General features: G+C 32.9%; 15 protein-coding genes and 2 pseudogenes across 21 annotated transcripts; 9 read left to right on the forward strand and 8 right to left on the reverse strand.

The window, feature by feature from the left end:
- Window positions 1-13495: 13495 nt before the first annotated feature.
- On the reverse strand, window positions 13496-15288 carry LOC106434072 (probable pectinesterase 29). Its single transcript, XM_013874906.3, has 4 exons — window positions 15031-15288; window positions 14778-14937; window positions 14467-14685; window positions 13496-14288 (listed from the first exon to the last, which is right to left on the reverse strand). The coding sequence occupies exons 1-4, from the start codon at window positions 15246-15248 to the stop codon at window positions 13875-13877; spliced, it is 1011 nt and encodes a 336-aa protein (XP_013730360.2). The 5' UTR covers window positions 15249-15288; the 3' UTR covers window positions 13496-13874.
- Window positions 15289-19536: 4248 nt separating this feature from the next.
- Window positions 19537-21126, forward strand: LOC111199039 (annotated as a pseudogene).
- Window positions 21127-21345: 219 nt separating this feature from the next.
- LOC106434078 (transcription factor FAMA) lies at window positions 21346-23997 on the reverse strand. Of its 4 annotated transcripts, XM_048736663.1 has the most exons (6): window positions 23784-23997; window positions 23493-23585; window positions 22711-23364; window positions 22049-22483; window positions 21546-21670; window positions 21346-21448 (listed from the first exon to the last, which is right to left on the reverse strand). In XM_048736663.1, exons 2-5 carry the CDS (start codon window positions 23514-23516, stop codon window positions 21581-21583), a joined length of 1203 nt encoding a protein of 400 aa, XP_048592620.1. In that variant the 5' UTR covers window positions 23517-23585; window positions 23784-23997; the 3' UTR covers window positions 21346-21448; window positions 21546-21580. The 4 variants fall into 4 exon arrangements, with proteins under 4 accessions (XP_048592620.1, XP_048592616.1, XP_048592624.1 ...); XM_048736659.1 differs by lacking the exon at window positions 21346-21448 and having other exon boundaries at window positions 21478-21670; XM_048736667.1 differs by lacking the exon at window positions 21346-21448 and having other exon boundaries at window positions 21478-21670; window positions 23678-23785.
- A 6021-nt stretch (window positions 23998-30018) lies between these two features.
- LOC125576485 lies at window positions 30019-32773 on the reverse strand. 2 transcript variants are annotated; one of them, XM_048736674.1, is made up of 10 exons: window positions 32563-32773; window positions 32265-32468; window positions 31863-32136; window positions 31699-31789; window positions 31473-31597; window positions 31311-31392; window positions 31123-31240; window positions 30878-31041; window positions 30482-30649; window positions 30019-30408 (listed from the first exon to the last, which is right to left on the reverse strand). In XM_048736674.1, the coding sequence occupies exons 2-8, from the start codon at window positions 32295-32297 to the stop codon at window positions 30943-30945; spliced, it is 822 nt and encodes a 273-aa protein (XP_048592631.1). In that variant the 5' UTR covers window positions 32298-32468; window positions 32563-32773; the 3' UTR covers window positions 30019-30408; window positions 30482-30649; window positions 30878-30942. The 2 variants fall into 2 exon arrangements, with proteins under 2 accessions (XP_048592631.1, XP_048592633.1); XM_048736676.1 differs by having other exon boundaries at window positions 30482-30798; window positions 32563-32751.
- Window positions 32774-37828: 5055 nt separating this feature from the next.
- On the reverse strand, window positions 37829-39960 carry LOC125576534. Its single transcript, XM_048736812.1, has 2 exons — window positions 39223-39960; window positions 37829-37996 (listed from the first exon to the last, which is right to left on the reverse strand). Exons 1-2 carry the CDS (start codon window positions 39958-39960, stop codon window positions 37829-37831), a joined length of 906 nt encoding a protein of 301 aa, XP_048592769.1.
- Window positions 39961-41939: 1979 nt separating this feature from the next.
- On the reverse strand, window positions 41940-43891 carry LOC106434070. Its single transcript, XM_013874904.2, has 4 exons — window positions 43434-43891; window positions 43251-43365; window positions 43070-43184; window positions 41940-42974 (listed from the first exon to the last, which is right to left on the reverse strand). The coding sequence occupies exons 1-4, from the start codon at window positions 43532-43534 to the stop codon at window positions 42313-42315; spliced, it is 993 nt and encodes a 330-aa protein (XP_013730358.2). The 5' UTR covers window positions 43535-43891; the 3' UTR covers window positions 41940-42312.
- Window positions 43892-44367: 476 nt separating this feature from the next.
- Window positions 44368-47196, forward strand: LOC106434079. The gene is made up of 11 exons (XM_013874914.3): window positions 44368-44601; window positions 44701-44772; window positions 45080-45175; window positions 45276-45351; window positions 45440-45538; window positions 45659-45729; window positions 45810-45917; window positions 46017-46145; window positions 46331-46433; window positions 46517-46728; window positions 46901-47196. Exons 1-11 carry the CDS (start codon window positions 44545-44547, stop codon window positions 46967-46969), a joined length of 1092 nt encoding a protein of 363 aa, XP_013730368.2. The 5' UTR covers window positions 44368-44544; the 3' UTR covers window positions 46970-47196.
- Window positions 47197-47785: 589 nt separating this feature from the next.
- LOC106434059 (paired amphipathic helix protein Sin3-like 2) lies at window positions 47786-48667 on the forward strand. Its single transcript, XM_013874895.2, has one exon. It carries the CDS (start codon window positions 47786-47788, stop codon window positions 48665-48667), a length of 882 nt encoding a protein of 293 aa, XP_013730349.2.
- A 1909-nt stretch (window positions 48668-50576) lies between these two features.
- LOC106434080 (uncharacterized protein sll0005) lies at window positions 50577-54790 on the forward strand. Its single transcript, XM_013874915.3, has 13 exons — window positions 50577-50942; window positions 51021-51170; window positions 51248-51418; window positions 51527-51670; window positions 51745-51850; window positions 51922-52070; window positions 52169-52294; window positions 52445-52588; window positions 53028-53115; window positions 53200-53573; window positions 53680-54003; window positions 54168-54398; window positions 54479-54790. Exons 1-13 carry the CDS (start codon window positions 50733-50735, stop codon window positions 54611-54613), a joined length of 2352 nt encoding a protein of 783 aa, XP_013730369.1. The 5' UTR covers window positions 50577-50732; the 3' UTR covers window positions 54614-54790.
- A 223-nt stretch (window positions 54791-55013) lies between these two features.
- LOC125576488 (uncharacterized protein At2g29880-like) lies at window positions 55014-58958 on the forward strand. The gene is made up of 2 exons (XM_048736685.1): window positions 55014-57045; window positions 57142-58958. The coding sequence occupies exons 1-2, from the start codon at window positions 56653-56655 to the stop codon at window positions 57712-57714; spliced, it is 966 nt and encodes a 321-aa protein (XP_048592642.1). The 5' UTR covers window positions 55014-56652; the 3' UTR covers window positions 57715-58958.
- A 4544-nt stretch (window positions 58959-63502) lies between these two features.
- LOC106434069 (CLAVATA3/ESR (CLE)-related protein 19) lies at window positions 63503-64812 on the forward strand. The gene has a single exon (XM_013874903.3). It carries the CDS (start codon window positions 64461-64463, stop codon window positions 64683-64685), a length of 225 nt encoding a protein of 74 aa, XP_013730357.1. The 5' UTR covers window positions 63503-64460; the 3' UTR covers window positions 64686-64812.
- A 32397-nt stretch (window positions 64813-97209) lies between these two features.
- LOC111200511 (glutathione S-transferase T3-like) lies at window positions 97210-102911 on the reverse strand. 3 transcript variants are annotated; one of them, XM_048736690.1, is made up of 4 exons: window positions 102695-102911; window positions 102193-102387; window positions 101970-102107; window positions 97210-101869 (listed from the first exon to the last, which is right to left on the reverse strand). In XM_048736690.1, exon 4 carries the CDS (start codon window positions 99665-99667, stop codon window positions 98399-98401), a length of 1269 nt encoding a protein of 422 aa, XP_048592647.1. In that variant the 5' UTR covers window positions 99668-101869; window positions 101970-102107; window positions 102193-102387; window positions 102695-102911; the 3' UTR covers window positions 97210-98398. The 3 variants fall into 2 exon arrangements, with proteins under 3 accessions (XP_048592647.1, XP_048592650.1, XP_048592654.1); XM_048736697.1 differs by having other exon boundaries at window positions 101382-101869.
- A 606-nt stretch (window positions 102912-103517) lies between these two features.
- On the forward strand, window positions 103518-108649 carry LOC106434052 (transcription factor FAMA-like). Its single transcript, XM_048736698.1, has one exon. It carries the CDS (start codon window positions 104656-104658, stop codon window positions 105616-105618), a length of 963 nt encoding a protein of 320 aa, XP_048592655.1. The 5' UTR covers window positions 103518-104655; the 3' UTR covers window positions 105619-108649.
- Window positions 108650-109420: 771 nt separating this feature from the next.
- On the forward strand, window positions 109421-112921 carry LOC106434068 (glycine-rich protein 5-like). Its single transcript, XM_048736710.1, has one exon. It carries the CDS (start codon window positions 112343-112345, stop codon window positions 112727-112729), a length of 387 nt encoding a protein of 128 aa, XP_048592667.1. The 5' UTR covers window positions 109421-112342; the 3' UTR covers window positions 112730-112921.
- Window positions 112922-113123: 202 nt separating this feature from the next.
- LOC106434051 (paired amphipathic helix protein Sin3-like 2) lies at window positions 113124-116235 on the reverse strand. Its single transcript, XM_013874887.3, has one exon. It carries the CDS (start codon window positions 114876-114878, stop codon window positions 113610-113612), a length of 1269 nt encoding a protein of 422 aa, XP_013730341.2. The 5' UTR covers window positions 114879-116235; the 3' UTR covers window positions 113124-113609.
- LOC106434050 lies at window positions 115354-120450 on the forward strand (annotated as a pseudogene).
- A 201-nt stretch (window positions 120451-120651) lies between these two features.
- On the reverse strand, window positions 120652-122663 carry LOC106434077 (UDP-glucuronate 4-epimerase 6-like). The gene has a single exon (XM_013874911.3). It carries the CDS (start codon window positions 122430-122432, stop codon window positions 121050-121052), a length of 1383 nt encoding a protein of 460 aa, XP_013730365.1. The 5' UTR covers window positions 122433-122663; the 3' UTR covers window positions 120652-121049.
- Window positions 122664-144179: the final 21516 nt, after the last annotated feature.

Here is a 144179-nt window from a genome sequence, read left to right on the forward strand (position 1 = left end):
AAAATTTTGAATTTTTTTGATTTTTTTTGAATTTTTTTGAATTTTTAACGGTAAAACCCCTCAACTATATTTACTTAATGAAGAAACCCCTAAACTAAAGATTTACCAGTAGTAATGGTAATTATGACCTGCTAGGGTTTGAGGGGTTTTAACGTTAACAAGCTTTAACAAAATATGTCTAGGACACTTGGTTCTAAGCTTCTACATGATTTTTAACTTAGTTAATTTGTAACCATACAACTGACTGACCAAACCAGAGTATCGGCAGGAATTATCTTCAACTACACACATGGGCAAATCTAGAAAATAATATAACACTAGATTAAGATCCGCACCTTACGCGGGATGAACATTATATATATAAATTATTTTATATATTATATGTTTATAACATATTATGAAATAATAAATATCTATTGAATAATTAAAAAGTCATTATCTACTACTTATATAATTAAATTGGTGCAACATATAAATAAATTTTATAAATCGAAAAAATATTTTTTCTATTTGATATGATATATAATTAAATTTAAATGATAGTAACATATATATGGTATATTTTAATATTAATATTTATTAGATGATGTTTTTTGCTCATATTTTTTTCTATCATTTGTATCTGTTATAGTAAAAAGTTTAAATTAGTGATAACAAAATTTTCACTGTGGGATTAATTAATGGTTTAAGTAATTTATAATATTTTAAAAACTTAAGTTCTCAATATTTTTTCAAATTTTTTATCAAAAAGATGTTCAAAGTAAATTTCAAAATTAAGATTTTTATGTATTTTTATATGGGATATAGTTTAATTTAAAATAATACATATATTTATATATCTTTTATTTTTGATACTTATTAAATGATACTTTCAACTTATATTATTTTTTAATTATTTGTATCATGTCATAAAAAAGTTTTAAATGATAGATCACAAAATTTGAATGTGAAACTTTTAACAGTTTTAGTAATTTATACTCGTTTTAAAAAATTAAAATATAATATATCAATAAATTTTTTTTTATTATATGGTTACTATGATTGTTTAATTATTTTAATAGCTTAAAATTAAACAAATATAATTATAATACACACTTATTTTTATCAAATCTTTATTATTCAAAATCATTAAGTGTCATATATACTTTAGCCACATTAGGCAATTCCGTAATCTTATTTAAGAAAATAATGAAGCACATTAATAATGTATTTATTGTGGTTTAATAAAAAACTTATTATATATTTAGATGGACCAACTTATTTCTCTAAGGATTCTAAGAATCATTCTAGTGATGACATGTGGCTACAAAAAAATGTTGTAATACTTCTCAAATAATATATAGGGGATGTGGCACAGTAAATATATATATATATATATATATATATATATATATATATATATATATATATATATATAACGAAAATATTTTAAATAATTTAGTGAATTGGATTTTATTATCTTTATTTAAAAATTTTACATTAGTCACTAAAATTTTAAATGAACATACAATGAAATATTGATTTTCATAATTTTAAATCTTCCTTTTAAGTAAAGTTGTAAGTTATATACTGTGTATAATAGTCAAAACATTTATTCCTTTTAGTTTTATTAATCTAATTATTGAAAATTAAAAATAATAGAAATAATTGTTAGATTGAAATTAGAATATATTATAGTTCTTATTATGAAAACTTTAGTATTAAAAAACGTTTTTGAAGAAAGAAAGAATAGTTTTATGTAGCAAAAAAAAAGGAAAGATATTGTATGAAATGGTAACAAAAGTGTGTAGAAATTTCGAGAAAACAAAAAATAGTTTTAAGTAACAAAAAGAAGGGTAAAAAGTAATATGTTTTAATTTAAAAAGTAACTAAGAGTGTGAAGAAACAAAGAGCAGAACCAGTTTTATGAGAATCAAACTTGGAATTGGGTTGGGGCATATGAAGCCACTTCAACCAAAAGAGCTAGACATATTTTGTGTATGTATAGATCACAAGAAACAAAGAGCAGAACCACACCTCTTCCTAAGGTGGGTTCGCCTCTGACCACACATCTCTCATTCCATTCGACGGCCAAAATTAAATCTGACACACCTTGACAAGATTTATAGTTGTCTAAATTTCTAACTATTAAATTTACTTGTGCGTTTTTAACATGAATGACCCATATACTAGAAGTCAATTCATCATCTTTATCTCTGTTTGCTTTTTTGTCTAGAAAAATCCTAAAACCTTAAACTTTAACCAACAACAACACTTTAACTGAGATAATGTTTGTTACGAACCAGCAAAGAAATGATCCTTGTCATGGTTTTCATCCGATCTTTGGTGCATGCCTATATAATCGGCTTGGATGCAATCTCTTTTGTTGAGATCTAGTTTTGGATTGAATGATTCTGTATGCATACATATGTTATATTTGAGTTTTGTTTTTTTAATTTCATCTCTGGATCGATCTTCAGCCTCTCTCGGTTCATTGGGAACAGTTGAACTCATAGCCAATTTGGATTTCTCCTTGTCTTCTACCTCTATATCTGATCGATATCTGTTTCATCGTTATGCTTCCTAGTGGCATTTCAAGTTGTGTTATCCGAGTTCGCCTATCCCGGTCAAGCTTAAGAACTTTATGAAGTTCTGTCTCATCGGTGATTGAAGTTGTAGTCTTTAAATCTGTTGGGCTATTCACTATTAAGAGGTTCGTTTTGTTGGTGGTTGTGTTGGCTCCGTCGCTTATGTTATACAAATGTTCTCTGTTCAATTTCATGCAAAGTTTGGCCTAAGATTTTCTGGATTTTTTATGATTCATCATGCTGTATTAGTTTTGTATTTTTCTTATTAGTCTTATGTTTTGTTGTTCGACTTGTTTTTCATCTGTGGGCATATGACTCTGGGACTGATGTGTTTGTCTGCCGACTTAGGACTCCGGGATTACTTCAATTGTCGGCTAATGTAATTTTACTCAGTGAATATAATCAATTTTTAGTGAAAAAAGGTTTGTAATCATAATCTCTCTCTCAAGATTTGTTTGTAAAATTTTGATCCATTTAGGCTTATAATAATAAGACAAAAAATTAATTAAAATATTTTATCTAAATAAATTTACAAGTGCAGATTGTGGAAAATAAAAATAATTTTAATCCAGTATTAATCATTTAATATAGTAGGAGTTGAAACTTAATAATTCATATTTTAAAGATGAAAATACATTGTTAAGATAACCATTCTAAATTTGCATGTACACTGAGTTTTGGAAAATTACAATTTTATAGAATTACTTTTAAAATCTACTTTAAATCATACTTGCCTTTTGTTGTTTCAATAGGATCCAAACTCATATATTTACGAGTTTAAAGATTTTAAAAAAAAATTAAAGATGTCATATCCTTTCATAAAAACACTTATTTTCGGGGACAAATTAATTATCCTTAAAAAGATTAATTTAGCTAATTCTTTACACTAAATACTAAGCAACAGCCACAACTTTGATTTTCAATTTTCAAATTTCAACAACTATTCCAGATTTGTAGAATTGAACTTTTGGGATGTCACTATTTCCAGTTATAGAATACATCCTTATATATTTTTAACATCGGTGATCTGATCAATATATTTCTGTATGCGTTGTATTGTGCTTTGTCATTTTGAGAACAAGTCAACGCTGGTTTCCTAGAATAGAAAATAGTCCTCCATTATTAACACATATTTTTTTTTAACGCTAATTTATTATGATACTACAATTATGATATGAGAAAGATTACATAGACGATTCGACAACCGACAATACTACATGCCTTATAAAGACATACGCCTAACTGCATCACCTGAGCCGTCCTATGAAGATCCACGCCTAGCCAGATTTACTTGCACCATGTTGAAGATCCCTTGCAAGTATTTCTTCTATAGTCTGCATAATTGTTTAATAAACCGCTTTCTCCGAGACTTGAAACCTGGATTTTCTATAATCTGCAATAAATTACATAGTCTGGGATTCGAACCCCAGACCTGGGTTTAGAAGCCTTTAAACCTTAAACAGTAAGCTACGGTGCTTCCACTATTAACACAGATTTAATAACAAATATTGAAGCGTCGATCAAATAGGAGTAGTTTTTTCTTTAATTAATTTTTTTTATAAATTTTAAAATCCCGATTAAAAGGATATAAAATATTGAGTTCAAACTGACTCGTTCCGTTAGACAATTCCATAGATACAAATATGAATAAGTTTTAGTAACTTATAAAATTATCTACAATTATTCTATTCCAGAAAATCAATTGCGAAACCAGAACTGTATAAAGATCCATATCCTTGGATAATCTAGTATATCTGAAAATTTCTGAATGAGAAACTTGTCAGATATGCAAAGAGTGAATGCTAGACTTGGTTCCATGCAAATGGGACAATCTTGAAGTCGCGAAACTCCACAAGCACAACCTATTGAAGAATCACAAGTTTTAAGTTTTGAGTAATATTTGTATGGTGGATAGCTTTGGAAGAATAGTGTGGGAAGATTAAACTAATGGGAACGTAAAATCTAAGAAGGCGAGAAGATTTGTTGCACACAGAAACGAAAGCATTGAAATTGGCTATGGAAAGCATGTTACAACACTCGACGTATCAGAATTTTGGAACAGATTACAAGGATCTAATTACAATAATAAAGGAACCACAAGTTTGGCTAAGTTTCTCAACCGAGCTAAATGTGATTCAGACACTTTAGATATGTTTTTTGGGCTTCAACATTTCTTACATTCCAAAAGCGCAAAACCGAATTGTTAATTCTTTTATTAAGAATACTTGTTTTTTTCATAGAGATATTTGTTACATTAGTTGTTCTATTCCGGTCTGGTTATACAGGCCACTTTAAATTTAAATAATTGAACCATAAAAAGTCAATTGCCTAGGTGACTAAGACACAATATATATATACTATATAGTAATAATATGATGCTAAATGTATAGCGAAATAAACAGCTAAATTATAGGTGGTTGAAAAGAACAATAAATGAATAATATATTATTATGGAATATTGAAATCGAAAACTATCTCAATCCACCAACCCTTTTTGAAAAATAATTATTGTGAAACATGTGTCCATAGTAACATGACTAAAAGACTCTTACGTTGGTTTTGTATTAAATATTGGGTAGATTTTAAAGTTATATATTGCAAATAATTATATATATATATATATATATATATATTAATATATGTGTGTGTGTGTGTTCATTTCGTTGCTGTAATTGTGAATAAGAATTAAGCTCCACTAGATCTTTTCATTTTTATTTTCTTGAAAAGTTTGAGCTTCTCCAGTTAGTGGAGTTTGGATTTTAAATCAACTGCTAAATATTAAAAAATATTTTATTTATTACTAACTATGTATCATCATAAGTATTTGTGATAAATATTATTTTTATCACAGGTAGGTAATCTATGTGTGATCATATATCTTCTGCAACTCTTTTATAGATACAGTTTTCGGATTAAAATTAAATTTTGAATCTTACGGACCCAAAGGACTAAAACCAAAAATAACTTTGGGTTTTACGTTTTATATGCCCAAAAGTTAGAAGTTCAGGCCAGTTGACGATTCATATTTTATATAAAGTGAGTTGACAATTCATATTTTATATAAAGTGACAATGGTACTTAGGCTTCGGATGGAAAATACAAATATAACAGTTTGAATTTAGTGAATCTAGTGGATCAAATAGAAAAAAATGAATCTAACGGTTTAAGTGCGGTTTAAGTGCAGTTCGAACAGATTTAGTGTTCTAACTGTATGTTTAAATGGCAAAAATGGATAAAAAATGGTCTAAAGGATTGTACAAAATGATAATAATATATAAATATATATTTAAAACTAAATCAATAGATAAAATAATACATAATTTATATATATATGTATAAATAAAAGTGACAGAGTTGAATTAAATAAAAGACCAATTTTTTAATAATATATTAATTATATATTATAAACTAGTTTTCTAAGACTATCCATGAATATATAAACTATACTAGTAAATAAATGGAAAATATATTATTAAATATATAAACTACAATACACTGTATAAACAGATTTAATATCAACAGAAAATATAATAACTACATGATAAACTGATATATATATATATATATATATATATATATATATTTATATATATTTTTTTTAAGTAAGATAAGTAAAGTAAAATAACACGAGCTGCGTAAAACATTTCAAATTGCTAGCACTTAGCAGTCGTTGGCTTATCTTTACAAAAAAACACAATAAGCAGTCTATTTTATTTTTATTATTAAAATTTTCTGAACGGATAATTTTTTATATATTATTCAAAAACCATTACAACATCTGAAATATTACACGTGTTATAACTATGATAATCCTTATATATTTTAGAAAAATAAGTTGGTTCATGATATAGTTATGAAAACTACCGCTGAAATTGACCAAAATCAACTGCTGAAATAGCTAAGACTTAGAATATAAACAAAAATAAATTATCAAAAAAAAGGAGCTAAAAAGTGTTTGAAAATGTAATATTTACAATCAGGACTATTACTTTCAAGATTTTTCCAAATCCGAGCCATTGATCAATTCCTACCAAAAAAAATTAAGTAATTATCTATGAAGAATTTAAATAGTGTATGAAAATAAGAACGAATATTATCGACTAGTAAATTTGAAACCAATAACAAGAAGAAATTTAATTTACCAACCTTCCTTTTTCTTTCGACATATTATGCATGTTTAATAACGAAAATAGAATAAAAACATAGATTTTAGTATATAATTTTTATAACAAGCTGGAGTCAACCACATGGCCCTGGAGATTATATTGATGTCTCTACCAACTTCGCCGATATTTGAGTAATTACAAGACTTTTTTGTTATAGTATATTGGTTAAGTTGTACGATTATAAGAAAACCAACACATGTCTGACGTCTACGACAAAGAAATACAGGGGGCTGCTTACACAGACAAAAGGATTGTTTCATGCTTTTCTGTTTTATCAGTTCATAAATATATACGATTAAACAAATATATGGCCATGTTCAGAGAAGATAAATAAAGAGTAATTGACTAGATGCACCCAAAAACTCATGTAATTTGCCATATAATTTTGTTTTTTTTAATATTTTTAATGACTATAATACTCTTATTTCTATATCTCTTTTTTCTCCATTTTATGTGTTCTAATCTCTTTATGTCTTGTACAAATTCTTGAAATCATCTTCTAATTCAACACAAATCTTTATTTTTTTATTCTGATTCTTTTGACACCCATAATGCTAATCTTATTATCTCACCCCAATTCCAATGTTTCCAATTTCGAATCACAATCAACTTTTAGATAATATATACGTTATTATATATTTTATTACTTACTTGCTATTATTTAGATTTTAATGGATTCTTAATCGATACATGAAGTGTTAGCTGTTACAAATAGATTTGGAGCTATTTAATAGATAACTAAGTAATTGTTAATAGTTTCATTAACTGAAATATGATTTGTTAGTCGATACATTTGTTTGATACATAGATTGTTAGATGGTACTGAAATTATTAGCGGATATGTTAGTTGGTATATATAGATTGTTATCTGCTACGTAAATATTTAGCTGATAGATCTAGAGTTATTTATTTTCAACAAAGCATAAAGGCATTTTCGTCCGCACAGTGTTAAAAGGTTACTCCTTTTTGGATTATCCATAACTATGGGCATTCAGCAAATTTAAACCTTAATTGGGGATATTTCACACATTATCTCATAAATAAATGGTTTACTGATCGCGCAAAAATTGTTATCGAAAATTGAATACGTATGGGCAAAATTAGGCAAACTGACTCGTTGTAAGAGAAATGGGTTTCTGATACTTTGGGTCGGGTCGATTCTAATACGAAGTCCAACAAATACAACACAAATCAGTGAGGACAAATACATCTGCTTCGAGGAAAAGACAATGAATAAAATCACCTGCTTCAAGAAAAAAATGATTCTCTATTTTAACTTGAGTGCTTTTTGTGGTTTTACAACTACGATTGTATTCTACACAAAATCTTTGATATATTAACAACTCTCCATCTATTTTATTTAAGAGTGATTTGCAAGAAAAAGAGTAACTATAAAGGTCAGTAAGTGATTTGATCAAAAAAAAAGGTCAGTATGTGATTAATGTTAAGAATATTTTCTTTATGACTAACAACTAACTAAAAAAATAGAATATCCATTAACATTTACTATAATCAAATTTAGAATATTCATCAAGAAATTAGATTTTGGGGCAACAAATAATTTGTATTTTCAGTCAACATATAATCCAAAAACTTGACGAACCTATTAATTAAGAATCTCTATCAAACTATCAGTAGCTATTCTATTAAAATATGAGTTTTTCTTCAGTTCTTTCTAGGAGTAAATCCGTGAGTTCACCACTAAAATGATGACTAATAAAAATTTGTCAAATCATATTTTTTTTTATTAAAAAGGTAAAAATTAATTAGAAATTATAATCGAAAAAGAAAACAATTTTTTAATGTTGCTAACGCGGTCAGCAAAATCATAAACTTTAAATTTTAAACGTCGTCAGCAAAATTCTAAACTCTAGGATTTTGAATTTAGGGTTTAGATTTTAGGATTTAGGGATTTACTGACAACATTAATAGCTTCAATTTTTTTTTCTTTTTCTGGATAATTAATACAAATTACTAATTATTTTACTCTTTTTTCATAAATAAATATGAATTGGCAAATTTTTACTAACTACCATTTTGGTGGTTAATGCACAGATTTAAAGGTTAGACCATTAATTAGTAATATAACAAATTGAATTGATAATACCATCTTTCCTATAAAGAAGTGAGTGGATGATCATTTTGCATTTTAAAAAATCGTTCAAACTTTATCTAAAGCAATTAAATTATAACAACTTCCGCTATCAACCATATTTAATGGAAATGGTTTATTAATTGTTTATTTAGCTTGGTTCTCACATTGTATATTGGTTAGATTTGATAATTGATTTGTTATAAATATATACACGATTCATATGCTTATTCTATTACTACAATTTTTAAATTTTATTAAACTAGAATGTATAAAAGTGAAGTATCTTTAAGACTTTGTTTAGTCTCGTTAACTTGATAGTTGATATACTTTGTTCCGCTATGTTTATTTCATTGAAATTATATCTCAATATTCAATACTACAATGGTTAGTTTATTTTTTTTTTGTTAACGGTTAATTTATACTCTCTCCCTCTGTATCAATATAAGTGGTTTTTAAGGTTTTTGCACATGGATTAAAAAATACAAATGTTTATACATTTTACATTGATTACATAAAAAAATCATTAAATAAAACTAGTTTAACCAATAAAAAAACAGTATTTTGTAATTGGTCACAAAATTCAAATGCTACTAAATTCTATTTAGAATACTGAGAATATCAATTATTTTAAAATAAATTTTTTCTTATTTAAACATCACTTAAAGTGATATGGAAAGAGTATATAATATCAACTAATAGCTACATATCACCAAACCATCGAAATATTTATATACATTAATGAAAATACAAATATAAAAACAAAAAAATGCTCCAAAATAAATTTAAATATTAATTTTATTTGAGAAACACACAACTACTTAATTTTCATAGAAATTTAATTTTATTACTAAATTGATACAACACCCGCACAAACGTGCAGGTCTAAATATATTATTAAAATAAAAGAAACAATTTTAATGATATAGATATGAGTGTATAACACATTAGGCCTGGAACTTTTCCGAGATCCATATTCGATCCGGATCCGATCCGAAAATCTGGATATCCGGAGGGGCCGAATCCGGATCCGAATAGTAAAATGTTGGATTCGTCAAAGCCGGATCCGGATCCGGGTATCTTGATTTTTTAGTCCGGATATCAGGATCCGTAAGTTTTATTAATAACTATTTCAAAAATAGTAATATATATATATATATATATATATATATAAACTAACTTTATTTAATATAATTTCATTTTTATAATAATATATGTAAATTTTGTAATATTATATATAGAAATAATTAAAAACATTATATTTTTTTATTTTTAAATTATTTTTAATATTATATATATATATTAATATTATTTTTTATTTATTTTAAGAATTCAAATCCGGATCCGGATATCCGTCGGATATTACAATTTTTAGAAGGATATCCGAAAACCCCGGATCTGGATAAGGATAGTAAAATTACGGATCCGCCGGATAAGGAGCCGGATTCGGATACCTTAAAATTACCCGGATACCTGATCCGTCCCAGGCCTATAGCACATGCTATAAAAATCAAAGTAAAAATTAATCTAATAGTCATTAACCTTGACATGAACACAAAAAAAAAGACACAAAAAAATTAGTCAAATTTACTACAACTAAGGGATAAAACTTCTAAAAAAAACTAGTTAAATTCACAAAATGTCAAACATACATAAGTTCAAACATATAAAAGCTTCATTAGAAGTCATCTGGAAAGTCTGGAAGTCTTCCAGAAGACTTTTCGGAATACTAAAATTTAAAGCGGAAAAAGTAAAATATAAACGGGAAATTTAAGTGGAAAATTAAAATTTAAGTGAAAAACTCAAAATTTAAGTGAAAATTCAAATTCAAATTTCATGAAAGTGAAAAAAAGTATATATTATGATCTAAGAAGACACATTAAACCATATGACTTACTTGACACTTTTGAAAGTTAAATATTATATATTAAAGTTGAAAATACAATTAAGTTTTACAAAAACTTACCAAGAAGACTTCCCGGGAAGCTTTCTAGAATTAGTTAGAAATATTAATAAACATGAATGTTGGTTACCTCATAATTAAAACAAATTAAGTTATGAATTTCATTAAGTTACCCCAATATCGACTAATATACATAAATTAACAAAATATGTTGAAGAGTGTCTTTATAATTTTAGAGAAAATGAAAGTTTACTAAACATTTCTGTACAAGACATCCACATAAGTTTTCCCTTTAGACTTGCACGAAAGTTTATTCTACAGCAGACTTCTTCTTTGGAAGTCTTCCTTTTAAAATATTGGCTTACTTTTGTTTTTAAAAAAATCTCGAAAATACCAAAGAAAATTGCCTTGTAAGTTTTCTGGGATAAACATGTTAGTTTTGCAATTGATCGAGTTTTGACAGAAATTTGACTGAAGACTTACACGTACGAGAAAAATAAAAATTAATGCTTTATTTTTGCTAGAAGACTTCCATGTAAATCGTCTCAGGTTACTCTTGAAACTGAAAAATAAAACTTAAATATTTAATTTTAACTAGAAGACTTACTTGTAAGTCTTCCGGCAAAAGACTTATGCGGAAGTCTTCTGTGATAACCAAATGTTTAACCATAATCTTGGAATAAATCACTGGAGAATTTCCGTGTAAGTCTTCTCCCGGAAGACTTAAATGAAAGTCTTCTAAATAAAACTAAATATTCAAGGTTTATTTTTCAATTGCAAAAGTAACTTGAGACGATGGCCAATGATAGTTAAAAGACTTCCACCGATAGTTGAGAAGACTTCCTTGGAAGTCTTTTGGTCCATGTAAGTCTTCTAGCAAGAGTCAAATTTCTGACACAATTCGATCAATTGCAAAACTAACCTCCGTATCCGAGAAGACTTACGTGTAATTCTTCTCTGATATTTACAAGAATTTTTTGTTAATAAAGAAAAATTGGAAGACTTTCAAGGAAGTCATCTCTAAGAAACAAACATAAAAGTCAACTGCAAAACTAACCTTTTCATTGACTAGAAAACTTCCAAATACGTCTTAGACCATAAGACTTATACGGAAATCTTCTAGCGAACAGATTTGGAAAAAAAAATTGATTTCATACAGTTAACTAGTGAGATAACTTACTTAACTTCTCTAAGCACACAGAAGTTCAACACGAAAGCGACCTACTTGTTAATGACCAAGAATCTTGAGCTTGAATGGCTCTATGAACCTTAAATCTTAGGTCTTTTGGATGAATAAAGAGAGAAAGTGAAAGAGATGTGATTTTAGTGCATAAGAAATGAGATATGAAGAGTGAAAACTGATTTTTAGATGCATTAAGAGCTCCAAATTGGTTGTTTATGGTGGTTGGTTTATTGATGGCAATGACAATATTATAAATATTTGAGGAATATGAGGATGGTAGAGTAAAATGCTTATTTCGGAAAAAAATAAAAAAAGTACTGGTATTTTCGTAAATAATCCAAACTTTTAGGGTGAATAGGTCAAATAAAATTTTCAAAAAAGAGTCATGGATTAGTTTTGTATCTGATTTTGAGTTTTGAGTCATTTTTGCAACAAACTCTTAATTCTTTGGAGCTATTCATCACATTTTGAAGCCCAAAATATTTACCCATCTATACAAAGACAATAAAAATCATGTATACAAAGATAAATACAAACAGTAAAAGAAATTCAACTAAATACTTAAACTAATTTTCCATTAAACACAATATTATTCAACAAAATAATATTTAATTTGAATATTTTTATCTAAACATATCCAAAGTTATTCAAAAATGAATTACCCCAAAATTTTCTAAATATTTCATTTTACATATCTAAAACTAGGGGTGGGCGTACGGGTACCCACTCGGGCTCAGTTCAGATCTATTCGGGTTTCGGATTTTCGTGGTTAAAGATTTCAACCCATTTGAATATTTCTAAATTTCGGTTCAGATTCGATTCGGGTTTGGATAACCCATTTAAATTATTTTGAAAATTTTTAAATTCATTATATACTTTAAATTTCTCAAAAAATATAACAAAATAATATATTACATATAAATTTGTATAAAATATATCAAAATACTTAAACTTAACATATAAATTGGTATGTTTGAATATATGGATAGAGAATCAATAGATATTTTAAGTTTGTTTTGGTGTTTTGAGAATATCTTAGCTATTTTATACATGTACTTTTGATTATTTTGTACTCCTAAAAGTATGATGTTTTACAGAATTTTGATGTTCCAATATATAAGATGTTTTTATTTTTCTAGGGAACTTTTACTTTATTAAAAACTGTGTACCCAATCATATTTTAATAGTCTATTTTGTAATTGGTTGAATACCATTAATTTATAGTTTTAATAATACTTTTTAGACAAAAAAGAGTTTTCTTAATATGTGTGCTTCTACCTAAACATCTTATATTTAGGAACAGATGAAGTATATTTTAAGTATTTTGGATAACTTAAAAGTATCTTATATATTTTGAAAGTTTTTTTTAATATACATCAAATCTAAAAATAATGGATATATTTAAGTATACAAATCTATTTCGGATTCATTCGGGTACCCAAAATATTTCGATTTGGGTCGAGTTTGGTTTCGTTTTTTTTTAATTAAAAATTTTTGAACCCGTTTGGATATTTAATTAATTTTGATTCGGGTTTGGTACTACTTTTTCGGGTTAGATTCGGTTCGGTTATTCGGATTCAGGTTTTAATTATATGAAAAATTTAAGTTATCTTATCTTTTGTTAATTGTATTTGTAGGTTATTTTTTGTGATGCTTCCGGAGAAGCTGTAGGCACCGTCGGTGAGTATTTGAGGGCTTCTCTAGTTCTCTTGGTAACGCTCTGAAACTTAATACTGTACTGCACAAGTCTTACCAGTTACAAGTTAAAGATGAAACTTGCATGAAGCAATTAATATGGGTATTCATATGCAAACCGAATCCTTATAACCGATAGTAAATTTTGCACATCCTTTATTTACCTTTATGCATAACTTGATAAACGCAAATCCACGTAGTCAAACTAAAAACTTGGGAAGGATAAATAAGAAAAAAAAAACAAGATAAACAGAAGCAATGAGATCAATCAAATACGAATGGGCAAATCTTGAACCCACCCACCATTGTTAATGAAGTTGAGACTACTCAAACTTTCAACCATGGGTCCATTCAGCTTCTTAACCCAGCTCACACGTCTCGTCGTACTAGATCCACTTCCAAAGCATCCAACTTCTGCATACGTCAGCTGTGATTCGTGGCCCACTAAGTTCCATGCGTCCCAACCTTCGGGAACAACCACATTGGTCAAGTTAGTGTTGTAAAAGATCACTCGAGCGTAACTACGCCACGGTCTGCCCAAGTAAGCCATCCCGGTTCCGTGAACGAGACTATCCATGAACACGAACCCGTTCGCGTCGTACGGGTTTGTCCGTCCTTGAGCCGTTATGTATCCAGCTAGCCCCGGTTCTAGTGTCGCTCCTAGCACTTGAATTACACATTTCTAGAAAACGACCAATCACATTAAACTCGGACCATAATTTGTTTGGGGATTATTATGTTAAAATTATTTTTTTTCTCATTGTATTGGCATAGAGAAAGTAAAGAGTTATTGAAGAAAACAGTTTGACTATTATTATTATCCTACATATAATTATGTGAAGAGTCAGAATGTGACAAACCTTGTAAATAGATTGGCCGTTACCAAAGATGAAATCAACGGCGCCTTGGATAGTGCAACGGTGAAACAAGTGTCGACCATCCGAATCCCACAAGGTATCTTGAATTCCGGCAAACCCTACCGAGTAAAAAGCACACTTATCACCGTCGATCAACGCCGCCACCGCTGGAGTCCTAGGGTTCTTGTTCACTTTTCCATTATTCGGGAAATTATACGTATTCTAGACAAAAAGAAATAAAAACCCTTTTTCATGTTCTAATAAAAAATGAATCAAATCAACAGAAGAAAAAGACCGCAAAACCTCCACAGTACCACGAAAGTGAGGCTCTTAACGACGGTGTTATCTGCGATAGTAGCAAAAGTAGGACTTTGTGCAACTGAGTAATGGTCGTCCCATTCAACCCTAGTTTTCCTCTTTCCAGCCCCCACTATTACAATGAAGGGTTTATCATATGGTATCTTTATTTTCTCCCTAAGGCATAAGAGAAAAACGTTAGTAATCATATTTCATATATATATATATGAAAACCTTCATTTCAAGTCAACTAAATGTAACTATACTGACTTGTAAAGGCCGGCTGCAACGTTGATGAAGAACCAATTACGATTGTTGGCTGGAACCGAATCGATCGCTTTTTGTATTTTCGTGAAATTTCCATTGCCAGATTGATCCACGAACACTTGTTGGCGGTACACTCCGTATCGTTTAGCTTCGATTAGCTGAGGTAGACAGAAACAACAAAAAAGAGTGACAAAAGCGATGAAAAGTAGATGAGTTCCCATTAGAGGATATATCAAAACGTAAGAGATTAAGTGGGGGAAGACAAATGAGAGTAGTGGAGGAAATGGATATTTAACCAGTCGGTAAGATTAATGCCTTTTAATTATTTTATAAATATTTGTGCCAAGATTTATTTCTGTTTTCTTTTGATCACGTACGGAATCAAAGTAGAATTTAAACGAAACTGGCAAGTTCAGCTTTGTTTCCGGATTTGGTGGTCAGATTTGCTTTTGTGTGAGATGTCGCAAACCAAACATGGAAGTTGTGATCTTGGTGATTGTGGAAAGTGGGTAAAAATAAAGTTAGTCGTCGAGACTTTGGATTCATTTGGAAAGGATTGCAAATATTATGGAGATCTTTTTTTTCGTCAACAAATTATGGAAATTAATAGTGAATTTTCTTTAGTAGAAATTACATGGGATTGGCAGGAAATTAGGAAAAGAGTCGTATATACAAACGAAAAAAGGAAGTAGTAATCTTTGTAATTGTGGTAACTGTAAAATTAGTGGTCCACACTATACATTCATTTCAAAGTTATTACAGAGAAAATTTTAATAGTGATAAATAGGATAGTAATTTGTATATGTTAAGGTTTCTACAACCGTAACATCCATAATTCCCCAAATCGTGTTCTTACATTTAAAGAACTTCACGATTTTTTAACATCGAACCAGTGATCTATTATTCAAGTTTGAGATCCCTATACATTAATCCTGGTAGCTACGTGTCATCACTCGAATGATTCTTATAATCATTTGAAAAATAAACTTATCCATATAAATATATGTATTATATTTTTTCTTAAACTAATTATCAAACTGATTACCAGTGTACAAAATAATATTTTCAATTCTTTCCTAAAATAAAAATTACAGAATTACCTAATATTGTTAACATGTATATATGACAAATAATGATTATGATTAATACATATTAGGATAAGACCTGCGTCTTGCGCATGTTGAGTTTATTTGTATATATTATCAAATTTGTTTTTATATATTTGATCATTTTATTTATACATATATAATATTTTTTGTTGTTTTTATATAATTACTTTCCGATGGACCGGATCAATTTTTATTAAAAATTATGGAACTAAACTATAATTAATATATCATGGATTGATCGGATTGGACATTAAACAAATTATGACATAAAAAACCTCATTTTTTTCCACCGAACACATTCTTGAAAAAATTGAACAATACTGTTTCCACGGTTGAATTATTTTGACTTTTATCTTCCATATGGTTTTGAAAGGTTTCAGATCAACATCGAATTGATACATGTTATTTTAACGCTTTTAGTCTATACTTAAGGAAAACTTACATTTTGTAATTTAAAATCGTTTTAAAAATTCAAAATATAACATATAACATATAAGAATAATATAACATATAAAACTTTCTCGTTTTTTTAATTTAAAGTCATTTAAATTTTTTTTTAAATATAACATATAAAGTTTCCTAATTTTTGTAATTTAAAATCATTTAAAAAATTTGAGCAGCCATGAAGTTGATTAAGCTTTCTTCCTCGCAAGATGAGCAGCCATGAAGTTGATTAAGCTTTCTTCCTCGCAAGATGAGCAGCCATGGAGTTGTTGGAACTTTTTTCCTCGTAAGGTGAGCAGCCATGGACCCTTGTTAATTGTTTCTCTTTGTTGCAACTGTGGCTTTCTTTCTGCTTACAACTGATTGTAGTCTTTAACCCTTTTGCATGAATAGCCGGAGATAGCCTTAGTTTACTGCTATAAGATCAAAATCTTTCTTTCTGGTGTGACTAATAGTAGGAACATGTATTCTCATGGTATGTTTTTCTCTCAGTGGAGTGAAGGAATTAATGGGCAGCACATCTTGATGCAGATTTAATATTTTGTCCAACTCCTTAGGTGAGAAAAAAATGCTTATGGCAAGATCCAAATCAGTAGTTGCAACTCACATGGTGTTTGGGTAGTGCTCTCCTGTTTTTTTGTTAGTTCTTGTATTTTTGTTAAGAACTCGTTAGGAAACTTTTCTTCAGCAATTCATTAACTCCCATATGCAATGAGATGTACTTATTTGCTCAATGATCGTTGTTATTGCGGAACTTGAACAATTTTGATGGGATTCATTGAGTACTTCAGAAGTGTTCTCTTCACCCAGATTTTAAGCTGATTTAAGATTGAACTACTGTCTACATGCTATAAACCATGAAGAAATTAAATGTGGTTTTCTGTTACCTTGTAGTGGTGGTTTGGTATGCCTATAGTATTCCAAAAAATCCTTCCTCTGGCTCCCCTTGCTTTCGGAACTCGTCAAAATTTATATCAGAAAGAAATGTGTTGTCTTCTGCTTAAGGACCTTACATCTTTTTTCCTGCGAGACGAAGTTGTGCACCTGGATGAATTGGTGGCATCTAGGGCCAGCCAAATTGTCGGAAATGGATTAACAATTGATATTGGTAGTGACTGCTCCTGGCTGGAGCAGTGAATCCAAAGAATTTAGAGGTATGATTCGTATTTGAGACCCGAAACCAGTAGGAATTCGTAACCAGTTACGGCGTTGACTCTTCCTATTGTTTTTAGCACAGTGTTATCCTTCGTTGGAGAAGTGTTATGGGTTTCCAGCTGTGTGAGATTATGGATCTAGTCTTTTCCCCAAGTGGTTTAGATTACGAGTTTTTGCTAAAAACATGTAATGTCTCTTCTGCCTATCACATTGTCATATAGTTAAAACTGCATCTTTTTCTAGCGCCAAACTGTTAGGGATAATTTTTGTACAAGCAATTCGTGCTAAGCTCTACGGAATGATAGGAAGAAAGAGATAACTTGTCATAATATATATTTTCTCCTACTCTAATTGTTGATAAAACAGAAAGTCTCGCCTCTTGTCTACTTCCATATGAGTATGGGATATTATGTTATTAGTTGTCTTGATAGTATCATGAGATATGGGCAGAGCCGGCCCTTGGGCCAAGCCAAGGAAGCAATGGCTTCCGGCCACTTCATGATAAATATATTTTCGGCTACATATTTTCAAAAGTTTCTCTTGGTCTAGTGGTAAAATCTTTGGCTAACAAACTTCCCTGCCCCAACCAGTGTTTGATTCTCCAGTAAAGCAGCCAATTTTTTTAATTTGTTTCTGGTCTTAAATTTTGTAGGACCGGCACTGGATATGGGTCATATGACTCATGAATACCTTTCTATTGATGATGACCGTATGGTCTTTCTTCTGTAGTTGATGGTTCATTTTTTTTAGGTTTAAGGCGATTCGACTATATCTTGAAATTTGTGAATATTCATATTTTCTTTAGAAAATTTTCTTTTTATCTGGAGGCATATGAAATTATATGACTCGGAAGGTAGAAGCCGGAATCGGGAAATTGGCATCCTACTCTAACCCGAAAGTTTTTGCTACTAAATGAATAATACCCAACAGTTTTAGCTTTCGTTTTCTTTTGTCGTATCTTTGTTTTCAGTTATCAACCTGTTTCCCCAAATTTGTTTTACATATGCACTTAGAGCATGTGCAACGGTATTATTAAGTCAATCCTTAGGAAAAATCCTTAATGCTTTTTGATTAAAGAAATATTAAAAGAAGAAGGAAAAGTTAAGGATGATCCTTAATTAAGGATTAAAATTCGAAGTTCTTATCGTGCTGGCAGACTGTGATATGTCCGTTGTTGTGTTGTGTCTCGTTAGGTGAGAGGAAAAACACGCGTGCACTTTTCTCATTTTCTCTCGAACCCGAAAAAAAAAAGCAGAGCAGAAGGAGAGGCGATAGAGAGGCGACAGAGAGGCGAATTGCGATCCCGACCTATGAAGGTAAAATTCGATCTTAATTTTTTTTTTCATTCTCGAGTTTATGCATGTTGATTTCATCACGTTTTAGGGTTCGATTGAGATGTTTTATAAAATCTAAGGTTTGAAATCGGATTGGGGATTTTTTTCGATTTAGGGTTTTCGTATTGGTTTGATTTTTTTGCATTTTCGCTAAGGTTCTTTGTTGTTATCGACTGGATTAGAGAGGTTCTGGTGTGAGTTCACAATCGATTTATGGTTTTGGTTCTTGATATCAAAATTATTATTTTTTTAAATAAGAAACGTCAGCAGAAAAAAAAACCTTTCAACCTCTCCCGGACCATTTAGTTCTTTATTTTTGCATTTGGAGTTGATGCATGTCACTTTCATCAGTGTTTATGGCATCGATTGTGGGGATCAAATAGATTTTGGGTTTAAAATCGAATTGGGGTTTTCGTCTGCTTGGAAACTCATTGTTGATAATGTTTACATTCGTTTCTTGTTTGCAAATGGCGAATCCACATGAACCTCATTTCTTTAAGCCTCTGCTTCCTGGTTTCCATAGTGGCGTCGTAAGAACCTCACTCTCTCTATTTGTTTACATTCGTTTCTTGATTAGATGTATTTCTTGTTTGATTAACTTTGCCTTTTCTTGCAGACAATACCACTTGCCTTCTTCTCAAAGCACATAGAAGGGAAGACGAACCAGAAAACATGGAAACTAAGATCGGACGCTTCAGATCAAACTTGGGAAGTGATACAAGAAGGCAGGACACTCACCGGAGGTTGGAAAGATTTCACCACAGCACATGACCTTCAAATCGGTGACCTTGTCATCTTCAAACTCGAAGGAGACATGGTGTTTCATGTCACTCCTTTTGGTCCTAGCTGTTGTGAGATTCAGTATACACATCCTCAAGGAAGAAGCCGACGCGGGTGATGCTGATGACAATGAGATTAGTAAGTTTCAATCAAAGTTCATAGTTTTGTTCCTACCTGTTGTGAGATGTTTTGACGTGGAAACTTGCTTCTTTTATTTCAGGAGGAACAGGGGCAATGTCTTCGTTCTCATTCGACTACTGTTTTTGGCTGAGGTCACTGCTTCAAATCTAAAAGTAGACAAACTTGTGAGTCAATTTTCATACGTATAAACCATATTTAGTTAGTCAATTTTCATACGTATAAACCATATTCTGTGTTTGCAGTATCTTCCTAAGCGAGCTACGAGTTCTACTGCTTTGAACAAACAATGCCAAGAGATGATACTAGTGAACAAAGAGGGAAATTCATGGACTGCGAGTTTGCGATTTAGCGAATCAGGCGGCATGTATTACATCACAAGAGGCTGGGGAAAGTTCTGTCGTGATAACAGATGCAACATATGAGACTTATTTTTGTTCAATCTGGTTGGAGATGGGAAAACTACTCCATTGTTGTGTGTATGTCCGGAAAGTAAAGAGTGTTCTGAACTACTCAGCAAACACTTGAGCAGAAAGCGTGGTGAGTCTTCTCCATTGCCTTGCTTGAGACGTCTTTAACTTGCTTGTTCTTTCTTTGCTTTTGGTTTAACTTGCTTGTTTGGTTTTGTTCTGCAGGTGACATTGCTTCAAGCTCACGGGTGAATTAGGAGAATGGTCAAGTAGTCTTGCGTCTCTTTAGCTTGCGTCTCTTTAGCTATGTATCTCGGACTTGTTTAGAGCTTATATCCTCTTGTTTTCCTTGCTACAATATATTTGTATGATCATTTCAGTTTAGACTCAAGTTCTTGTGTTTCTCGAGTATCAACTCACTTATAAGTTTAATCTTTTTATTCTACTCTTGTAAGTTTAAATCTGTTTAGCTAACTACAATCTTGCTTCTCTTCATTCTCTTCTCTTTTATGTTATACAAGTAAGAACATAACAAAATAAAGCTAAGAAGATAACAAAAGTTGTACAAGTAAGAAACATAATTTATTTACAAAATGAGAAATTATATACAAAACTTTTACTTATAGATAAAAATTAAAACATAATTTAAAGTTATAGTGTAAAAAAAAACACTAATTTTAGCTTATAGTTTTTTAAAAAATATAAAACACTTATTTGATTTGATTCAAAATATTTGTATGTTTACATTTTCTTTTCTAATAAATGAAAATTTTTAATTTCAAATTTTAAAATTTTAAATTTCTAAGATTAAAAAAAAAACACTAAGGATTCCATATTGGATAACACCATTGGACCTATAATTATGATAAGAGTCCTTAACTATTGAAAAAATATACATTATAATATAGCTAAGGATTCCAATGGTGGGTAACACCATTGGAGTTGCTCTTAATTCTTTTGCCTTTTGGATAATTGCCCCAAAGAGAGTTTTAAACTTGTATCATATCGTCTATGCTAAACAAATCCCTGAGGGAAAAGACGGTTTGGAGTACTGTAAAAATGAAAATAAACAACACAAAAAGACGTTTAAAATGGATTCATCATCAACTTTTGTTTTTAAGCCACAAACGTAAACTTGTGAAAAGTACCTTTGACCGAAATAAAAGGAGAGATATATAATTCATTACATGGTGGTATTTGCATGAATAAAACTAAATATCTCCTGGATCGAACTTGCAATGTCTTCTGCCGTAAACCTTGTCTCACTTGTAATCTGCACATGTTGTACATCACCTCATGTTAGCCTTTTATCATTTTGCTACATATTTTTTATAACAATACAAATCCATAATACACCGCTCGTTTGTGACTCCTTTATGATGTTTTGTTTTGTGTGTCGATAAAACCTGTAACTAGGTGCTGCTGTAAAACACTTTCATTAAATTTTGTACTGCCCTAAATTTGTTTAATAAAATCAGAAAATATACCTTAAGCATAATTAATGCTATAGCCTATAATTGTAATTTTGTCTTATATGAATATTTTCTAGTTAGTAGACTATTGTTATTTTCTTTATGGCTTATTAATTTGATTTATATAGATTAATAGCTAAAATACGCGATCAGAAAGTTTATATGTAAGTGAAACCTACCTTGACATTGAAGGAGTAGAGGACGGTTTGTTCCATGGTAGTGATGTTAGTGTGAAGGATAGAGAGATGAAGATCCTCCAAAGCAGCTATAGTCTTAATCAGTTGTCCTGGTCTTCTTCTTGAAAGTATCTTGATCATGGCGTCAAACCCTAGCAGCTTCACCTCTACATCAGCCAAACACGACTTATTCTCTGCCGTCTCCTCCCGAAGTACTCCTCCACCCTCAGAATCGGTTACATTTCCGGTAATAATCTGGGGATTATTAACCGAAGTTATGGGAGAAGAAGTAGTCGTGGTCGTGGTCATGTCCCCAAGATGCCTATTACCAGTTTCTCCCAAGATTCTCCGACGCTTCTGTGATTCCAGACATTGTAGGAGTTGCTCAAGCTCTCGTACAAACTCTATTGCTCCTCCTATGATTGACGCTTGATCTCCCTATTATATTGCATGCATTATTTATTATTGTTTTACAAAATTTGAGACATTCATAGTTATTTATATGAACACAATCACAAAAACCTTGGCAAAAAAAAAATCACAATCACAAAATAAAAATATATGACCAGTATGCGATGCGCCACTGCAATCACCCTGGTCCCGGCAGAGAGGTGAAAATACTTTTTTTACCAAAAAAATAAAATAAATATATATGTGAATAATACCCTTTGGACGTAGGACCCAGGCATGAGAGACCTGAGTACACGAAGATGCTCGTTCATTTGCTTCCTACGGTTCCTCTCGACCGCGATATGAGTCATTCTTTGGCTTTCCACTTCTTCGCTGGTTTTGCTTGTTCTAGCTCTCTTCCTCTTGCTCTTTACCTCCTTTGTGGTAACATTTTTGTTATCTCTATCTTCTTCTTCTTCTCCTCCAATAAAACGGAGCTGCACGGAGTTGTTATCGTTTTCATCTTCTTGGTTTTCCTTTTCTTCAAGAAACACGTTCCCTATGTTACCTTCACACTCACCTCCTTCTTGAGACATGAGATGATGAGTTTGGTTATGATCCTCTATCTTATCGTTCAAGACTGGGAACTTTAAGAAATAAACCGGGTCCATCCCCGGCTCGGTTTCTTGATCGTCTTCATTTCTGGTCTGGCTCAACGCCAGTTTCGGACCGAAGTCCGCAAACTGCATCACGTCTGCAAAGCTCATTTTATCAAAAGTTGGCGTTGCTCCGAATCGAGAAGGGGACAGTTGATGCTGTTCCGGCATCGATTGCTTTTCTTGCTGAAGGTTTCTGTTGAACATGTAGTCTATCATACCAGCGCTGGTATCATCCTTGCCGCCTGAGGATTCACCTAAGAAATTGGGTTCCTGAAAGAAACCGGAGAATCAAATTGATATCGAAATTAACATAAACTTACTCATATACAAATATATACATATTTATTATGTTTATATATGTTGGAGAAGAAATCAATGATTAAGATATAGGTACGTACCGAGTAATCTTTATCCATTGCCATTCGCACTTGATTATAAACGTCTGAACTCTTAAGGCTAGTTACGGTTTAGCTTCTTGACTCCAACACGACCTAACGACAACGATCCATGAGCTTCAGAGTCAGTTGATCAAAACATATACATGAAAAACACCACACGTTGAACAATAAAAAAGGAAAAAAACCTTGTTAAGACCAAACCTATGTCTGAATTACGAAAAGAATAAGTGATTAACACCAAAATTCCAAACTTGTTTACTATTGGGTTTGATGAAATAGAAGAGGGCTGACCTTGTACGAGTTACTAGGGTTTGCGATAGATTTATATAAAAGACATGCTAAAGTAGCAAAAGATACACAAGAGATAAATGTATTCAGAAGTCACAAATGAGCAACTACTACTAAACTCCCATATATATATAAACATACGCATATATATGCAGTATGCAGTAACTAATGATATATATATATATATATATATATATAGAGAGAGAGAGAGAGAGAGAGAGAGAGAGAGAGAGGCATTTGTGTACATAAATAGGTTTAGCAAGGGGCATCAAAGTTATTAAATTATCAGTACATTCTTAATAATTCGTTTGTATAATTAACCCACCCCCCCCCCCCCCCCCCCCCCACACACACACATGTTTGTATAGAGTAACTAATGAATCATTGTATATATAATTCAGGTTATCTTCACAGAATAATTGAAAATATTGTCGTTCAACTACGTAGTAAATCCTTAAAATTATTGTGTATTTTTTTATATTAATTTTGAAAGATGAGATACATTGTATTATTTTTTCCTCTAACTAATCTACTTATTGGCTAATTAGTCCATTAACCAAGAAATAAATACCAGAGCTTGGATTTTGTGTGTTTTCATTGTATATACTAGTAAGAAGCAAAAGAATAATGGATTATGGTTATCACAGTTTCCATGGTGAATTTTTGAATTGGAGATCTATTCTTTTTTCAAATATAAATTTTTGGCTTAAAAGTGTTTTCTGTTTGAAAGTCAAATTCGAAATGGGGATCTAGAGCTCTTTACAAGTTCAATCGAATTAAACACCTAGTCAAATGAATGATTATTGAATTTTCCAAACCATATCTTGTTTTTCTAATAAAGACGATATACTTTTTTTCCTTTATCTGCAAACGTAAGAGAGCGAGAGGAGCCACAGATAAAGAAAAAGGGAGAACCGTGAAAACACACGTGTATCACCTCTCTCTATTTTGAACCATTAAATAGTAGATAACTTTCAGAGATCACAAGCAAAGCCAAAACCGCTCTTCTTTTCTACCGCTTTTTCGTGAACTTAATCAAATCTCTCTACGCGTCTCCAATCTTTATTTCTATAATTTCATATTGAATTACTTTGTATAATAATGTTTTCACGAAATGACATATGTTGTTTGTGTGTTGTGGAGACATGTGATTTTATCATTTTTTTTTTCTTTTGGTCGTCAGACATGTGAGTTTAATAAGGACAAGGTGTAGTATATATATATATATATATATATATATATATATATATATGAATTCTTTTTGAAATAGTAGTTTTAATCATAAGTGCATTACATTATCATACACATTAGCTGCGGCTGATTATATGTTTTAGAGTATATTTTATTTCAGATTTAAAATTACTCTCAATTTAGCTAGAATTTTACCAATCAGATAGAATATTATAATTTGGTAATTACTCTTTTTTTTAACACTAAAGGATGATTGTATTAAACATGAGATTTATAGCGAAAGAAAAACATCTATCTATATATAAAAAGTAAAAAATTTCTTTCTTTTGACATGTAGAAGAGGGGTTTGATACATGTGTCCTCATATTTTTCTTTTTTTTACATTCTAGATCCTTCTTTTTTTAGATTACTACAACTAACTCCATCACATAAAGTCTAATAATTTATTTTATTGATCATTAAAATACAAGTTGAATAAAGAAATACATAAAATAATATAAATATATTATAAATATTTAACTTATTCACAACTAAAAATAAAATAAAATTTTATTATTTTATTATTTTTAACTATTTTATAATATTTTATTTACAAATTATATTTTTATTTTACTATTAAAAATTATAAAATAAGTAAATTAAGAAGAAGAAACTAGAACAGACACATAATCTAAACCTAAAACATCCACAATCACAAAAAAAAAACTGAAAATGCCATAATAACGCTAACTTAATAAAAGTCCAAAGCTGAAAGGAGATCAAAAACAAAAACTAACTTATACCTAACCTTGCCATAGAGTATCTTGGTCAGAACAAACAGAGGTTAGAAAATGGTAGAAAGATAAAATCTGAGACAAAACAATCCCCGAACACAATGGAATGCGATCAAACACTAACGTAAAGAACCAAGAAAGCATGCCAAAGAAAGAATAATCACCAGAAGGCTAAAGTCACCACGAAGTAGAAAGACACATGCCTAAACCAAATAAGCATATACAATGTGTCTCTGCCAACAAAGCACCACAAAGCTCTGAATATAAGGGACCAAAACTCTAAGAGACTAACTTCACACACCTATACCAAGGAAAGGAGGAGAACAAGAGAAACAAACTGAGAGAGGGAGAACGGAAGGTAAGCACCGAGAAACCAGAGCCTAAGCTTAACACCAGAAACAACCGTCTAAGCCAATGGAGCATACACATAGGAAATCACTATCCAAACATGGATTGGCAAACATAGCAAAAGGGAGAGCCACCAGAGATGCGAGCAGTGATGAAAGCTGCAACGAGACGAGAGACAGAAAAGGAAGGGGAGACGGAAAAAAATCAGTAAATCATGGAACCATCCTCAAGCTATGAAAGAGAGCATATATGCCAGATCACCAAAAACCAGATCTTGGAAATCAAGACGAGCAGGGAATATTGACGGCAAACCAATGCCGGGAAGACAACATCAAAGATGACTAAACTTTGTCCCAACCCAAGGGGATGCAGCTCCTAACATAAGCCAAAATATAAAGAAGAAGAGGAGTGCCAATATTGACCAGAACAGCTTACAAAACTTAAGAAACAACTGCATAAATGGAAACTCATAAACCAGATTTACAACAAATATCAGATAATCTCACAGGAGAAGAAGGCGAGAAAGAACAAGAGCACGAAGGTGGGTATTTTTTTGGTGATGGTGAGAAGCACCGTACACCGGAAAGATAAACAAAATACATAGATGGTGACGGCTCATAGTCAAAATATGAGGAGAGGGCACAAAACATCTTAAAATAATAATGTTCCAATATATATAAAAAAAAAGAATACAATTTTGAAATCGAAACTGCTAATCTTAAAATCAACAAATTCATAAAAGAAAATTATTGAAATTCAATATCATCAGAGACTCACTTCACCACTAACACTTAATATTATGCACACAACAACACATTATTGAGAAAAAGAAACACATAATATATTAACCTATCACCTACTATTACATAAAACAATAAAAACACCAAATAATTCTCTTAATAAGTAAAGAAAATCACATAATTAGATTATCCAAAATATCATACTTAACAATAATGAAATAATATTCTGCGTGAAGCGTAGACACGCCTCTAGTAGAACATAAACCAAAGCCAGAAACAACCCAGAGACAGAACCGGCAGAAATAGATTCTCCGAAGACAAGGCCCTAACATAGAGAGACATTTTTGTTATACACATGAACATAAAACATGAAAATTTAGAGATTAAAACCAAAACAAGATTAAAGGGCCACAACAAAAGTGGAAAGTAGAAGAATGCTCCAAGCAGCAAGACACCAAAACTCCATTTTGAAATACAATTTTGAAATTGAAACTGCTAATCTTAAAATAAACAAATTCATAAAAGAAAGTTATTGAAATTCCATATCATCAGAGACTCACTTCACCACTAATACTTAATATTATGCACACAACAACACATTATTGAGAAAAAGAAACACATAATATATATTAACCTATCACCTACTATTACATAAAACAATAAAAACACCAAATAATTCTCTTAATAAGTAAATAAAATCACATAATTAGATTATCCAAAATATCATACTTAACAATAATGAAATAATATTCTGCGTGAAGCGTAGACACGCCTCTAGTAGAACATAAACCAAAGCCAGAAACAACCCAGAGACAGAACCGGCAGAAATAGATTCTCCGAAGACAAGGCCCTAACATAGAGATACATTTTTGTTATACACATGAACATAAAACATGAAAATTTAGAGATTAAAACCAAAACAAGATTAAAGGGCCACAACAAAAGTGGAAAGTAGAAGAATGCTCCAAGCACCAAGACACCAAAACTCCATGCAAATCTTTGTTAAAAGAGAACCAACAAGAGACTTCCCATAGTGAATAAGCATAGCATTTAAAGCACAAAACCTTTGCTTCAAATCTCTGTAATGAATAAGAGTCTCCAACTCATCTTTTAGTTTCCAACTCATCTTATGGAGACGGCGAGGTTGAATCGATTGACAACCATAAAACGTCAAGAGAAGCAGGTGAAACGCGAGGACGCGATCATACCTCTAGAGAAAGGACATGGAGCGAATCTCAACACACCATCCAAAATCAGACGGATTACGGATCGAGACGGAGCGTAGCCAAAGATACCAACACAGAAGAGAAGGAGCATGCAGCTTAGGAGACACAACACCACACCATTGATCTATCAAATCCGGAACCCCTAACCTTGAAACAAACCTAAAACCCGACAGATTTTGAATAGATCTGGATTTTAGCTTTTGACCTCCAAATCGACATGCAAAGCCATCGATTAAACACACCAGAGAAATTAATATAAAGAAAAAACTAAACCCGACTCCGGCTCTGTGGAAGCAGCTAGAGTCGGTGATTGAAGAAACCAGATTTAGAAGACGGAGGATAGAGAGATGGTAGAGGATCTAGAGAGAAAAAAGTAATATTTTTAGATGACTACAAATTCACTGTGCTCAATTTTTTAGTTACTATATTTACTATTCAGAAGAAGAAAAAACACTCTAGTTTTATTCTATACTAGGGTCATATACCCCGCGCAAGCGCGGGGTCGGTTACTTGTGGTATGGTTTATGTAGTTTGGTTCACGGGATGTTGGCTGCTGGGTTTGTTGTAATGCGTTGTGTACTTGGTACTTCAGATGTTGTCATTTTTTGGTTTCGATTCGGTTTTTCGGTATTTCGGTTATAAAATATAATTGTCATTCTAAATCGATATTAACTTTGGTTTAGTTTGGTTTATATACAGTCTGTTTTCGGTTTATTCATTTTTATACCAAAATAAAATAAAATGAAAACGCTTTTACTTTCAGATTAAATAATTAAATCTATAATTAAATTCAATGATCGAAATTTGTTAAAAAAAACAGAGAAAAGTATGGAAGAAAAGTTTTTTCCACTCTTTAATGTTTTGGTGTTCATCAAAGTAATGGTTCTTCAAATGAAACTGTTTGTTTATAAATAAGGAAAAAGTTGGGAAGTTTTTTTCGAGTTATGATCCATCAAATCAATGGTGAAAGAAAGCAAAAATATTAAAAGAAGAAGACTAAGAAATAAGAACCATGACAGTCTTTTAATTGTATTTTAAGTATGTTTTAAATTAGAATTTTGTATTACTAATAAAAATATGATATCACCAGTGTAATGAAAGAATAACTTATATAACAAATAGAATTTTATTTGACGATATAAAATATGGACATATTAACATGTTGCTATTTTTGATCGGTTTTGTTCGGGTTATTCGGTTTAATCGGTTATAAACCAAACCAAACCAAATCCAAATCATACGGTTTTTATAAAATTATATATATTCGATTTATATGGTACATACCAAAACTATACATATTTTCTATTTCAGTTCGGTTTTGTACCGTTCGGTTTTACCGTATTGGACATGCCTACCCACAATGTATTAAACGGTCCTGTTTTTTTTTTAATCCGAATTTATGTTTTAAACTATTAGCTGTATGGAGTGTTCAAAGTATTATGTCTTTTTGAAAAATTCCAAACAGATATGCATCTAAAAAACTGATCAAGCTTACCTTTTGTCTTGATTGCAGTTTGATTTTAAACTCCAATCCGGTCACTTTATTATTTGATTTTTTATTTTATTAATGCACTACATTGAATATATAAATCCGACTGTCCCCAAGGAGTCTGAATTTGGCCATGCTATTCGAGGGCTGGTTTATTGCTGGAAGGAATATAGATATTGGATGTTTATGATAGGAATAAATATATATTTTCATGTAACGTATCTGTAAAGCAACATTAGTCGTAATCTATGTTAGATCCCATGTGTAGACCTTTGTTACCAATTGGGTGTTTTTACTTAATTAGCCTAGATAACTACATACTTCCAATAGATTAGTTTCAAATGTTTTAGTCATGCTCAACCTCCCAACTATTCAATGTTCTCGTTCTAAGCATTATACTCCGGTTGATGACTGGTATTTATAAGAAAAAACTGGCATTAAACTTATTCTAATAAACACATGACTCGCAAATTTGGATTCAACTCAGTAATAATAAAACATAGAGACTCGCTAATTTGGAATCAACTTAAGCCCGTCGAAGATTCATTGATAATAAAACATAGAGAGACATACGTAGATAGGAAGAAGATAAAAGGAAAAAACCCAAAGTTTAGATTGAAAACATAGATAGTAGAAGTTTTTTTTAAAAAGCATATAAAAGACTGGAGACGGGCCGGTAGGTGATCATTCTGCGAGTTACTCACGGCTACGCTTGCGTTTCTTCAGAGTGTCTGCATTCTCAGGAGGGGCCGCTGAAGAACACTTCTCACCGTGCTTGACTTCCAAAACAGACGGACCCGAGGACGAAGCGCTTAATCCTACGTCACCAGAACCGCTTGGAATAATGCCCTCACTGTGTGCCTGAGTTACATGAACGTGCTGTTTTAAAAACGGATACAATTAGTCAATCAACTGACATGTAGAATTAGAATACCTTCAGCTGAGTCGCAATGGTGCTATCTTCATCAGTGATGGTGGAGACTGTGAATGTACGGTAGTTGGGAGTGAAGTTGAAAGGTGTGACACGGATCTGGAACACAAATTCCTTCCCTTCTAGCTCCTCAAGACAGCTGGGCAGATACTCCTCTCCACCGTCTGAAACCTGCATCAAATTGAGAACAACGCTTCAATGGTTGAGGAATATAACATATATAACCTAGCATGATATAAATGTAAATGTTTATGTGAGTAAAGAAGACAACAAAAGTTGCGCTGTCATTGCCATCATCAACAGCAAGCTCAACACGGAACCTTTGTTTGAACGATGGAATTATCAGTCAGTAACTACATGGGTATATTCTAGAAAATGCTAAAAATTAAATAAACTCACCTGACCACACCAGTCACGTCTGAAGATACACATCTGGTACAGTTCAGCGAAGTTCCAAGTCTCTCCTATTTTTTGTGGCAGCCAGTGCATGAAACAAAAGACCACCCATTTTCCGGGATGACACAAACAATACGGGCCTTGCAGAGGAAATCAGCTTCTTGGGTCTGCCAAATCGTAGTACTTTAGGAAATGGAAACTTCTAAACTAACTAAACTATATTGGTGTAGAAAAAGTCAGACAAGAACCTGCTCATTGGAATTGGAGATGAAGCTGTTAAGATCCTTAATCGAGACAAGCTCCTTCTTTTTGATTCCTTCGAGGGTGTCAACGCAGGAATACACTTGAGCTGATGTAGCTCCAACTCTGCATACAATATGCTCGCACAATTAAAACACAGGAAAATCATGTTATTGCATCAGTAGTATCTTGTTACCTGCTGACAAACTCTGCTATTTCAGGGAGGGTAGTGTCGAAGTAGAACCTAGTTCCTTGTGTGGAGTTTAAATACAGGTTACCTGATTATCAAAAATCACTTGTTAGCTAAAATTGCATGAAGGTAAACTCCCAACTGAATAAGAAAGCGCATGGTCCTTACCTCCAAACAGCTTAGGATTGACCGAGGTCAACAGCATCACGGACTGGGATTTGTCTCCATCTCTCAAGCGGCCCCTAAAGGCTGATGCAGCCTCATCCCACAAAGAAACGTTTACGGTCACAGTCCTGTGGTGCAAACAACACGAATATGTTATTGGGGATCATATACTTCCATACAAACATGCTACACAACTTGAGACCACTACAAAAAATTTGAAACAACTCACGGTTCGATAAGTAAGCGGACCACCATTCGGGTAGTAGCTGTGTCGTTTTGGAGATCAGACCCCTGAACGGAACGTATTTCACCAACAACATCTGCAAGAGGAAAACTTTTTATAACATACTACAACGATGGCAATATATATATGCAATGAGAAAGAGACGAAACCTGGAAGCTCAAGATTAGTGTTAGCAAGCACTTGAAGATGATCAATACACCGGACCAGGAACTTGTCGGACCTGATCACAGGAGCGTTAGCCAAGACTTCAACAATACGCGTTGACGGTATGAAGCGGATCACGAACTGATGTTCGGTGATCTTGTACATGTGAGGGATTCGAGCAACTTCAAAACCATCCAATCTCACAATCGAACCGGCTTTCAAACACGACCGGAACTGGCTGGCTCGGTTAGCGGGGATGAAACCATGAATCACCGAGTCCTGTAAGCAGAGATAATAATTTACTCAGTCAACACTTTAAAAGACGAAGAGACGTGTTCATATGTTAAAAACAAATAAGATTAGCAATATTTTAAATTTCTAAAAAATAAGTTTCAGACAATCAACACCTGTTCATCGAGGAGGAGAATAGTTATTCCCATAAACTCCCCATTCTTGTGGATGTTCCGAGAATCCCATAACCGGATGAGGCGAGCAACAATGGTCTGAGCGGATCTACCAAGGCGGAGAGTGTCGAACGTAGAGTAGGGCCCCCGGGCCGGCGAGGTTAGGGATGGCGGTGTTACGGGCGGCGGCGTTAGCAACGGGAGCACCTGACGAAGCCATTTCCGGGAAGAAGTTACGAAACGAAAATGAAGAGAAATAGATGAGATGAGATGAGATGAAAGTCGTAGAGAGTAAAGATACCTCACCGCAGACGATCTTGATATATAGGAACGGAAAGAATACATTACAGGAAGAGGAATCGCGACAACATAAAAGATCGGTTCATAATTGATGGAGTAATAACAAAAGGGAAAGAGGAAGAGCCCTCGATTGAAAGATCTAGAGGAAGACAGCAACCCTAGCGACTCCCGACGAACACACCCAGCACCTCAGGAATTTCCTCAAAGCCCAGCAAGCCCACAGTTCAACCAACGAAGCCCACTCGAGAGAGAAAAAAAAATTAAAGGTGGGGCCCACACAGGTGATGACGTGGTGGCACAGGAGTGCCTCAACTGGCTCATTATAATATAGATTTTGTTAGAATAACTGATGTGACTCTATATTTTTTTTCTCTTTAAATCTACCATCACACCTTTTTAACTTCATACGTTCTTCACATTTTTATTTACTCTAATTTACTCAACTCTTTACCAATCTGTTACCTCTCAATAAAAACATAGGCACTTTAAACCTATAGTCACTAAATTTCTTTATAAAATACCCTTGGATGAAAGAAAAACATGTTGCAATTGACTAAGGGCCCGACTGGTTCAAACGCAGCGGTTGCGGTTGCAGGAGTTTGTGGATGCGGGTGGTTGAGGTTTCTAGCGGTTTTAATAGATTTGTACGACTGGTACTGCGGTTAAAAATTGGTGCGTTTGCGGGTGACTTATGACTGGTTAACTACCAAATACGATAACAGTCAAATAATAAATTAACAATATTTACATTTAATATAATTATAAAAATATCAAAAATTATAAAATTATAATAAATATAAAATTTATATTTAGAAATTAATAATTTTAATTTTTGAAAATTTATTGAAATTATTTTTATTATAAAATTTTTATAATATTAATTAAAATATAATAGATATATTTTAATATTTTCATAATTTTAATTTTAAACTTTTTATTAAATATTTTTACTTTTGTATATATACTGTTTTAAAAAAAAAAAAAAAATTTACCCTTCCGCAACCGTCCGCAACCGCAAACGCTAGTTGGAGCCAGCTTTTGAATTTATGAGATTCGGAGCAGTTTGAAGCGGTTTAGAGCGATTTGAATGATTGTTGCAAACCGCCGACAACCGCTACTAACCGCAAAAGCTGCGTTTGGGGTGGTAGCGGGAAAACCAGTCGCCCCCTAGTAGTTTTAGTTAAATTTGTTTCTTGTATTTTATGTTATTATTATTATTATTTATCTCACCTCTTATATTTTAATTGTTTTTTTGTCATCACTATAAACAGGCTCATGAACATTTTATAAACCAAACTGGTAGCTCTGCGTCCATATGAACGACAAACGACGAACGAACGATTGCATAAAATAAATGTGATTGATATGAAAAATTAAATTAAATTTTTATTTTATATTGTTTAACAATTATTTTCATATATTTTAATAATTCATTGATCAAATTTTTGGATTAAAGTTTAATTGTATACATTTTGTTGTGTGGATGGCTTTGACATAATGCATTTGTGTGGATTGGCGTGTGTGGATGGATGTGTGGATTGTGTGTTTATGGCAATAATTGGATGCATGTAACATAGATGGTGTTTTCTGGATTGGGTTACTGTTTTTCATATGAATCGAGTTTCTTCGCCAATCTAGTGATTCATGAGGGTTTTTTCAATTTTGTTTAGTGATTTTCAATCTTGGATGTTTTAGTTCTCGCCATGATTCTCAGCTTCCATGATTTCTTGCTTGTCCAACCACAACAAGATCATGCCCAAACTCAATCACTGCCTCCTATGTCATCTTTTCCAGGTACATCATGGATGAGTGAAACATGAATGGAAGAGACTTGGATGAATTATGACTTGTGGATTATGTTTATGATTTTTTTTGGAAGGGCGTAGTGAGGAGGATGCTTCGTAGATGGAATTTGATTCTCTTTAATCTAGTAATTACTTAAAGTCATTCAGTCTCGTTTTGAGATTTTCAATCTTGGATGTTTATTTTTTTTGCCATGATTCTCAGCTTCCATAGCCCAAACTCAATCGTTTTCTCCTCCATCGTCTCTTCTTTACAATCTCTTGCCTTATTTTTTTTTTGTCAATTTTTGTAATGAAATATCTACCAACTCTTGTTAAACAAGAAGCTACACTTCTTGTTCATCCACTGTCTTTACAGGTTAACACACATCCCTTTTAACTCTTTCTTCAATCTAGTATGCCTTCACTTCATCCATCATTGGGAATATGGTGCATCCCAGTGGTAGAGCCATCGTATTGGGAAGTGGGTCAATTGACCGAGGTGAATGTTTTGTAAAAAGAAAATTTACTCGTATAATTTTTAAAAAATTAGGTAAATCTTGTATATCTTAGGTAAATGACTCTTATGATATATCATAGTTTTTAAATTGACACTCCTAAAAGTTTTTTCTACCTCTGCCATTGGTTCATCCTACCTCTCCGCCTCCACCATCACCATTCCCTCAACCTCCTCTTCCTTTCATTCTACATCTTCATCACTTCCACTGATTCCAAAACCCTCCTCTTCCTCCACATACTAATTTTCTTTCTACAATCTTGCGATATTGTCAGCAGAATAGAAGATGTGAGTAATTTTGAGAACATGAAACCAAAAGTTATTAAACTAGAGAGATTAGAGGAGAGGAATATATGGTAGAGATTATGGGGCAAGCCTCGCTAGAGACTGTGACCAATATGAATATTAATTTTGATTATGGTTATAGAAAATGTTTTCATTGGTTTCAAGAATAAGAAAGAGACTGAAGGAAAATTTAGTTAGAAATGAATTATTTTTGGATTTAGTTAGGATTAAATTGATATTTTTGCATAGTCAACTTTTGAAAAACTGGTGATGATGTGTAAACTTGTTGCACATGGTGCATAACTAAATTCTTAAAAATTTTTTTTATGTTTTTTAAGTTTTTGTTTTCAAAATGAATTTGTTAAAAAAATTCTTTGATTTTATGTCAAATTACCGTTCTTACTTGTTTCTTTTTCTCTAAGTTTAACTTGATATTAAAAAAAAAAGTTTTGTAAAGTTTACTTATTTAGCTTCACTTAAATGAAATATGAAAATATTGTAAGTACAAAAATGTTAATTTATTTTCATTTATTTTTGAAATTTATGAATATTTAATGTGCAATTCTTTCAAATACTCATTTTTAAGTTTTTGTCACAAAAATATCCCTAAAAATTACCAATAGTTAAAGGAGTTGTGGGGAATGAATGTTTTATCAATAGATATGGTTTAAATATTAAGAAGATGAAAAAAAAAAAAAGATATTCATGAATAATATAATTTTTTTTACCGTGAAAAATGTGATTTTCACGATAAAATCAACCCCAAACTATGAGATAAATATAAATAATTTAGTACAGTAAAATAACTCCCAAAACTTTACTTCAAAATGAAAAATCATGTATTTTATTCAACAAAATACAAAAAAAAAATCAGTAAAATCATGATTAATAACTTTATAACAAAATATAATAAAAAAAACACTTTTCCAATTTTAATCGTGTGAAGTGCTCATACTTCATTAAAGGATAAAAGACTCTTATACTCTTGTTATATTTATATATATATAAATAAAAATTAAAAATAAATAAAAATAATTTAAAAAAGAAAAAATATTTTATTGATTTTTTCGAATTATACTATTTTGGAATTCGAACCCTAAACCCTAAAACTTAACTCTAAACCCTAAACCATTAACTCGAAATCCTAAATCCAAACCCTATATTTTTTCAAAATTCGAATCCTAAACCCCAAAACCTCATCTCTAAAACCTAAACCCTAAACCATCAACTCTAAACCCTTAACCCTTAAACTCAACTCTAAACTCTAAACCATTAACTCTAAACCCTAAACACTAAACCTAAACCCTATATTTTTTTATCTAAATTCAAACCCTAAACCTTTAAACCTCATCTCTAAACCCTAAATCCTAAACCATCAACTCTAAACCCTAAACCCTAGAACATCAACTCTAAACCCTAAACCTTATCCCACCTCTCAATCTAAACCCTAAAATCCTAAACTCTATGGTTTTAGGTTTAAGGTTTGAACTTCGAAAAATATAGGATTTAGGGTTTAAAGTTGAGGGTTTAGGGTTTAGAGTTGAAGGTTTGGGGCTTAGAGTTGATGTTTTATGGTTTAGAGTTGAATGTTTAGGGTTTAGAGTTTAAAGTTGATTTTTTAGGGTTGATGTTTTAAGGTTTGAGGTTTAGAGTTGATGGTTTAAGGTTTAGAGTTAATGTTTTAGGATTTAGGATTGATGTTTCAAGGTTTAGGGTTTAGAGTTGATGGTTTAGGGTTTATAGTTGAGGTTTTAAGTTTAGATTAGTTAACCCTAGGTTTTTTTTGTCAAAGTTAATCCTAGGATTACAAATGTTTTCTACCTTTCATTAAAAGTGAAGATAAAAGTGGTTAGTATAAACTTGAAAAATTGTATTATGACTGTGGTATTTTTGACGATTTCCCTAAAGAAATTTGTTTAGTTGGTTTCATCTGAACTATGTTCCATAATTTAATTATGTAATTAAATTTTAAAAGTAGAAAAACTAGTTATATTAAAAACATGAGTAAGTTATCTCGTTAAACTTCATCGCTAATTTCTCAAAATTAATCTTTAATTTTGTTTAGTATCGTTCAATACGATCCAAACTTAAAAGCTTGATGACATTTAAAGAGAAAATAGTTTATTGATTTAAGTGAACCATTATATCTAAGACAGCTCTTACCAGTGGTGAATTACATATTTGTGAGATGTTTTGTTGCTTTCACACAACCAGAAATTGCCTATAATATGAAATATTTCACTTTTAGGGATTTGGATACTATATCATGATGGAAAAAAACATGTGAAAGTGTTGGATATTAGTTTTTGAAAAAATCTGACGTTTTAGTTTAATACATATATTTAGTTTATTTATATGATTATAAAAGGATATAATATGTATGAACCAAATAATGTTGTATGAAAATTTTTGAAATCATATGAGACCTAGTTTTCTTTTGACATCAAACGGCTCAAGCTTGAGGTGGTCTGGAGAACCAGACCAGAATAGAACAACCAATGTAATACATGTCCCTATGAAAGGATCTCGCTATCTTCGCTAATGAAATAGACGATACATTTTCAGATTGAGGAATAAAAACAATAGAGAATTATGGGAATCTGCTCTTCAGAATCTGCAGCTCGTCCAATTCAGTTGAGAAGTTGGGTCATGCTCATGGGTCTTGAATCATTGAGATTAGATCCTTACAATCCATGCAAAAAAGTTGACACGTCGATAGCTGAAGCATGCACTCCATCGCCCACGAGAGGGCCTCGAGCTCCGAGTGAAGTGGTGAGATTCTTCGTCGCTGGTTTCGTGCTCCTAATAGTTGAGTTGTTCCTCCTGAGGTCTTCCATGTCCATCCATAACCACTGTAGTGTGCATCGTGTGTCCATGATCCATCTATCATACATCTCTTAGAATTTGTTAATCGCTCAAGGTTTTGTGAAACTACATGTTCCTCTTGTTTGCTGTTTGCTTGGAACCAAGATATTTCATTCTACTCTATATTATATGTATAGAATAACACATGTTTATATAAACCTTTGATCCACTTATTTTTCAGTTTTTATTTTTCTTTGTTTTTATTTTATTTCTCCCCTTTATTTTCATTTGATTTATAATATATCTATATTTCATAATTTCTTACTTTTGTTTATAAAATTTATTCTATTGTTCCCATATCTTACTATTTGAAATTTATAAAGAATCACGTATTTCTTAAAAATAGATAATTAACTTTCATTATTCAGGATTTTTTTACCAACTTTCATGAAGCTAGTAAAATTTATTTGATTTTAGACAAAAAAATATTTGTGTTTGTTTGAGTATTTTTTTTTTGTGTATTATATTTTTTATGGTCTTTCGGTACTATTTTGACAATACAAATATGATTACTTGTTACATTGACTAATGTGATATAGTTATTTCTTTTATTTTTGTTCCCCTTTTGGTTATCAACCAAATTAACGGAAAAAAACATTTCACGCAAAATTGGTTTTGGAATAAGTGGAATGCTAATTCTTTCTATTAAATCCATCGATAATTATTCTTTTCATCAATATATTTCCTTTTACTAGTTATAGTAAATTTATTGATGTTTTCGCAATAGTCTCTTACTCAGTAACAAAAGATTAAATGTGTTTTCTTTATATACACTAGAGATTTTTTCCGCGCTTCGCGCGGATTGTGTCTTATAAATTTATTTTATTTATAATATTATTTATCGGTTTTTTTCTTTTATATTAACTTCTTGTTTTTCCAATGTTAGCTTTTCTTAATTTAAATTTATATGTTTATAATTTTTCATTTTTTTGTCGTAGATGGAGAATTATATTTTTTATTGATGGTTTTTTGTATGTGACAGTGACATAAACTTTTTGAAATTTTAAAATAATGTTATATATAGTACGATTAACACATTAAAGAAGAGAAACATATTTTTTTTTTTTGACGTCAAAAGGTCATTCTATTACTCAAACTTGAGGTGGTCTGGGTAGCCAAACCGGAATAGAACAACCATAAAAAGTAACTCCCTATGGAAGGATCTTGCAGTCTTAGCTAAAAAATCTGAAATCTGATTGCGCGCCCGTGGAACATGAATGATGTTGAAGTCCGGAAAGCATATCTGTAATGTCTCTATTCTCTCCAATTCTGTCGCAAAACTTGGCCAATCTTGAGGGTCCTTTAACATTGCAATCAGCTCCTTGCAGTCTGTCCCAAAGTTCTGGCATGTTGAATGTTGAAGCATATTTTCCATCGCCCACCGCAGTGCTTCTACTTCCGAATGCAAAGCTGATTCACGTCGAGTGAAATTCTTTGTTCCCATAAGTTGAATATTCCCAACACTATCCATCCATACCCAGCCGCATCCGCTAAAGTGAGCAGAAGATGTCCAAGATCCATCTAGCAAGCATATATTACCCAAACGTATGACTTGGGCTATCCCAGGGATATTAGCTTGAACCACTGGTTGTAACACTGGTTGCACCGCTTCATTAGCATCAAACCATGCATGACATTCACTCTCTGCGTGTCGAACTAGCTCCAATGGATCTCTATCTATTCCTCTGAATAGTTTGGCATTTCTAGCCTTCCAAATGTACCATAATATCCAGGGATAAGGATCCCTGTCTCTTTCTGGCTCGATGATGCTATTCTTCCTCCAAAACAGATAATCCATATTTGTGTAGACACTTGATACCGGAAATATATCAGGGCTTGTTGGAGTCGATGATAATGACCAGACTTGAAGAGCTGGCGGACATTCAAAAAATGCATGGGTCACAGTTTCCTCTAATTCTCCGCATCTTGGACAGTAATTGTCACACCGCATATTGCGTCTTGTCAAGTTCCTCGTTACTGCCACATGACCAGTCAACAATTGCCATATAAGATGGCATATCTTCTTTGGCGCCTGTACCTTCCAAGCAAAGGCTTGGAGCTTTGTGATGCTCGGCTCTATAACTAGAAGATAAACATATTTAGACACATTTTACACATGTTTTATATGCATAATTTTAAACATTATATATGTATATATTATAAGTTTGAAACATGTAAATGTTTTCTAAAGCTAAATACTTGTTCTGAGTTTACATAACTTATCAAAAGTTTTATTTCTTTTTAAATTCAAATCACATAAAAATATTAAAAAGTCAGTATAGATGGGTTTTTTGGGCTTTTAAATCAACACTGAAAAATTACATGAATCAGATAACAACAATTTTATAAACAACTGGATAAAATTTGACCGAACCAAAGATTTTCACACAATATGTTCTTTCTTCTTCAAATTGCGAAGAGCCTATAGACACAAGAAAAAAATCATATTTTTTGTTTTCATTTATATAACATTTTTTCTCCTTTACAAACGAAGTTTATTACACTGCTATAAGCAATGGAGACTCTATTCATATAAGATTCACATCTATGCATTTTGACAAAGAAGAATTGTAGCTATCTTTAGTTTCAGAATGGACCAACTTCAGTCATATACACTATATTTTCTCTATGATTCAAAACTTACAATTTTAATATATGTGCAGATTTCCATGTGAAAAGGCATGGACGCCATCTATCATTCAACCTATTACTTTTTCCAAAGTAAACACTATAATCCTCGTTTGGTTAGCTCCACAAACTAATCTCTTTGGATCAGTTTACCAAAAAGTATGGATACTAATGTCAGAAAAGAATATAAACACTATCAACAATAAATATTGACACCAGACTATTTGGTTCAAGGAACATATTCCACGTAATGCGTTTATATCATGGCTGGCTTTGTGGAGAAGACTGCCAACCAAGGATCGCTTGAGGCATTGGGGTTAAATGTCTCCGAAACGTGCGTACTTTGTTATCTGGAAATAGAGACTCACCATCGTCTCTTCTTTGAGTGCTCTTTCTCTCGCTTGATATGGGAGCCTTTTGCTGCTGAAGTTTGGATTTCTCCTCCGGCTGATCTACACTCTATTGCAGCCTAGATCAATCAACCTCGCGTCAACGCAGATGCACATGCTACTCCAGTCATCAAGCTCTACTTTCAGTCAGCCATCTACCTGTTGTGGAAAGAGCGTAATGCTCGTGTGTTCACAGCTGTCTCCTCACCTTCATCAGTCATCCTTGCCTCTCTCGACCGTATGATGCGTGACCGACCGTCTCCTCTCTTACCCGGCAAGTTCTTCTTTCTCCTCTTCTCTACTTCTTTTTATCTTTCTTGTATAAGACCTCTTTAAGGTTTTTTTTTACCTTGAGTTGTTGTTGGTTGTTTTTGTTTAAAAACAACAGTGTAACCTTTCAGAAAATGATAATCTTAATATCTTACAAAAAAAAACAACAAATATTGACTTATTTATGTGAATATATATTTTATTTTAAATCATTATAGTGGACGAAGAAACCACCATAATTTGTACAACAAATTTTCTTAGATTCACCTCATCATACTTACTATTTTACCATTTTAATTACATAATTTTACATGAGTTTCTTCACCCTTCTTGGTTATTTTCTTTTTATTTATAACTATAATATAAAGTTATAAACTATATATATTATAAATTAATAATTTATTTACCTTTGAAGTCTAACGATTAAAAATAGAACATAATTCAATATAGATATATGATTCTATTAATAAATTAGCAGTTGCAAATTTGAAATTTCTAGAAATATCAAAAGTTGTATGTTAGTTAATTATCTTCTAAATGACATTTATTTCTAATTCTTTTTGGGTGGGAATATTTTGGCTGAGGTGGATAGTCTGAAAAGTCTTAAATTTAGTCTCTTTTATATAGTAGGATTTTTTTGGATGCAAATTGTGTTTGCTTAGTAACTTTTTGCCAAAGCTTGTAATTTACACATGATAAAACCAAATGACCCCGTTCAAAAACTTATTTCTAGAATTATGGTTTTTACTTTGTTCTCTTTGTATTGGGTATCTACATTGTTTACTCTTAATGGAAGTAGTTGGAGTTGTATAATCCATTGTAAAACCTTTCTTGGTCTGGCCCCAAGTGTATCACTCTGAAGAATGACTTTGAATTTGTGATATGTGTTGAAAGAGATTTGTACTAACAAAAGCCAAACTGGTGAAGAAATTTTCTTATCCGTATTGCCTATATTGATGTTAACAGAGTAGACTTGATAATCGATCTAGAGAGTCGATAAGATTTGAGCAAAATCCCTAGAGGAAGTCTCCACAAAATGTTTTGTGCTTTTTAACTCTCGAATCTGAATGCTGTCCTTGGTAATTTGAAAACGAATCATGTTTCTTCTTCACCTCAGGGAATAAACACAACTCTTCTTGGTTTCTTCCTCGGTACGACCGACTAGCCCCGGCATCTATTCTTGTGGAGGGTGGATCTGAAGATACACCAAGCCTCAAAGACAAATCACAGAACCTCTCTGTTCTTTCTTCCGGTGCCTTAATACTAATAGGCATCCCAATGGTTATAGGGACTCTTGAAGACATGTCCACTTGCTGAGTCTGATTATTACCTCCGTAATACAAAGGATACACCGAACCCAAGTTGATTGGCGATGGTGATGGAGCTGGAGTATCAGTGATAGTCCCTAGTTTTCTAGCCAATGGCTTTTGATGCATTTGCATGGATTCATGTAGAAACGGTGGTCCTCGGTTGTTGCTGTCATCAAGAACATCCACTGGGATTGCAGGTTGGGCGGTAGGGCTTGGCTTGTTGGACTTTTGAGCTTGATGATGGTATTGAGGCTCATTAGTGGATGCAGAAACAGGTTGTTGGAATTTTGGACAGAGGTAAGTCCGTACGTTACTATGTCGTTGGCTTCTAGAAGCTTTTACAGCAATGCACCCAAGGTTAAGGGCAGCTGACCACACCCAAAAAAGCACCAAAAGTAAACACAGAATGCAGACTTTTTGAAACAGTTAAAAGAGGCAAAAAGAAGAAAGCAGCAAAGGTTACCTTCAACACAAGGAGGCAAAAGAGGGCCAGTTTCAGTGCTTTCGTCTCTTCTAATAATGGTGTCAATGGCATCATTGACTCTATTCCATATAGTATCAGCATCTGTATACTCTTCCTAATGTTAAACCCCCAAAGTCAGCAAGATTCTGATAGACAAAAGAAGTAAGGTAAGAAGAAGAACCTCGGAGTTGGCTTTAGAGTACATGATTTCTTCGGCTTTCAAGACAACAACAGGCAACTTCTCCTGCCACTCTTTGTTCTTCTTCGTAGCCGCACTGTGTGCTTCCATGGCAAGTCTGAAACCCTTAAAGATTTAGAAACCCTAAGAAGAGTGTTAACTGAGAGAGTAGGGGGGAAAGTAAACCTGAAGATCTGGCGGATGATGGAACCTCGAATGGGTTGGTGACGATCGCTATGCCAAGCTCGTTTCACACACTCGTAAGGTCTTGGACCAGGCCTAGGCATCTTCTTCTCTCTTTGGTTGGTGTTTTTGGGAGCTTAGAATCAGTTAAACGATCAAAGGATGAAGAATAGGGAGAAGCTGAAACAGATCTGAAGCTGGTTGAAAACTTATAAAGGGCATTTCCATGTTGGTGGGAATCACAGTTGTTACTGCGTCTCCATCTTCACCGTCACCGAGCTGCCCCTTTATGATTTTGGGACCAGTTCCTATAAAACCCGGACCAGTTTTATGATTTGCCAGATAAAGTAGCTGTTGTTCTTTTACTGTCCTTTTCAATTAAGACGCAAGTGCTGGATTAGAAAATCGCTTAAAAGGACACCGAATTTAATTAAACCGTACGATATTTTTTTTCAAACCCAAGAAAGAAGATCAAATTTCACTTTTACACTTTACGTTTTGAACCGTTATACGGGTTTAAACATTTTCTACCCAATAACCATTAGAATAGGTGAAACATTTGTTAGAAAAGAAATTGCCGCAGGACTTTTTCATTTATTTTCATAAAAATAACACTTAAAAATTAAACGACCAATTTTTTTTATTAGATGGTACATGCTTTAGAATTAAATAATTTAAACTTAAGAGTAAAAGTTAATGGTGCTGCTTCAAAAAAATTTTTTTAAAGTTTATTTTAGTCTTTTTTTTTTGGAGATAGTTTTAACCGAAACCAAACAGAAACTAAAATTTGGTTATAGTATTGACATATTCTTAGAAAATTAAAATTACAGAAGCCCAAAAAATGAAAAGTGAATTCATGTTCGATCCGAATAAATTCGCACAATTAATATTTTAGTACAGTATATGATTAGATTTAAAAAGTTATATATCACATGAACCGAACTGAATACCGGATTGGACCGATATTTGGACTGTATAGAATACGACACCGTATAGAGGCAAAGGTGTGTACCACATTCGATCCTGTAATCATCTTCCGTCTCCGTCTCCGTCTCCTTCCATTAAAACATCTCCGCCAGAGAGAGAAACTCCGATCTCTCTTTCTTCATAAAAGATGCAATATTTCTACATATTGATCGTATCTCTACTCCTCACCACCCTTAGTTTCAAGGTTCTTTTCTCTTACTCTCCCGAATCTTGTTCTTCTTTTGTTTCCCACAGAATTACGGATCTCTGACTTTTTTTATTTTTCATAAAATTGGATTGATAGGGTGAAGCCAGTGGCTCTGTTTTCTTCATTGATGGATCCAACAACCAATACCTTCGTCCACCATCAGAGCAGGTAATCATTCCCCATTGCCTCTTTACGACTTTTTGTTCGTCCCATACACGTGGAATCTAGCGTTTTGGATATTGAAAGCATACGACTTTCCTCTTCCTGGTTACTTCCACATTATTCTTTGTTAGAAGATCTGTTGATGAGATCTCTATTGTTTGCTCTAAAGTGGAACCAAGTTGATGTTTTTTCCGTCTTATTTTGTTTTTTTGTTGCTCTTGCCAGACTTATTCCATATTTATCTACCAACGTTTGGGCTAGAATCAAGTGGTAGTTAACCACCACATTTTTCTTTTGATATGAAATCCGACAGGCGCTTCCCATGTCCCTCTCTGAAGTATCTGCATCATTGTCTGCCTTGTTGGGTTTTGCACCTCCGTCTACTTTAACAGCTGATGGCTCATCCAAGGTTTTTTTATTTTTTTTACTACTCTACTAATTTTTCTAAGTTTATATTCTTGCTTAAAGTCCTGTTACTTGATCATCCTTTTTTTTTGTTGTTGTTGCAGCTGAACAAGATTCTAAAACCTAATCCATTTGAGAGGCCTCGTGCTGCTTTTATACTAGAAATCGCTGGAGCTGATGGTATGCAAATAATACATTGGAAAGCTTAAGCCAAATTCTTTTAATTCTAAAAAAAACATTCAAGTGTTTGTTTTTTTGTTACTTGCAGATGCGCTTGTGGAAACCTTACCTAGTCATTCTTTCTTGGGAAATGCTGTGAGAGGCAGTATCAGTTCTGATTCTTACAAAGCTGATATTGAACTTCCAGGTGCCGTGATTGCTTGAGTAGCTGAACTATCTGATAAGCATGACTAGTTTCTAGTTTTCTTCATTTGGGGTTTAAGTCTTTCTTTGAGAAAATGACGTTAAACTTTTCTAAATTGTGCAGAAAGTGAAGTAGATGTTGTGTCTGTCAATGAACCCTTATCTGATGCGACTGACAAAGACATGAACGAGTTTGTGAGTATACAAGTGCAAACAATATTACTTGTCTTTTTTCATTTTAATGTGACCACTATGTGGGCTAATATTATCCATAGGCATCTTGGTTGGGTGGATCATATGTTGCTGGATCTGCTGAACCATTGAATGGATTGCTGAGTATCCCTCTGGCTGATGCGGCTAACGTTGAGTTCCATTTGGAAAAGGTGATATTTCCATGAAATGCTGCTATATATGAATTGCTTGTAGATATTTTGATTTCTGTTTGAAGAAGGCTTTTGACTTTTGTTACCTACCATTGGCAGGAAGCAGAGAGGAAATTCGCTTTGAACCTTTTGGAACTATATAAGAATATCAGACGAGCAGTCAACCTTCATGGGGATTTATCTCATGATCTTGCTGAATTAACAGTTGGACGCTTTGGCGGTATCGATGTAAGGGCTTTTATTTGTCATTTCTTCTGTGTGTGTGTGTTTTTTTTACTTTCCAGAGTCTTAGTTTTGAAGAATGAATTGGAGAGCTTGTAGACATTAAAGCTGTCTACATATTGTTCAATCATCTTGTTATTCAGCTTAACCCCACTGCGGCTATTATTTGATATTCTCTCTGGAAATTACAGGCTTTAGCACAGGAGTATGGGCAAGGTATGGCTACAAAAGGGATGGATGTATTGCTTGCCACACTATCAAAGCTATTCCATCTGTTGGAGTCATCTCATAAAGGTGAAATGTCTCTTTGATTTGATAATCCTCTTGAAAGTTTTTCTGTTCTGTTTGTAAGTTGAAAAATGTTTGGGATGTTGCAGGCCAAATTGTTGGAGTGATCGTCCTTGATGAGAGAGTAAACCAAGAATCAGCTAATCTGCTGACCGTTGGGTCTTCTTCTCGTTCATCCGCAAGGTCGATGGCTGAGGTAGAGGCAGTTCCAAGTGGAGCCATTATCGCTCAAGTTATTCTTGTTAGGCTGACACTTGCATGGTTAACTGGAATAATCCTTCTCATTGCAACTATCCTTGGGGTAAGTTCACATGATTCCTTCCTTATCTGCCAATGTAGAGTTGATTACTACTGAAGTGTCCTGCTTTCTAAAGAATCATCAGACAGTTTGTAAAAAAAAAAAGATTTGTAGCTGAATATTGAAATTATAAGTCGTTGGAGTTGACAGCCGTGCTTCTCATGGTTTGTTGCAGGTGTACTTCCTTATGTACATGCCTTTGACGAAGGACACGCTCCTATATTCAAACGTGAAGCTCGATTAATACAAAGATTCTCAGCCGTGTTTCTCAACTGGCTACATTTGAAAACAGTAGTCTTATTTGAATGTTTTAAGAGAAGGATGATACCTTGTTGTGGCCAAGACCAGTGGGATGTGTTTTTACGTGTATATTGACCTAAGGTTACATTCTCGATTTGTTATTTATTTTCTTATTTCGTATACGTGGGTCTCAATCCTGATAATAATAATAATAAAAAACACTTTTGGACATTTTCATGTAATCTTCTGTTTCTTGTAAGAGCTTTTTGATCATGGAATATGAATAGATTATTGCAACTTAAGTACTTTTTAACTCATTCATCAGTAACTGGAAAAAAGCTCCACCAATTTATTTTGATATGGCCAAAAGGTTGAGAGTTATTCAAAGATGTTGCATATAATTTATATCTTATTATTATAAAATTTGATATTTCAAATTTAATATGATTTTAATACGTATCAAAATCTACCGGGGATTTTTTTTTCAGGAATAAATCTTATTAGGAATTTTGTTCAGTTTATTACCAATTGCGATTCCGGTTCAGTTTGTAATTTACCTTAAATTTTTATCATTAAAAGACAGAACAAAATCCCACCTGAATTAGGATAAAAAGCCGCCTGTTTAATTATTAAAAAAAGTAATAATAATAAAGATACACGCTTAGAGAAAAGGAAAGATCAGGAACATTGCCTTTTTTTTTGCTTTGGCTATATAATTAGGGTAGAAGGTTAGAGTCTCGAGCTTTTCTACTTAAGAAACAAATCAGAGAGGAAACACAAAAACGAAAAAGAGTGAGAAAGAGAGAGGTTGAAGTGCATTATGACGTCCGTCGATGAGAATTTAAGGTTCACGCCTGAGTCACTCATGAGCTACAGTAAGATGATGAGTGACAAACTGGGTCACTCAGGGACGAAATCGTTACTTTCCTTGATTGATGCCTTCAAAAACGAGAGAATCACACCTAGCGTGTTTAGCAAGTCTGTTGTTCTTTTGTTCCACAAACATAAAAATACCGAAGGTGAGATCCGAGGTTGCAATGTCAGTGATGAGGTTAGGGCTAAAGTAGATGAGAAACCGAAGAGGAGCGGAGCCCGTATTAGGATTAGGGTTAAAATAGACCAGAACCCTAAAGAAGATGTTTCCGAGGGAAAGAAGAGAAGAATCATTCACTCGGAACCGACTACTGAGAGGTCTCTGAAGAAAGCAAGAACGTCAAGGCGGTTATTAGAACGCGTGACACCTAGCTATAAGCTTATCCCTGAGGAAGAACAGTGTCCTGTCTCAGACAACCATGTACTGAACAACAAGTACTCTGTGATGCAATTTAATGGCTCTTCGAAACCTAAGAAACTGAGCAAATACGAAGAAGCAATTGAGAGTTGCGAAGAGGACATGTTTGAGACTGATATGTTGATAGAATCTCTTAAAAGTGCTGTGGAGAAAGCTGAGAAAGTTTTAAAGGAGGAGATGAGCGTGGAAGATCTCGGTGTAAAGTTCTACAGATGCATCGAGATGGTATACCGTGGAGATGTGTCTGAGATTGTGAGAGAAGACCACAAGAAGGCTTTACCCGCCATCTTAGAGCGGTTGAAGCAGAAGCTGGATGCGCTCACAGTTGCTAAGGAAAGCTGGAAGCCTCGGTGGAAGCAAGTCTTTGAGGAAAACACTTCAAAGCAAAGAAAAGCCACACGGAGAAACTGAAGAATGTACGAGTTTTGGTTGATTTGTTTCGGTTGTTATAATGTTGCATTCAATATATGAAACTATATATGTAGAAAGTTTAGTGAATTTATTAATAGGCACAAGTCAGCATCACATTCACACATCTCTCTGATCAGACTAAATGTATATGAGTTTTTAATGCAATTGAATTTTGTAGATTTTGGGCGGTTCATAAGACTCGTCTTAGGTTTGGCTTTGTAGGCAATATATTTGGTCACAGTCACGGATTCCTCTACAGAAGATGGATATATACAACCTGTGTTTGTTCACACATCACACATTGTTAAATTCAATCCTTAGTGTTATAGAAACTTCAAACTGTTAAAAGTGAAAACGGAAGTGTTCTGATTCATTTTACTAACAGTGCTGTCAAAGTGAAACCAGACTTGAGCGCAAGTGCAATTCCCTGCTTTGAACAACATCAGCCAAGAATTCTTCACCATGAGAATATGTATGCTCAGTATACGATGAACTAATGAAACTAGTGAACCGAACTGTCAATGGTAATGAGATATTCAAATTAAGAATCATATATACTCAGATAACTGAGTTAAACTTGTTTGCGGATGCACATTAACGCCCCCTTCAAGATTTCTAGCCACTAGTGCCCTCATCTCGTCATCAAACAACCCTGAAAAAGTAAAATATTTAATAAATGTTATGAAAATTGGCTGCATTTTCCCATGAAACTGGAAAGAGATTGCAAGAGGCTTCCCAAACAAGAACGAAAGCTTAGTGGAAGCTCCTTCCTGAAAAATAAATCTACCACACCACTACCGCCCATTCGACGCTATATTGAAGCAAATTCCACCTAATTATAAAGTACATGGAAAAGAGAAATGAACCGTTGAAAAGATTGTCATGCTAGGTACATTATATAAGGAATTAAGGAGGAAAACATTTAAGACCTTGTGGAGTGTGTTCATAACCTTATCAAGACGTGGATTTATCATCGGAAATCTGATAAAAGAAAAATTTGTTATATTGATGATCGATCTTTGTATATGGAAAACGACTTTCTAACGTGGAATCTTCAAAACACAAGGTCTAGATTTAACGCTATAAATCCTACATGTTGTCGTTATATTTTTCTGACGTGGCTTGCCAATGGAGTTTAGCGAGAGATGAATAACATTATAACAACGTCAACATGCAAACTGTTTTTTTATCACTTCTCTGTTCTCAGGTTGTTTTTAAGAAAGCAAGAGAAGATTTATGATATTTAAGCAAAACATAAATTTTCTGTCACCAGAATGTTTTCACATATATGGATCTTCCATAACATGGAAGCATATATTAAGCTAATATAATGGTTGATGATAAAGAAGAAAAAACGCTAATTCGAAAGTATCACGATATTGGAAAGAACATATGCAATGGAACGTAACTTTGTTATTTTACCAAAAAAAAAGAAGTAACTTTGTGTGCACTTAAGTGGAATGTTGAATGTTTCATGGGTTGTTGGAACTGATAGCAGTGGACCAGTGGTTATGGTCTTGTTTGAACCAGAGATAAAGAGCTGAATAGAGTTTATGTTGATCTTCTGTTAATAATTTTAACACCTTTTGTCATGACTCATGAGGGTTTATTTGCGCCATTTTCAGTATCTTTATTTTTTATTTTTGATCAACAGTATCTTTATTTTTGTAGCTCATTTTTATGACATTATTCAATTTTCCCATTTACAAATGATTGGTTTGGACCTTTGGAGGTCATCTAAATTCTGATATTATCATTTTTTTTTGAAATTATCAAATATTATTTTCTTTTAAGTTCTTTCCCCTATTTTCCATGTTTTTTCTTCGAACGTATGTTGTCACAATCTATCGTTGTACCGAGGAATGCGTAAAAAGCCTCAATAAAAGAAAATGGAAACAAATCACCAAAATCTGAGTAGCAGAGAAATTTCATAAGAACGTCGTTACGCCACGTGGTCCCCTCCATGGCCGTTACCTTCCTCTGATATACCAAACACTCCCACTTAGAGAGGGAGCCACTGCTTCTTTTCAGCACAGTCAAACTCAGATCTCAAACCTCTCTTTCCATGGAAGCAGCATCTCCAAGGCTCGTCAACTGCGGACCCAAACCAACCCGATTCTCCGTCTCCTCCCGCCGCTCCTTCGTCTCCACGATCCCTCACCGTAATCTCTCTCGGCGGATCCTAGCCGTCGCTACTGATCCCAAACCTACACAGACCCCCACCGTCAACGGATCTTCTTCATCGTCAAAAGGAGTCAACAACAATGTCTCCACGGTTAAGATTCTTTCTTCCTCTCGTCCCAGTTTTATTGCTGTCTCATCAATTTTTGCTAACATCCAAATCGTTAAACAGAGAGTCAAGGACGTATCGAAAGAGATTAAGAGAGTGAGAGCTCAAATGGAAGAAGACGAGCAGTTGTCTGTGTTAATGAGAGGCCTTCGTGGCCAGAACTTGAATGATTCCGTTTTCGCGGATGATAGTATTCAGCTAAGGCTTGTAGAGGTGACAATTTTAAAAATTATTTTAACGCAATTTCAGCTGAAGCTTTTTTAAGTGATTGACTTAGCAGAATTGTGTAGACTGGTGAGAGCAGTGAGTTCTTGCCTTTGGTATATGATCCGGCTACCATCTCTGCTTACTGGGGGAAACGGCCTCGTGCTGTTGCTAGTCGAGTTATCCAGTTGCTCTCTGTCGCTGGCGGCTTTCTCTCCCGTCTTGCAGTCGATGTAATCAACAAGAAAGTCAAAGAGGTAGGTTATGAGTCTGTATGTGATCAGCATAAGTTTGCTAAAAGTTTCAATTTTTATGTTTCTTGGGTATGTATGTAGTAGTTTGAGTCTCATTTGTGGTTTGTCAAGAATGAGGTTTCTAGGGCGATTGAATTGAGGGAAATTGTTACTTCACTGGGTCCAGCTTACATTAAACTTGGGCAAGCTTTGAGTATTCGACCAGATATCTTGTCTCCTGCTGCAATGACAGAACTTCAGAAGCTTTGTGACAAGGTGTGATGCTGCAATTTTCTGTTTCCTTCATTCGTTGTCATTTAATCTGAATAGCTAAATGTGGTTATTCGAAGGTCCCTTCATTTCCTGATGATGTAGCAATGGCTCTTCTCGAGGAGGAGCTGGGGAAGCCGTGGCAGGAAATTTACTCAGAGCTCTCTCCTTCCCCAATCGCTGCCGGTAAGTTTTGAACATAGCATTTTGGTAGACTTGATTCCAGATGATTTATTGTTGGTCTCTTTTTTCTTTAGCGTCTCTGGGGCAAGTGTATAAGGGAAGATTAAAGGATAACGGGGATCTGGTGGCAGTGAAAGTACAGAGGCCTTTTGTTCTTGAGACTGTAACTGTTGACTTGTTTGTGATTCGGAATTTGGGTCTGTTTCTGCGGAAGTTCCCTCAGGCAAGGTTTCGTCTGACAGCTCAGCTTATGCACTTATTTTTCTCCTTCACCGTTCATCTTCATGACTTTCGACCTTCTTTGTTGGAATTTTCGTGCAGGTGTCAGTAGACGTTGTTGGACTGGTTGATGAATGGGCTGCTCGCTTTTTTGAGGAGCTGGATTATGTTAACGAGGGAGAAAATGGTACATATTTTGCAGAAATGATGAAGAAAGATCTCCCACAAGTACGATTCGTGACTTTTCTTATGGGCATTTCAGTTTGTTTGTTGTCTACATATGAAGCGACTCATCATAAGTTTGCCTTTGAAAAGTACTTATGTGGGTTACATCTTTGGAATGGTTTCTAATCTTGCAACCATTGATGATGGGTTCAGGTTGTTGTACCAAAAACTTACGAGAAATACACGTCAAGGAAGGTTCTTACAACACAATGGATTGATGGCGAAAAACTGTCACAAAGTATGGAGAATGACGTTGGAGAGCTTGTGAATGTTGGCGTTATTTGTTACCTAAAGCAGGTAACAGTTTCTGCATACTTGTTGCAAAGCAGAACTTGAGCTTAGCTTTTATTTTGTTCAGATTCTTCTGCAATTATGCTAAGTGATATAGGGAGCATATGCTTTCTCAGGTTTCTATTCTAGTTAGCATCGCTTGTCAAGTTCTTAGCCATAGATTCCAATAAATTCATCTAGTGAGTATAATGATTATCAAGCAGGGACTTGTAGGACCATTGTGTACCTCAGGTCTACCCACTGCTTAACTAGATCTATTGTAAGATAAGCAAAACTTTTGGCCACCAAAATACTTCATCATGTCAATTTCTTTTTGACTTTGTCTGTGCTGTTTTCTGGTCATTCTACATTGTAGAATCTACACAATTTTCATGTTTTAAGAAGTGAAAATGTTGTATATATTGAATTCTTCTTGTTAACTATGGTGGTGTTTTTGTGCGACCAGTTGCTTGATACTGGCTTTTTCCATGCTGACCCTCATCCTGGAAATATGATCCGTACCCCAGACGGAAAGCTTGCCATCCTTGATTTTGGTAATGATTCTAGTTCCAGAGTCACATTCAGTTGTGTCTGAGAAAATCCTTTTGTTGACATTTTATTTTTCTATCCATTGGCAGGTCTTGTTACGAAGTTGACTGATGATCAGAAGTATGGGATGATTGAAGCCATTGCACACTTAATTCACAGAGATTATGATGCCATAGTAAAAGATTTTGTCAAACTTGGTTTCATACCTGATGGGGTCAATCTGGCACCTATATTACCTGTCCTGGCCAAGGTTTTTGACCAGGCACTTGAAGGTGGAGGAGCTAAAAACATCAACTTTCAGGAGTTGGCTGCAGATTTGGCGCAGATAACTTTTGACTATCCTTTCAGAATCCCTCCTTATTTCGCCCTTATAATTAGAGCAATTGGTGTGCTCGAAGGGATAGCTCTAGTGGGGAATCCTGAATTTGCTATTGTGGACGAGGCTTATCCTTATATCGCTCAGGTATTTTTATATGAACTCTGTAACTTTTATCTAGCACACCCTCTTTCACTGAACCTTTACAAAATACTGATGATTGTTTTCTTCATGTGATTACCTTAATACTTAGAGGCTCCTGACCGATGAATCTCCTCGCCTGAGGGAGGCTTTACGCTACACAATATATGGGAAGACTGGCGTTTTTGATGCTGAGAGATTCATCGATGTGATGCAAGCCTTTGAGACTTTCATTACAGCAGCCAAAAGTGGAGGAGGAGAAGATATGAATGGGGGCATGGCTGAGCTGGCTCTTCTGCAAAACCAGACAAGCAGTCGGGTTCCTATGTTTCCAGCCAGTGCATCCCAACCAAACCAGCCAGCTCAAACGCGAGTCGCTTTGTCTTTTCTGCTTTCCGAGAAAGGAAACTTCTTCCGCGAGTTTCTACTGGATGAGGTACTCACTAACAAAATCTAACCACTTATTTCGCCTTGTCAGAAAAATACTCTGAACTAATTAAAAAATGAATGTGAATCTAGACAATTAACTTGTTGACAAGCTCAGAGCTACTTATTCATGGTGTCCTGAGTTCTGACAGATGTTGTGATTACTGAAAACAGATAGTAAAAGGCATCGATGCAATCACAAGAGAACAGCTGGTGCAAGCAATGGCGGTCTTTGGATTCAGAAACGCACCACCAATTTTCGGTATGGTACCTTCACTAGGACCTTTCAGACCTGCAGGACTTCTTCCATCTGTAACAGAAGAAGACAAAGTCATCTTGAACAATGTTCAGAAAGTAATCGAGTTCCTTACTGGAAGAAGCTCCATGTCGAATAATCCCAATCAGGTTAGTTTCTCTTGGACCTTCTCATATAATTCTGTATTACCAGAGTGCTGAACTTGTGTGTGTTCATTATCATAAAACAGGTAGTAGATGTAACTCAAGTGGTTCGGGAACTGCTTCCTGTTTTGCCTGGAATCTCTGTGACAGTATTGCCGGATATTATGAGTCGGCTTGGGTCAAGAGTAATGGCTAGAATAGTTCGAGATACCTTTTTGTAAATACTGTTGAGCTTTAGTATAATTGTGCCTATAAGTTGCATTCTAAAGTACCTAAAAAGATATACTAGGATGATACCCGCGTTGAAACGCGGTTTTTTTTTAACTTAACCAATAAAAATTATGTATTATATACAATAGATTTGTTGTATTATTTAATTTATTTTATTTTTAATTTAATATTTGTTCAATAAATTATTCAGGTAAATTTATGAGAAAAAGACTAGGATAGCACTAAACCAAGTTTTTGTTCCCAAAGTAGCACTCAAGGCTCAAAATCACAAAAATAGGTTTTATTAAAGAGGTAAATATACACTTAGGTGGGGGTATTGGTTCTTGAAGTTTGATGGAATTTGAAGGAAATATAGTTTCTATTAAATTCTACTGTTATTCAATTATGAATTTCATCAATTCTTTCACATTCTTGTGTTATTGAATTAAAGATTTCTATTCTGATTTATAATTACTTTAAATTCTACTGTTATTCAATATTTGATAGATTTTGTAGTAATGTTAATTGAAAAGAATTTAATGGAAAATGTATTGTCAATATGTAAAGAAGCAATTCCTTAATTTTATGATGAGATTTGTCATCCTAGTAAAATTCTAACGGTGGTAGTATAACAAATATACCGATATTTTGATTTGTACTCCCACCTAAAAACAAAACAAGCGAATAACAGAAATATCTTTTGTAAATGTTTTCAGAAAATCCCTACAAATTAGTACTTATCAAAACTTCAAATTGTTGTTGACAATAATCAAATAACTAGATCTCGACCCGCACAACCGTGCGGATGATTATTTTTATATACATAATTATTTATTTTACATGGCTAACTATAATATTTAACATATTACAAATTGTTTAATATAACATTTTAGAGTGAATATACCGTGACTTTATTCGCAAGTAATCTTGTATATTAATTGTAGAATATTTTAAATAAGTTGGTATGGTTAATTGTATCGTAGATATGCATATCTTGATATATTAGAGGATATTCTTCTTAGTTGTTTCGATATTTTATTGCTAAATTTTAGGACATTTCAAATCAGATTTGAGGGGAAGTTATAATTCGATAATATTGTTAGAATATCCTTTTTTGAACGTTATTGTAACATGATAATGTGTAAATTAGTTGTTTCGATATAAGAAATAATATATAAAATATATCTTATTTTATTGTTGCAACAGAAACTTGGTTTTGAAAAATCTTGTGCGGATAATTACTTGGACTGCACATACGATATATTGGCTAGATGGTGATATGATATATTACCTCTGTCTAAATGGACCTAATGATATATTGGCTAGATGGTGATATGATACGACGGGTTTGATGGTTCTTTTCAGGTGAGCATGTTTAATTTTTACGTGAAACTGACAAAAGCAATCTGAAACAGAGGTTTTATGGACTATTTTAGGTGAAACTGTCGAGCTGTTAACGACATGTACATTAACAAACCAGAACTGTAGAACAGAACTAAACATAAACGAAAATATATTAGTCTATGAAGGAAAATGATTTCAAAACGATGGATTGTGTTTTATGTTTTAGATGGTTTACATTTGCACTATATAACGGATTTCAAAATGATTGTTGTGTGGGTCAAAATTTATAACCACTCCAATTTTATAGGATCCGATTAATATTAGGAATGATATATTATGAAGCCATATTATTAGAAGATAAATGAATGATAACTGATTTCTAGGAATAAGTCCAATAGGTCCATTTTTTAAAATATCACACATGAATCAAGGTTGTGACTTCTGTTTTAATATATAAGATATACACAAAATCTCAACAAATGAGTGCGTATCCTTTTAGAAAAAAATCTCTTTATAGATTGCTTCACCTATATATAGCACTGATCATATCACTTCTCAAAGCAAGAAAATCCCACCTAGAAAAGGTTTCCGCAGAAGTTATAAATGAGTAGTTTTTGTCTTTTTGTCTTTTTGTTATCATTAGGTGTTAGTGTTCACCGTTTGCTCATATTATTTCTTTTTATAAGATAATCATTCGCATATATGTATGTTAAAGATGACTAATAAATATTTTCATTGTTGTATTAGGATGGAATCAGGAGAAGCATCGCAGCCACAAAAAGTTAAGAGCGGATATTTTCCATGGACATCTCAAGAGAGTCACTTGTTGAAACGTCTTCTTGTTGATGGTATCAGACGAGGATGGCGTGATTCAAATGGCTCCTTGACCAAAAGAACAATAGAGACAAAGGTATTACCGATTCTAAACAAACAGCTCAGGTGCAACAAGACTTACAAGCATTACTTGAATCGAATGAAATCCTTGAAAAAAGAATATCATAGTTACACAGACCTGCTTCGATTTAGCTCTGGTTTTGGGTGGGATCCCGTAACTAAACAATTCACAGCTCCCGACGAAGTATGGGAAGAATATCTTAAGGTAATTTTTGTAACTCCCTTTTAAAGTTTTAATAGCTTTTTATTTATTTTTTAAATATTTTCACTAATGAACATATAACATTTACATTTTTATCAGGCACATCCAAATAATGATAATATGAAGACTAAAACCTTTGAAGCTTTTGAAGACTTAGAAGTCATTTTTGAAAGTGCTACAGCAAGGGGAAACAACGCATTTGGACTTGGTGGTGATGCAACTGCTGAAGCTTTTGAAGTTGAAAATGATGTTCAAGAAAGAGAAGATGTGAACCATATGGAAAATGGTACTGAGTCTAATGAGACAACATGTAGACCTTCTAAAGAAAAGTTGCCTTCTAGGAAGAGAGCTAAACCCAGTGGTGATGGAGAACCATCAGAATCGATTAACCTTGGTGAGCATTCTGAAAAAGTGCTAAGTGAAATGATTGGAGTAAGCACTAACATCATGAATCTTATGCAACAAAGAGAAGAAAGGCATCAAAAAGAAGCTGAAGAAAGAGAATCTGAGAAGAGAAAGAATAACATTTGGGATGCTATCAAAGAGATTCCTGGTCTGGAAAGAGATATCTGCTATGATGCAGTAACCAAAATTCATACCTTGAATATGAAAGATGTCTTTCTTAGCATGTCCGTTGAAGAGCGCTTGGGTTGGATCCGTCGTAACGTTTAGGGTATTATTTAAGCTTTAGCTATGCATCTAATAAAGTTCACGTATGAATTTGAATAATTGTGCTCAGAGTAGTAGTCATTTTTTAGTTTTTATTTATTTGAATAATCTCTTTTGTCTCAGTCCCATAATAAAGGATCCAAGCTTTTTTATGTGTTATATAAGCTTTTTCTGTGTTATACGTGATCAGTCCGATATCAAATATCACACTAAACACTGAACTATATAAACGATTAAAGAAAGTATCACATGGAGAGTGAAAGAGAAACATCCAGTGTGATAATATAATTTATATTGTAGAGAATCATTTGCAATTGTTTTAAATTTTGCAACAAACTTCCAAATTCAAATTTATATATGGTGCTTTTTCTTTAATAAGTTGTTTGAATTAGTCAACAATGTCATACTATCCCATGAAAATAGAAACAAATGTCATACAACAAACTTCCAAATTCAAATTTATAAGGGTGATTTCCTTTAATATTAGTCAAGAATGTCATACGATCGTAACTATCCCAACAAAATAGTACCTACATGAAAGCATCAAATTTTAAACTTAACTTTACGAGCTTTATATATAACCCGTGTATCAAAATCAAAAACAAAACTTAAGAGAACAAATCGACAAAAAAAAATTCGGTTTCTTAATAGATTACCTTTTCATGGATCAAAATTTTCACGAAGAGAGAGACATCATGATGGATATCGAGCAAACAGAAAATGATGATTTTGAGGCGAGCATATTTCTTATGGTGGTGATGGTTGCTATTGGAGCTCAGTTTCAAAACTCAAGAAAGTATCTCATGGGTCAAAATTCTATAGAACGTCCCCTTCGCCGGCCAGTCACAATGCTCGGAGAACTATACATACAGAAGGTATTAAATGAGGATCCATAGATCTTATTGATTAGTATTATGCATTTTAATAAATTGCTACAGTCACTAAACTTTTGTAGTAGTAGTAACGCTTATTTTTTTACTTTCAGTTTTATCACTAATAAAATAATGTTTGTTACCTTTTCAATAGGAAAAATTCAAAAATCTCATTGATTTTGGAACGTGCATTCTTTTAAAATCCATAAGAAAAAGCAAACATGGGAATTATGTAAATGCATTAAAATCTCATCAAGTCTTATAAACTACAGCAAAAATTACTATTTATGAATTCTTTCAAATTCTATTAAATTCTTTGATTGAATACCACCTCCTTATACCCCTTGGGTTAATTAATCCAAACCTTAGGGTTTAGAAGTTAAGGGGTGGGGTTTTGGAATTAAGATTTAAAATTTTATAAAAAATAAATACTAAAATAAAAAATAAAAATTTTAAAAACAGTTTCAAAAAGTATTTATAAAAAGAAAATTTGAAAAAAAAATAAAAAAAAATTTCAAAAAAAAATTTCAAAAAAAAATTATAAAAATTTCGAATCTGAAAACATATAATCTGAAACTATAAAAAATTTCTTTTTTTCATTTTTTTTTTATTTTTTTTATTTTTATTTTATTTATTTTTATTTATTTTTGTTTGTTTATTTAATTTTAAACCAAGGTAGTTTACCCTTTAATGAATGTTATTTTTGTGACTTTCTCCTTCTAGTGCCCTTTTTGATACATAAACTTCAAAAGGTGCTATTATTGACAATTGCCCTAAATTTATTCTCATAAAAATAAATTATTTTTTCTTTTTAAGTTTTTATATTAGTATAAATACATATATATCTCATATTACTTATGGTTTCTTGAGATCGTTCACACTTTGTGAAAATATATTAATAATCTTGTGGTAAAGAGATTTTAAAGAATTTATCATTGAACAGTTATATTGTCTTTTGACTTATGAAACTATATTTTTATTTCTAAGTCAATCTAATAATTTGCTGTAAAAAAAGTTGATCTAATTATTTATTTAAATGTTATACATGCAGATTTATTATGGTGAATCAAGTAACTAACTTTTCATTACTATTTGATATTTATTCAAATAATTTTAAATATAGTAAATTAAGATTATCTGTGATAAATTATTTGTATAAAAATCTAATTGTTTCTTAAATCTTTACGTAAAGATTAACAATTTTTCCACAAAATGTGGTATAATACAGATTCTTAACCCAATTAATATCCTACTCTATTAGTAGATTAAGTAATTAAGTCAATATTAAGTATATTATATAATTAATGTGTATATTAAATGGTAGAACTATGAATAAGTCCAAAACTTAAATGACAACTTTCATGGTAGATAAAAATATGACTCTATTTTAATAGAGTACACTAGATTTTGAACCACGTTTGAGAAACACGGGTTTGTTTTTGAAATTAAATATGTTTTTTAAAAATAAATTTTTATATAAGTTTGTGTATAGGCTTGGGCACATTTATCCGAAACCGCGACCTGGATCGTACAAAAATAAAAAAGAAAACGAAAAGTACAATATAACTGAATATTATAAATAACCAAGGAAATCATATATCTCTAAGACCAAGATTTTAACACCGAACCGAGAATCAAATGGGTACCTGAATTTAAAAATTATCCGAATTATTAAATATTTTAATTTGTACACCTTTTTAAACCCAAAATTATCATATAGAAATTATAAAATGAGTTAAATCTATTGTTACCAAAAATCTTGGTAAAAAATATAAGTATAATTGTTTTGATACTTTGGTTGATAGAAATAAGTAAAATGATGTATTAGTGTCGTAATAAATAAACTTGTAGACCAAGTAAGATAATTATTTTTTGTTTTTTTTGTTTTGATAATCGTATCTCTAGTATATTATTAACAAAAAAATCTTAGAATATATCTACTTAGCATATTCACAATATATTCATTTTTTGTTAACATATTCTTACAATTTAAAGCTTTAATTTTAAATTTGTAATTATCAACCAATCTTATGGTTTAAATAATATGTAACTGTTTCAAGAATATGTATATGTGATGTAATGTTTTGATGTATTTGAATGTAAGAGTACGATTGTATAACAAACAGTGTGATGAAGAATGTGGTATGATTGTGTCAAATGGTGGTCTAGGTCTTTAACATAGTCATGTTTGACTTTTGAATAAGTGACATTTGAATAAGAGTTTAGACATCTTGTATTTTTTCTTCGAAGAGAAGACATGTAAGGTCAACATAAGACATTAAGGAGCTCTTTCATTTAAAAAAAAACAGTCTGATCAATGGCAAGATGGAGTGTAATGTTTCATAGTTCGTAGGTCAATAGAATGACATAATTTTGTATATTAGGATAGATCAGTCACGTTATAATCTTAATGGGACATGTTTAGAAGTCGTTGGTGGCCAATAGAATTGATATAGTTTTGGTATAATATTTTATTAATTTGTAAATATATGGTGTAATATTTTTGATTTGTTTGTTAGAGCAAAAAACAGGTATAGATGTGGTATAATCTAATTAACGTGTAATGCTACAAAAATATATGGTAAGACCAAAAAAATAAATCTAATGAAAGGGTCTAAACAATCTTTATAAGTAGATTTATAAAGGGTCTAAACAATCTTTATAAGACTGCTTCCTTTTTAATAGAATAGATATACAACTGATTAAGATTGTTTGTCCTCCTATAACCCATATACTTGCTGTGATAATAACACAGATGGAATAGAACAATGACTTTGTTTCTTCAACCTGGTTGAGCTGATGCAGAATATTTACGTTTAATATCTTGTGGAAGAGGTCTTTCCTCCAAATTATGCATGATATGTGAGAGACCTAGAGGGAGATCCGCTTACCAGAAATCTCAAGAGGTTTTATGGTAATCTCAAGAGGTTTTATGGTATAGCCCCTGCTTTGGTTGAGATTTGTATGCACAGTGGAGGTCGGGTTGCTCAATGCTACAAGACTATGATGAGGCATGACATCATTGTTCCTGACTCACAGGAAGCAAACTTCGTCGATTAGGTCTTTGGACATGTTCATAGTAGAACACCATTGCTAGGGTAAAGTTTAGGTCTTTGGACATGTTCTTAGTAGAACACCATTGCTAAAGAATCCTCGTAATATTGTTGATGATAGAATGAGAGCGATGATCTTTCTTCAGTCATTTAGCGTATCTGCCTGTGTTTAAAATGTTTGTATTTTTAATAGAACATTCCTTAAATATTACATAAGATAAATATAGTGATGATGTGAATGTTGATTCTTTGTGAAACACTAAATGGATTATATATCCACCACTCAACCCAGTTATACCGTGCAAAATCTTGGACAATCTTGTGCAAGTTTGTGTAAATTTCAGTTATCTAAATAACTCTAATGAGATTATGTGCTTTGATAATTTGCCAAATGAAAATAATGTTGGACACAACTCCTAAATCAGTAGGTGGATGGTCGTCTTCTTCAAGATATACACAAGTAAAGAAAAGAGTATAGACAAGCATTGCTCTTAAAATAGATTCTTAAGAAACAGAGTATTTTATAGTGTTCTGTGAAGCTGCATGTTGATTGAATTCTCTTTAGAAAAAGGTTGTTGTGTCGAGGAAATGATTTACTTGTTACACCTTACATCATGTACTTAGACATATCCACCGACATGTTACATACTGCTTTAAACAATATATACAATACATCATACCCATCAAAATGCAGCCCACCATTTTAGTTATCGTCTGCACAAAATCTAACAATGATATTTACTGCCTAACTGTATTTGTCAGCTTTTGGTTGCATAGTATAGCCCTTAGTCTACATAGAAGTTTGCTTCCCTAAAATTAACTCTTGTCTATTATCATCTGGCTTACCTGTGCTTCCACGAAATAAATCACCATTGAAATGTCCATCTCATTAATGGCAATAGAACTATCTATTTAGTTAATGTGTGTCCACGTGAACAAGATCAGCACCAACACTTGTGACGATATATATATATATATATTTTCTTGTGATGATATTTTTGAAATTCTCAGATACACAAACCTAGGTTTTAACCAGTAACGACTCTCGAATATATATAGAGGAACAACTGATCATTTTATTTACAAAAATCAATCAACTTTTATTTTTGTTAAACGTAACTCGTCAATATCAACATGTGTGTTACTTTTCTAATTAAAAAAAATTTGTTTTGGAAAGCTAGTTGTAATGATTTCATAATCCACTATTTTATCTGGTATATGAAACATATATATCAATGTGTTTAATTTCAGATATATAACCAGGATTATGAAAAAATATTTGAAAAATCAAGTTCATGATAAGTTTCAAAAAAAAAATCAAGTTCATGATAAAAAAAGTCTAGTTCATGATAAAAAGTCCAGTTCATGATTAACAAACTAAATGTTAATAAAAAATTGACATTTATTGTTTTTCTTGAGAAAAGGCTTTCTAAAAAAACATTTATTGTTACTTTTGAAGACGATATAAAAGAAAAAACAATTCACGAACAAACTAAAAGTATTGAATTGTGGTTTTTTTTCTGTGGTTGGGTTATATAGGCATTGACAATGATATTGATCAGGTTACGTTTTTAACCTTTTATGTACAAATTCAAAAGTTTAGGGTTACACACATTTTTTGCTTAAATTTGGGTTACGCACATTTGAGATAGTTCTTTGTTAAGTTGTAACTGAATACATGACATACTTTTATATTTTATTTGATTCTCACGTTGTTGTGTGTGTGTTTTTTTAATGAGATTCAGTAGATAACAAAAAGTAAAGATGTGAAATAACATTGATTGGTAAGTTTCGTGATATAAATGTGTGAAATCGAGAAGTTGAAAGAAAGAGTGATGGTGTGAAAGTAAAAATGAGGAGAGTCCTTTTGGGAAGAAAAAAATTAAATGCGTTTGATTGAAATCAATAGTTGCTATAGTACTAAGTAGTTAGTAGGAGGAAGCAAACAAGCATGGGTTCTGTTTTCACTTGTTCACTTACTTTTAAAGTCGCACTGCCAAACTCATTACAGTTTCCATGTTCTTTGTTTCAAAGGTTTGTCCGATACTCTCTTCTTCATAATGAAACACTACATATGTAACGTATATACAAAAGCTCTTTAAGTGATTAAAATTGTTTGGAACATGACCATATCCATTAGTAAATTAAGTTTTTCGTACTCATACTAAGATCAACTGATGACATCAAGTAATATGAACCTTGAGAGATACTAAGATCAACTGATGACATCAAGTAATATGAACTATAATATAAATTACACCATATTAATTAAGCTTGAAATCTACCTTTCGAATCTAGAGCCACTTGTAAGGGAGATAACATACATAAGAAGGCAAGTAAGAGTATCATGTTGTTTTTCTGGTGAGTCGTAGCAGAATGTTTGGGTTTTATTCATAAAGAAAAAATCTATTTAATATTTATTTTACTATTAAATTACAACTGGTCAGCTTTACTGTTACCATAAATGAGTCCACAGGTTCACTTAATGAGGCTGAGGATGATGAATCTTCATATCAGAGACATAAATGAATAACCTCTCTTTTTTTTTTTATCGTAGCGACTAGCGAGAACGAGATAAAGACGGACATGCATGATTTCCACATAATTACCTAATTATTTTTAAACAATATTATTTAAGTTACATGCTTGATTTTATTTGTTCTTTTATGCATCATAGGCTTATAGCTTATATATAAATTTTATCCACTCTAATTCTTTTTGCCCCTTTTATCAAACGTCGCTATTTATAACAGTCGACATATTTGCTTTCCTTCATATTATATCCTCATCAAACAAACAAAAAACATTTTGACTAAAATAGAAAATGAAGATCAAGGGATTAATATTGGCTTCTTCTCTCCTGATTATTGCATTCATTCATCATTCGGAATCAGCTTCAATGCGGAGTTTGCTAATGAAGAATGGAACGTACGAAGATGAAGAAGCACAAGTTCTAAAGTTCGACTCCACGGAGATGATCACTAACACTACAGCTGTGGAGTCAAAACGGATAATTCCCACGGGTCCAAATCCACTTCACAACAGGTAACTTTGATCATTCGAGAACAAGATATGTTACGTGCATGTTGTTCTTTTTGTTGTTGTTATGATCTATGATCGTATTGTCTAATGTAATGATGAATGTATGATATACATTTTATAATTTACGTTAACTACTCGATATTCTTTGCCTTTCCACACATATTTGTATAAAACTTTGTTTCAAAGTGACTTAAAGAAACCATATGATATCATACCGCAACCAAATATACCCTATGGTTGGCTAAGTAGTGGAAAGTGGTTCTCTCCTTCTTTTTTTTTTTAACATAAGTTTTTTTTTCTGTTCAAGCTTTATACGGGATCGATCCTTATATACTCCGCATGATCCATATACCGTCATTCTTTTAGGAAATTTTTAAGTGAAATTTTTTCCTCTTCATAATTTTTGATGTGCTAAGATCTTCGGATATTTCTAACTCATTTTAAATGTTAACTTTAATTAATTCCAAATCTATTTACAAAATATCCTTTTATCACTTTTAGCATAAACTATAAAGTGAAGATGGTTCAATTATTTTTATGAAAAGTTACATATATATATGCGCACTAATTCAACCAAAAACCACCATAAATATATGACGGAGAAAATATATCGCATGGCTGGTATTTGGATATCACGTTGAACCATATAATATTATAAAAATATTATGAGGAGGCAGATGTTTCAGTTATTCTTGTGAATTTGTGTTTTGTATAGACTTTTTTTTTTTGTATAGAATTTGTGTTTTGTATAGACTGTGGACTTTTTCTTGGGCAGAAGTTTCTGAAACTATAATTTAATTCACATATGTCAGAAGAAACTCACTTTATAGTTAATACTTAGTGTCTCCCAACTCCTACCTTGTCTACCTCTCTCTCTGTTACGAATATTGATTATGCAATCTTGCAAGTATGTTGTCTTTATCAACATTCTTTAGATCATTTTTCACCGTAAGTCTAAATCTGATCCCTAGATTCTAAATCCAAACCTTAAACCCTAAGGGAATAACATCAACATTAACCTAAATCTTTAAAGTATAAGGTGTGGATTTAAGGTTTACGATTTGAGTTTAGAATCTAGGATTTGGATTTAAGATATAGAGTTTGATTTTAAGTCTAGAGTTTGGATTTAGGATTTAAAATCTAGGATTTGGGTTTAGGATTGATGGTTTAGATTTAGGTTTAATGGTTTAAATTTATGATTAAGATTTTACAACTTAGAGTTTAGTTAGCAGCGTTAACGTCGTTAAAATTGGCATCATTGTTTTTTCTATTATTTTACTTTTTTTTTTTAAATAATATTTTTACTACTCATCTACATAACAATTTGATTGGTGATAGGAGATGCGGTGAATTTAAAGGTTCACTCCCTTTTTTCACACAATAGTTGATTGATACCAAATTGTATATCACACTTAATTCTTTCTCTCACAATTCCACATATCTTTTGAAATCCTTTTTTTTTTTTGAAAGAATCATTTTTCAGTGTCCTCTGTGTTTTAGACCTTTTATTTACGTTCCTCTTGTTTTACTTTTACATCATCCGTGTCTTGTGTAAACTATTTCTATATTTATCACTCTGAGAAGAATAATAGCACATTCGATAAGCAATCCTATTATAAATCTAACTAGATTCTGATCCTTTTTTTTTAAACGCGAAAATATTTAACAAATTTTAATTTATGAAATCAAAATTTTTAACATTTTATTATAGTGTATTTGAAAATACATAGTTATATTAATTATGAAAATTATATAAAATATTATTTAGTTTATTTTTAATTATTTCAAACATTTTCACTATAAAATTTTAATAAAATTTATGCAATTTATTTCATTAATGGTGTGATACATATTTTGATAAATTTTTAATTACAAAATTTATTTGATATCAATTTATTAACTTTAACATTTTATTTATATACAGTAGCTAATTTAATATGAAAACTTGTTTACGTATATATGAAAGTAGTTTTCTATTTATGAAAATATAAATAAAATAATCCATTGTTTAATTGTTTCATATTATATTAAATTATTTTGTAATATGTAAACCTGGAAAAAATATACTATTAATTTAGAACACGCTTAAGAATTTTTTTATAATTTGATTGACTCTAAAATGTGACATGGAAATGATGATGTATATTGATGACTCAATTGCTTAATGCCATCTACGATTAGCTTCTCTAAACTTGCTGACATAATTAATGTGAGATTACCGATTCTAAACCAATATTAATTACCTTTCTCAATCTCAGTTAGCATTAATTTATTATCTAGTTATTTTAATCAAAATTCGGAAGGTTTTTATCCTCTAATAACTGTTTGGTTCCAACTCTTAACATATTTATAAACCGTATTAACTATTTTATAAAAAAAACTAGAAAAAAGTTATAAAAATTGAGGTTTGGAGATAAGGGGTGAAATTTGGGGAGGAGGGATTTAAAATTTTAAAAATAGAAAATAAATGGTAAATAATTTAAAATATAAAAAAAATAGTTTCGAAAAGCATTCTCGAATTTTTAAAAGAAAATATGAAAACTAAAAAAAGTTTTAAAAAATAAATTTGAAAAGAATAAATAGTTTGAATTTGAAAACATGTAATTAGAAACTATAAATAAGAAATTATTTATTATTTTTATATCTATAAAACAAGAGGAAAAAGAGTATTCTGCCTCTTTAATGAAACATAGCTTGGTCATTTTTTGTCTTGAAGATTTTTTTGTGACAAAAACTTAAAAAAAAATTTAGGAAAATTGTCCAATAAATTATTATCTGTTATAATATTTATAGAAACTTTATTTAGTAATCTACCTCATCATCTAATTAGCCTTCAATTTACAAAAAAAATAAAAATAACCTTTAGCATTCTAGAAACACAAGAATTACAGCAGTTATAATCTGATGATTCGTGAACATGCAATAAGGAGCTTATAAATTATATTTTGAAAATTCCAAAATAAGGTATAAAGTGCATCACCTTTACAACTAAAAAGGAAATTGTTTGGCAAAAAAAGAAAAAACTAAAAAGAAAACTGAATGACATTTTACAGATCCTATCGGTGTATCTTGATTATCATTTTTGTCGTCGGGTACGTATAGAATTTCAACCGTGACCCCTTCACCTAGCCGAGTCTGGTCAGTTCTAAAACCGGATATGAGCTGAACCCGTAAAATCGGTTTGACAGCAAGAACCGGTGACCTGGCTTTACTGAAAAACCCGGTTTATAAATTCAAATCTAACTAAACATTTTTTTCTCATTAAATTATATGGTAAAGATAGTTTTTTTCTTTCAGTTTGCTTTGATTTAGCTAGATTTGATAAAGCAAACGAAAAAGAAACATTTTATGTACACGAAAACAAAAATATATAAATGAAATTTTTTACAGGAACTTGAACTGATGTGACAATGGAGAAGAAAGAGGAAGAAATGTGGGTATGTTGAAATGGAAAAAAAAAATATTTGAAAAAAATTAAAAGGTGGATGAGTTTATGGTAACGGAATAAGTCAACAGATTATTAATATTTAGGCTTCGAATGGTAACCGCGGTTTTTGTGATAAAAACGGTGTAAAATTGAAGTACGGTACGGTTCAACTGCGGTTTGCAAAATAAGTACGGTTTTGATAGAAAAAATAGTGCGATTTTGATTAAAAAAAAAAGTAGTGCAGTTTTGATAAAAAATAATATAAATAAATATGTTAATATAATTAGAAATTATTTTTTTAATGATAATGTTATATTATTTTTATAATTATATATATATATTAAAATTCATTTTTAAAATATAAATTCATATATAATATATTTTAAATTTTTTAATTCACATTAAATCCCCATTTAACATTTCGAAATAAAAGTGATATTTTAAGATTTGGTGACATTGCATTATTTATATATAGATAGTGATTGGTAACCGTGGTGCGGGGCGAAATTACTATAGGAATTGCATAATTGAGCAAGTGTCACCAATCACACAAACAGTTGAATAACGCAGTTTACCAAAAAACACAAAAAGCAATAACGCACTATTCTTTTTATACATGCAATTTTTTTGAAAAACACACTATGTTGTCCAACAGCAAAAGACCTGTGGTTTTACATAAAACTGCACTTAACAGTGTAAAGTGATTTTAATAAATATTTTCTTTTTAAAAATTCAACACCATTATTCATTCACATACTACAATAATTATTATTTTTAATCAAAACCATATTAATTTTCTTTATATCAAACTGAACTAATTTTTTTAATCAAAATTGTCACCTATCCTGCATACCGCATGAACTGCAATTCATCGTACTATACTTTAATTTTGTCTCTTTTTTTATTACCAAATCACCACTATCAAAATGTTATTTTAGACTTAGACATCCGGGTTTGGATCGGGTCTGGGTTCTTGGAATCCATGAAACTTAGATCCATTTAGGTACTTATAATTTTTCGAGTTGGTTTTGGGTCATATCAGTTTAATAACATTATAAAAATAAATTATGACATTATCACTAATCAAACAAATTTAATTTCAACTTGTATTAATGAAACTTATATTTTCGGGTTGGTTCTTGTTCGAGTAAAATGTCCTCCCTCCTAAATTTTAAAATATAGAGAACATACATGAAAATTAATTTTTTAATTTATATATATCAAAAATTTGTTTTAGATGAATTTTGATATTTAAAAGTTTCTAAATAATAAATTAAATTTAATATTCATAACACTAAATTTTTTTTAAATTTTTTTTAATTATATTGATTATATTGATATATCTACTTTATATTATTAAATTGTGCTTAACTGTTCAATTCTGCACAATAGAGTTTACCAATCAACACAATTCTGCACCGCTAATTTTATCAAAACCGCACTTATCCCGAAAAACGCACGAACCGTAGTTGAACCATCCAGCACTTAAACTCCGTCCGCTTATTTTACCAAATCTGCGGTCACCATTCGGACCCATACTTATAATTATATGTAGTTATTTTTCATTATCATTTTATTTTATTTTTAAATTTGCTTTAATAAAACTACACACAATAAATGTAACACGTAAAATAGCATGATGTATTAGTTTAGATATGTGCAACATTAAGCTAATGAATGGTGAAATGCGAAGTGTATATTTTAAAGTGGTATTGTCAAAGACATTCTTGAGTCACCAATCAACAATTTTTTCAGAAAAGTGTGCGGTTTTTAAAAATAAAGGTTATGAATGGGGTTTGCGGGGCGGGACGGAATTGATACAGTACAAGTGCGATTTTCAAAATGTCACCAATCAGCAATTACAAAACTAAAAAGGCGGTTTTGTTTAAATACCGCACTCAGCAAAAAAATCTTTTTGTTTGTTCTATCACGTAAAATAACGCACTTGTTTTATAGCATCTTCGATTTTGGTGTGGTTGAAGTGCGTTTTTAACTGTAGCACTTACGTACTATCATCATTCAATTAATAATATTCACCTGTTACATGAAAACCTTACGTACTAATTGAAGTATTTTAATATATATTTGTTACAAAAATAATTGGCCAACCAAAATTTTAAAATAATATTTCATGTTTTCATGAAAAATGTCATTTGAAGATTTTTCAATTTGTCTGCGGTTTTGTAAGTTTTATAATATATATACATTTGTGTAACTATTTTAATATATATTAAAATATATTAAAAATATATACATTTTTCATTTACACATCTGTTTAGCTATTTTAATATATATATATGCTACAAAAATAATTGGTTATCCAAACACATTAGAAATAATAGTACCTAGTTATATTTCTAAAATTCTAAAATTTTATCCTAAACCCAAAACTATACCCCAAAAACCTGAATCTGAAAAAAAAAAAATACATGTAATACCAGAAATACACCATACACTCAAATATACCTACTATATATTATGAGTTTTGCGTATTTTGGGTATCCGGTCGGATCGGGTCTTGGGTCTACCCAAACTTGAACCGAGATTCACGGATCCAAAAAAATTATATCCAATAGGTAGTTTAGTCTAGGTCCAGACCCGGATCCAAACTTGTATTTTTGGGTTGGTTCTGGTTCGAGTAAAATGCCAAAGCCTACTAAAATTTAGAATATAGATTATAAACACAGATGAAAATAATTTTTTAATATATATATCAAAATTTGTTTGAGATGAATTTTGTTATTTAAAATTTTCTAAATAATAAATAAAATTTAATATACATAACACTACATAAACAATTTTAATTTTAATTATATTAAATATATTGATATATATCTATTTTACATTATTTAAATTTTTCTTAACTGTTTAATTCCGCACTTTGGATTTTCACCAATCAACACAATTCTGCACCGCTAATTTTATCAAAACCGCACTTATCCCGCAAAACGCACGAACCGCAGTTGAACCGTCCCGCACCCAAATTCCGCCCCGCTTATTTTACCAAATCCGCGGTCACCATTCGGACCCAAAAAAGCAAAAACGCGAATGTTAAATTTACCTCTTACGTAGTTGATAATTGATCAAAACCGCACTACACCTATTGCCTAGCGTATTTCACAAATACGCACTATGCTCAAGAGAAAAGAATATTGTTTTGTGTATAAGGCACTTATGTTCAAGAGAAAAAAAAAACAATTATTGTCTTCTGAAAATTAATTTGATATTTTTATTTTTGAAAGTGTAGCAACTAGCACATATTTGAAAGTAACTATTATGCTAAAAATGTAGTTGTAGACATGTTATTTATTTATTTAATTCAAATAACAATTTTTAATTTTACCAATCAAATATTATTCCTCATATTTGTTTTTAAAATCACATCCATTAATTTATACATAAAAGATTAGTAAATTTAATTTTGACCAGTGTTTTGAAACTGGACCAGATAGATCTGTTAAACTGTGACTCGTTGTTTTACCCGGTTACATGTTATGTTATGTTAAAAACCGTATATTAATTAAACAAAAAATTGATTAAACGCGATCAAATTCACCAAAACGAGGAATGTTTTTAATATCATTTTTTTGCAAATTAGATTTAAAAGGATTTTTTAAACTTTACCCGATCAAATTCACCACCCTCCAAAATCTCCCCCTCGTATCAAAACTCTAAGTCTATATTACTTAGCTTTATAGTTATAAGTGTCTTACTTTTTTAACTAAAGATAAACGTAGTTAAGGTAAACATGGAAAGTTGTACTAAAATGTGGTAATTGAAGCAATTTATCATATATCAATATATTTAGTTTTAAAACAATAAATATTTAAAAATATCATTTATAAACTGAACATTTTGTTTGCTATAAAATTTATCGAATAAGAATGCGCCATATAAAATAAATAACTTAATAAATAATTTATATAAATACATAAACTACAGCCACATTTTTATTAAAATTATATTTAAAATTTTATATTTATCACTAAATAAAAATGTTTCATTTTTTTAGTTATATTAATATATTTATTTATATTACTTTTTCTATCAAACCATATTTTTATATCAAAACCGCACTATTTTTTTCTGTTAAAACCACATTTGTCCCGCAAACCGCATGAACCACAGTTGAACCGTACCACACTTCAATTTCGTCTCGCTTATATTACCAAATCCGCGGTTACCATTCGGACCCTAAAATATAAACTAAAATCATAATATTTGGTGTGGTATTAGCCGGACCGCTAGTTATTTCCTATCCAAAGTTTTCAAGTGCGGTTTTCTAGATTATAGGCTATTTTTAACTGCTCAAATCGTTTGCGTTTTTTGGACTTTCTCTTTCCAAAACCACACTGTTTTAAAATGTTTTCGTGATTGGCGACATAACTGTGGTTTTGTGAAAACCGCAATAAGAACTGCACTCAGACATTCACCATTCATTACCTTAGTTTAATACAATTAATGGTAAAAAGGAAGTATGTCTGTATATATATTTATTTGGTGACGTCATTATATATACATATACATAAAACTATTATTAAAACCCTTTGTACCGGTTAAACTGTGACTCAAATATTTCACATGTTCATTATCCGGTCCAGTTTTTAATACATTACGTATAGCCAACATGTTGATAATAATTAAGAAAACTATGTGATTTTCCCGTTCTCATGCACGGATATAAATATTTATAAAATAAATATACTATAATAATTGATTGTTATTTATTTTTAATTTTAAATTAATTTATAATTTGTATGCACAATTTATATTAATAATATTATATTACTTTAATTAGACATATGATTTTAGATATGTTATATCTATTCGGTTTTGTTGTTTTTACACTCAATTTAGTTATCATTTGAGTATATTAAATTGCATTTATTTCTCTAAATTCAACTATAATATTTTTTAATAAATATATTAAAATTATGATTTTTCTTATTTGCATTTACGTTGTTGTTTTCTTAGAAATGTAAATATATTTAAGGAAAATTATGTATAACTTAAGATGTATTGTGCTTAGAATGAAATATAAAATAAACTATAGTGTTTGATTCCAAATTACGTAAATTAATATAACGATAATATTCTACAGTCTCATGCATATATAAATTTTACAAAAGAACTAAATTATAACAATTGGTTAATATTTTATTTTCATTTGTTAATATGTTTTGAGTCATCCTATAATTTACATTTATAAAATAAATAATTATTATACAATTATATATTCTTATTGTAGTTAAATCTATGATTTTAGATATAAGTTGGATTAGTCGAGTTACTCATGTTGTGAGTGTACATTGAGTTACATATATTCTTTCAAATTCAAAATAAAGTATAATTATTTTTATTATAATTAAGTAATATCAAATTAATTTTATGTATCATTTAAATGTGCATGTAGTTTCATAATATTTATCAAGTTATATGTTAATTAAAAAAAAATATCAGAAAATAAAGCGATGATCGATATGTAGTTACATACATAAGTTACAAAAATAATACATTTTTGGAAGCTCATGAACACATATCAATATTTACAATAATTAAAAATATTTTATAAATTCTAAATAAGTTTATGCATTAGATTTACTAAATGGTAAAGTGAAATTAATTTTAAATAATCTTAAAAATAAGAATTCATATTTGCTTTGGTATTTTAATAATAGTCATATTAAGTTCCACAAAGATGAAAACATAAAATTTAAAAGGAAATTTAATATTATGAAAAAAAATAATTTTAATAATGATAAAATATAATATATCTACCTGCTTAAGCTATATAGGGTTGTGTTATTTTAAAATATTTTGTAATTATTTGATCAAAAGATGTTTATTGTTAATTCTGTTTACTCTTTTTAATATCTCCTAAAAATAAGCAGTTTAAAAACAATTGTGTGATTGTATTTTAAAATCATATTATATAAGTAAAATATAATTTATAGATTGTTTGTGCTGTAATTGAAATATATAATAGTCAACTAAATATGTGAAAAATAAATAAAACATTTCAATAATACCAATTGTAAACTATTTTTTGTCAATTAAACATATATCAGTTTATGTTACTTAATTATTTTATGTAATCATATAAGAAAATAAATAGACATATAAAAAATATTTCTATTACTTTGAAAATATATATTTTTTGTATTGATTAAAATTATGTTTTAAAAAAATATCTATTTTTCTAATATCAAGATTATGTGCGTGAATGTTGTTTTATGAAATCACATTATATGCAAATATTTATTTTTATCTAAGAAAATATAGATATAAAGAAATATTTTATTACTTCAAAACTATATTTTATGTTATTGAAAAATATTTTTTAAATGGAATATTTCTATTTTGTGAACTTTCCTTTTTAATGAAATCATATTATATATACATATATTTTCGTTTTAAATTTGTTTTTAAAACCTTATAATGTTTCCTTTTTTATTATATATCATATTTGGAAATTTTTAAAAAGGAAAATATATAAAATATTTAATAATAGTATTTAAATGTAATATTTTTAATTTATTAAGGATATCAGTGTAATCAACCATTGTGAGAATTAACGTGAACGCGACACATAAAAAACTGACTTCTCAAATAATATTAAAGAGATAGTAGCACTAATCATAGAAATAACAATTAATATGTGCAATGTAATTAAATGCTTTCAGGTTAGATTTAACTTTGTGCTGTAAAAAATTTCGTTTTTTGTTTGATTAATTTTACATTCCACTAAAAAAGTAAGAATTAGACATGTGAAATTTGGTTTTGAACCAGGTGATGGTGGTTTAATAGTATGTGGGTTTTCAATTTCTAAGTAACTTGATTCGAAGGCATTCCACTACATAAATTATCATTAAGATTATATAACTATTCTCATAATTACATATATACTATCGAGTATCGTGCCATCTCCTAAGATGGTTGCTATTTGGGAACCTCGAAATCACCTCCAATGTGGTGGTCAATGAAAATTACGCTTCCGACGGAGGGAAAGGGATGGTGGATCGAGACCACCTACAGAAAGACATCTCTATTGAAATTTATTTTAAGAATCACTACACCAGATGCTTAACGACATTAATGATCTAGCGTTGGGAAAATATGAACAAATGATTATTAGCAAATAGATTGGTTCAGGTAAGTAAATTAGATTCTAAATTAAGTAGGAGTGTTCAACTCAGATTTGAGTTCAGTTTCGGTTTGGTTTTTCTATATATAATAATTAGATACCATATTAATACTATACTTTGTTTCGGTTTGATTTGGTTCGGTTTGTATACTATTGGTTTTTTATTTATTCAGTTTTATAACCAAAACCATAACTATATTTATCTTTTATAAAAAAATTAGTTTATATGATTAGAAATAAGTTTTTAAAACATAAATATATATTCCGTACTCAAATTTAAATAGAATATTTTATGTTTTTATTTACTTATTAAATTTAAAAAATAATAATATCATTATATTATTAAATAAATTTATTTAGCTCAAATATTTACCAATAACAAAATAAAAAATAATATTTTATTTAATTTGATGAAAATAAGAAAGATAAAATAACCTTTTTTAACTTTTAACTTAAAACAAAACAAATAGATATTAAAATCAATGTTTAAAAATGAATATCATATTAATAAAAAAAATTATGTATCTATTATTAATTGTATTATAAAATGAGAAATCGCACTCAACGAAAAAAAATATTTTAGTAATAACCATAGTAACTCATGGCCAGAATATTATACATATTATTGACTAATGTGACGAAAATACCTTCTGCTTTATGCTTTTTGTTCAAGCTCACTTGTGTGTTTTATTAGAAAGAAGAGAATACAGAAGAGGCGTGAAGCCACATCCAATTTTTTATAAACACTTAGGATATCGATTTCTAGGAGGTGTGAAAGGATGGTTTTTGGGTAGGGTTTCCATTGTTTTTTTGGTGGTTGGGAAGAGTATTAATCGACGATATATTTGAAGTTAGGGTTTGAACAGGTGAAGTCGGTGTATGGTGGTTGTGTCAAGGATACAACAAAGGCCAACATCGGGTAAGAAATTTACTCCTTTAAGCTTATGAACTTCTTTGTGCGACGACAGATGACGATGACAGTGCTGGGATTTAAGCCGTAAATAAAATTAAAGATTATTTGCAGACCTGGTGGGTAGGTGCGTCATACAATGAGCCCAAGGACCATTTTCGTCAAGTGTTTCCGGTGAAACAGAAGTAAAGGGGGTAAATCAATCACTGATAAGATTTTCGCTACAATTAATTGTAGAATACAATGTAATTGTTAGGTATAGAGGTAGTGTAAATGATTGCCGGAAATATGAGGCGTGTCAAAGTTATAAGTGTTGCATGGATACTATTTATGAATTACATTATAAATAATATAGTACACTTGAATTGGTATATAGTCAGACATCTGTGTTATCTAATACTTTTAGGTTGTTTAGGGCATAATTAACGGGAAGAACTTTGTATGGAGTTTCTAATTAATATAAAGATAATTTTGTTAATCTAAATGAAGTAAATAAAAAAAAATTAATTCTTTGTAAGAAAACTGACCAATAACAAAACTACAGTTGGTGTTTTAAGTAGAAACAATTACACCACAAAGCAATTTTAAGTTTTTATTAACACAATAGGACAGTTTATGCTCCTCACACACTTTCTCTTTTCCCAATACACATTTTACACCTTCCAACTCACAAAACAATTAGAATCTAACTAAGACTTAACTAAATAAAAATATAATATTTATTTTTATTTTTTAATATGACAGCTCATGCTTCTCTCTCTTTATCTCTCTCTCTCTCTTTCTTTCTCACCATCAAATTCAGATCTGTTCTCATGTCTTTGAGAATAATAGAGTCATCGATTTATCTAACTCAAAAAAGATTCTATAATTATTATCACTAGTCTTGCTCCCGACCGACGATCTCAGTGAGGTAAACAAATGAGTTGATTTAAAACGTATGTGAGAGCTTGCGATGAAGAAAGGTTTGAGGTTGTGAAGTATGTGAGTTAACGGAGGAGACGAACTGCGAGGAGAGAAATGGAAGATTCACCGAGCAGATAACCACAAAGTAGGGAGAAGAGAAGTGTAGTAGATGTGGATAAACATGTTGACGATCTGAAGTTCAAGACCACCGAGTTGAGACTCGGTTTCCCGGATCCGAGTCACCCAAGTGAGCATCCAAATGATTATGATCCTTCTTGTTGATCTTGAATTGATTTTGTTTCATCCTCTTCGTTTTTAAAAGATTCTTTTAAGTATGCAGCTATTACACATCTCATTTGTAGCAACAAAAGTTTTGATTTTTAAGCTATACAGGTCCATTTATTACTTGTCGATTACTAAGTGACAACAACAAGTTTATTTTTATGCTTGTGGCTTGATTTTTATGCTTGTGGCTTTATGCTGGTGGCTTGTTGTACACATGTACACCTTTTTGTACATGTGGATATGTTAAATGATGTACACATATATATAGCATTAAAACAGTATACATGTGGAAATTTTAAACAAAATGAGAATACACGATTCTACGATACATTGCCTTAGTAATATACAATGTACACATGTAAACATTGTACACATACAAGTTATTTTTTATACACTTTTTGACGAGTACACGTGAACATCGAAAATGAACCAATATATGTGAAGAGGTTGTACACATATAGGTGGATTGGTGGTTGCTTAGTAAATACAATGTATACATCGAAAATGAACCAATATATGTGAAGAAGTTGTACATATGTGAAGAGGTTGTACACATGTACACCCTTTTGTACATGTGGATATGTAAAGCGATGTACATATATATAGCATTAAAATATTGCACATGTGGAAATTTTAAATAAAATGAGAATACATGATTCTACGATACGTTTCCTTAGTAATATACAATGTACACATATAGGTTATATACAACATGGATTAGTGGTTGCTTAGTAATATACAATGTGTAAATTGAAAATGAACCAATATATGTGAAGAGGTTGTACACATGTACATCCTTTTGTACATGTGGATATGTAAAATGATGTACATATATAATATTAAGACATTGTGTGAAAATTTTAAACAAAGTGAGAATACATGATTCTACGATACTTTGCCTTAGTAATATACAATATACACATGTAAGCATTGTACACATATATGTTATTTTTGTGTACACTTTTTGACGAGTACACGTCTACATCAAAAATGAACCAATATATGTGAAGAGTTTCTACACATATCGGTGGATTGTTAGTTGCTTAGTAGTATATAATGTACATATGTTGTCTTTGTACACATGTACATCTATTACATGTTGTACATTTAATGAGTGGTATTTTAGTACATATATCTTCGTGTTTCCCATATTTTTTTAGGGTTTCCTGTAACAAACATTGCGGCCGCCATTGATTTCTTTCATGCATTTTCATTTTTTTCGTTTACGTGTAGATTACACTTCAAGATTGTTTATTTATCACTTCTAAACTGATTTCTAACTTTAGATTTTGAAATTTAGTGAAATTTGGCCATTGTTGCTCGAGCTTCATTGTGCAACTGAAGAGATGACCACCATATCCGATCTCGAGCATCACGACCACCACGAGCTACTGTCCGAGTGTAATGGAGATTAGAAAAAAAAATCTGGTTTGGTCTAAAATTGGGTCCAACAAAATTATTGAAATTTAAAATTCAAAACCTTAACTAGAAAGTCCAACTAGCTGTGAGAAAAGAAACCAGATTCAAAAAGAAAACGAACCAAGTCACATCTCACCAACCCCAAGTTAGCAGAAACTGTCCCAGTAGCAGAAACTGACATATCTTGTAATAAAAACTTGGAAACTGCCCTGCAGTGTAAAACACTCATGTTAGGTATAGGGGTAGTGTAAATGATTGCCGAAAATATGAGGCGGCGTCTCGAAAGTTATAAGTGTTGCATGGATACTATTCATGAATTACATTATAAATAATATAGTACACTTGAATTGGTATATAGTCAGACATCGGTGTTATCTAATACTTCTAGGTTGTTTAGGGCATGATTATTGGGAAGAACCTTGTATGGAGTTTCTAATTGATATAAGGATAATTTTGTTAATCTAAATGAAATAAATAAAAAAAAATTAATTCTTTGAAAGAAAACTGACCAATAACAAAACTATAGTTGGTTTTTTAAATATAAGGTGTGTTTCTTATAATGTTGTTTAAAGAAACTATTCTGACACTTTCTTTTCATTTCTAGTACTTTTTAGTGTTTTTAAGGGGAAGAAACGCATTTAAGAAACTGCGTTAAACATGGTCTTAGTAAGCTATTTTTGTGTACTGTTGTTTTGCAGGTCCATATTATATACTAGCATACACATACAAAGTTATAAGATAGATGCAACTGCCAATATCTAATATATGTTAAGTGCAAATTTGATATACTATTATTAATATAGTATAGTTTGTGCATACTGTGTTACTGTGTTAGTGGAGATATGTTGGAATCCAAAATAGGCACCAAAAAGAGGGGAGCCGGAAGTTGGTGTTGCATATTAAAGCGGTTCAATTTGGTGAAATGTAAGGGTCACATAATTCCAATCATGACATTTCATTTAATGTATATGTTAAAAAAGGAGAAAGCATTCATACACAACTATTTTTACATCAGCCCCATCATACTATTTACGAATGTAGAACAATGTCGGTTGGCTATGATAATTTGGGTGGACTATACTATTTTGATATAGAGTAGTATGTCATATTTTTATGTAACTATGGTTTCAGTTTGTCCACTTAAATTACACCTATTGCCAAAATTGACTCTTAAGAAAATTTATTTATAAGTCAAGGAAAGAGAAGACATATTTTCACATCGGGATAATCATACTTTTTATGGACGCATATTGTATAGACTACCGTGATTTGTATACCTAATTGTTTAAAACATGTAAAACACTCAATCGTCATTGCAACATCATTCATACCTTTTCAAATAATTGGAACCCTTATTTAGCACGGTCCCAAACAACTATCTATCTTAATCGCCTTCTTAAGCATGAGTACATACATGCATTTTTATATTACGTTCCTATGGAAACCTTGTTTTCCCCCTCAAAAGGCCAATGGTTCATCTCCAAAATGTCTTGTGCCCACTGTTGGGGTCAAAATCGGTCACGACGGAATCAATGTCTGAAAGTCCGTAAAAATCAGCATAAACGTTTTTACGAAAAGTAATCTTCGTAAAGATATCTTTACGAAGAGCCTTGCAGTAAAATATCGTCCAAATCTCAATCGAACCACTAAATACCGATTGTCCAAAGGCAACGGACATGTATCCAAATCGGCTGCGGACAATCAAGCTCGATTGATACGCGGCGACCAAGCATGCACACAGCTCGGTCGCTACGTAGCGACCGAGCGTCCGTCCCGCTCGGTCGCTACGTCCATCTCGCTCGGTTGTTACGTAGCGATAGCGACCGAGCCCGAGCCAAGCTCGGTCGCTACGTAGCAACCGGGCTCGAGCCAAAGTTCGGTCGCTGCGTAGTGACCGAGCTCTTCCGAACATCGGTACGACATCAGTACATGCATTCTCGTCAAACCTTCAAATGTTATCTCCCGAAGACCGTAGCGAGCTCAGTCTATGTTTTCCGCTATTCTAAATCATCGATCAAACTTCGCGGATTAGAAACCGCGGAAAGTTCTTTCTCTGTCGAAAGAAATCGTAGTAAACGCTTCGAGTCGGAAGACGGCCCAAAGGGACCTAAAACACGTCTCGAGGCCCATCCTGCGATTTCTTAACCAAAAGCCCGTAAACCACAGCACGGTTTACGCTTGGTCCACAAGGAAGGATAAATGTCAAGTTTCCGCGGATAAATACGGAAGTTTTGAAGATAATTGTGAAAATCGGGAAAAATGGAATATCTCCATTTTTATGCTATGACGGCTTAAGGGCAGAAGAGTAAAAGCGTAAACCGACCTTGGAGCTAGTATATAAGGAGTCTTAGGCGAGGAGCATGGGGGAGGACTTTTAGACTCAGAATTCTTTGCACTTAGAAACTTTAGGCTTTATTCTCGACAAGTTCGGTTTCTATGACTGGCACTCAATTACTAGACGAACTCGCCCAGGCAGTTCGATCTCTTGTCCAGCTCTATCAATTGAACTACGTTCGGCTTGATCCTCGAAAGGGGTACGTAGGCAGCCTTTAACAAGGTTCAGTCCGAAATCAATCTAAGCCTTTTAGATATCTTTTTCGTCCTTTGTTATCGAGCTGCGACTCAACTAGGATTAGGGTTTTATGTTGCTAGAACTAGGTAACTCGCTGACGGCCCCTGCGGCCAAAGCCTTTGTATTCTCTTGTAATGATCGCAACGCTCTTACGCGAATTCGAAATAAGATTTACTTTCTTTGTAAATTCGTTTTATCATGTTTTCTCATATTTTCCACATTTGTTTGGTTACTTGTCGTTGGCTCTCGCAGAGATCCGGGTCCTCTGGGAAATTAGGGTTTTCCTAGTTTCCTTATTTAAACGGAAATCGACAGTGCGAATTTCGATTCCCACAGTTTGGCGCTAGAAGGAGGGGGGGTTACGGATTACTCTTACTCATGGCCACAAAACGCTTGATCGGAACAATGTCTGGATATATGAAAGACAAACTCGCAGCACTGACTGCTCCTATGGTTAACGCTTACGCAAACGCCGCATTGTTCAATAAAATCGAAAACTTAGTCGCGACCTTCCGCCACAGGAAGAGCACTAAAACATGCCCGCAATTTCTCTTTCTAAACATAAAGGAAAATGATAAATCTTATCAAACCCCGTAAGTTTGGTTCATTACCGAACAAAATAAATCTCGATGCGTAAGGGTTTTACCAAAACACGTTTTCCGAAAACATTTCGGAAGGATAAAACTTGTTCTCCCAAAAACCGCTGAAAAACCCCTAGGTTAATCGCGGAAAAAGGAAACACAACAAAACGATTACACAGCTCGGTCGCTACGTAACGACCAAGCATACCCACTGCTCGGTCGCTACGTAGCGACCGAGCACGCACATTGCTCGGTCTCTACGTACCGACCGAGCACGCACACGATGCTCGGTCGCTACGTAGCGACCGAGCACGCACACGCTGCTCGGTCGCTACGTAGCGACCGAGCACACACACGGCTCGGTCGCTACGTAGCGACCGAGCACGCACACTGCTTGGTCGCTACATAGCGACCGAGTATGCACACGGCTCGGTCGCTACGTAGCGACCGAGCATACACACTGCTCGGTCGCTACGTAGCGACCGAGCACACACACTGCTCGGTCGCTACGTAGTGACCGAGCTCAAGCCAACTCTCCACTCGCTACATAGCGACCTGTAAGGCCTCAGAAAGGTCCTCCTTTGGGTTCTCTTTTGAATCCTCGTCGAAACGCTTTTCGTTTCGTCTCAATCGGAGTTTCCGTTGAGATTTTATGACGAAAACAAGTAGGACTCTTCTCGGCTTGCTTCCACTCGCTACGTAGCGACCTGTCAGACTGTCAGTCGCTACGTAGCGACCTGTAAGGCCTCAGAAAGGTCCTCCTTTGGGTTCTCTTTTGAATCCTCGTCGAAACACTTTTCGTTTCGTCTCAATCGGAGTTTCCGTTGAGATTTTACGACGAAAACAAGTAGGACTCTTCTCGGCTTGCTTCCACTCGCTACGTAGCGACCTGTCAGACTGTCAGTCGCTACGTAGCGACCTGTAAGGCCTCAGAAAGGTCCTCCCTTGGGTTGTCTTTTGAATCCTCGTCGAAACACTTTTCGTTTCGTCTCAATCGGAGTTTCCGTTGAGATTTTACGACGAAAACAAGTAGGACTCTTCTCGGCTTGCTTCCACTCGCTACGTAGCGACCTGTCAAACTGTCAGTCGCTACGTAGCGACCTGTAAGGCCTCAGAAAGGTCCTCCTTTGGGTTGTCTTTTGAATCCTCATCGAAACACTTTTCGTTTCGTCTCAATCGGAGTTTCCGTTGAGATTTTACGACGAAAACAAGTAGGACGCTTCTCGGCATGCTTCCACTCGCTACGTAGCGACCTGTCAGACTGTCAGTCGCTACGTAGCGACCTGTAAGGCCTCAGAAAGGTCCTCCTTTAGGTTGTCTTTTGAATCCTCGTCGAAACGCTTTTCGTTTCGTCTCAATCGGAGTTTCCGTTGAGATTTTACGACGAAAACAAGTAGGACTCTTCTCGGCTTGCTTCCACTCGCTACATAGCGACCTGTCAGACTGTCAGTCGCTACGCAGCGACCTGTAAGGCCTCAAAAAGCTCCTCCTTTGTGTTTTCCTTCGAATCCCGATCAAAACGCTTTTCGTTTCGTCTCAATCGGAGTTTCCATCGAGATTTTACGACAAAAACAAATAAGACTCGTCTAAACTCATTCGCTTGCTCCTACTCGCCCTTACCTCCAGCTTTGTATTTTCCTTCAAATCTCGATCGAAACGTCTCTTGTTTCTATCGGAGTTACCATTGAAACTTTACGATAAAAAAAAAATCGCAAAGACTTGTTTTCTCGCATGGATTCAGATTAATCGTATAAAACGGCAACGGTTAACTCAACATCTTAGCCGCCTTAACTATACGATTACGTTGAACCTTTTTACAAAAATCGACGTCTTATCTAAGGAGAAGGTAACAGTCAAGATCGGAAGATAAATATCAAGTTTCAAAGGATAAACACCAATATCGGAAATGGCGAACATACACGAGAAGAGGAAAGGGAAATGAGCAAGCAAAACTGAGAAGAAACAAAACTGCATCTTCGAGAGAACTAAGGTATTTCCGACTTGAAATTTTTGAAATCAGAATTGGAATTTTCGTAGGAAATTACTTTGAGGCTGCCATAGAACTTTAGGGAACGTAAAACCTAGGCGGATAGTCTAGTGAACTAAGTTTTAAGAGATTTTTCCTGTCTCGATATATTGTTCCATAATTGTTCATCCAGATCTTGCAAACCGATCTAAACTCTCCGAAAGTCGAGAAACGATCGCCACGCATATCAAGCTCGCTTCCTAAAGAGAGAGACATGAACGTCATCTTAAAACCGATTCATTTCTGGCAATTTTCTCGGAACCGACATATCCCAAGTCGTCAACTTGGAAACAACCAAATCACAGTCCAAGCGTCGTCTATAAATCGTCCCGAATTATCGATCATTCCAAACATCAGAAGAAGAAACGTACACAACCCTTCAAAGTATCGGTTCAACTGTTTTCTTTCGTAAAAAAAGGGGGGAGTAGGTATGTATACTATACTCATATACTCTCAAACTTCAAAAACTTATGCAAATTGTCAAGAATAGGCAAACAACAATCTTAATATTCGTCTAAACGCTAGCAACATATCCAGACGATCATGAACATAATCTCAAAAACTATACATCATTTCTTGTCGCAATCATGCGTACAGAAAACTTGTACCAATATCAAACTGAAACTCGACGATTAGCCAAAGTATTGAAGCCTTTTCCGGCTTCAGAAAGCTAGTTTCGTTTTAAAAAAATTTTACGAGAAATCTTCAATCACCAAAGCATTTCTTTCAGTTTCCGTTGTACCAAGTAAGTCACGGAAAAACATCGAAAACATTTGCGACGAAGAAAACTCGAGAATAGATGTAGCATCGTGCACGTTAAAAGGAGCACTTTCCTCCCGATGGTTAGCTAGATCCACCTCTGGATGACCAATTCATTCAAGAAACGAATGTGTCATGCGAATCCTCTCAAAAAACCTATGAAAAACGTTCTGCGACTAGATCGTATTGAAATAAACTTCGGTAACACTCCATGAGTAACTCCAAGCAACTTTCACCTAAGATCAAAATCACAGCAGGAACGTTTCTTGTAAAACCCGCAGAAACAACGCTACTTTGACATATGTATACATATCAATGATTTACAACCTTCGTAAAACCGGTTATATGATATGATAAATTATCGTATAGCCCACATTCGGAAATCATATGATAAATTTTCCGTAACGAAACTAAGTCCTAACAACCAAACGGTTAACGGAAAATCTAAACTTTTCGAAAATTGACCAAGTTCAATACGCTCCTTCAAGCCCGCAACGTTTTAACCGTAATACGCGGCATGTAAGGAAAAATTCATAACAAAGCTCCTAGAGCTATACGAAACATCCTAAAGAATCCACGAAATAGATCTCGGAAGGCCAACACTTCAAAAAACACTATGAAGGAAAACGCCTTTTCCCATGGACAAATTTACATGACACCTCAGTCATAATTCCTCGATCGCAAATAAAACTATTAGCATCTAAACAGGAACAACAATTTTGGCTGCGAACATTCGTAGTCAAACAAGAATGTTTCTCAAACGCAGGGCTAAGACTAAACCCTTGCAACATCGCTAAACATCTACAAACCCGCGAACATTTCAAGCTCGAAACGCGGCATACGAAAGAATAACAAATCTTCAGCATCGCGAGACGTCGCAGACGCCTGAAGATTCGTTCTTCGACGAAATTTCCTCCCTCGATAAAAACATTTTCTTGGAAGACCAGACAGTCATACGCACTAACATCTTCTCAAAACATATCCTTCGCGAAGACTCGAAACGGTATTTTTTACCATTAAGCTTGTTGCTGATCACAACAAACTCTCAACGTCCTAAACAGACTTAGCCATCTCGTAGAGATGACTCTCGTACATCCGACACAAGGATAATAGCGCTATAAAAAAATCCGAAATTTTGGTCCAGCACTTCCGATCTCCGGAGAGATGCTCGATTCCAACCATACAAGTCGTATAAGCCGATAACCTATCGCGGACTTTAAATCGGTATGGAATCAGGATGAAACTGAAACGGGATACGTAAGTCGAATTAGTCATCACACCCTCTAAAACCAGGAGTAAACCTAGGTCTTGCCCTAAACCCAGCGCACTGGTCTCTAACATCTCTAGGCATAGTATCAAACACCCTGATACGAGATCCCAAAATTTGTCTCTTTGCCATTATTCGAGAATCTTTAGAAATCCCGCAAGTTTACACACTGCGGAAAACTCTCGAAACAGATTACGGATATAGCAGTTCACATAGAGTTAGATTACGAGATGACAACTCGTAGTCTTCCCTCTACACCCATACAAAATGCCATCGGCAGCAATACGCCTTATAATCACTACATAAAAACTAGACCATAAAGGTCTCACTAGAAAACTAGTCATAAGATCCTTAACTCCAAAGACGAACTACGAAAGGCTTGATCCCTTCAACAAGGGTACGTAGGCAGCCGTCATAAGGCACAGCCCCAATCTTATCGCGTTTTCTACTTTTAGGAGAGCGAGAAGATCACTTACCACAGACCTTTTCAACCATTAATTCCGCCTAACTCACCTAACTTGCCTAACTTGCCAGGCCACTCGCTAGAACCTCACGCTAGAAGCTCATGGTTCTAACGAGCTGGGGGGCTAACTGTTGGGGTCAAAATCGGTCACGACGGAATCAATGTCTGAAAGTCCGTAAAAATCAGCATAAACGTTTTTACGAAAAGTAATCTTCGTAAAGATATCTTTACGAAGAGCCTTGCAGTAAAATATCGTCCAAATCTCAATCGAGCCACTAAATACCGATTGTCCAAAGGCAACGGACATGTATCCAAATCGGCCGCGGACAAACTCAAGTATGGAAATCAGACCGCGGACAAGCCAAGCTCGATTGATACGCGGCGACCAAGCATGCACACAGCTCGGTCGCTACGTAGCGTCCGAGCTCGAGCGTCCGTCCCGCTCGGTCGCTACGTAGCGTCCGTCCCGCTCGGTCGCTACGTAGCGACCGAGCGTCCGTCTCGCTCGGTCGCTACGTAGCGACCGAGCGTCCGTCTCACTCGGTCGCTACGTAGCGACCGAGCCCGAGCCAAGCTCGGTCGCTACGTAGCAACCGGGCTCGAGCCAAAGTTCGGTCGCTACGTAGTGACCGAGCTCTTCCGAACATCGGTACGACATCAGTACATGCATTCTCGTCAAACCTTCAAATGTTATCTCCCGAAGACCGTAGCGAGCTCAGTCTATGTTTTCCGCTATTCTAAATCATCGATCAAACTTCGCGGATTAGAAACCGCGGAAAGTTCTTTCTCTGTCGAAAGAAATCGTAGTAAACGCTTCGAGTCGGAAGACGGCCCAAAGGGACCTAAAACACGTCTCGAGGCCCATCCTGCGATTTCTTAACCAAAAGCCCGTAAACCACAGCACGGTTTACGCTTGGTCCACAAGGAAGGATAAATGTCAAGTTTTCGCGGATAAATACGGAAGTTTTGAAGATAATTGTGAAAATCGGGAAAAATGGAATATCTCCATTTTTATGCTATGACGGCTTAAGGGCAGAAGAGTAAAAGCGTAAACCGACCTTGGAGCTAGTATATAAGGAGTCTTAGGCGAGGAGCATGGGGGAGGACTTTTAGACTCAGAATTCTTTGCACTTAGAAACTTTAGGCTTTATTCTCGACAAGTTCGGTTTCTATGACTGGCACTCAATTACTAGACGAACTCGCCCAGGCAGTTCGATCTCTTGTCCAGCTCTATCAATTGAACTACGTTCGGCTTGATCCTCGAAAGGGGTACGTAGGCAGCCTTTAACAAGGTTCAGTCCGAAATCAATCTAAGCCTTTTAGATATCTTTTTCGTCCTTTGTTATCGAGCTGCGACTCAACTAGGATTAGGGTTTTATGTTGCTAGAACTAGGTAACTCGCTGACGGCCCCTGCGGCCAAAGCCTTTGTATTCTCTTGTAATGATCGCAACGCTCTTACGCGAATTCGAAATAAGATCTACTTTCTTTGTAAATTCGTTTTATCATGTTTTCTCATATTTTCCGCATTTGTTTGGTTACTTGTCGTTGGCTCTCGCAGAGATCCGGGTCCTCTGGGAAATTAGGGTTTTCCTAGTTTCCTTATTTAAACGGAAATCGACAGTGCGAATTTCGGTTCCCACACCCACTATCTTCTGCTTCTAAATATGTGAAAACAACATAAAACCAGAAAATAGTATATACAATAAGTAGAATGGAATAAACTCACATGTGTTACGTCCCACTTGTATACCTTATCTTTTCCTCGGGACAAAATGTGGAGGTTACGTGAACACGCGATGAACGGTGGAAGAAGCCATCCATGAACCAGCCCACCTATGTCGGTTCCTCTTACAGATAGAATAGTTATTTTCATCGTCTACCATCTTTCGATAAATAATGTGTTATATTGTACTATTCTATTTATAGAAACAATATATTTTGTTACAACATATCTTCTCCTATCTCCTCTACCTCATCCTCTCTCATCCGCTTCTTCCTCCCTATTCTCTCCTCTTCCTCTTCCTCTTCCTCTTCCTCTTCCTCCTCCTCATCCCCTCCCCTACTCCCTCCTTTAACCCCTTTCTCCCCTCTCCTCATCTCTCCTCTCCTCTCCCTTCCTCCTCCTATCTCTTCTGTGTAATATGTTCTATTATATTCTATAACCACAATTAATAGTATATTAGTCTCATCTTTCTTCATCTTCCTCTCTCTTTCCTAACTAATTGATATACCATAGATTTTACCCACTTTCAGCCATGTTATATATATGTTTTAAGATATAATTATTATGTTATGGAGTATTGTTAGAGTATTTACAGGTTCAGGTACGTTCTGGAGAAATATGGTGATTTTGGAGCCTTTTGAGTGCAGAGCTGCACAGACGCGTCAGATGTTTATCTATGAATGGAGACCTTTTCATCGTTAGATTGAGCCCATCGTTTAACACAAGATAGAGCTTTGAGTTAACTTTCCAATGCCGCCAGTTTGAGTTTAATAAGCATCTTGTAGGAGACGTTATGCCCGTTTTACTGAAGAGTTGTCAGTCTGCCTCGCGAGAGGAAGCTGTCGAGGAGATGCATGATTGTCGATCGATGAAACAGCATTGCCATCGATCGACAGTGATGCCAGAACGTGGGCCAATCATATTTCAAGACCGATTGAAGCTCAGAAGCCACACAAAGTTACCAAAATACCCATGGACGACCAGAAACCCTATTTATGTATTTCTAAGACATTGTTGACGGCAACAAGCTTTTTATTATCCTATTCTATTGTTTTCTCTTAGGTTTGTAGAGAAGATCAATTCTCCTTCAAAGATTGATTGGAACTCCATTGGTGTTATCATTGATTTTTTATCTATTATATTATTTAGACTATGATTTGTGTTATTGATTCTATGTATGGGTAATCATCTTGTTAGGTTTTGGAATTTCATGAGCTTTATGTCAAACTGATAATAAATTAGGATTGCTAGATTATCTATAGATCTCTACACCAGGATGATTTGTAATACTAGGATCTGGAATAGTTAGAATAGCACGACAGTGTGACTAATTGTTTGAACCTAGAATCATAGGATATTTGAGAGGCACGAAAGTGCAATCAATTAACGGAACCCGAACTCTGCTGGATTAGATACATAGGCGCATACGAGAGTTGGTCTAGGAATCCAGTTGAACTAAATCGATTAGGTCGTTAATGCTTGTCTAAGGAAGCATCGGTCGACGTTCAGGCCATAGCATCGATCGATGCTCAATCCAAGTCAATAAGCGACAGCTGAGACTGGACTTAGATATCTGATTAGTAATTATGTGCGAAAGCTAGATTACTTACTTATTAAAATCGAGTTCTAGAATTGAATCTATAAACCATTAGCATCCTTGAATTGTAGTTTTGAGTCTCTTGATTGATAAATCTCTAGGTCTAGCTATTTCTCCCAATTGTTTACAACTTTAATCAACTAATCGAAAAACTACTTTGTTCACCTTGCTTTCATATAATTTACTGCTTTAATATTGATTGCCTAGATTAATCTTAATATCTATAGTCTATTGTGTGCCCATGCTCTCTGTGGATTCGATCCCTAAGTACAACAATTGAACATCTAATTTGAGAGAGTAAAATCACTCCTTAGGGTAATTTGAGTGATATCACTAATGTTCTATGAATCGAGTTTTTATACTATTTATTTAATAAATATAGTAAAATGCATTCATTATGCATAACACGTCAAATTCACGTAACGAGCGATGAAAGAATTTTATGTCTATTTTTTAAGAAAATTAACACAGTTCCCAATAAAATCCGTACATGGTTAGATACTTAATTTCACCTCTTTGTGTACATATCACTAATTCAACCATATAAAATTTATATATAAATATACTAATATATTTTAATAAATCATTTCTTCTGTTCGATCGGTTTTTATAATGAACCATATCCATACATTGTGGTTTTTTATTATTCGAATTCACCAAATTCAAACCAATATCTCTATTTCGGTTCAGTGTTATTTTATTTTAATTGGTTCGGTTTTACTAGATTTAACAGCCCTAAACATTAAAAGTCAACATATGGTCATGATATTCATATGATGTCAAATAATATATGATGGAAAAAATTTATATTCTATTTATTAAGAAATATAATGATACTGACATTAGATACAAAAGATATATCTAATTCCCTATCGAATCTAGGTCACCTTTCTTTTCTCGCTTCTTCATTTTCTTTCTTTTGATTGTTGAATTAGGGTTTTGAGAATTTGTAGATCACTATAAAATAGTCAGGGGGTCGATAAAGCATGGACAAGATATTTAAGCTTAGTTTATAGAGATAAAGTGAGATTCTCTTGGTAAGTGTTCTTGAGTTAGAAGTTTGGCGTATCAAGAGGTGGAGAGACAGAAGCAAAGGTAGCTTAGGAATCTTTCGGTGGCGATTGTCAGGGTGTTAACAAGTTTTGTAATATTTATTAAGTAAAGTTTGTAAAGATTGTTTAAAGTTATTTCTAATATAGCAAAAGTTGTTTGCTAATTCGATTGTTTCTTGATATATCTGATGCATTACTTTATTTTGTTGCATTTTGCACTTACATTTGGTATCTGAGTAGGTCACCAAAATATAATAATATTGACATAAGATATGTCTTATTATGTATCAAATTTGGGTTGCTTTTATTTTCTCCGGTTCTTCACTTTCTTTCTTTCAATCATTGGACGTGTAAATCACTATAGAATAGTCAAGGGGTCGATGAAGCATGAACAAGACATTTAAGCTTGATTTTGTAGATGCTGAGTGAGAATCTTGGTAAGTGTTATTGAGTTAAAAGTTGACGTATCAGGAGGCAGAAGCTAAGGTAGCTTAGGAATCTTTAAGTAGCGATTATTAGGGTGTTAACAATTCATGTATTACTGATTAAGTAAGGTTTGAAAAGATTGATTAAAGTGATTTCTAATATAACAACATGTGTTTGCTAATCCGATTGTCTCTTGATTTATCTTATGCATTATTTTACTTTGTTTCATTATGCACTTACAAGTGGTATATGAGAGGGTCGCCGACATCAGTGGTAAGATCTGAAGGTGAAGATGAACATCATTGTTTTTATGCAGAAGACAATCATGTTGAATGATGGGCATTATGGTCACTGGAAAACTCGCATGAAACAGTTGATTCGAGGAATCAATGAGGATGTGTAGACCACTTTGGAGATTGGATGAGAGGAGCCTACCATAGTCACAACAGATGGGAATGAGCCCAACCCTAACAAGACTTGTAATGAAGCATAACAAAGTGTGTCAAGGTACAATTCAAAGGCTTTGGCAATGATTTTTGGGGGTGTTGAAGCATATAAGTTCCAACTGATTAAGGGGAGTATGTCAGATAAAGAGGTGTGGGAGATCTTACTAAACTTGTATGAAGGAGATGACTGTGTCAAGAGGAAACACATGGATCATCTCATGTCGCAGTTTAAGAATCTTAGGTGGACTGGTGATGATATTGTGGAAAGATTTAATGTCAAACAAAGTGCTATAACGCATAAAGCATTTGTTCTTGGAAAGAAGTAAAAGAAGAAGTCGGTGAAGAAGGTTCTCAGATGTCTTCCAACAAATTTTGTAGATCATAAGGAGGGTTTGAAGATGGCTATAAACATGAATAACTCAAGTTTGATATATTTATTGGTCTTTTGAAGGCATAACAAACAGAGACAGCCGGTAGCTCAGTCTCTACATTAGGGAGTGTTCGAGGATTATGACACTCGTGACTGACAAATATGGTGGTAGATTTCAAGAGATTGAAGATATTCTGAAGAGGTGGCAAAAGATGGGGTTGCTTTAATAAAGAGAGGCATCGATCTATAAAACATCATGTCCGCGTGATCATAACGGTGGAAGAAAAAAAAATCAATTTTTCAAGAATTTTGAACTAGGGTTTTCAAAAGTTAAATATCACTATAAAATAGCCAAGGGATCAATAGAAAATTTACCAGACACCTAAAGTTGATTTTATAGAGGAAGAGTGAGAACCTCTTAATAAGTGTTTTTGGGATCGTAATAAGTCAGAGGTTGATGTATCCGGCAATGGAAAGACATAAGTTAGGATATAGTTTAGAAATATTTCGGTAGCTATTGTTATGGTGTTAACAAATCATGTAAAATTGATTAAACAAGATTGCTTAATGCAATTTGTATAGTAAAATATATTTTATAATTTTATTAACTTTTCTTTTTATATTTTTCATTATTTTATTGTGTTACATCTTACATTTATATATTCATTTTTAATAATCGCGAAAGTATCACTTTATTAATTCAAAAATCTTTGGACTCTACACTTTATATTTGTTAAAAGTTGAATTCCTCCATTAAAAGATTGTTTTTCTCGTTTTTAAATCGTGGTTTTTGTTTATGTAGAATTATGTATAATATTTTATCAAGTGTATGGTGTTGGTACGTTCATTCCAAAGAAGTTGAACTATGCATTTCTAGTCAGGGGCGGTTTTGAATTGATGATTGACATCTTCTAAGAGTATCTTAGGGTTAAAGATTGATCCAGTCTGCATTTTCTGCCAACCTTCCTGATTAATAAAGATAATAGAAAACCTCGTATAACTTTTTGTCAAACAAAAACCTCGTATAATTTTTTATATCATCGAATGTTTTGGGTTATCAACTAAAAATAGGTAAAAGTATACAAGATGATTAAATTAAACATCTGCTATTTTACTAAGATGAGCCGTAAACTTAGAAAACATATGAGGGCGTTTGATTATAACATGTTCAATTTTTAAAGTTCACTTAGGGGCAATGTTTTTAAACCCGACCCGGATACTAAACCGGACGACTTACTGGGTCACTGGATCGACCGCAGGTGAACCGCAGGTTAATAAATTAATTAATTTTATTATATAATAATATATTAGCAATAAATATATAAAAACTAAAGTTTAATGTTTTCTAAATGTTTTTAAAACATAAAATAATAGTTTAGATATGTATATATTTTATGTTTAAAAAGTGTTTTTAAATACTTAATTTTAGTTTTTATATTTTTATTTTCATTTGACATACAAAATATCAAAAAATTGTTTAGACTATTTAAAAATTTGTGTAACAAAGTAAGAGTTATAACATCTAAAAAATCAAGATACAATATTCATAAATATTTAAATAAGTGAATATAATCATTCAGTCTTTAAACTTTTAAAAGAAAACAAATATATTTTGAATGAAGAAAATCAAAATAGAGATGAAGATCTTAAAAAGTTGGAACTTGAGATTGAAAATCTTAATGTCTGTCTAATGTGAATAATAAATTAAAGAGATAATTTGCTAGATATACACAAATGGGAACAAAATTAGCTAACTACCCAAAACCATTAAAAACTCATGTTTACTGTAGACAATTGTCTCCTTCTTTCCCGTTTTACCCCTGCCCGAAATTTCCATCATCTTCTTTTTCTTTCCCCATGTTCTCACCATTTTCATTTCAAATAAATAGATCTTCTTCTTAAATCTCCAAATCAGCACTTATTTTGTTTCTGGCACTAATCATAAGTCATGTTTTCCTCTTCTTAAACTCCAAACCTTCCAAAGGATTTTACCGACTCCACAATCTCTAACTATTTCGGAAGATAGAGAAACACACAATGTATAAAGAGAAAAAAAAAACACAGTAAATTATTAATATGCTACCAATATACATTTAATGCTAAGCTGAAACATTATACAATTGTTTGATTTATATATAATACAATAATTGTTAAGAATATATAAACTACTAAGTTAGCATGATAATCTATTTTTTACCATTTAAAAATATATATATATCAAGTGTCGATATGTATTTTTAAGATCTTGGCAACCAATTTTAAAAAACTATAACAAGTTTTATAACAGCTAACCAAACATGTATCGGTTAATGGAAATATATTATATAAAATGTAATTTCTAAGTTTTAATGTGCAATGTTATATAACTTATTAGACCGGTAACCAATTTCGTACCATTTAACAAAATATATATCAGGTGTTGATATGTATTTTTAAGATCTTGGCAAACAACTTAAGAAACGATAACATGTTTTATAACAACTAACTAAACATGTATCAATTAATGGAATCATATATTATATAAAATGTAACTGCTAAGTTTTGACGTGCAATGTTATATGACTTTTTAGACCGGTAACCAGTTTCGTATCATTTAACAAACTATGTATCAACCAATGTCGCTATTTATTAAAATCTTATTAATCATTTTAAATATCTTTAGAAAAGATTATAACAGCTAAGCAAATATTTACCTACTCACTATACTGGACTAGCACCTCCATCATCTTCATCGTGGTCTTCACCAAACCACTAACTTCCGAGATCCGATTCCCGAGTTCTTACAAAATCCATCTCTGTTTCCTCACCAATCGCTGTGTGGTGGTTGTCAATCTTGACTTTCTTGTCACCGGATCCCGTCGTAACTGTTGGATCTTTCACCATGGTTCGGATTCTGGGTTGCGGACTCTCTAACTTTTGAATCGGATTCGGGAGGCAGGGAAACAGGGGTGGATTTCTTATCGGCGGAGATGGTCAAAGTCGCGTAATCGCCGCCGTAGGAGTAACGTGAGTGACAGCGTTGGCATTGGCATGATCTGGAGGGTTTAAGTACAAAATTAACAATGGATCCCAAAGTGATATTTCTTTGGAAGGTGTGTATTTTGAAATGGAAGAAGAACGAGAGAAAGAAAGAAGAAGAAGATTGTTTGGTCAGGAGAAATGTGGGGACACAAGAGAGGGAAAGAGAGAGAAGGAAATGAGAGTTTGGGCAGGGGCAATATTGGATTATAGATTTGTCAATAGTGTCATCGGGTAATTTGCAAATTATGGTCGAAAGGGTGTATATACACCCTAATTTCTCTAAATTAAACTTCAAATTCAAAATAAATCAAAAATAAAAGATCATTGTAATAAATTGTCAATAACAGAAATAACCTAACACCAAATCGCATCAACTAATTTTGGTTCTCTCTACCATCGTTCATTTCATTTTCTTCTGGTGGCATAATGAAATCTTCATCAAAATCTAAAAATCAAAAATATAAAACTGAAAAGGGAAAACCTAACTTTTTTTCGTCAGCACCGGACTTCTTAATTGGAAACTTAGAATATAAAACATAATCTAAAAACTAAAAAAAAAGTTATTTATTGGTTCAACCGGTGGTTCAACCGGTATCGGGTTCTGGTTTTTAGTGGGTTTTGGCAGGTTTTTGCGGGTTCTAAATATTGAGTTTTTCACAAAACTCAAACCGGATTTTTTCTGGGTCATCGGATTTACCGGTTCAACCACGGATCCGGGTCGGGTTTCAAAACACTGGTTAGGGGGGTTATTGGGAGATTAATTTTTGTAGAGTTTGTGAATTTTAAGAATCCATTGCTATTGGTTCTTGAATTTCAAAAATCTTAGTAGAATCTATGATTATTGGTTTAAGAATTTTTAAAATCTATTTAAATATCTTGTTATTCAAAAAAATTAGTTATTATTGATTCTATAATTCTAACTAAATATAGTGTTATTGGGAGATGATTTCTATTCATTTTTACTCATAAGATTCAACTTTCAAAATATCATATGTATTCATGTGATTTTGAAAATCCTTGTGATAAAAATACTAGAAAACAAAATAATTATTCTTACCAAATATCTATTGCACCTTAAATCCAAATTATATGTTCAAAACTATAATTCATTACATTTATATACTTCTACATTTTTGAATATATAATTATTTTTTAAAATATTATATTTTTTAATATAAATAATAATAATAATTACATTTACAAATCTTAATAATTTTAAAGTATTTTTTTAAATAGTTTCAAAAAATATTTTCGAATTTCAAAAAGAAAATTTGAAAAAAGATTTTTTTTAAAAATAGATATATTATAAAAAATCATAAAAGTGTTCGACTTTGAAAAAAAAATATTAAAAAAACTTTTTATTTTTTATTACTTATACATCTATTTTGTAAGGGGTAAAATAGTGTTTTATATTTTTAATGAAACTTCTTTCGGTCATTTTCTTTTTAATGCTTTTTGTGACAAAATCTTATAAAATGGCTATTTAAGAAAATTGTTCCATTTTGTATGTATCAGTATAATTTTCTTTTTAATTTGAAAGCAAAAAAATAAATAATCATGCTATATGATTTAGAAAACAAATATATTATATATTTATTTTACAAAAATTGATAGAAAAGAGGTAATAAAAATTCATGAAAATCTATATCAATCTAAAAAAGTTATGATCAAATTTCATAAGTCAATGTATATAAATTTTCACAATCCACATAATTTTTTTAAATCTATCAACTCTCGAAATTTCCAAACTCTACACAAATTCAACTTCCAATAACCTTAATATAAATATCAAGTTGTATTTTAAAATCGTTTTTCAAAATAATGTTTCTTAAGCGAAAATTATTAAATATTAAAATTATTGACATCATCAGTAAAAAAAAAGCAAGCAGTTTGTAGTGATAATCCATATTTAGCTTTTGGGGGGTTAAATTAAGCACCAATGATTTATATACAGTACATCAAGAAAGAAAGTAAAAGTATCAAATGATGGAAAAGGAGGAAAGTCGAGAGAAGAAAGCTGGCACTAGTACGCAACCAAAATAGATGTATAAGTAATAAAAAAAAAAAAGAAGGCAAAGTATAAACGGCTTTTCTTTTTGTTTCGTTTGTCTTTTGTATTTTATACTCAGTACGATATTTACAGCCATTCAATACGATATCTCTAATATATTTGTAGTTTATTATTCTTTTTTGATCAGTACGATATTTTTCGATATCTCTAATATATTTGTAGTTTATTATTCTTTTTTGATCAGTACGATATTTTTCGATATCTCTATTATATTTGTAGTTTATTATTCATTAATAAGGAACTATTATATATTTAGATGGTGAAGCATATACATAGATATAGCTTTGTTTAAAACCAATGAAATGTAGATCCTGGTTAAAACTTCTACCAGTTATAGCTAAAGAATAAGTAATATCATCTTGTCATCTTGGTATGTAGGAATCTTGAAGTTGCGAAATCATTGTTGAAGTGCATTTATCTCTTTTAGTTCGGTTGATAAGGCTAGCCAAGCTTTAGGATCTCCAGTCATGGCTATTTAAATCCTTGCGTCCATTCTAAAATGTAAACATGTAGAATGAGAAAACATGTTTTGCATATCCCAATCCAATGCTTCAAGCTCAGAGTACAATGTAAACATGTTTCTTCTTTGATTTCCTGTACCCATTAATTGGATCTGTCATGTTTTATCTTTTCAAATTCATCTACATCCGCCAAATTGTGCTATAGAAATCCAAGCCATTCACCGGACATACATTTTCAAACCAATGGACATATCCATGTAATTCAACAAATTCGTTGTATTCGACTAGAATATTTCAAGTTCAAGTTGTATTTATTGAACCAGCATATGCAAGTTTAGTAGTTCGCACTAGTAACGTCATCGTATTATTTTTTGAGGCTTAATTTTTTATTTATATTACATGTACGTAGTAATAAAACAACAAAATATATTTTATTGGCAAGTGATATTATTTGTGATTCAGCTTGAAATGAAAGTAAAATAAAAGAGGGAAGCGTAGGTAGGTTTGATTAGTTCACGAAAAGAGCGGCTTAGGGCATCCGCATTGGTGAACCCCTCTTGGGGTTCATAAGGTTTTTTTATTATTTTTTGAGTGGAACCTTAAATAGTTATGAACCTCTATCGATTGTGTTCCTGCATTGATAAACCTGCAGAAGGGGTTCATAGAAATAAAATAATTTTTTTTTTAAATATAATAAGTTTTAAAATATTGAATACATTAAGAATTGATTACAATAACCAATATATTAATAAAAGAAATTTATTCAATACATTGAGAATTCATGAACATACAACGATCAATCATCTACATTACCAAACATTTGCCAGATATTTTCGATGAGATCAACTTTCAAACGATTATGTTTATCGGAATTTCGAACTTCAGTGCGAATGCCAAGGAAATTAAGGACATTCAAACTTTCTCTTCTTCGCACCTGGGAACTTCTGCTTGACTCTCCCGACTCGAACTCTGATGTATCAATTTGATTGTATCCGTCTCTTTCGTTCTCGACTATCATATTGTGCAATATAACACAACATCTCATAATCCTTCCTATTTTTTCCTTGTCCCATTGTAAAGCTGGGTTTTTAACTATTGCAAATCTCGATTGCAATACTCCAAAAGCACGTTCGACATCTTTTCTAGTGGCTTCTTGGCGTTCAGCAAACCGCACTGCTTTAGGACCTTGAGGAAGTGGGATGGATTGGATAAATGTAGCCCAATGCGGATAAATTCCGTCAGTAAGGTAGTATGCCATATGATAGGTGTGGTTGTTGACCTTGAAATTAACTTTAGGTGCTCGACCTTGTAAAATGTCATCAAAAACTGGAGACCGATCAAGAACATTGATATCGTTGAGAGTACCTGGTAAACCAAAAAATGCGTGCCATATCCAAAGATCCTGTGATGCCACAGCTTCTAAGACAATTGTCGGCTTTCCTGAACCACGTGTAAACTGCCCTCTCCAAGCCGTTGGGCAGTTTTTCCACTCCCAATGCATACAATCGATGCTGCCTACCATCCCTGGAAACCTCCGTGCCTCTCCAACATCGAGTAATCGTTGAAGATCCGCCGGTGTAGGTCTTCTTAAATACTCAGCTCCAAACAATTGTATAATCCCATTAGTGAAATTATCCAAACATAAACGTGAAGTACTTTCACCTAGTCGGAGATATTCGTCATACATATCTCCCGATTGTCCGTATGCCAGCATACGTATTGCTGCCGTACACTTTTGAAGTGCAGATAGCCCCAACCTCTCATGAGCATTTCTTCTTTGCTGAAAGTATGGCAGTTCAGTACTTAGGCTTTGGACTATGCGAAGGAACAAAGTTTTGTTCATTCGAAAACGGCGCCTAAACATTTCCGGCTGGTATGTTGGATTATCCGCGAAATAATCCTTCCATAGTTGTTTGTGTCCTAGTTCCCGCTCTCTTTCGATATAACTTCGTCGCTTCGGCTTGTTGGTTTGAGCATTAACCATTGAGTCGATGTAATTATCGACTACTTCGTCGACAATTTCATCTAAAGCTTCATCTACTTCATCACTTGATGAGGAAGACATCCTTTGTACATATTAAAAAAAAAAAATTATTATCATATTAATTAAACAAAATGTTGTTTGTTTCATTTATTTCTTTAAATTGTATTTTATATACATATAAAAAAAAGCAACGGTTCATATATGTTTCAAACAAAATCGGTGTTTCATATAAAAAAAAAGCAACGGTTCATTAGAATATACATAATACTTGTAAGAAAAGCAACGGTTCGTTTAAAAAGCAACGGTTCATTTTTAAAAAAAAGCAACGGTTCATATATGTGATTATATCTTTTGTTTCATACAAACCTTAATTAAAATGTTGCTTACATACCTAAATACAAGGAGAGAGAGAGAGTTGGTGTAGAGGAGGATGAGGAAAGCAGTGGGTCGATACACAAATACTTTGTGTTTCACAAAGACAAGTGAGAAAGAAATAGAAGTTGCATTGAAGATTTTATAAATGATAGCCAAAGAGAAGTGACAAACATAATATATATAGGGAGACAATGTTTACACCCGTGAATGAAGTTATCAGGGGTACATACACCCGTGATTACATAACATAGAAGTGTAGAAATATCCAACATTCTACACTTTCCCGTGATTGAAACCGACATACATAGAGCTAAAAGAGAGGTACATAAAGCTAAAAGACAGGTACATAAAAGAAACAGAGAAAGCGTGAACCCGTGACTGGAACACAAGTACAAGCATCCACTTCCTGCAACCCGTGACCTGCAACACAAAACAGAGGCGAATCAATAAAGTTAAACAAAAAGTCTAGACAACACTCAAGAAATCACATATCACTCAAGACAATAGTCTACACAACACATTGTAGGAAGAAATAGACAACACAAAACAGAGGCGAATCACATATCACAAAAAAATTACCCACTGACCAACTCAAAGCATTTCAGATATCAGTTTATTCTTGAGTGTCCTTTCTTGATCAGAAAGTGTATCTGCATTTTTTCCTAAGAGACGATCAAGGATTTTCCGGTTTGATATGATAGTTTTCTTTGCTAGTATGCTCTCTATCTGATCAAGAGCTGCTTCATTCCCGTGCTTCTTTCGTTTTGCAGCTTTGGAAGCCTTAATACCAGGAGGCCTAACCTCTTCCAACTCAGGCTCTGTTTCCGCAGCTTCCTTCCTTTTCTCTTTTGGACCATCTCTGGAAACAGAGTTTGATCTCCATTTTTGATCAAACCTCAGTTCCCTCCACGCATGCTCGAGTGTGAACTTGAGCTGGTAGTCGTTAAAGAAGATGTCATGGGCAGACTTCATGACATCGTTCTCATTTTGACCACTAGCTTGTTCCTTCAATGCCGCCTCATAACTACCCACAAACTTACAGACCTGCTCATTAACTCTTCCCCACCTCTGCTTACACTGACTCCACTCTCTAGGAGCGTAGCCACTCAGCTGAGGGCTTGAATTGAAGTACTCTGCTATTCTATTCCAAAACGACCCTAACTTCTGCTGGTTACTAACTATCGGATCCTTGCTGGTGTTCAGCCAAGCACTGATCAGAACAATGTCTTCTTGTGTTGTCCACTTTTTCCTCTCCACCGGTTTTGGAACAGTAGAAGACCCTACGCCTATGGACCCTACGTCTATGGGTTGACTGGTCTGGGAAGATAAAAGGTTCATAAACCCGGGAGAATCTAGAGAAAACGGTTCCATTTTGGTTTGGGGTGGTGTTTTAAACGTGGTTTTGGTTTTCAGATTTTTGACTTCTAACTATGTTTTTAAACTACCATTGTGCTTTGATAAGAGAGAGCAATTAAAGTAAGTCTAACCACCAAAATTCATTAAAGTTAATTACACAACAAGTTGTTCTCTAACGGCATTCATTACACATCAAATCTGTTTTAAAAACCTAGTACAAGAAGTAGACAGAGAGCATTCAAAACAGCATTCATCAGAGCAACCAACCAACTGATAATTAATGTTTTTCAGTTCCTAGTCTACCTAGTTCACTTCATTTCTAGTTCAGTTACCTACTCTATCTAGTTCAGTTCACCTCTAGTTCAGCATTCATCAGAGCATTCAGCAGAGCAAGCTAAATACTTCAGTTCAGTTAAGCTTAGTTAAGCTTGAGTGTTTACCTTAAGGTTTTTATTCGAAGCAGACCTTCTCCAGATTTGCGACCTGCACAGTGAGAGAATAAATCTCAGCAGTGAGGTTATCAACCGCCAAACTGAGGCGGTTAACCTCTGCCTGCAGATGGAAACAAACAAACCGTGTTACGGACTTAAAAATAACCAAACTTTACAAATCTTTACACTACCTATTCGATACTCTTAAAAAGTTCACTAACCTCAACTGTGTCGATATGTTTATTGAGATTGGGCACCAACTTGATCACCTGCTCAGCCTTCTCCACCCGCCTACGCAGACTTTCGATCTCCTCCTGCACACCTATAACCCAAGGCTGGCGGTAATGAAACCCATCAGCCTTGTTGACAACATAAACACATTAGACTCGCGTCACTAAAACATAATCTATACTTCTTCAAACCCATCTGCATTGTATCTCTTACCTCGTAGTTGATGCACGTGAAGAAGCGTTTCCCAGGCAGAGTGTCGTACTTCTCCTTCACGCGAACCTCGTCTCGGATTCTCCCACCACAGGGACACCTCCTGGGAATCCCATATTCTGAATCGGCCACGTTTCCCATACTGTTGTAGTACTCCTCTTGCCTCTTTGTATTTCTTCTATCTTCCACGGGATCCATCTAAACAACAAAGATAAAACAGATTACGAAATAATCACGAAAAATTATGATGAAACGACCCATAAATCGAACCCACATGCAGATTTAAAACCATAACTCGAAACCCCCAAATCGATTTCAAATCCCAGATAAACAAACCCTAAATTTCGATAAATCGAACCCCGCATGAGGTTTTAAAACCATATAGCGAAAACCCCTTTTCCGATTTCGAACCCAAACTCGAAACCACAAAATCTATTTCGAGTCCCCCACATCGGTTTCGACACGAAAAACGCTTGATTAAACCGTGAATCAACTCCATACTTACCTCGGCTCGTAGAGGAGACACTCCGTCGTCGAGTAGATAGAGGAAAGTGAAGAACGGTCACCGTCGCACCAAAATCGCCTTTCGGAGAGAAACCCTAGCTTTTTTTGAGAAATGAGAGAAAATGCTTTCTCTCCGCTTTCCTCCTCGTGAACTCGCGAACGCGTTTCCAATAGGTGGGTGACACCTGGCATGAACCGGGCTCATACGGGGTCAGTAATAAGAGGCGGGTCGCGGAAATAAACCCAATTTTTTATTTATTTTTGGCTTCCGGGTCTATGAACCCGAGCCCATGAACCCCATTAGAACTCTCAATGCTGATGGCCTTAGCTTGTGAACTCCTAAAAACTCATATCTATAATGGTTCGGAAGATACAAAATAATAAGAGAGGTGTTACACATGTGTTTTTACATGACTCCTTTTCAGTATTGTGGTCCTTGCTCGCCTTTAGTTTACGGAAAGAAAGAAATAGAGTACTTTTTCCGACAAGAAATTCAGTAATTTGGAAATGAACCAATTCATTATGGGCCATGCATGGTGGAATGAGTTATTCTCAGTTGGAATATCACTGTTCGAATTCTTAGATTGTAAATTCAGCTATGGTTAGAGCAGATAAAATTAATATTTTAAGAAAACTACTATTTATTTAAATTAAAATGTTTGAAAATGTTAAAGAATTTATAACTGACAAATACAAGAAAGGTTCTAAGAAATATCTCAAAAACATATTGTAACAATGAACTCTTCTACGTTTCTCTATATATTTTTGTAATTATTGAGATACTTGATAAGTATTTTGCATAGAGATATTCTTAGTTACCCTTGATACTTTTTCTTCTTCTTTTTTTGCTTAAAGTTACCCTTGATACTTGAAATCAAATTTTATTCAAAGTTCAAATATTTAGACGTATATGAACAAAAACAATTGAAATTTTTTGCAGGTCCTCGAGTAAAAATATAACTGTAGAATGTAAAACCCATTACCTATTAATATTTATTATTAATAAAATTATACATTTTAGATGAAACTATATATAACTGTTTTCCCTATTTTTTTATTTTATAGCAATCTTTTTAAAAAAATACTGTAATGTCAGCTTCAAAGATATATAGAGGAGGAAACTAGAATAGAAACCTACTCTGTTCTTTATAAGATTTTTGAATTAAGGCCATATATAACACTAAAAGGTTAATCATAAAATAGTACAGAAAGAGGAAATTTCCTAAAATAACATTCATTAAACAAGAAAAAAAAAACGAAATCACTTTAAACTATAATTCTTATGCTTAAATTCTGATCACTAAACCCTAAACTCAATTATAAAATATGTATTTTGTTGTATAATCTATAATTATATGTTCTTAAAATAATTTAGTTTTCTAACATGTCTAAATAATCTTATAGTTAAAAAGGAGTATACTTGTATTTTTACTTTTTAATGAATGTTATTTTGAGATTTTTTTTCTTTCTGTGCTATTTTGGAACTAAAACATATGAGGGTATTTCTCTATAATGTTTAATTTCTTAAATTATTATTTTGTTTATTTTCTGACAAAACATAATGTGTCGTTAGTTACTGCAATATAAACAAATTATAAAGAAAATACATTTGAAAAGCAATAATGCCCCCTTGCTAAACCTTGTGTACACATATAGACATGTGAGATCGCTTCTTTTTTTTTTTCTGAAAAAGGATGTGAGATCACTTTTGACTTTTCTATATAAGGCATCTCATTTCTTCAATTAATACACAAAGATCATATTTACCTTCATCTTTATACTCTTTCACGTCTTGTGTTTTTTATATATCTCGTAAACCCTAGTAAGTCATACAAGGCCAGCTATCTTTCATTTAATACATCCCATACTAAACAGGCTCTAGTGATGTTAATCTTTTGTTTTTGTTAAAGGATTTTCTAGTGATGTTAATCGTTAAATTATATTTCATATATACATTTCAGTATGAGAAAATATTTGTATAGACATGCATGTATATATGCATATTTGTTTAGGTTTATAATAACTTGTGTTCTACGTGTGTTTTTCCTTTCTTTCATGGATATGTTTTCAACTGACTCTGAAGCTCATAGATTATTGTCGTTAGGTCGTGTTGGAGTGATCAAGAAGTACAATATCAACATTTGGCGAAAAGAAAAGTACGAATATCAATGGATAAATATTACTCGGTACGTACGTTCTTCCCATATCTCAAGCATTAATTTTTCTCGTATATATATTTTAAATTTATGTATATTACTCAACTCCTCTCAGGCATCGAACTTCTTCGGTAAACCCTTAGGCGGTCATGACAGTAACAGCTCCGGTATGATAGACTATACGCTCAACGGAGACCTTCAACCGCAAAAGCAACCAATGCTACAACAGCAGCCGCATCAACTGTCCCCTTCCGAATTTGGAGCAACGCCTTTTTTTGATAAAAAAATTTTTATAGACATTATGCATTTTGCAGACTTCGGTCCGAAATTGGCGTTGAACCGGACCAATAACCAAGCCGTTCACGAAACCGGGTTTGATCCGGTTTGCTTCTTGAAGTTCCCAGTCTTGAAGGAAAGGATAGAGGACCATATTCGAACCCAGCATCTCATGTCTTCTCATAGGACGCCTCAGGAGGGAGGTGAGTGTGGAGGAAACATTGGCTGCGTTTTTCTTGAAGACCAAGACAATAACTCCAGGCGACTCCGTTTTATTAGAGGAGGAGAAAATGAAGACAGGGACAACGATAATGTTACAACAAAGGAGGTGAACAGCAAGAGGAAGAGAGGTAGAACAAGCAAGACCATCGAAGAAGTGGAAAGCCAACGTATGACTCGTATCATGGTCGAAAGGAAACGTAGGAAGCAAATGAACGAGCATTTACGTGTCCTCAGGTCCCTCATGCCTGGCTCCTACGTTAAAAGGGTATGATATTCATAAATATATATGTACAACTAAGACCGTCTCAAACTATACGTTAATAAACTGAATGTTATGCATATAATAGGGAGACCAAGCCTCGATCATAGGAGGTGTCATAGAGTTTGTAAGAGAGCTCGAGGAACTCCTACCGTGTCTGGAATCACAAAAGCGTCGGAGAATCTTGGAAGAAACCGGTCATAGGCAAACAGGGGACATGACCAGGCCAACAAATCCTTCTTCTTGCCCCGTAACTAGGGTAGCTAACCAAACTCAACCGCTCATAATTACCAAAAATATAACCGAGCTAGAGGGCGGAGGAGGACTTCTGGAGGAGATGACGGAAAACAAGTCATGTTTGGCTGACGTGGAGGTTAAGCTACTAGGGTTTGATGCCATGATCAAAATACTTTCAAAAAGAAGACCAGGCCAATTACTCATGACTATGGCTGCTTTGGAAGATCTCCATCTCTCTATTCTTCACACTAGCATCACTACCATGGAACAAACCGTCCTCTACTCCTTCATTGTCAAGGCAAGTTCCACTTGCTTACATATAATACTAATAGGAGTTTAAGTACCAATATACATTACCAATTTTGTGGCACTAAGATACACATTATTTAAGGGCCTAAAATAAATACATTATATTTGTTCATTAACCTCTTTATGTAGTAACTGCTAAAGGTTAACATGAGGTCGATGTAAACATGTGCAGATTACAAGTGAAACGAAGTTTACGGCGGAAGACATAGCCAGTTCCATTCAGCAAATATTTAGTTTCATTCATGGATGTACTATCATGTAAGGATTTACATATTTGTCCCTATGTTAATACTATTTCGCTTAAAGATATTTTAATAATTTTATGTTGGTGACCTTAAAACAAAAGTTGTGTTGGATGCATGTTGGTTGTCTTTTTGTTTTATTTATTTGCACATTTTAGATGTCATTATTTTATTGTGTTAGATTTGGTGTAGCATCAAGACTAAATTAAATTTAATGTTTGTGGCATGTTCGCTTAATTTGTTTTTTTTAGGTGCTAAATGTTAAAAACAATCTTATTTTTTCCTATAGAAGCATGAAACCCAAGGTCAAAATACGGTGGATTATCATTTTGATATTCTTATTGCAATATTAATGGAAATAGAATACATTTAGAATCATTATATGGAAATAATTGGTCATACATTATACTACGAAAAATATCTTGAAATAATGAAAATGTTAAAATTGAGTAAAAGTAAGTTAGACTAAACATACAATTAAAATATGAATCATAATCACGTGATCACATATTGACCATCTAGATTTTAATAATCATATATGTAAGCATAATATAGTAATTATAATTATATATTTATTATTTTTATCTTATTTATTAAATTAAAAGTTAATTATACAATCGCTTCTATTAAAATTTTAAATTTCGTTTCGTATATATATATATGTTATGATTCCAATTTTAAAAACAATTATAAATGATAAAAATATCTCAAAGTTAAAAACCCTACTTAACGATCAATTGTTTGACAAAATTTTTTGAACTAAACCAGATTATTTAGCTAATCTTATAGTTAGACTGATATAAATATTTTACTATGAATAACTTAACTTGCTAAATGTAAAAAATTACAAATTAGTAATTTCTTATATAATTCCATTATTTGGTATGGCAATTTATAATTGATGTTTTATAACTTATTGGTGCTCATATATTTTTTTTGTAACTTAGTGGGGCTCATATGTTGTTTTATCAAAATATGTAAAACGTTGAAAACCCTTGTCAGATGATTAAATTTTTTTATCTCGTGTATATTACAAAATATTTGTTTAAATGTTGGCCACTAAAAATAGTTAAGAAGATGAGCTAGTCCATTTTAACTAATAAAACATTAAAACGATTTGACATGTCAAATGAATGGATTATTCAGTCTAAGTTCATAAGCCTACAATTATATATATCAAATTTAAAATTTTGACTCAAAATGTAAAATATATATATATATATTCGCCAATATTACATGTGTTCTAACAAAGATACAAAAAGGTTAGACCTATATTACTACTCTTTGATGATTTAGTTAAACAATTACGACATGTCAGTAAGAAAATAACAAATTCAAGTTTTATAACAAAGTGAAGCAAGGAGTGAGAATCAGTCACATTTATGGGGCGTTATTTCGTCTCGTGGGATAGTATTTCTCAAATATTGGATTAATTTATCAGCAAAAAGTTGGGTCAATATCTGAAGTTTCATAAAACTAGTTGGCGACTGTTCTGACTTGTAAAACCATTTCCAATGAGTTCTCTTATATGTATAAATAATTGTGGGAGTTTCACAATAAATAAAATTCTTAAGAATTCTTAAAACTTTCTTTTAATAACTCTTACTTATAGAGTTCCACAAAAATTATGAATCCCATAATTATTTATACATATATAATATATACATAACACATATATTAAAAACCCCAATAGAAAGAACTTCCACTTTTACCCCCACTGAAAATGCTCTAAGAGCCTTTTTTAATGGGAAATAAATTAGCTTACATCAATGAAATATTTAATAGTATTCTATTTCGATTTTTTTGGATGTCTTGAAAACCATAAGCAACATCTATTTTCAAAATTACCTGATGAAAAAAGTGTGATTCTAACAATGATAAATCGAAATGTTGAACCAAGGTCAGCACATTGACTGAACCGGTCATGATCTCTTCATCTTGCACGGAATGAACCAAATCTCCAACTGATTCCACAAGGGCTTTAGTCTTCGATCTGGTCTATGTCCAGACCGAGAATAAGAGTGTATCATCAACTTGTTTGATATCTACTTCATGGGCTGAAAATACTTGGTTTCGACCATCTCAAATTGGCCTCGTTCAAAACCAAATCCGACATGTTCCTCATGCCCATTTGGTTGATGAAAATCCTTCCTCCATTCCAAGCTCCTTCATCGACCAACCCAGCTCGTATTGCTGGTCGCAAGCTGGCTCATATTCCTGGCAGATGAGATATTTTAGGAATTCCTAGGCTTCCTCCTATACGTAGTCAAGAGAAAAATAATTTGGCATAAAATCTATTAATACTTCGACCCAACAACTCTGGCATCCACCCAAATAAAAATAGGAAAAAGTATAGTCAAAGTTTAAATTTTGACATTTTTGAAGGTCATAGCGGTTTCAGAAACCGCTGCGACATACCACTACGTTCTCATTTTCCTTACGGTTTTCCCTAACCACATCAAGATCTCAATATTTTAACGCTTGAGTTCACGGCAGCCTACGGTAACCGCTAAACCTGAGCGTTCGGATTTTTGGGTCAGGTTCGGGTTGGTTCCTTTCGGTTCATGGTCTTTCGGATTCAAAACATTTGGACCTAATACGTACTTAAGAATTTTTGGTTCGGGTTCGGATCGGTTCTTCTTGGATCCGGATCGGTTCGGATCTATAATTAAAATACCCATAATTTTTTGGGTCCATATTAGGTCCGGGTCGGGTTCGAGTATTTAAAAAACATAAAAAATATGACATATTCAACTCCATTAAATTTAGTCGATATTTGTCATATATATCTAAAATTTTACAAAATAACTTAAATGAAACTATTAATATTTAAAATAAAACATTTTTAAACTCTAAATTTTACATTGTAAAGCTACATATTACTTAAAAATATTACAAAATAATAACAAATATTGTTAACAAAAGATATTTCAACTAAATCATAAAATAATATATATAAAATAGAACCAAAAAAATCATAGTTTTGGATATACATATTTTTAAGTCGGGTACAAATCGCTTCTTATCGAATCAGGTCTATTCCGGTCAGCTTTTTTCGGATCCGCTTTTATTCAGATCGGTTCCTTTCAGTTTCGGTTCTTTTGGGTAAAAGAAATTTAGATCCAAAAGTACTTGTAAATTTTCGGTTCGATTTTGAGTTGGATATTTTTGCATTGGTTCTGGTTCGGGTTTTCTGGTTCAGGTTAAAATGGCCAGCCCTAGTAACCGATGTAACATGCTGCTGTGATTGAATAAGAATTCATGGAATTTGTCAGAAGTGTCTTAGCGGCTTATGCATCTAGCATTGGGTTCGAGGTTCAATCCGTCCCGCATGACCTGCCAATCCGCGTGTCGACTCTATTTTTTTACTCAAAATTGCAACCCGCATAACCCGCGAAAGAAAATCATATATCTGAACCCGCCCGCTGAGATTTACTGGTAGCCAGCGGAACCCGTGGATAATATTAAATTTAATAAATAATTATTTTATTATATATTAATTATTTTTATAATAAATATAATATAAAATATATATTTATAATTTAAATTATATAATTTTTATATATTTTATATTTAAAAAAAAATTAAAAAAATATTTTTTCATTTTACGAGTTGGCGGTACCCACTGCTCAAATTTGGCAGACCCACTGAACCCCGCTTAAAATCTACTCAACCCGCACCTGCGTGTTGAAACTTCTGAATCGGTCGACCCATACCCGGGGTGGAAACCGTGGATAATGATCCAAATTCCCACATCTATGTGTATCCCACTGCAACTCTCGATATATGAACAATGGAGTACAAAGGGGTCTTTCCATTCCACAACAAATGTTTGGAAAGATTATGAATTCATTAAGAGTTCAAGAACTCACAATAGTTTGGTGCAACCGCTGTCGATGCTGCTGCGAGTTTTAAAAAATGGCATCATGCCCTTTTGCTTCTTCACTTTTTGTCTCTAATCCATTCTGGTAGCTCCTAATTCACCAAGTAGCCACTTAAATACCTTATAATAAATGTAGTCTTAGGTAACCTAAACAATATCTAAATGATCAAAATGCAAAAAAATCATCAATATATTATTTATTCTTTCCTATATATAGAAAATTTTGTTACTTCTACTCAGGGTCGGTTCTGGGCTAAAGCCCATAAAGCAATGGCTTTAGGAGCCAGAGAATATTATATTTTAGGGACACCAAATTTTCATAAGTTAACTTTAGTCTAGTGTCTTCTGCAATGCTCTTCCTGTCTTGAGCAAACAGGTTCGAAACCTAGCGTAATTTTCCTTCGTAACTTGATTATGTTACATGTCCCTTTTTTCTTATGTTCTAACATCCGTAGACATTATTAAAAGACAATTCTTTTTTCTGTTAACAATAAATGTTACAACAAATACCTTAAATTATAAATTGTGCATATTATATACGTTCCATACTTCCATTGTTTCATTGTGATTGGTTTTAAAATTTTTAATAGGAATAGCTGCATCTCCTTTAAAACACTTTTTATTATTCCTTCTTTTTTTTGTAAGTTTTTGTAAATTTGTAGAAACTTTTGAAATGCAGACAAACATAAAATTTATTATAGGGTTCTGATATATAAGACTATCAAAACTCAATAAAAATTCACAAACTAAAATTGAATTTAAAGTGATTTTTATCAAGTTTTGTTTTATTTTATAAAATATATTTTTCCCTTTTTTAATTTGCACAAATAATAAAACTTAGATAAAAACTAGCCAAGTGAAACTGCAAATATATATATATATATATAAAGATGAGCTGCAAATAAAGTTTTTATTATATAAACGGCTATAAGTTGTAGTAATATTTAGTATTATTTTGATTATATACTTAATATATATTAAAGAAAAAATTATGGTTAAGGGACAAAAAAATTTCTCCTCGCTTTAAGCGTTCCACGAGTCCGGACCGGCACTGCCTCTACTTAGTGCTTACCCTTCTTCACCGAATTAATGACTATATACGTTTACATGCCATCATAACTGTGCTGAAATAAATCAAAATCAAAAGAATTGCATATTGTTCCCCTCAAAAAGACCATCATAAATTGGCTTTGTTTTTTTTACCTGAAAACTTAGCCTTATGTCTTGGAAGAAGATAGAAGTGAACAAAGAGAAAGTCGACCAAGGTAAAGCAAAAACTTTTCTAATAACAAGTGCTTTTATCCAGTGTAGCATTGGCAATTGGCTATGGATTACTGAAAAGTACTGTTTCGTTTCAAATTTCAATTAGCACAGGGTCTGCTATTCAAACAGAGCGTCTTGGAAATTGGCTTACAACTTTAATTAGAGTCAAAATGTCAAAGTCAAAAATAAAACGTATCAAAAGCAATTGTATATGTTCTCGTTAGTTTTAAACAATTCGTAGACTTGAAATTGGCTTCACCGACCCCCTCCAAAACCAACTAAACTCGCCATTGGACTATGAAGTAAGGATACCACGCGCTCCGATCCACTGCCTCCTGCATATGAATAAACAGTAAAATGTGATTGTGTTTTAAATTATAAACATTTATAAACTTAGAGCCGCTGGGGACATATGAATAAACAGTCGCTTCAATCTTGTAAAATGTGATTGTGTTTTATAGTCTAAAATGAGCAACACTGCATATTCATTTTGCGTATAGTTTGCTGAGAGTCGATCAAGTTACGACCTACCAAGCCCATCCACATATATAACCATTCCATTTTCCAATAAAAGTGGAAACTCATTACCAATAAGCTAATTTGTAGACAAGCCGTTAAAACAGTGTCATTCTTTAATTTATGTCTCTATATCCAATTTATTGTCCTCAACTGTAATATGTACCTCTTTTCTTCTTCTATATAATCCATTCCAAGCCATGCATCTAAGCAATCAAATTAGACCCGTAACAGCTTCAATATCTTTTCAAAATTCTAAACACAATCGGCCGTGAGAAAAACAAAAATGGCCATGAGTTTCTCATCACTCACCAATCTCGTGCTTTTATGTGCAGCTACGTTGCTTCTGGTCCACGCAGGTGCTCGCAACTTGCAGCAAACTCAGACTCTACCTGTTCATGGAGCTGCTTCTCCTACCAAAGCTGAGTCTCCTACCTTCAATGCCCCTCTCGATGACCGTAAGAATTTCATAGTGGGCGGTGCTGCAGGAGTTGGGGGGTTCATGGGGATGCCTGGTGGAACTGGTATGACGTTGCCGCTTCCATCCGGGACACCGCTTCTTGGTGGCTCCGGCGCGTTTGGTGGTTTGGGCGGTGCAATGGATTTTCCTGGTGTTGGAGCTAATGGGGGAGGTTCAGTTCCGAGTTCAGGAGGTGGTCTAGTGTCTCCATGAGAGAGTGAGAGAGAAATTAAGATGGTTGGTTTCTAGCATTAAGATGTGTTTAGTTTCTTTTGTACGTGATCTGAGTTTTGATCATATTTTGTTCTTGTTGCGTCTTTGTTGTCTTTGGCTGAATTTCCTCATCATTTGTTTGTTGTTGTTGTCGTTATGCTTGTGTGTTTTCTCTAGTAACTTTCGTTTTTATTTGAACCTTATCACTTATAATATGATGTATGGTAAGTACTTGACCATAAGATCAAGTGCAAGTCGAAAGAACAAAAATTACTTCAAAAGATAGTGGCCAGGGCCGCAACAGTACTAATGACTTCGACACAAGGTTTAATATTTGTCCAAAAGCCTTTAAAATCATCTTATTTTCAACTAATGGCTTGTCAAAGGACAAAAGAAAAGAAAAACAGTGAAGCAATTTCAAGGAGTACTGGAGTTTTGGTGAACCATGTATATCCATTTTCTTTTTGACAATTTGATACTCGATCATAGTATTGTCTTTAATTCCAGCAAAGATAAGCTAACTTAATAGAGTTGGATATGGAATTGCAGGAATTTCTACTTGGATTTGCTGTTAAATGTTAATTCTACTTCAAAAGCGTCTTCTTGTTGGAATTTTCCAATATAGACCGGCCTTTAACAAAAAGTGCAGTTACACGCAATGCACTAATTAATATATTAGCTGCCTGAGAAATATAAATTGCAGGCTCTTGTATCAAATCAACATTACTATGAGTATAGAGATTTGGGTTGATCTGCTTGAAGACTTTATTCTTCTTGTGTTAAAAATCTGCCTTTCCTGTATTTACAAAATTCTCTTGAAATATATATACAGTTTCATAAAGTGGGACATCAAACCAAAAGTAAACCTGCTTAGTTACATTTATCGCCGTCTAGATGTAGTATATTCTCTTTGCTTTATAGTGTTATCTTCAAAGACTTGCTTCCACATAGGGATCCATATTTCCCGAGCAACTGTGACCGCATCCAGCTTCTGCTTCAGCCTGACTAACATCACAGGCAAAGCCTTCTTGTGGTCTTCTCTTACAAATTCAAACATATCGCCACGGTATAGCTTTTCGATGCATCTGTAGAACATCACTCCAAGATCTTCCACGCTCATCTCCTCCTTTATAACCTGTTCCGCACTCTCCACTGCGCTTTTCAGAGTTTCCATCAACATATCAGACTCAAACATGTCATCTTCGCATCTCGCCACTGCTTCTTCGTACTTGCTCAGTTTCTTACGTCTCGAAGCACCTTTGAATTCCATCACAGCGTACTTGTTGTTCAGTACCTTGTTAGAGACAGGACACTGTTCTTCCTCAGGGATAAGCTTATAGCTCGGTGTCACTCTTTCTAACAGCCTTGACGACGTTCTTGCTTTCTTCAGAGACCTTTCAGTACTCGGTTCCGGTCGCAATAGTCTTCTCTTCTTTCCTTCCAAATCCATCTTGTCTAAGCCATGCGTTACGTCTTTCACCAACTCTCGCTCCTCAGAAACCCTAATCTCAGCATCGGCTCCAATCTTTGGATCTTCTTTCGACTTCTTACCTACTTTAGCCCTAACCCCAAGACCATCTTCTCGTATTTCACCTTCTTCAAGTTCGAGACCCGTATCTTGAACGTTTCGTTGGGTCTTTCCACGTTCATCTTCTTGACCATTGTTCTTGAACAAAAGTGAAAGAGACTTACGAAACTGGCTGAGTTTGATTTTTTTCTTACCAAGGTCTTTAACGGAGGAGACTAACTCTAGCAACTCGGAAGGACCCAGTCCCTTACTGACCATCTTACAGAAGTTCTTGAGCGACTCAGCCTCAACCTCACTCAGTGCTTTACCTTCATCCTCTTCATCTTCTTCTTCTTGAGGCTTCTTGAGAAAATCTGTGAAGCATCGATGAAGAAACTCGTCGTTCTTGAACAAAACCAGAGCAGATGCAATGAGTTGGGTCTTGTCGATTCTTCTGCGATGAGAATCTATCAACAAGGAGGTGAGCGTCTTCAGATCCGCCGGACTTAGTCTCTCTTTGAAGATACTCCATAACTCGAGCGCGTTCTTCTTCTTCTTCTTCACCATCCCTTTCTCTTTGAATCTTATTTCTTCCTTGTTACATACGCGACTACTCTTATAACGATGCTGTTGAGTAGTCATGTATATATCTCCTTATATATTGGATGATAAAAGTTATATAAAGCACCGATTTTATTTTTGTTAACAAAGTTTTTTATTTTTTATTTTTTTCTGAAGAAACACAGAAAGTTTTAGTATTAATAAATAAAAACCTTGAAAGAAAAAAAAACAGGAGAACCATAGTAAAATATTTAAAATATTATAAAAAGTAAAACCTAGCTGGAAAAAAAAAGAAAAAAAAGTAAAACCTCTCTCCCGTGGAAAGGGTAACTATATGGTAAGTGTTGAATGCAATGGGGAATGCCATTATGGGTAGTCCTTTTCTTGTCTTCTTTAGTCAAGGTAAAGGTTTTCATTATATTGTTTCTCGTGTGGTGTTTGATGTTAAAGGTTATCTCTTTATGTCTGTAACAGGCTCCTCTTCTTCTTCTTCTGCTGGATTGATTGGCTCTGCTCCAGCTTTATACTCAAGCTTGTAAACCAAACAATGCCGAACATGTCGAACTACACTGGTTCGGTTTCTGGTGCTTTCCCGCGGCTCTTGGGGATGGTTCCAGGGATTTCTCATGGTCCTTCAGGTGGTGTTATTCTACCTGGAGTTGGAGCTTCGCTTGGGGAAGTGTGCCGAGAGTACCTTAGTGGTAGATGTGCTTATTAGACACAAAGTGTCCCACATCGGATGTTGGAAGGGATCCTTAGTAATATATAAGATAGATAAGCAACTCCACTTAGCACCAATTAGTTTTAGGTTGGAAGCCCATCTAGCTTAACATGGTATCAGAGCCCGATCCACGCAGTCCAACCCGATCCACATCGATCTGGCCCAAAGTTGGCCATCGATCCTTTCCCGAGCATTCCGAGATTGACGCTCAAAGAGCCATCATCTCGAGGGGGTGTATTAGACACAAAGTGTCCCACATCGGATGTTGGAAGGGATCCTTAGTAATATATAAGATAGATGAGCAACTCCACTTAGCACCAATTGGTTTTAGGTTGGAAGTCCATCTAGCTTAACAGTGCTAACACTATGTACTGCAAGTTGAGTCATCCTCCACAGAGTTTGCTCATGACTGCTATAGCTGCAACAACAAGCATGAGTAATCTTAGCCAGGTACCTATGGCACCTTCCGCTGCAGCTATGGCTGCTGCTCAGGCTATTGTCGCCGCACAAACCCTTCAAGCTCATGCTTCTCAGATCAGACAAAGGCTCTTTAGGTATTGTGTCATGTCCTGTCATAGTTGGAACCATTGAATTTTAGTTTGCTTCTCTTTGTGATACTCTTGAGTTGTACTAGCTTCTGGTTTAGGTTCCCCGGAAAAAAGAAGTAAAGGGGGAAGCATTGAAGAAATATCTCCAAGTTGGTAACCTGAGTCCACAGCTTACCACTGAACAGCTTAAGCAGCTTTTTAGCTTCTGTGGCACAGTAGTTGACTGTACTATTACTGATTCAAAGCATCTTGCTTATATAGAATACTCAAAACCTGAAGAAGCAACCGCTGCTTTGGCATTAAACAATATGGAAGTCTGCGGTAGGGATTTGAATGTTGAGATTGCAAAATCTCTTCCTCAGAAACCATCTTTGGATAACTCTTCTTCATCCTCACTACCAATGATGATGCAACAGGCTGTCGCGATGCAGCAGATTCAGTTCCAGCAGGCTATACTGATGCAACAAGCCATGGCTACTCAGCAGGCGGCGAATAAAGCTGCTACCATGAAGTCTGCCACCGAGTTTGCAGCAGCTAGAGCTGCAGAAGATTAGTAGGAAACTGAAACCTAATGGAGTTGGAAAAGACGAAAAAAGAAGCTGACCAGAAACCTAGGTGGGCTTCCATGACTATGATAACATTGTCATATCTTTTGAGAGCTGAACTGATAATCATCACTCTTGTGCAGGTCACCATCTAACTCTCCTGCCAGGTCTTGATCGAAGTCAAAATCACCAATTAGTTACAGGCGAAGGCGGAGATCTCGGTCTTATTCACCACCATTTCGTTGCCCGCGAAGTCATAGATCAAGATCACCGTTAAGATATAACAGTCGATCAACTTATGAGGGGAGAAGGCGGTCATATAGAGATTCCAAGGATATTTCTGAAAGTATGCGATACTGTAGATCAGATTATCACCATTCATCTAGTTCAAGGAGAAGTAGGAGTGTAAGCCCGCAAAAGAGAAAATCCAAGCAGATGATTCGGAGTTGTCAAGACATCGACGTGATAGCTCATCTCGTGGGGGATAAGAAGTCATCTCGTGCTGGTTCATGACAAATTTATGAGAGTAAAGAACACAAAAGTGTTTATAGAAGAATTATATTAGACTCTCATGAAAATAATGTTACAAGATGCATAGTTTATATACAGAATAAATCAAACTAATTTCCTAAACTAATATGGAATAGTATATAATAGATAATGATAAACTTCATATTCTAATATATTGATGTATATCCTAATATTGACTATTCGATTGGATCGATCTTCTAGATCTCCCAATACCCTCCCTCAAGCTCATACGTGGTAACACGTATGAGATTGAACAATCTTCAAATTAGGTGGTAGAAGTAGCTCATGCACTAATCGTTGCGGAAGCTTGATGAATGTCCCATAGCTTGCGATTTTGCAAGCAAAGATAGATGATCTGAGTTTTGGTTTGAATGTTTGTTTTATCCATCCTACAATGAGATGATTGTTTGCTCTCCAATCTTCACGGTAGGGTGAATCGACTGCCGGTAGACTGTCGTCAAGAAATCTGAATCTTCGTGAGCTAATAACCATACGAAAATTGATGAATGAATGTTTGAATTGTTGAATGAATTTTACTTGCTTCAAATCGAGAAACAAAGGAATAGAGAATAAGTTTGATGATTTGCGATTTTGCAAAGACACCAAGACTATAATTGAATAAAAATATTCTTCTTCAAGTCGTGAATAAAGAAGTTTTTGAATGAGAAGTGATTGTTCTGCGATTTTGCAAGACAACACGAGAATAAGGATGTTTTTGATGTTTTTAGTTTTGTTCTTGCTCTGATACCATGACAAATTGATGAGAGTAAGAAACACAAAAGTGTTTATAGAAGAATTATATTAGACTCTCATGAAAATAATGTTACAAGATGCATAGTTTATATAGAGAATAAATCAAACTAATTTCCTAAACTAATATGGAATAGTATATAATAGATAAGATAAACTTCCTATTCTAATATATTGATGTATATCCTAATATTGACTATTGGACTGGATCGATCTTTTAGATCTCCCAATAGTTCATGATCACCAAGGCGACATAAGGAAACTAAATCAACCCCTAGAGATGATGAGAAAACCAATCTTAAACGTAGAACACGTTCAAGATCTAGATCAGTGGAAGATTCTACAGATAAGAAGGATGAAGCTAGAGGTCAAGGTCAAGATCTCGTGAAGGCCGGAAAAGAACCAGAGACACATCCCGAAGTTCTGATGATACTGAACCGAAACAGAGGGGGAGGTCTAGGTCTAAATCATTGGAAGTAAACAATGACTCTCATGAGGATATTAATGTTGCTGAAGACATTAAGGAGGAGAGGAGGGGAAGATCTATGTCTAGATCATTGGAAACTAAGCACAAGTCTTCTAGGAGAAATGAGCTGGACGAAAATAAAGACACAGGATCGCGTAGGAGGTCCAGGTCGAGATCAGTGGACGGTAAGCGTAGTCATGCCAAGGAGACACAGAGCAGGGACAAAACGTCCAAGCGTAGTAGTGGAAGAAGGTCGAGGTCAGTGTTTTCTGAGGGTAGGCATAGGAGAGAGAGAAGGCCATCCCCTGAATACTCTGATGAAAATAAATCATCATCAAGACGTAAGGGACACTCGAGGTCGAGAGAAAAGAGGGAGAGTTCAAGAGATAAAATATCTAAACGTCATAAAAGATTGCGGTCAGCTTCTCTTGGAGACGACAATGGAAAAGGTGATAGGTCACCATCTCCTATTAGTTCTGAATGATTAGCTGTTTAGATAGTAGACTGGCCTTTTCTCCAATTCAGACGCTCTCCTTCTCTATTTTTATTCTCAATGCCACTTTCGATAAACTGCTCAAGCTTTACAAAAATTGTTTCTGCTTCACTTTAATCTTCACCCAAGATAAAATAAGTGTTTCTCGGTTTCTTAGATTAGTGATGAATTAGAAGCTAAAAAGATGTACTGCTTCCTCATTGTGAGGAAAATATTTATATAAATGATGATTGCGATTTGATTTTCTTCAAACCTTTTCAAACTTTCCTCTGTGGAAGCAACTCAGTCAAGTAACATTTGCAATAAACATCATTAAATTTGTGTACTTATTTCAATCTTACATAGAAACTCGCCTTCTTACATCATTAAATTTGATGATGAAAAGCACGACAGAAAATACAACGATTTAGACACACAAACATGACATACTTGATAAAGAACAGAAACAACGATTTAGACACACTTGATAAAGAAAAGATACAACAAACATCACTTGAATTTCATTCTCCGTTACTTAACGCCTTGATTAAACAACACTTCGTAAGTTCCCCCTTTAACCCTCTCCATCTCATCCTCCGGCAACGTCACCATCACAACCCTCTCCTCGTTCTCAGCCGCCAGAAAAACCACCACCGCTCCGTCGTCTCCTATCCCTTGAACATTACAATACACCGATGTTGGAGATGCTTCCTTTACTTTCGCCTAGTAGATCTCTTCACCAGCTAAGGTTCGAGACCATAATTTGAAAAAGTGAGAAAGAGAGAATGGATCTCCCATGATATGTGCCCAACTTAAGCCGAAAGCTAATCCACCGCACTTAAACCGGATCATCTACAGCAATAAAACCAAAGTAAACTTATATTTTACTTTTCATTGGCGTGCATCGATGCATGTCAGTATGTGTTCTTTCGCTAATTGAGTACTGATATTTCATGCTCTGTTAAGCATCTGAAACATTATATTTTAATTACATGTCATCAATACTTCTTATAAAATTATAAAATCTGCAAAAAAATAGTTTTTTCCCGCGAGTTCCAGGCGAAAGCTTGATGGTCATGTCGCAAAAAGGCCATCTCCTTGCATGTTTATGTTTTATATTTTTATACTAGAATAAAACATGCGCCTTTCACATGATGAATTTATTTGTATGTATTATTGACAATTTTTTATATATTTGATCATTTTATTTATACATATATAATGTTTTTTGTTATTATTATATAATTTTTTTTCGACAGACCGGATTATTTTTATTAAAAATTTTATTCAGTGTTGAGAGGCTTTTGAAACCTGCATTATAGTTATATTTTAACGTGGACCAATCAACATTACCTCAGGTATTTGTTAATTCAAGATTTGTTTTAAGATAATTATAATACAAATTTTAATAGTTATGGACAATTGTTTTTAATTATTTTGGTTATAATCTTCAAAAGCGAATATCTCAATAATTTTCTAAGCTTGTTAGGTCAAACTATTTAAGCCTATATTATCGATTAATCATACAGAAAATAAAAGCTAAATTCGTAAAATAAAATGAAACATAAAAAAAAGGAGAATAAAATTAAAAAAAAAACTAAAATATGATGATTGATTACAAAAAGGGTCCAATGGCTATTGTCCTCTTCCTTTCTCTTTTTGGTTTATTGCGAGGCACAGTAAAGTTATTTCTCAAGTCAAATCCGGTTTAAGCTTTAGTTTTGGTTTAGCTCAGTTCATCTCTACTCGTGGATTTGGTATGAAACATAAATAGTATAGAAAAATACATTAAAGTAAAAGAAAAAAGTGAAGGAGAGAAAAAGGCAGAAAAGAATCAAATTATGTTACAGACTTACAGTTGATAATGGATCACATTCACAGGTTTCATTCCTCGATTATAAAATCCAACGGCTAAGATATGCTCTCTAAACACTTTCCAGCAAGATCATTATCCCATCATTTATTACATAACAAACCCACATATATTTCGAATTATACCCACAAATATCTTTCTATAATAACATACAGCTGTAAGAATTTAATTCCCACTTCGATCCCCCTTAAAAAAGGACCACCATAAAAAACATTAATGATTTTTTTGGCATTTTTAAAATTAAAAACGGAAAAATACAGAAATCTGTCCCTGTAAATAATTTTCTTTTCGGGTTGTAAAGAAATAAAAACGAGCATGTGATGTTGATGAAGAAGGGTGCCATTATTTAAGCGGAATCATCGGCGTGAGAGTTTTCCCTTTTTACCCTCGGCTGTATCCCGTAATAACCAACGTACCACTTGACGAACTTCCTCAACCCCGCCGCGAGATCCGTCGTTGGTTTATACCCAAAGTCTTTATACGCCAAGCTCACGTTAGCATGCGTGTAAGGCACGTCACCGTTCCTAGGCATTTTGATCAGATGCTTCTTCGCTTTACTCCCCAACAATCCTTCCAAGATCGAAACCAGTCTCCCGACAGGAACCGGAGAAGTGTTCCCGAGATTGTAAACACGTAACTGAGCCGGTCCTCGCTTCTTCCCGCCGCTTCCCGTGCTTTTCTCCGCCGTGTCCAACGCACCGACACATCCTTTAACTATATCGTCTATGTAGGTGAAGTCACGCGCCACTTCTTGATTGTCTTGCGTTCTGTAAATGTCGATTGATTTGCCGTGGAGTATGGCTTTGGTGAAGAAGAAGTAAGCCATGTCGGGTCTTCCCCAAGGACCGTAAACCGTAAAGAACCGGAGACCGGTTAAGGAAAGACCGTAGATGTGATTGTAAGTGTGGGCTATCTCCTCTCCTGCTTTCTTCGTCGCGGCGTAAAGACTCGCCGGCTGATCAGTTCTGTGCTCTTCGGAGAACGGGTTCTCGGTGTTGAGTCCGTAAACGGAGCTGGACGAAGCCCAGACGATCGCGGGCTGAGGATTAGCTGCTTTAGCTACCTCGAGGAGGTTAACGAGACCAGCGATGTTTGAGCTGATGTAAGACTGAGGGTTCTTCATGGCGTAACGAACTCCGGCTTGAGCTGCTAAGTGAAGGACGTGAGTGAAAGGGACGACGTCGAAGAGCTTACGCAAGAGAGGACCGTCGTTGAGATCTCCTTCCACGATGAACACCTGGTTCTTCTCTAGAAGCTCTTGTCTTGCTCTTTTGAGCGATGGGTCGTAGTAGTCGTTGAAGTTGTCGAATCCTAAAACTCCATCCCCGCGTTTTCGAAGCGCGATGGAGCAGTGGGATCCGACGAACCCGGCTGCTCCGGTCACGAGGACGGAGAGACCGTGTGGTCGTTTTGGTGTTGAGGATTGTCTCACGCGCTTCTCCCACGCGGCTCCTTCGCCTAGGGAGGAGGAGGAGGAAGAGAAGATGCCTGTTGATAAGAAGCTGCGACGGTGGAGATGGTGTGATGCGGCGGAGTGGCTGTCGGAGAGTGGATGGTAGTTGATAGCGAAGACAAGGACTAGGACAAGAGCGACGAGGAGTGTTGCTCGGAAAAGAACTTTAGAAGACGCTTTGAGAACTTTGGTACTGTGGATCTTGCGGAGGTAGCTGTTGTACCTCTCCAGCTTCACCGTCTTGCTTGTGTCCGCCGACGACGCCGACAGTGGCATTTCGTCTTTTTGATAAGAAAAACTCTAACTGGTTTTAGCTTTGTATGTGGATTCTTATCCTTGGTATCAAAGGGGCTCGAAACAATCTTAATTCGCAAAATGATGTTTATTTTTTTTAGAGGGTTTGAGAGTTTCTTTTTCGAGCCCTGGAAAACTAGCAAGGAAAGATCTGATGATTATAAAGAGAATGAGGAAATTTGGTGGTCGGGAACTACCTTTTCTGTAATTAAAATAATAGATCAACGAGTTAATTTCTAGAATAAATAAAAGTACTGTTGTATTTTACCCAAAAAAACAAAAAGGACTGTTGTAATTGTGATGGTGACGTTGGTTTTTTCACACGAGTGTTTGACTGTTCTCCATTAGTATACAATATAGGAAAGTTCTTACAGAGTTTACTTTTGCTATCATTAGAAAGTCATTTACTTATTTTCTAGTCAAAGATCTATCTGTTTATTAAGGGAAGAGGAACTATTTTATTTTCACACCAAAACTATCGTATAGTAACAAATATACATAATCTTTTAACTTCGGCTTAACTGCACACCAATTAAATATAACAGCCTATTTTTACAAACGATGAAAGTTCAAAACGTGTTTCCACACATACCAATACCAAGATTAGGCTTGATTTTAATGGCTTATGTCATTAAGACTAGTAAACCAGTTCGTATCCGTTGATATTGGTACAATCCGGTACAAACGAAGATCCGACTAGAGATCGATTTAAACCTGACCTGAAACCCTTTTAAAAGCTTCCAAATTGATTTCATCCTTTAAAACCCAAAAATCTAAAAATCTAAAGAAGAGATTTTGTTTCCCACAGAGACAAACCCATAAAGAATGAGTAATAACTCTGGAAAACAGAGAGAGACAGAAAATTGATGAAATTACCTGATTGAATCCAAGCGGAGGAGCAACGACATTCTTCGCGACAGAGAGATAGAGGAAGATGATTTGGGAATTTACGTTTTTAGGGTTTTCAATTGGCTTAAGTCGGGTCTTGGGTCGGATTATTAGATCCAATTGTATTAGGTTGATTTAATCCGGTTTATATTCTCTAATGGGTCATTTTTGGTTTAGTAAGCTTAGTCATTGGTTAAGTTTAAAAATAGAGAACACTAACCATCTTAAAACTGTTATTTGTTGGTATTAGTTCGTCCTTCAAAGTTTAGAGATAAACAGGTTTTGAACTTTCACGTATGTGGAAATAGGTTGTTATACTTAACTGATGTGTCATTAGGTCGAAATTAGAAGATTATGTACATTTGTTACTATATAATAGATTTGGTGTGGAAATGAGTCCTCTTCCCGTTTAGGATTAACTAATAACTACTATTAAGCTTTGCACCCAAAAAAACCCAACTATAAGTTGCTTCATTACTACTAGATATCAAAGTTTGTTGTATTCTTTAACTTTACAGAATGTATGTTTATGATTTTTTTAAAGGCTGCAAACAATAGTCAATAGAATTGTTATTTATCTTTTTTTTTTATAATCGTAAAGACGAGAACAAATAAATTTCAAGAGATATTAATATATATAAAATAATTTTAAATGAAATAACAAATATGCTAGATTTATCTCAAATTTCATGGTATCAAATCATAATCCCATGATACCAAATGCATTTGTACAAAAAACACCATCATTTTTTAGGATAATATTCCTTGCATCTTCAATTCATTTTTATTTCTCTCTATAATAGTATTTAGAGACAAATCTATTTTTATCTTCTAAAATATATCTCTATTTTCAAAAGAATAAACAAGTTTTTTTTCTTTTACTCTATGAAAATTTTATTTTAAAAATATGCATTAGAGTAAACTTTACTTCAATTATAAAATTTCTCTATTTAAAGAAAAAAATATTAAAATACATTACAGATGATCTTATGTTTGATCACCATTGTGATTATAGAATTAACTTGATTTTTGCGTACATTTTTTTATGTTTTTTGAAAACGAATTTTAGGGTAAAATATATAACTAATTCACTCTTTATTAAAAATTAAATCTAGTTTAATAAGTGGTATATTAAGCTAAATAGATTTTAATATACTTAATATTTTCTTAATTTATGTAAGAGTGTCAAAACGAAATTGTTAGAGGAGATAGAATATGTATTTGAAAGAGTATGAAAAGGTAGTTAAGATCATCTTCGATATTATAAAACATGAACTAATTAACTAAGTGATTTAATAATATAGTAGGGACTGTTCTATGACTTAACAGTAAAGTGTGTGCATACTTTCATATGGAGTTTTTTGTTAAGAATAATAAGACTTGTAAACTATGGATCTTCGTTGTCGAAGTATATAACCAAATGATTCTAATAACTAAAGAATTTTTACAGATTGATTAAGCAAGAGGACAACCCCACTTCTGTCTGTCTTCTGGTGAAGAAATGACAGTATTGTGCCCATGTGACTCCCTCCACATGTTCTTACGTGTGAACAATTGGACGAATTTTTATTTGCTGACTTATTTATTTCTTCCTACATTATGTTTTTATATCATAATCATATATTGTGAAATTGGGGTGGGTTCAACTTAATATAAGAACAGTACATGTAGAAAATAAATGAAGCCTTTTTGACTCGTTGGTTGTCTCTACGCGTTGTCAAATCTCAAAAGATGTTTACATTCTACGCAAACAAGAAAAAAAAGTTTAAAAGTATTCATAGACTGAAGCTTAAAAAATTAATGTTAGAGATCTGAACAGATCCTTTGATAAAAAAAAAAGAAAGAGAAATCTGTAAAGGTCACCATGAGTTATATCGGACATACTGCAGTAAAAAGAACAATCGATGGTTTCAAACAAAATAGATTTGCCTAAAAATGTATACAGTTTGTTATACTCGACTTGCAAGTAAATCTACAAACTATAAAATCGATTTTACAGATAGTGTAACAAGTTCAAAAGCGATAATTCTTTGCAAGTAATATTATACTTTAATTTTCTCAAAAATATATTACATTAATACCTCTTGACTTAATGTTTCTAAGTAATTTTCAACCGTTTATATAATATTTTCTATCAATATAAATTTAGACTACATCCTGTGAAGCTGAATTTGACCTCAAAAAAAAAAACTATCTACGCGTGATTAGCAAAACTAAATCATTGTTTTAAGCAAGAATGCACCAATATTCATCCCGAGCAGAGGCTATAATCATCTACATTACAATATAATAAGGGTAAATTTCCCAAAATATTTTTAAAAGACCTTTTTAACCAAAAGAACAGATAAAGAAGAAAATGATGAAAAGATATTTTATTAAAGAAATCAAATTAAATAAATAATAAAAATTATTTTTTTTATTTTCTAAAATCAAATTCGAATTCAAAACTTTTATTCAATTTTTTTTATTTCTGAATATTTTAATTTAAAAAAAATTGAAATCCACAAATTCTTTTTCAAAAATTCATTTTCTTCCAAACAAAATAAAGCAACAATTGTTCCAATAGTTTGTTTCATTTCTTTATGGTAAAAGGAATATTTTAAATATATTTCATCTTTATTTTACCGTTAATAACATTTTCCATTTTTTCATGTTTACTAATGTTATTCAATTATTTTATTTTAACAATAATCTAGCACAATTACTATTTACTATAAATTAAACATGATCATATTATAAAACTATTACATAACATACATAAACAAACAAAGAACATCGTTTTTTATAAAGAATCATCGTATATATATACATTTGTCTATAAGTTTTAAAAAGTAATTTGAAGAAAAAAATAAGTTTATTTATCTTTGATTTTTCTTAATTGAGCTAAGAAGACTTTAAATGAATATTTCCATGATTTTAGAAATAAACACTCAATTAAGAAAAGAACCATTGGAGCAAAAAATTCTTCAATTTTAACTAAAAATAGATAATGAAACACTATCGGAAATGATCATAGGACAAAAAATTACTGGAAGAACGTTAGACAAATCTCTTAAAAAAACTAATAAGTTCCATTTTTTCTTTGCTTTATTTCTAAAACAGTAGAGCCAAGATTGACCTTTTTCTTTACCCAATATTTCTTTTGCAAGATACACATGCATTTTATATAGATTACTTTAAAAGTAGAAATCTACATTGAAGTTAGAAAATAAAACAAAACCAGATCAATGGTTTTCTCTGACTGATGATATCCCCGAATTGAACAAAATAATTTCAAATAAAACGTTTGCCTATTACAGAAGAAGAAAAAAAAACACAAGAAAAGACGAGGCTGTTTGGACAAGTTGGAAAAAACGTTAGCTCAATTTTCAAAATGAGAAGAAAAGGTTGGGCATGTTAAAGTTAATAGCGCGCGGAGAAAACATGTGGTTTCTTAATTGTAATCATATCATTGCTTTAAAATGTTAATTCGAAGCTTCTTTCATTGGAGCGATACTATATAGGTCCCTCGTTATTACTATCTATTTTTCCTTTTCGTTATCATTTTGGTTGGGTGTCAATATTCTCTTTGATTACGAGACATGCTAGTTGCTGATAATATAGATAGAATCAGGGCCGTCCCTGCCATAAGGCCAGTGAGACAAGAGTTTTAGGCCACAAATTTTCTTACAATTTTAGAGGCCACATTTTTTGAAAAATAATTATGATCAAGTGGTTAAAAACATTATTTTCACTTTTTGTTTGAGTTGAAATTTGTACATTCAATGTTATGGTTTATGTTAACTTGTAATGTTTCCTTGTTTTTTTTACATGTGCGTTCCTTTCTTATTTTAAATTTTTTGAAACAACTTTTTTTAATTGAAATAATTTATTTGTTATCTGTGTTTCTATTTTCTGTGTTACTTGGATTACAAATAATAATAGTTCAAACAAACTAGTAGTTTTTATTTTACTAAAATATCTACTAAATATCTGATATTAATCTGATGTAACTAACCTACTATATCATTTTATATTTCAAATAGAAAATATAATACATATATATATATATATATATATTTATATTTTATAAATATATGATATTGTATATAAATATGTTTTAGGCCACCAAATTTACCGGGACGGCACTGGATAGAATAGTAGTAATTCATGAAGTAGTAAAATTTTGGTTGAGAGGAGTGAGAATTGTAAGCTGTCAGAATTTAAACTTCGTGGAAGTATGTATATCTCTCGAGATTCTACGTAAGATATTTTAGTTTAGTCTGACTTCGGTTTGCATTGGTCTCTAAAAGTGAGCCCATAACCTCGTTCGTTGCCTTCCTAGAAGATTCACCATGTTCTTCATTTATTGCAGAAGCTCGTGCTGATTTGTTTTTTTTTTTATTCTTTCAAAGGACAGCCATAACAATATTTTATCACTTTATTTGTTATGAATAATTTCGCTGATGAAAAATAATAATAAATAATAATAATTTCGTTGATGTTAAAGATCAGTATGTAAAAAGAAGAAGAAGAAGAAAAAAAAAAGATGGGTATGTTTGACAGAAAAAAAAAGATGGGTATGTATTTTAATATTTTTAGTAACAATTAATTGATGTAAGGGCATGTCACCGAAAAAACCTTCCAGAATTATATATTCCCAAGATCAGCTATAATGTACTTTACTATAATTAAGCCAACTGATTATATGTATAAATTCCATAAGTGAATATTCTTCGATAAATTAATAAACACGATAAATTAATAATTTTTAGCAACTCTGAGCCGGTCAAGAATTATATACAATTCAATAAGATAATAATTTTTTGAAAAATATCATGTAAATATAAAATCTCAATATAAAAATAAATTCATTTACATTTACAGCATGAACAATCAAATTTGTAGACGACGATGGATTCGAACGTCCATGTGACCAAAAAAAAAAAATATTGCTGTTTTGAAATGTTTTTTTTTTTTTGAAAAAAAGCTTTGCTGTTTTGAAATGTTGGCACAAACCTTTGAAGATTTGAGATATATGTTAAGATAATTATCTTGGTAACGCAAGACAAGGCGAGTATGGCTTTTCAAAAGTGGTCCAGCTTAATATTAAGATAGCGGGGGATGGTTCTAAATCTATTTTGGTTACAATTTTCGAATATTATGAAGATTTGTTACTATTCACGTTAGATGACAAAACCCTTGTTTTGTCATAATTTGAAATCTAATATCGAATTGTCATATACATGTTTGGAATCAACATATTTTCAGTAAAAAGATTGATTTACTGGGACATGCTTTCTTTATAAATGACATTATGAATCTTGATTTATGCATCCGCACATGTTATTTGTATATATATAATATTAATATTTATTTTCTAAAAACTTAAGATTAAATTGGTAGAGAGGTGCGAATGTGAGAATATGATATTTTGTAGCTTTAGTTGAATGTATATATATATATTTATATATATAATTTTAGGTTATAGAGATTAAACAAATTGGTTGTAAATACTTTTAATGAAAACTGAAAAAAAAAAACGATTTTGTATTAGACATTATGTGGTTTTAGGTGTTCTAAATATATTATGTTTTCATATTATTATTTGATTGGTTTGTATTGTTTAAGAAATAAAATAATTATAGATGATTTAATTATTATTTTTGCCTTAAATATAGAAAACAACTAATCTTAATTTTTTTTAATACAGATTTCATAACAGATTTGATTTTTAAATTTTGATTAAGCACATACCAAGCAATATAATAATTATGTTATACATAGTAGATGAATGTTTAAAAATATACAACAATAAATTTACGATTTGGTTTAATAAATTAAATGAAGCAGTGGGTGTACATGTCATAGATGGAGTGTATGTGGCTTTAAAGCACATGGAATCATATTTAAGTTTTGTTATGTGAAAACTATAATGGGTAATATATTGAATAAATCTTTAAATTATCTTGTAATATTTCAAGTTTAAGTTTTGTATTTAAGTTTTGTATAATATAATCATTTATATTAATTTTAGTTAATTACAAATTTATTGTTAGAATATTGTTAGTTAAATAAAAAAATACATTTAATAAATTTTCTAAATGATGTTAGAAATATAAAATCACACATGAAATAAATCATGATTTCAGTTTTGATTGATAAAATATTATATTTGAGATTGAAATGAATATTTTTTCTAACATAATGTTTTAAAATCTTTGTAAATTGTATTTTCAAAAATTGATTAACTTAAATTTGTTATTAACATTAAAAGTATACGTTAAATATTTTGTATAATTTTAAATTTTCGTTTAGAAAATAAATAATCTGAATTTTAATTTGAATTTCTAATGATATCGTATGATAATTCGGATTTCAATAAAATAATTTTCGGAAATAAATTTTAAAAAGATGCCAAAAAGATTATGTTAGAATTTTGTAAAACAATATTCGTTTTTATTTCAAATAAAAAGATAAATATAGTAGAAGATGTTATAACTAAAATATGATTTATATGATTTCTAAGTAAGACTAAGAGTCCAATTGAAAAAAAAAAATCACACATGAAATAAATCATGATTTTTCTTTTAATAGAATAAATGTTTTGACCCTGATAGTTGTTGAACAAATTAAAGAAACTATGATATTTAGGTTACACATTAGCTAAGTACTAATCAAATTTTACTAATCGGATCATGGAATATTCAGTAAAGGATGATTTTAGTTTGCAGAATGGTTATAAAAAAGTGTCGGTGGTCTCAACCACATTTCAAGAATTAAAATTGAAATTAACTACAACTAGTTTGAAAGCGATTTGGGAAAGCAGTGGAGTCGCCTATCTTTGTCCCTTCGAAAGCTTTTCAGTTGAAAACGGAACTCTTTGTCGGTACGGTTATACAGTGTGATTGATCTGGATCGTTTTACATATAATTTGGTTCAACCAAAACTATAATCTTTTGTAAACGTCGCAACCTACCTACTCTTCAACAAAGAATATTCTTGGCTCTGAATTTGAGCAAATTTGTTCTAAATTGATAAGATTCCTAAGAAAAAAAAACTAATTTGTTAGTCTCGTAAACATATGTGTCGTATTTTCCAATAAAATCCAGCGGATACCGTTGGAATTGGCGATGAATTAGTCATCAAATTGTAAATAATTTCATAAGTTTATTAATAATAAATTATTTATAGTTTTTCGTCAAGATAATTATTAAATGTCCATAACATCAATATGTTAAAGGTCATATTATGAAAACCCATGTTGTAACCGTTTTTTCCGGGAAGTGTAACAAAAAAAGTTAAATTTAACTCTTCATTTTGTTTAAGTTCTGTGTCGGTAAAAGATTAAAAAAAATCTATATCTTTTTCAATGTTCAGTTCGAAGTTTATTATGCGAAAATCATACGTAAATATAGGTACTTGGTTGGAATCTCTATATCTTTATATTCTTACAAATTTTAAATTTATTGTTTCCTCTTCTGCAAGCAAATCAATTACCAAAGTAATAGATCAATTGATTGTAATCAAATCTATTATTATAGTTATGGTTATAATTTTTATATTTAATAGGTACATTGAAGATATTCTGTTTTGATTAATAGAAAATATTAGATTTTGAGTTTGTATTTATTGATTTGTTTGTTTTATAAAGCTTAGAAAATCAATAGGATGATTGGTTGGCTGATACATCGTATAAGGAAAACGAAAATTATACGTGGTTTGAATATTGTACATTGATCGATGCATGATGTAAGTTGACTATATAAAACTTGAGCATGATCATTTCAAACAAAAGTATAGGAAAGATATATGCATTTGTTATATTGTAGTTAATATATTTTAAATATTACATACGTCAAGTGATTCACGTTTTCGTTAAAATAAAATTCAAGTTCATTATTGAGTTGTACTCGTCCGTAAGAAGCTACGTTAAATATGATGTATTTTTAGGTTCATTTAATGACATTAAATTTAAATTTGATTAAAGAAAACTCATTAATTTAACTGCAAAATACAAGCATTAAAATATGTAGGTTCATTTAATCACATTAAGTTTAAATTTGATTAAGGAAAACTCATTAATTTAACTGGAAAAGACAAGCATTAAAATAGGTAGTTTAATTTTCAGTGACATAAAAGTGTAAATAAGTTAGAAAACTAAGATTATTTTTTAATAGGTATTTTTTTTTTAATAATATAGATAATATTGATAAATCTGATAGAGTGACACTGCTTTGTCACGAAGAAAAGCTGAAAGTGTTTTGGAAAGTTATGTCCAATAACAGTTCCATTTTAGTAAGTTATTTAATTGAAAAGTATCTAATAATCTGATTGCTATATGAAGATATCATATCTCTTTTTACAAGTTGCGGACAAAACCCAAAAATTAAATTAACCAATTGGGTAAAATATGCTCATATGACTTTTATGCTCGTTGATTATTTAATTTTAGTGGAAGTTTCCAGGTGTACTAGCCGCGTAGATAAGAGAAACAATAATCATTACTCTTTCACGAGTAAAAGTTAAAAAAGCAAGTGAATTCCCCCCCCCCCCCATATTGAAATTAATCGCGGAATTATAGAAAAAATAACTAAGTTAAGGAAAATTTAAAAATTTTGGAATGGAAAAAATACATATTATATTAATTAAAATATTTTATATGATATTCGTTTTGTTATGAGAAAAAACACACCAAAATTAATCTAATTATTAAAAATAATTTACTTATATTATAAATATTTAGCTTATTTTAATATGTTTTAATAATATATTGACATCTTCAAAAAATTATAATATAATTTATTTATAACAAAAATATTCTTAACATTTTATTGCTATTCATTTATAGTTTTAAAATGATATTAAATAATATACGAAAACACACTTTTTTACTTAATGACTTTTTTATATTTTTACCAGCGAAAACACAAGCTTGTACTTTTACATTTTTTTCTTTATTCCGCAAGATAAAAACTTGCGGAATCGCATTTAAACATCAATTTTATATTCTACAAGATTACCAATCAAGACCACAGTGTTGTAATACACATACCAGATCTAAAGCCAACGGACAACACAATATCCTGGAAACGAAAACCCATATATGAGAGACGAGATGAAATAAAACAGAAAACACTTTCGACAAAGAACACGACCGATCAGATCAAAAATAGGAAAACTGGAATAAAACCATAAACGATTTAAAGCAAGTGAAATTTAGAATTGTTTTTTTTTTCTCAGCAATTAAATGCATGTGGAAACTAATTTATTTTTTTGTATATTAAATATTTTAACTACTAACAATTTTGTAAGTACAAGAAATACAAAAAAAAATATTTTAATCGCGGAATTATAGAAAAAATAACTAAGTTATGGAAAATTTAAAAATTTTGGAATGGAAAAATACATATTATATTAATTAAAATATTTTATATGATATTCATTTTGTTATGAGAAAAAACACACCAAAATTAATCTAATTATTAAAAATAATTTACTTATATTATAAATATTTAGCTTATTTTAATATGTTTTAATAATATATTGACATCTTCAAAAAATTATAATATAATTTATTTATAACAAAAATATTCTTAACATTTTATTGCTATTCATTTATAGTTTTAAAATGATATTAAATAATATACGAAAACACACTTTTTTACTTAATGACTTTTTTATATTTTTACCAGCGAAAACACAAGCTTGTACTTTTAAATTTTTTTCTTTATTCCGCAAGATAAAAACTTGCGGAATCGCATTTAAACGTCAATTTTCTATTCTACAAGATTACCAATCAAGACCACAGTGTTGTAATACACATACCAGATCTAAAGCCAACGGACAACACAATATCCTGGAAACGAAAACCCATATATGAGAGACGAGATGAAATAAAACAGAAAACACTTTCGACAAAGAACACGACCGATCAGATCAAAAATAGGAAAACTGGAATAAAACCATAAACGATTTAAAGCAAGTGAAATTTAGAATTGTTTTTTTTTCTCAGCAATTAAATGCATGTGGAAACTAATTTATTTTTTTGTATATTAAATATTTTAACTACTAACAATTTTGTAAGTACAAGAAATACAAAAAAAAATATTTTAATCGCGGAATTATAGAAAAAATAACTAAGTTATGGAAAATTTAAAAATTTTGGAATGGAAAAATACATATTATATTAATTAAAATATTTTATATGATATTCATTTTGTTATGAGAAAAAACACACCAAAATTAATCTAATTATTAAAAATAATTTACTTATATTATAAATATTTAGCTTATTTTAATATGTTTTAATAATATATTGACATCTTCAAAAAATTATAATATAATTTATTTATAACAAAAATATTCTTAACATTTTATTGCTATTCATTTATAGTTTTAAAATGATATTAAATAATATACGAAAACACACTTTTTTACTTAATGACTTTTTTATATTTTTACCAGCGAAAACACAAGCTTGTACTTTTACATTTTTTTCTTTATTCCGCAAGATAAAAACTTGCGGAATCGCATTTAAAAGTCAATTTTCTATTCTACAAGATTACCAATCAAGACCACAGTGTTGTAATACACATACGAGATCTAAAGCCAACGGACAACACAATATCCTGGAAACGAAAACCCATATATGAGAGACGAGATGAAATAAAACAGAAAACACTTTCGACAAAGAACACGACCGATCAGATCAAAAATAGGAAAACTGGAATAAAACCATAAACGATTTAAAGCAAGTGAAATTTAGAATTGTTTTTTTTCTCAGCAATTAAATGCATGTGGAAACTAATTTATTTTTTGTATATTAAATATTTTAACTACTAACAATTTTGTAAGTACAAGAAATACAAAAAAAAAGTGAATTAACGACGGTTAGCTAGAATGGAATCAACGTATTTATAAATCTGGCCAACGATTACTGGATGTTGGTTTGAAAAACCAATGTCGTCTTGGATGTATCATTTAAAATTTCATGTTTTGCTGCGCTCTACTGCGAAGAGTGACCATTTCTAAAGATGAAATCATTCAGATTAACTAATGTGAATCGGTAATAAAACGGTTTCAGTACCATAACCAATGATATATTTTGTCACCTGAGTGCCCATATCATACTAGAGGTGAGATTCATTTGTGACTCCTTTAGAAAAACTTGGAGTTCTATATAGATACACCTGGCAGTGCAAAATCCAACACATCACTTGTTGGAGCATCATTCATCTAAAATCTATCAATTCGACATGTGAAAACTAGTTGTTCAACACTCTAGAATATTTTATCTCGTGGAAGATCATTAGTTTTTACGTCTTGATTGGCGGAAAACCAAGATCCATTTCCTCAAAAGCAATATTTTAAAAACCGGATCAGAGATTAACTCGGTATAGATAGTTCAACATGTTTTTTAATTTAAAATATATATAAAATTATGTTTTAAGAATAAATAGATTATGATCCACATTTTAAAAGCACAAAAATATTTTTTAACAAAATATAGTTGATGAAACAAAAATGTATTAAACGTTTTTGTTTTAGGCCATGTTCGTTTGCTCACCCAGGTGATCCATCTGGGTGAAGATGCAAATTGATGTTCGTTTAGTGCATTATAATACTACATCCAGATAGATCACCCAGCTGAATTCATCTCAAATTCTCATCCAAATGAAGGTGAGTCTTGATGGTGCATCTGGATGCAGATGCATCTAGTTCAGTCCAAAATAATAAATGACAAAAATGATCTTTTAATAGGAAACTTATATAAGATACTACATAATTTATTTTTCAATTATTTCAGTTCTTTTCATTATGAATTATTAATAAAATCTCTCTAATTTATTTGATTAATTTTGTTTGATATTTTGAACAATTTTTAATTATAAAGCTTACTTGATGTCAATTTATTAACTCTAAAACGTAATTTATATAAAAATATTCAATTTGATATAAAATATTATTTAAGTGTAAATGAATGTAATTTTCTATTTAAGAAAATATTAATAAAATAATCTGTTAATTTAAATGATTTCATATTAAAAGAAATTATTTTTCAGTATCTAAACCTGAAGATACTTATATATTTTCTTTTTTTCATAAATTTTTTTGTGTACTTACTTATCAAATAATTATAAAAACTTAAGAAAAAGTTATTAAAAAGATGAGAACTAATTAATGTTTATTTGGGCAAAATATTAATTATTCAATTATTTTGAAACATAGATAGTAATATAATGTTGTTTGCATAATTACTTTAATGTATTTTAATGTTTTCATCAATCATTAATGATATTTTATGTAATATAACCCAATGTTAAAAATTAGATCAAACATAATGTTCATTTTTTAATAAAAAAGATGAATGTTGTCTGATTAAATTGTTAACACACAACATTCAAGTCACCATATATTTCTTTTTACGACAAAATCCCAAACTGTATATCTATAGTCTATAGAGAAGTTATAAACATAGAATAATTTATATGACAAGCAAAAAAGAACTTTTAGCGTTCTTTAGTTAGAGAGAAATATAAAAATAAATGTGAAACTAAAAATAAAAATAAAATTAACAAATTTATAGTAAAAGACTAATAACAATTAATAATGATGTTCTGATTTTACAACCGGATTTTTTATTTGATCCAGGTCACCGGTTTTACTAGTTTTTAGTCGTTTTCTGATTTTTATCAAATTTAGATTTTAGACTGAACCGGAACCGACTTACTAAACGAATCACAGTTGGACCGGTTTGACCAACCAATCTGGTCTAGTTTTCAAAACACTGTTCAAAAATCAAAATCAGAGTTTTAACCGAAAAATGGACCTGATCATTTAAAAATTTGTTAGTATAAACCCGGGCAAAGCCCTCCAAAAAGACTTACAAAATAATTTTGGTGTATGCTTTCCAAATGAATTAAATTAGCCAAAGAAAAAAATCTGCATAAATTCTTCAAAATTATTTTAAAAATTCTCATACAAGAATAAATATTTTTAAAATTAATAGGATCACTCTGAAACAAAAAGAATTTCTGAGAGAGCTCAACATTGAGAAGTTGAAGGACATAAGAAAACAGTAAAATTAATAGTTTCTTCATTTTCATCTTATCTTGGATAATTGAGAATTAGTTTGTTTTTTTTTTGGTGCAAATGTTAAACTGAGAATTAGTTCTCAAATCCGGTCACAGAAAACTTGACCATGTAACTAACAACTTAACAGTAACACAAATGATTAGCAATCTTAACAAACATAGTTTATGGTGAATATTTTTTTGACAACTTTTCATAGAAGATATACAATGTTGAATAGGGAGTTCGGAGTGTTAATTAATGAGTAAATGAGGCACAAAGCAGAATGAAAATCTCTTTTATATTAGAAGTAAATCGGACTGAAAAAGATTACAAATATGAGGCGAATTTAATTACGAAATCGAGCTCTCTATACAAAGAGTATCAAGGTCGCTAAGTCAATATCTCCAAAAAATTTCTCTAGGAGTTCTTGGGAGGAAATTTTGTCCTTTGCTCGGTAGACGGATGATCTTTTTTTTATAGATGCGGGTAGTTTGGGTGAGACAAAGACGACACAACATGCTTGCTGATGATGTAACATGCATATTCAATTTTGTTAGGTGAGATCACATATTCTTTGCGACGCAGATGCGACACATATTTATTTTGTGTAATTCTACATTTTTATTCTATGTTCTTTTGAATAGATAACTCTATATTTTTCTTCTATGTTTTTTAAATAGAATAGAACACAACAAAATAAAATTTAAATGTGAACTGTTCATCATCTCTTGTGTTGAAGAATACAAAGTAAAGGGCCACGTAAAAGATGATTTGTGAAAATTTAGTGAGATTTTCGTTGGAATTGATACATAAGGAGAAAAAAAACCAGCACAAGAGGTGGAGGAGAAGAAAAGATTGAGGGAGAAAGTGGAGGAGATGCTAAATGGCAACGATGGTGGCAATGAACAAACCAGTGCCGGTGAGAACGATGTTACAGTTTGTGGTGATTGAGGCGGAGAATGAAGTGAATTGACTGAAGGTGGAGCTATGGAGTAATGGGCGAAGATGACCAGTTCCGGCTCAATAAAAGTAGGGGTTTTTGGACAAAATTTTGTTGTTATGATACAATTATTAATTTATTCCAATTGTTTTTAAAACAAACTAATTTAAAATTATTATTAAAATAACCAATTTAAAAAATATATTATACTACTATTTTTTATTATCTAAATATAAAATATAAATTGTATTTAATATATATATATAGAGAAACAAAAGAATCAACAAAAAAGTTTGGAGTGGGCCCTGGGGTGTCACACTGACTGCCCCCTATGTTACGTTGGCCTTGGACGGAGGAGTCGATGGTTAAAGAGTGTGATGACGGTGGCGTCAATTTTTACACCGGTTTAATCATCTGCTCTCGATCACCAAGTTTCTTTTGGTCAAATGCTAGTTAGTTAGCTACAGTTTTTTAGTTATACACTCTAATTTCCAATTCACGAAATCTGAAAGCTACTTAGCTACACATTTTAAAAAAATGAATGCTCAGTCAAACGTGTAGATATAATCGTCAACTTTAGGATGGGGAGCCATGGGGCCCTAGAGTTAATGAAAGAACAAGCTTGTAAACTCATTACTCAACAAACATTCGGAACGCAAACATTTTGTTTGACTGGTAGCCGTGGCGATTAATCCATGCATGCAAATATTATAAGGATTAATCGTGCCAATTATATTGATGATATGGGGTATATGAGGAAACATCTGACCACGCTTTGAATGTCCTTTATTTTTACAAACATGCATGGGCACTATCATGAACTGTCCTTTATTTTTAAGAATGTTCTTTCTCATTGACCAACGGGTACATATATTTTTGTCTTAGGCCAATATAAAACATGGATACATAGTCAGAGTCACCCACGCATTAAGCTAAAAGAACCACAAACAGTCCCTTCACACCTTGATCCGATATTCTCAAACAACAATGTGTCAAGGTGACGGCTTTTGGAAGAGTTTAGAATAGAGCTGAGGATTTCTAGCGGATCTTGATATCTGATCCGCACCAAACCGAACAAAAAGAATCAAGCTCGTAGTAAATTTGATCTGTAAATACACGGTGCACTACAAGAAAACATCGGGATACTGAGGGAAAAAATCGTCGGTATGTCGTCGGAATAACGCTATTCCGAGGACATACCGACGAAAAAAGTCCTCGGAAATAACTCCTCGGAAATTCAGAATTCCTCGGAATTCCGTCGGAATTTTCCGACGGAATTCCGAGGAAACAAAATTCCGAGGATACTCCGAGGACACGAAGTTCGTCGGAAGGTTCCTCGGAAAATACCGAGGGAATTCCGATGGCCCAATCCTCGGAAGTTTCGACGAAATATTCCTCGGAATGTTTATCGGAAAATACCGAGGAACATTTGTTCCTCGGACTTTTCCGAGAAACTCCTCTCCCTCGGAAAATTCCGAGGGAGTGGAGTTTCTCGGAAAATTCCGAGGAACTTTTTCCCTCAGAAAATTCCGAGGAACTTAAAGTTCGTCGGAATTTGCCGAGGGGAGAAAGTTCCTCGGAATTTTCCGAGGAACTCCATTCCCTCGGAATTTTGAAAAAAATTATTTTTTTAAAAAATTTATTTTTTTTTAAAATTAATTTTATTTTTAAAAATTAAAATTTTTAAAATTTAAAATTAAAATTGAATAAAACATAAAATAAAACATAGTAGATAATATTCAAATTTAAATAAAACATTCAGAGTTTTTGGAAAAAAAAAAAACTACGGGTCTTGAATGTTCGGGAACGTCTCGTTCGGGTACATCCTCTTCATCATCTCCATCATCTGCTCGTTCAGCCTCTTCTGGGTCTCATAGCCCGCCTGTTGAGCTGCCATCTGAGTCTCCAACGCAGATATCCGATCATCCTTGTCCTTCAGCTGAGCCGTAAGAACTTCTGGATCAACATACGCATGTGGTGCAGAAGAAGGAGCAGCCGACCGGGAGCGACGACCCAAACCGACCAAACGTCCCTTTTTCTTTGGAACCGACTGAAATATAAATAACCAAGTTTAGATAATTTAAATTGATGATAAATAAAAATCAAGAAATAATTAAATTGAACTTTTAAAAAAAAAAAACTTACCGATTCAACGATTTCGTTGATTCGAACCCGAGACAAGTTGGTCGAGGCCGTCGAATCGTCATCATCGGTTTGAAGCTGAGACACTTCGTCATACACCTGAGTTTGGACCAGGTCGACCACGTCCCTCACAAGACCATCATCAATCTGGCCGGTCTTCTTGTTGGTATACGCCCTTTTCATAAGGGCGAGATCATCAACTGGGTGGCCTTCATTTTCTTCCGCCTTGAAAAAAAATAAATTAGACAAACATTAGAAATTTGAAAATGCAAAAAAATAAAATTCTGAAACTTAAATAATTGAAGAAAAAGCGGTTGAGCTTACCATGCGATCCGCCAGAGTGGCAATAGATTGAGCACCCAAGTTATGCTTGTAGATGCCCTTTCCTTTACGGTCGCTCCTGCGGTTGTTGGAGTTGGTGGAAGAAGTTTCTTTCGTCTCTTCTTTATCCCAATGCGCACACAACTCCTTCCAGACCGTGTCGTTCATCGACTTTGGGACCTTTTAATTTAAAAAAAAAAAGTTTAATAATTTTAAAAATAGTTTAATAAATTAAAAATTGTTAATAAATTAAAAACTACCTTGTTTACTTCCCACTTCTTCTTCCACTCGTACATCTGCTTCCCATAGTTGTCCATAACTTTATGGACAAAATGGTGATAGATAGAGAGCGTATCATCGGCATTCCAGTTGAATTCTTGCTGAAATAGTTTAAAAATAGTTTTTAAACACAAAAATATAATAGTTTAATAATTACAAAAATCGTCGTTTTAATAAATAAAAAATAGTTTAATAATTAAAAAAATAATTTAATAATTACCAAAATAAGTTTTAATAATATTTAAAATGTCTAATAAATATAGAAATTAGTTTAATAATTACAAAAATAAGTTTTAATAATATTTAAAATGTCTAATAAATATAGAAAATAGTTTAATAATTACAAAAAATAGTTTTAATAATATAAAAAATATAATTTAAAAATTAGAATACTTACCGCAAACTGCTGAAACCACAGATGCTGCTTCTCGACAGGGAAGTGAGTGAAAGTCGGATGTCCGCTGTCGAGGGCCGAGTACATCATACGGTTGATCCATGCGCTGATCCCATTCCCGGATCGGTTGAACCTAATAAAAAAAAAATTATTAATAAAAAAATAGTTTAAATAAAAAATAGTTTAAAAAATAAAAGTTTAAATTACCATGTTTGACCATGTCCATGTGGATACTCAGTGAGATAGGGAAGATGGTCACGACCGGGCTGTCGAACCAACTCCGCAACCCTCATCACTCCCAGAGGACCGGGTGCAGCAGCGGGACCAGGAGCGGGTGCAGCAGCGGGAGCGGGAGCAGCATGAGCGAGTAATGGAGAGGGAGATGTATGGTATGAGCTGTGGGGCGAAACGGAATCCTGAACATGGCTGGAAGAACCCCGAGACTGGCTCCCCATACCACCCCGGCTACGACGCTGGCGAGGCCGGATCTGATCATCATTAGACCTGTAAATTAAAAAAAAACATATTTAAAAATTAGTTCTAATAATTTTAATTAAAAAAAACAGTTTAAATAAAAAAAGTTTTAATAAATAAAAAATAGTTTAAAAATTTTAAAAATAGTTTAAATAAATCCCAAAAACATAATAATTACGAAAAATAGTTTTAAAAATGTTTAAAATGTTAAATAATTACAAAAATAGTTTTCATAATATTAAAAATGTTTAATAAATATAGAAATTTATATTTTACATATAAAATACAAAAAAAATGTTTTTAAATATTATATAAATGATTTTTAATCTTAAAAAAAGTTTTATAGATTTTAAAAATGTTTAATAAATATATAAATGAATTTAAAATGCAAAAAATAGATTTTATATACAAAAAACGTTTTCAATATATATATATAATTTCAAATTCGATTTTTATAACCACAAAATTAATAAAAACTCTAAAAAAAAAATTCAAATCAAGTGAAATACATAATCAAACTCGATTTTACACAAATCTACCATTCACCCTAACAAAATCTATAAATCTCATTCCAAAATCATCAAATCTACTTAAAAACCATACAAATCTAACCTAAAAGAGTGGGATAGGGTTCTTACATGATTATGGGGGAGGATTAGGGGAGATTCGCCGGAAAAACGCGAGAGAGAACGGTGGAGTCGCCGGAAATCGCGAGAGGAGAGGCTCAGCGGCGCGGAGAGAAAGAGAGAAATGGGGAAGAAGATCGGGCTCGCCCTAATATTATGAGGCGTCCGACGGAAACTATCCGTCGGAATTTCCTCGGAAATATTTAATATTTCCGTCGGAATTTCCTCGGAATTCTTTGATTCAATTTTCCCGAAATATTTGGCGGCTTGGTTTACCCGGTTAAATGAAAATATTCCGACGAACAATGATTCCTCGGAATACCCTCGGTAATCTCCGAGGAATTTCTGAGGAACCAGGGTTTGGGGTTTTTAAACATCGATTATTTTCGCCGTATTTCATTTCTTATACAATTATAATGCATACCATTGAGGATTCTTTGTATAGATGATCATAAACCATGAAATAACACAATTTCAAAAATAATTGTAAGTATTCCCTTTACCATTTATTAAAGTGTATAAGTGTTTCTCTTATGTTGTGTGGTTTTCGTTCATGCAATCGTAAAAGTGTTTGTTATTGGATAAAACACCAAAGTTCATAGTTCCAAACATCATAATCTGGTTATGACACTTAATGAAGGTTATATACGTGTTATTCAATCCGTAAAACGTTGTTTTCGATTTAAAACCCCAGTTCCTCGGAATTTCCTCGGAATATACCGAGGAGATTCCGAGGAAATCCTTATGTTCGTCAGCATTTCCTCGGAATATACCGAGGAGATTCCGAGGAAAAAGAATCTATAATCAAATCCCCATCTCCTCGGAATTTCCTCGGAATTTTCCGAGGAAATGCCGACGAACATAAAGAGTTCCTCGGAATTTCCTCGGAATTTTCCGAGGGAATTCCGAGGAACTTGGGGTTTTCAATCGAGAAGATCTATTCCGAGGAAATTCCGAGGAAAACCTATCTGTCCTCGGAATTTCCTCGGAATTTTCCTTAAAAAAAAAAAAAAAAAAGGTCGACGCTAGTCTGTTTCCGAGTCGTCATCACCAGATGAATCTGAATCTGGATCTTGGTGAAACTCTCCAATCACTGGTTCATCCTCTACGTGAACGGCGGCTTCTTCTCCGAAGTCAGTTAAATCGACTACAAGGCCAACTCCACCTAAATCTTCTGCTGCACTTAAGTTGCCGGATGTGCTTGGTTGTAGTGGGTCTTCCAGCTCAGAACTTCCCTGAACTCGGCCTCTCGGGTTGAGTCTTGTAACAGTAACCCATGGATCATCTCTGTTCCTTACCCGGGGGTACTTGATATAACAAACCTGATCGGCCTGAGAAGCAAGAATGAAAGGATCATAATATTGCAGCTTCCGTCTTGAATTTACTGATGTAACACCAAATGCATCTGTTCTCACACCTCGATCTGGAGTGTTGTCGTGCCAGTCACAATAGAAAACAGTACAGCGCAATCCAACCATGCCCAAATACTTGATTTCCAAAATCTCATTTATGTGTCCGTAGTATACATCATCTCCTGATGCAGAACAAACACCAGCATCGTAAGTCGTACTCGAACGTCTCCTCTTCTGAGTTGTGAATGCATATCCTCGAGTACAAAATCTCGGATATGACTTCACAACAAAGTTTGGTCCAACGACCATCTCGCGTATCCAATCGTCAAATGTTTCACCTCTGGCCAAACCATCACTCACATAAGTAAACATCCATCCACCAAATTCTCTCTGCTTCATTTCTTCTAGTTCGTCCTCTGTGGCGTATCTATATTCTAACCGCTTTTCTGCCATGAAAATCCTTTCATATTGAAGAACATCTTCGCAGTTGGTGAGTAAATATGTTTGCAAATGACTGCGCTCCTGATCAGTAAGTCGACGGTCCTTTGGTTTTCCGCTAAGTCGTCCAACGTCTGTGAAAATGTCTGGAACCTTCCAATGATATGTTGCCCGTTCGCCTCTATCATCATGCCGAGCAGGTCTTCTGTTTTTGGTCTGAACTTCTGCTGGAAAGTAGTACTCGGCAAAGTTTGAAGTTTCTTCATTGATCATCTGTGCGACTATAGACCCTTCCACCCTACTTAAATTTTTCACCATCTTCTTCAAATGGAACATATACCGCTCATACAGATACATCCATCTATACTGCACAGGACCACCAAGTTCCAATTCTCTTACCAGGTGAATAACAAGATGCTCCATAACATCAAAAAATGAGGGAGGAAATATCTTCTCAAGGTTGCACTGAATCACAGCTATGTTAGTCTTCAAATTTTCAATACCTTCAAGAGTCACTGATCTTGTGCATAAATCGCGGAAGAAACCACTTATCCCTGCAATTGCTTCATGAACATTTCGTGGTAATAGTTCCTTGAAGGCAAACGGAAGGAGACGCTGCATCATTACATGGCAATCATGGCTTTTCAAGCCAGTAAACTTTCCTTCCTTTCTGTCGATACAGTTACGCAAATTAGATGCGTAACCGTCTGGAAATTCCACATCGTTTGAAATCCAATCAAAGAACGCATCCTTTCCCGCTGCATCAAGTCGGTATATGGGAAAAGGAGCCCTACCACTCTCATCAACATGAAGTTCTGA

This window comes from Brassica napus, chromosome A1 (assembly GCF_020379485.1).
Source record: "Brassica napus cultivar Da-Ae chromosome A1, Da-Ae, whole genome shotgun sequence".
NCBI classification, from domain to species: Eukaryota; Viridiplantae; Streptophyta; class Magnoliopsida; order Brassicales; family Brassicaceae; genus Brassica; species Brassica napus.

What these genes read in the sequence shown, in the direction of transcription:
- LOC106434078 (XM_048736663.1), bottom strand. Translation starts at nt 23,516, where the DNA reads ATGGCAATGGATAAAGATTACTCG. An exon ending in CAATGGATAAAGATTACTCG is followed by an intron (nt 23,365 to 23,492) that starts GTACGTACCTAT and finishes GGTTTCTTTCAG; the next exon opens with GAACCCAATTTCTTAGGTGA. An exon ending in CTGGGTCCTACGTCCAAAGG is followed by an intron (nt 22,484 to 22,710) that starts GTATTATTCACA and finishes GCAATATAATAG; the next exon opens with GGAGATCAAGCGTCAATCAT.
- LOC106434080 (XM_013874915.3), top strand. Translation starts at nt 50,733, where the DNA reads ATGGAAGCAGCATCTCCAAGGCTCGTCAACTGCGGACCCAAACCAACC. An exon ending in TCCTTCCCCAATCGCTGCCG is followed by an intron (nt 51,851 to 51,921) that starts GTAAGTTTTGAA and finishes TTTTTTCTTTAG; the next exon opens with CGTCTCTGGGGCAAGTGTAT. An exon ending in TTATTTGTTACCTAAAGCAG is followed by an intron (nt 52,589 to 53,027) that starts GTAACAGTTTCT and finishes TTGTGCGACCAG; the next exon opens with TTGCTTGATACTGGCTTTTT.
- LOC106434052 (XM_048736698.1), top strand. Translation starts at nt 104,656, where the DNA reads ATGAGAAAATATTTGTATAGACATGCATGTATATATGCATATTTGTTT.
- LOC106434069 (XM_013874903.3), top strand. Translation starts at nt 64,461, where the DNA reads ATGAAGATCAAGGGATTAATATTGGCTTCTTCTCTCCTGATTATTGCA.
- LOC111200511 (XM_048736690.1), bottom strand. Translation starts at nt 99,667, where the DNA reads ATGTCTTCCTCATCAAGTGATGAAGTAGATGAAGCTTTAGATGAAATT.
- LOC106434079 (XM_013874914.3), top strand. Translation starts at nt 44,545, where the DNA reads ATGCAATATTTCTACATATTGATCGTATCTCTACTCCTCACCACCCTT. An exon ending in AGCTGATATTGAACTTCCAG is followed by an intron (nt 45,539 to 45,658) that starts GTGCCGTGATTG and finishes TAAATTGTGCAG; the next exon opens with AAAGTGAAGTAGATGTTGTG. An exon ending in TCATTGCAACTATCCTTGGG is followed by an intron (nt 46,729 to 46,900) that starts GTAAGTTCACAT and finishes GGTTTGTTGCAG; the next exon opens with GTGTACTTCCTTATGTACAT.
- LOC125576488 (XM_048736685.1), top strand. Translation starts at nt 56,653, where the DNA reads ATGTTAAAGATGACTAATAAATATTTTCATTGTTGTATTAGGATGGAA. An exon ending in TATGGGAAGAATATCTTAAG is followed by an intron (nt 57,046 to 57,141) that starts GTAATTTTTGTA and finishes CATTTTTATCAG; the next exon opens with GCACATCCAAATAATGATAA.
- LOC106434072 (XM_013874906.3), bottom strand. Translation starts at nt 15,248, where the DNA reads ATGGGAACTCATCTACTTTTCATCGCTTTTGTCACTCTTTTTTGTTGT. An exon ending in GTTGCAGCCGGCCTTTACAA is followed by an intron (nt 14,938 to 15,030) that starts GTCAGTATAGTT and finishes CTTATGCCTTAG; the next exon opens with GGAGAAAATAAAGATACCAT. An exon ending in TTAAGAGCCTCACTTTCGTG is followed by an intron (nt 14,686 to 14,777) that starts GTACTGTGGAGG and finishes CTTTTTGTCTAG; the next exon opens with AATACGTATAATTTCCCGAA.
- LOC125576485 (XM_048736674.1), bottom strand. Translation starts at nt 32,297, where the DNA reads ATGGGAATAACTATTCTCCTCCTCGATGAACAG. An exon ending in CAATCCTAAGCTGTTTGGAG is followed by an intron (nt 31,393 to 31,472) that starts GTAAGGACCATG and finishes TTTGATAATCAG; the next exon opens with GTAACCTGTATTTAAACTCC. An exon ending in ATAGCAGAGTTTGTCAGCAG is followed by an intron (nt 31,241 to 31,310) that starts GTAACAAGATAC and finishes TATTGTATGCAG; the next exon opens with AGTTGGAGCTACATCAGCTC.
- LOC106434068 (XM_048736710.1), top strand. Translation starts at nt 112,343, where the DNA reads ATGGCCATGAGTTTCTCATCACTCACCAATCTCGTGCTTTTATGTGCA.
- LOC106434059 (XM_013874895.2), top strand. Translation starts at nt 47,786, where the DNA reads ATGACGTCCGTCGATGAGAATTTAAGGTTCACGCCTGAGTCACTCATG.
- LOC106434070 (XM_013874904.2), bottom strand. Translation starts at nt 43,534, where the DNA reads ATGCCTAGGCCTGGTCCAAGACCTTACGAGTGTGTGAAACGAGCTTGG. An exon ending in ACTCTAAAGCCAACTCCGAG is followed by an intron (nt 43,185 to 43,250) that starts GTTCTTCTTCTT and finishes GTTTAACATTAG; the next exon opens with GAAGAGTATACAGATGCTGA. An exon ending in TTTGCCTCCTTGTGTTGAAG is followed by an intron (nt 42,975 to 43,069) that starts GTAACCTTTGCT and finishes GGGTGTGGTCAG; the next exon opens with CTGCCCTTAACCTTGGGTGC.
- LOC125576534 (XM_048736812.1), bottom strand. Translation starts at nt 39,960, where the DNA reads ATGCGGTGTGACAATTACTGTCCAAGATGCGGAGAATTAGAGGAAACT. An exon ending in CGGACTTCAACATCATTCAT is followed by an intron (nt 37,997 to 39,222) that starts GTTCCACGGGCG and finishes TGCACACTACAG; the next exon opens with TGGTTATGGATGGACATGGA.
- LOC106434077 (XM_013874911.3), bottom strand. Translation starts at nt 122,432, where the DNA reads ATGCCACTGTCGGCGTCGTCGGCGGACACAAGCAAGACGGTGAAGCTG.
- LOC106434051 (XM_013874887.3), bottom strand. Translation starts at nt 114,878, where the DNA reads ATGACTACTCAACAGCATCGTTATAAGAGTAGTCGCGTATGTAACAAG.